The following is a 115,068-nucleotide window of genomic DNA, read 5'->3' as shown; positions in this document are numbered from 1 at the left end:
AGAGGGGTATCGCCAAGATAAGATTAGATAACTTCAAGTGGACTCGGAACCGTACCGTACTTGGCAACAACCTGCAGAGGCAGCATATTGTCTGGTGGCATGCTTTACAAAACAAACTCGTGGGAGCAGCCTGGTATTGACGAGCCCCGTGACTAACGATGATGTCCAAGGTGCTCCATATCTAGGTCAGAGGTATTGCATCACGGCTGACCACAGATGTTTGGACAAAATACTACAAATGAGCAAGGATGATAGGCATACTGTCGTTATTGCCGAACAGGGATGGCTTTGGCCAAAGGCACGAAGGATGGATTGATTGCTTCGAAAGCGAGGCGGTCCAGCATATTCATTCATGAATATACCCCCAAACTCTGTAGAATGTATGGATGGCTCACGGACATGCAGAGACCAACGGCGAGCAAGCCCATCTGCCTGCCAGCCTTACCTTACACGTGGATGTGGTTCTTTGCTGTCTGCATTGCCTCACTTCCGCGGGAGCCAGTTGGAGAGAGGGACGATTGGTGAGGGGTGGCGGCGGGGTGGAGGAAGAGCGTGGAGGGGCAGCAAGCACAAGAAATCCACGGTGGTAGCGGAGTGGCACGGTGACCCGAGCAGGGGGCCAAGTCAATGAGGAACGACAGAGAACGAAGGAGAATCTTCTTTCCCATTCGGCCTCCACTACTATTTCAGCGCCCTGACACCGTCAAAATTCCATTTGGGTCCACCCAGCTCAAGTCATTCCTGTCCCGCCGAGTACTTACCTGCCTTACCATTTGGTAGACATCGTCGCCTTTTCCAAGGTACCTTACCTTACTCAGAGCGCACTGTCACAGCATCACCGCCCCTTGCAAGCAAAGAAAACGTCCGCTAGAAGACGCTCCAGTTACAGAGCATCGCACGCTAAACGTCTCGTCGATGCCATAGGTACTGTAGGTACCCAACTTGACAGCACACACAATCCAAGCCCAAACCCAGTGTACGGTACCGTGCTAAAAAAGGTACCTGACCGCCCTCCTTGCCTCACCAATACCCCAAAGTAAATCCGGTGTGGCCACGTACCTTACCGCTACCTGGACCTCCCCGGTCTTCCTTGTCCCGCCCACCTCATCCACCTTTGTCGCCTGCCACTCACTACCTGACCTACCTCAGAGTACTTACTTGGTGTACAGCCCGGCCAGACTCTTCCTGGTGACGCTAGAGCGCACTGCAACTTTTTTTCCACACTCCCGCACATCCCACCTTCAGGTTCTCTTGCATATTGACAAACTCTTAAACCTTGCATTTGTCTGTACTCGACATTTTCCTCCCCCCAACCTTTTCGACGAGACGACCTTTCGACTCGACCGCTTGCAAATACCCTTCCCGCAAGTCGGAATAATCTACCATCACTCGACCAAGACTCGAACCCCCCAACAAACCTCTCTCCTCTTCTCAGAGCGTTGTTGTGAGCGCAACCCCGCTGCCATCAGAACGTCCGCCGGACAATCCTTGTTTACAATATCCTCACAGAAAGAACACTACCACCCAACATGAGTGTCGTCGGTATGCTTGCGCCTCTCTCTCGTTCTCTACCGCCTTGATATCTGTCGCCTCGATGAATGCTTGCTGACCTTTGTGTTCTTTTCTTAGGTGTTGATTTCGGAACCCTCAAGACGGTCATTGCCGTCGCCAGAAATCGCGGTGTCGATGTGGTGCGTACCCCGACCTCTGCCCCTCCCCCGCCAAAAAAACAAGCAGAGATTTTGCGACAGAACAACGACGACTAACAAATGAATCTAGATTTCCAATGAAGTCTCCAACCGCGCCACGCCGTACGTCCAAACCAATAGCTCCCAGTCGTTCGAAATGATGATAATGCAGTCAGACTAACTGTTATCCATAGGTCTGTCGTTGGATTTGGTCCCAAGTCGCGATACCTCGGCGAGAGCGCCAAGACGCAAGAAATCTCCAACCTCAAGAACACCGTCGGTTCCATCAAGCGTCTTGCCGGCCGCGCCGCCAGCGACCCCGATGCCCAGCTCGAGCAGCAGTACATTACCGCTCCCCTCGTCGATGTCAACGGCCAGGTCGGTGTCGAGGTCTCGTACCTTGGCAAGAAGGAGAAGTTCTCCAACACCCAGCTGATCTCCATGTACCTCAGCAAGATCAAGCAAACAACACAGGCTGAGCTGAAGCTTCCCGTTTCCGACTTGGTCATGAGCGTTCCCGCTTGGTTCACCGACATCCAGCGCCGCGCCATCATCGATGCTGCCGAGATCGCTGGCCTGAAGCTCCTCCGCCTCATGAACGACACTACTGCTGCCGCTCTCGGCTGGGGTATCACCAAGCTCGATCTCCCCGCCCCCGAGGAGCAGCCCCGCCGTGTTGCCTTCATCGACATCGGCCACAGCAACTACACCTGCTCCGTTGTTGAGTTCAAGAAGGGCGAGCTGGCCGTCAAGGGTACCGCCTTCGACCGCCACTTTGGTGGCCGTGACTTCGACAAGGCTCTCGTCGAGCACTTGGGCAAGGAGTTCAACGGAAAGTACAAGATTGACATCCACTCCAACGGCCGCGCCATGGCCCGCACCATTGCTGCCGCCGAGAAGTGCAAGAAGATCCTGTCTGCCAACCAGCAGGCCCCCGTCAACATCGAGTCCATCATGAACGATGTTGATGTTTCCGCCATGATCACACGCCAGGAGTTCGAGGCCCTCGTCGAGCCTCTGCTGCAGCGCGTCCACGTTCCCCTCGAGCAGGCTCTTGCCGAGGCCAAGTTGACCAAGGACGACATCGACGTCATTGAGGTTATTGGTGGTGGCAGCCGTGTTCCCGCCCTCAAGGAGCGCATCCAGGCTTTCTTCGGAAAGACCCTGTCTTTCACCCTGAACCAGGACGAGGCCGTTGCCCGTGGCGCTGCCTTCAGCTGCGCTATTCTGTCCCCCGTTTTCCGTGTCCGCGACTTCACTGTCCAGGACATCATGAGCTACCCCATCGAGTTCGCCTGGGAGAAGGCTCCCGATATTCCCGACGAGGACACCAGCCTGACTGTCTTCAACCGCGGCAACGTTCTGCCCTCTACCAAGATTCTTACCTTCTACCGCAAGCAGCCCTTTGATCTTGAGGCCCGCTACGCCAAGCCTCAAGATCTTCCCGGAAAGATCAACCCGTGGATTGGTCGCTTCTCTGTCAAGGGTGTTAAGGCCGACGGCAAGGACGACTTCATGATCTGCAAGCTGAAGGCTCGTGTGAACATCCACGGCGTTCTTAACGTTGAGAGCGGCTACTACGTCGAGGACCAGGAGGTCGAGGAGGAGGTTAAGGAGGATGAGAAGGACGGCGAGAAGAAGGACCCTGATGTGAGTGTTGCGGCGTCTCGTTACGAACCCTTTTCTTCTGCCGACGTGCTTGATAGCTTAGAGTCGCCGCTCAAACGCCGGCGCCAAGCTTTCGGCACGGAGTTGCGATCTGTTCCGCCCCCGTCTTACGCCTTTGTCGAGGATGAAGAGATCCCGAAGCTAACAATCTACTCACCTCAAAAGGCCATGGAGACTGACAACAAGGAGGATGCTCCCAAGAAGACCCGCAAGGTCAAGAAGCAAGTCCGCAAGGGCGACCTTCCCATCGTCAGCGGCACAGCCTCCCTGTCCGACTCAGCAAGAACCGCCCTTTTCGAGAAGGAGTCTGCCATGGTTATGGAGGACAAGCTTGTCGCCGATACCGAGGAGAAGAAGAACGAGCTCGAGACCTTCATCTACGACCTTCGCAACAAGCTCGACGACCAGTATGCCGACTTTGCCAGCGACGAGGAGAAGACCAAGATCAAGGAGAAGCTCGAGGCGAGCGAGGTAAGACATTTCTTAGAATGCATATGACTTGAAAGCAGCTGCTAACCTATATTTCAGGACTGGCTCTACGATGAGGGCGAGGACGCCACCAAGGCTGTCTACGTTGCCAAGATTGACGAGATCCGCGCCATGGCTGGACCTATCGTCCAGCGCCACTTCGAGAAGGTCGAGGAGGAGCGTCGCATCGTTCAGGAGAGAGTCGAGGCTGAGAAAGCCGCCAAGAAAGCCGAAGAGGAGGCTCGCAAAGCTGCCGAAGCTGAGAAGGCTCCTCCGGCGGCTAAGGATGAGGAGATGACCGACGCCGACGCAAAGGCTGACGCTGAGGCCGAGGGCACGAAATAGGATCCTGCGGGCCTGACCAACGTCTGAAACTTTGAAAAAAAAAGACAACAAAGAGCAAAAGCGAGAAGCAACGAAGATGATAGAATAGACCCTTAGTTATGGTTTCTTTCGGGTTGGCATAGGGTTATCAGGCTAGAGCAGCTTCGACGGTTATCATGGAATGAGAGAAATGACTTGAATTTGACAATGACCGAGGCCTCTTTTCCATACACAAGTCAAATAAAAGCTAGGTTCACTCAAGGTATTTATTTCCTGCAGTGTCTTCCTCAACAGCTGTGACTCGAATTTGTGCAAGTATGGCGATGTCCCCTCGTGATGTCCCCTCAAGAAGAGTATAGATTACAGCTTTCTGGCCGTCTCACCCGTCTTGAACCCATGCGCAATGCATCGTTCGGCCACCATGATACATGCACACATTCAACAGTTCAAGAGGCCAGAGGCTCGAGGCGTAGAAAAAAACAAGTCAGAAATTCTAGACGAATATCTTTTTTGAATTATTTGCCTACAGCTTGCGATCTTTTTTGGTTTGGAGAATGATCATGGAAACAAACATATGCTTTTGGAGGGGTGATAAACCACCTCGTAGACAAGAAATCCACATACATCACTTCTTTGGGAAAAAAAACCCTCATGTCCGTCCCTTCTTGCAGCCAGATGATCCACTTCCTATACCATTCAACCTTTTCATACTTCTTCACCTCCAGACTCCCTGTCTCTCCCTCTCTCTGTCTCTCTCGTCATGTATCTTAACAAGACAGAAGATACAGGTACATGGGAGTAGTAGATACTGCACAATCAGTGAATGTCGAAGAGGGGCTTGAGCTTGATGATGAGCTGCCACTCATCGTTGGAGACGTCCTTGCGGTAGAACTCCTTGAGGGTGTTGATGCTGGCGCGCGAGATGAGACTGTACAGCACGTCAGACTCCTCAAGGTGGCGACCGTACGTCGGCTGGTGGCCGCCCATTTCGATCTTGACGGCGACCGAGGGCTGTCCCTTTTTGCAGACGGGAATCTGCTTGTGGTCACGCTCGATAGATGTACTAAGAATATGTTAGCTTTCAAAATTGTTCTTGTCCTTTTCTTCGTCAGAGACGAGACCAATGGGATCATGGACTTACACTCTACCCAAGTTGACGATTTCCTTGACACCAGTGACGGCGTTGGTCTTGACAGCTGCAATGGGCGTGTTGATCTTCAGCTGACCGTCAACGACGTCAACACCGACGACGATGGGACCGGTCTTGTTGAAGACTGCAACCGTGTTGAGCACGCAGGGGAACACGGCCAACATCTTGGACTCTTCCTTCTTCTTCTCCAGGAGCTCCGCCATGTGCTTGGTGAAGGCATCGAACAAGTGGTAAATAATGTCTGCGGTAAAAATCTTGACGCCGACGTCGTCAGCGTACTGCTGCGCCTCCTTGTCGACCTTGACATCGAAGCAGAGCATGACGGCGTAGTCGGCCGCCTTCTCCAACATGATACCGGCTTGCATGACATCGCGCTTGTACACCGGGCCGATACCGACGTTGGCGACGGGAATCTTGCAGTCCTTGAGGAAATCAAGCAGGGCCTCGAGGGAACCGAGAGTGGACGCCTGGACACTGACACCACGACCGGTCTTCTCGACACGGCTGAAGAGAGTGGCCAGATCGGACTCGACCTCGTCGATGATGTCGTCCTCGTCGTCGTCGGGGCCGACGACCATCATGCGGGAACCGGCAATAGCACCCTCGAGACCAGGGGCACTGATCTTGACACCGAGGGCGGCCTTGACCTCCTTGTTGTGCACGTAGGCGGACTTGAGACGCAGCTCACGCATCGGTGCGGGCGTCAACAACGCACGAATGTTTGTGGTGATGGCACCTTCTACACCACACAACACTATCCTGTCACCCTCGCGCAGGATACCGTTAGACAGGACAACGTCGACAGTCATACCGAAACCTTCAATGGCCTTCACCTCGAGAACAGTAGCCTGAACCTCGGAAAGGTACATGAGGGCTCCGACCATGCGCTCTTGGGTGAGCTGAACAATGAGCTTCAGCATGTCGGGGATACCTTCTCCGGTGTGGGCGGAAGTCGGGATGAGCGAGACATTCCTGGCCATGGACTTGTTCTCGTAGAAGAGCTCCGCGTTGAAACCCTGCTCGGCGAAGGCGACCTTGGTCTGCTCCAGACGGTTCTTGAACTCGTTCTGGACACCCTTGGGCTGCAACGCCAGAGACTCCTGGAAGCCGTTGTTATCGACCTTCTTCCAGCCGTACAGACGATCAATCTTGTTCAGGGCAACGACGAAAGGAGTCTTCCTGTCGCGGAGCATCCTCATGGACTCCAGAGTCTGGGGCTCGAGACCGTGCATGATATCGACGACGAGAATGGCGATGTTGCAAAGAGACGAACCACGAGAGCGCAGGTTGGAGAAGGACTCGTGACCAGGGGTATCGATGACCAACAGACCGGGGACCTTGAAGTCGAAGGCGCCGTCAGGGTTGACGACGGCGGTCTTCGCCTTGATGGCATCGACGGGGAAGTAGGTGGCACCAATCTGTTGAGTGATACCACCGGCTTCGCCCTCCTGGACGTTGGTTTGCCGAATCTTGTCGAGAAGCTTCGTCTTTCCGGTATCGACGTGGCCCAGAATACAGCAAATGGGAGAACGGAGGTTGTCCTTGGATCTGGCAGCCAACGCGGCCTGGTGAGCCTTCTCACGGCGCTCCGCGGCCTCCTTCTTGCGTTGGAGTTCGGCTTGACGGGCCGCCGTCTCTTTCTCGTCCTCGGAGTCGGATTCAGATTCAGAGTCAGAGTCATCGTCCTCCTCGTCGTCCTCCTCGTCCTTCTTGTCGGCCTTGCCATTGGCGGCCTTCTTCTTCTCTGCCTCTTCGTCGCTGTCAGCATCCCAGCTGTCCTTGACGTCATCTTCGTCAGAGGCAGCAGCTGCTTCCCAGTCGTCCTCCAGATCGCTTTCTGCCGCCTTCTTCTTGGCAGCAGCGGCAGCCTCCGCGTCGGCCTTCTCTTTGGCGGCCTTTTCCTCGGCCTCCTTGATTAGTCGCTCAGCTTCCTTCTTGGCGCGCTCTGCAGCCTCGGCTAGGGCCTTCTCCTCGTCGACCTGTGAACCAGTAAGTTAGCGACAGCGACTTCTTGAAGTTCACACCGTGCTCGAAATTTACCTTTTCTTGCGCCTTGCTGCGGCCTCCCTTCTTCTTGTTGTCGTAAACGGCCTTCTTCTTCTCGCCCTCTTCGCCCGGGCCAACCTTGATGCCGGCAGCAAGCATCTGCTGGAGCTTCCGCTCGTTACGGGCCTTCTCCTCCTTCTGCGCCTTGGTCATGAACTTGCCCTCCTTCTTGAGCTGTTCAACCTTCTCCTTCTCCTTTTGCTTCTTGAGGGCCTTGGCCTCCTCTTTGCGCTTGTTCTCTTCCTCCGCGGCTCGCTCCTCCTCCTCGATTCTCTTCTTCTCCTGCTCGGCGAATTCAGCATCCTCCTGCTGTCTGCGGCGGAGCTCTTCTTGCTGCCTCTGGAGAGCGGCCAGGGCGGCGGGGATCTTCTTCTTCTTGCCACCCTTCTCTTCGGCCGGAGGGGGTGCGACGGCAGCAGCGGCGGGCGTGGGGGAGTCCTTCTTCTCGGGAGCTGCTGCCTTGGCGGGCTCTGCCTTGGTAGTAGCAGGCTTCTTCTTCGCGGCCTATGCATTTTGGGCGTGGTTAGATTGGTCGTATGGATAGAAAGAGCCATTGCGAACTCACGTTTTCCTTCTTGCGCTGCTTCTCTCTCTCCTTCTTCAGCTTCTCCTTCTCGGCCTTGGTGAGGACACGGCCGGAGTTCTCGTCATCGTCAGCTGGGGCAGCGGCCTGGGCCTGCTTTCCCTTGCCACCCTTGCCCTTCTTCTCCGGCAGGGCGAACTCGTCGTCCATGGTCGCCTCTTGAGGGGCCTTCTCGGCAAGACTGGGTGACGGGGCATCCTCCTGCTCGGGTTCGGCTACGGGCTCCTCGATGCCCTTCTTCTTTCTCTTCTCTCTGTTCTTGCGCAGAGTGGCCATGAGACCACTGACCTCCTCCTCCGGCTCACCCTCGGCCGGCTTTTCGGCATCAGCTGCGGGTGCGGCGGCGGCAGGAGCGATAGTCTCGCCGAGCTCATTCTCCCAGTCGTCGTTGGCGCGAGCCTTGTTGCCCTTCTTCTTGGGAGGCATCTTGACGGTATTCGACGTCGGTAGTCGTAAACAGGACTTGGGGAAGTGTCTCTACGTAAGGACCGTGTCCAGTTTGTAGAATTAAATCAGGAGAGACCCTAAATAGCTGCCGATTGTGGGCGATCCAGCCAGTGAATGACGGCTAGAGGGACAGACGGAAATTCCCAAGGATGGGGTGGGGTTTCGATGGTTGGTGGTGACACACGATAGAAAAGGGCTCTTTCAGCGATGCAAGAGATGAGGTGGCGAAACCGAGACCTGAATGCGATTCTGTCGGGGCCGACACGACATAATACGGACGATGCGATGCGTCTTGTCTGGGCTTCAACCGGGAGAAAGAGCGAAGGTCGTTGAGAGAAGTGGCCAAAATCTCGAGCGGGAAAACTGGAGGGCAATTCACTGCGGGGCAAAGTTCGGGCTTTGGGGCAACGTCTTGGTCGTACGGTGCACTAGGTTGGAAGTTTGGTGGTGGGCAAAGCCGCAAAAGCCATGAATGTCATTTGTACTAGGGAGGATGTGACGGTGGTCTTTGCAGCGCCTCAGATTGTGCAGGTGCGTTTCCAGTGCCCAAGGCACCTATTTCGTACTTGACTTAGCTCAACTGAGGTCAGGTTGCTGGACCTGCCTTCACCGGCTTAACCCGCGATCACTACACTATTTAATGACTGCTTTTTAGGCATAATATGACTAATCTCGAGCCTGCCTGGATAGTCTTTTCTGGTGTACATATGACTCTTTCGAACGTGAGCTCTACGGGATGCTACCGCTGACTGGACATAACATGGTGATATCTCGTCTTAACTCCAGGCCAAGTGAGGCCAACTCACATCGAAAGAAAATGTAGGGCATTCGATAATAATTTGGTCACTGTGCGAACAAAATTCATCAAGGTGTTGTCCACTCACATTACGACGTTGTGCATGCGCTAAACGCACCAAAGCTACCCATGTTAACCCCTCCTGCTCCACAATTATGTTTCTAAGTCAGGTCGTGGGAAAGAGTGGCATGAGTGGGTGACCACCCAGACGCTTCAACGTGTGTGAGAGCTTCACATATAATGGCTAGTCATTGATAGGATCCAGGCTATTGTAGATGAAGCTAAATCTTTATTCACCAGTCGTCCAGGAGAATTCCGTACAAGTTTTCGCTTTAATGTCACAGATGTAGAGTTATATCTCGGACTAAGGAGGTTTTGAAGTGGACTCGGGTTTCTTTCCTGGAGCCCAGGGTGGCTCTTCTACTAACTAGTCTAAGTACTGGCCACTCTTCTCATGGCTTTCTCCTGGATTGTACATTGAAAGCATCGCCTCTTTCGCAAAGAAGGACTCCGCCCATGGCCTTCCTCAGAGAACAGGCGCAAGGAAGTAATCCAAAATGTCGTAAGCGAGATCGAAATACCTCGTGAGGTGAGGGTCGTTGTCTTCTTGAAAAGATGCTGTCCACTTTCCATCATCCAAGCCGTCCAGATACTCTCGCAAAAGGTCATGGTTGCTGTCTCCCTCCATTATCTCCCGAAGGACCCGCTTGTCGATACACTGCTGGAGTAAATCTCCATTAATGTGCTTCATCGACTTTGGCGTGTCTTTCGCTTCCGCGTCGTATTCCTCGTTGTCCACGACAGACACTTCGTAGCTGTAGGGAAACAGCAGTGGACTTCTCAGCGCTAAGTTCTCAACAAGTCGCAGAAACCGCCATGCTTGAAGGTTGAGTAGGCTGAAGTGCATCAACGAGCCGTCGAGACAGATGCCCAACACCTCAGCACCGTCTACTGTGCTAGGTATACTACCGTACCGTGGCAGATGTTCTGTCGCCACCCATTCCGGCCGCACACGGCCTCGCTGAAGTTTCCTGATGCTGGCGGGCAGCGGTCCTTCCGCAACAAGTTCCAGCTCTCTCTTGGGCTGTTTCCAAGGAGTCCAGACTGCCGTGAAGCTCCGATCCATGCCCGTCAGCAGAGTCACTGGCCAACTCAGCTCTGGGTCTGCATCATCTCCGACATCGAAGAAGTGGTTCGACTTCCGCGTTACCTGATCCGCATGGACCTGGGTCATTTCGCCGTGTGTGTTCTCTGCCTTGTGATCGATTATCACCAAGGAGTCGCTTAGGGTGAGCGCCGAGATCTTGCCGTTCACCATCCGTAGTGAGATGGCGGGCGAGTTCAGCTCGTATGTCTTTTTGCGGACCAATCTCTTTTCAACGGAGTCCAGGACGTCCCAGTGAAGGACTTTTCCAGCACAGTAGATAATGCTGTCGTCATCCCCGACAATAGAATATATGGGCGCTTTTTCCTTTATCCTGTATTTGGTGGAGAACCGTATCCTCGTTCTCCTATTGCCTTCAGGGTCATGACTCTCTTCCTTCTTGGGAGACACAAGCAACAGACGTCCGCCTGCTGTCGTGACGATGAGGTAATGAAATGTCATGCCGTCTTTGACGAAAAGCCAGTCGTATACTACATGAATTTTGTCGTCTTGGTTTCCCAAGCCGCTGATGAATGTTGTTGCATTCCCATGTTTGTCTTGCGGAAGAGATAGGTCTTCTCCGGTCTCGGGATCCAAGAAAAGGACAGTCGGCTTCTTGCCAATCTGTACTGCAACAACTAAACACTGTAGAGTTTGAGAGTATAGCACCTTGGCAGGTGTGCCGGGCAGTGGCAGTGTCTTGGGAACCGGCCCAGCTTGCAAATACAGCTCTACAAATGACATGCGCTCTCCCGACAAAAGTACAAGTGGCGCGCGGTTGTTACCGCCCAAATCGGCGGGAATGCACGCCGCAGAGATGATAGGCGTCGATGGCGTCGCTGGGTGCTTCAGATCGGTTGCCCATACCCGATGCTTCGTGGCAAAATGACCTAGCCGTCTGGCCCCAAAGTCCCTCAGAAGCAGGAGATTGTCGTTGCAACAAACTAGTACCGAGCCAGGAAGCAATGGCGTTTCTAGAGGTACAACTTCGAGGGCGACTGTCCCCAGTCTCTCCATGAAAATCTGATGTTGAAAGGGATTCGCGGTAAATTGGACCGTGATGAGATGTCCGCTTCGGGTACCCACGACTACACTTGTTTGCTCCGCTGATTCCGCTACCGACACGATGGTGGTCACCAACTCGATTGTTGGGGCAATATCCATTGCGTCAATTCCTTCCGCATCATGGGCTGCTTGGTCTATAGCAGGTCGTTAGATCAACCGTTCCAAAGTTTTGCAGGATAGGACGTACCCGCGGTAAGCAGTATCAACTCTGGCCTTTCTGCTGTTACGTCTGTCGGGAAGATGGCCAAGTAGGGGCTGTTTTGTCGCCAAAGTCCAGCCAGTACGCATTCCCGTCCATCGAGAGAACAGAGAGCTAGACACGTAACTTCGCCGTCGACAGGGTAAGTCTGTGTAAGGGATATTTCGGTCCCTTCTGTGCGGAAAATGTGGATTCGGAAGCAAGATTCTTCAAAGGTTGAGACGCAGATGCAATTACCCCTGACGGCTGCATGCTCAGCTATCCTACCCACACCCTCAAAGTCACTTAATTCATATCTCGAACTATCAGAACGTTAGCAAAGTCTGAGTGGGACGTGGAGGTCGAATTTTGGGGCACAAACCTGTGATTCTGGTCGATGGCAATGATACGCTTCTCGGATACCTGAACGATGGTATTGTCTCGGCTTTGCTCCGCTGCCAGAGTACGAGACTCTGTGTCAAATTGGGTTGTCATTGGATCAGCCATCTCCGCGTTTGATAGATCAAATGATACTAGTAACACTTCGGAAGTCCCGGGGCTTGCCATCAGCATTTGATATGGCCAAGTCCCGTCTGCGGTTCTAAAAACCCATACTTTCCTCGTTGGCAGCGGCTCAAAATAAGAAATAATATTAGCGGGTAGTCCATAGCGAAGCTCTGTGATACTGCCTTGCGGTCCATTCCCAGAGGCGCAAAGAACTTTGTCTGGAGCAGTCAGATGGTCCAACGTTCTGTCTCGCCATGGTACTACAGGCTTCCCTTTTGGACCAGTCTCAGGATTCCACGACGTCAAAGCATCTGTAGTGACGAAATCAACCGAGCAGGACCAGTTTGGAATACTTCCAAGCTCGACGAGAGGCTCCCGAGGTTTGAGCTGGGCAAGTATCTTAGTAGCTGTCTGGTGAAACACACTGGCATCACAACTTACCTGAAAGACCATCCCAGGGCCAGAGTCACCGGCGACGATGGCGACGTCAGAGTAAGCGTCATACATTGTGGTGAAGGCGGTAGAAATATTGCAGTTGCAGCTGCCAACATTCATAGCAGCGCCCAGGATATCCGTCGTATTGAATTCAAAGAAGACAATCACACCATCTTCTCGAGCCAGGTAGATAAGATCCTTAGTGTCGTAGTAGCGCCGCCTCCGTACCGGTCTATCCCAAGCTGTCCAAAGGGGTACACTAGTACCGTGATGAAAAGGGCTCGCGGGGTGGGTGAAAGGATTGATTGTTTCAATGTTAGGGGGCCCTTGAAGAGGGTCCTTGCATATGCCAAGCGCGTGTTCGGAAACTGCGAAAAAGGAACTCCTCACTGTCAGAGGAATGATGAGAAGAGGGAGGCGATGTTCTGGTGCGATGCGATGACCACGCTTTTCTTCGGCCAGCACTTGACCAAGATCGTCTCCCCGCTCCCATTCGTAGATGACCATCTTCGACCTATCGGCCTTTGCGATGATGAGAAGGAGGATGACGTGGCTTTCGTCCTCGGGACGAGGATAAAGAAACTCCATCTTGAGAATGGTACCTTGGACTGCTCTTGGGTGGTGCGCCCTGATGGGTTTAATGGCCTTGTCAAGTATCAACTGATCGCCCATTGCCTCCATGGACTCTAGCTCGTAAACGACAAATTTGTTCTGGGCGTCCGCGACTGCAATATAGCGAGACCTGGGATCGACAGCTACGTGGAATCCCAAGTGGCCTAATCTCCTTGCTGGGTTGTGGAACGGCGATGCGACGAACTCCAGGGTGTCTCTCTCATCATCTCTTTTGATGAAGAGGAAGACAAAGGAACCTGATTCGAGGATGAGGAGCAATAAGTGCGGTGGGAACTGTCCATGAGAAGTACTGATGCCAGATCCAGAGCCAATGTCGGCCATGTGGGTGTCGTCATCTTCGTCTTCGCTTTTTATGTGGTCATGGCCAGGGTCGTCTGGGACAACGCGAAAGTGCTCGTACTTGTTTCCAATAACAAGCGCATTTCGAATACGACAGCCAAAGTCGTTCTTGCGCAGCACCTCCTGAAGCTGTCCATCCTTGCGCAACTCATTGATGCTCACGTAACGATCCTAATTTTGTAAGCTTCTTCACATACTCTGAAGATATTGTGCAAGGAAAAGGGCAGTGAGGTTCGAGGAATGGTATATCCAAGCCTCCAGATGAGCTTGATAAAGATATTGAGTTACTCACCCCAACGAAGGCAACATCGTTATGATGTGCAGACCTCAGGCGAGCAGGCAAGACCCATCGAGCAATGGGACTATCGATGACAGTTCTCGTCAAGATACCACAGCTTGGCGGAGCGGGGAGTGAAGGAGCGACAGCGGAGGTATTTGTGGTTGAGCCCCTCAGAACAGTTTGGAGGTCAATAGTCTCCGTCACCCAAGCACCGTTTCTAAAGACGTTTGTCTGGAAGGCCATTTCGACAGGTCTTGTTATGTCAACATGGTTGACAGTGGAGTGAAAATCTGTAGTAACGGGTTGAGTAGAGGCCGAGAGAGGTGAAATCGGAACAGAGGTATTTCGGATTTGCGGCGGGGGATATGGATACCAGATTGCCGGGTCGCGTGATTCGAAATGCCAAACCGATCAGACTGTAAGGTATGACGGTGCTGTGATTTTGTCTCCGATTTCAGGGCCACTGGAATGGCAAGCAGCGGCCGTACGACTCGAATGCGACTGGGCCGGGGCTATCTGCTGAGGAACAATCTGAGGTGAGGCAAGGAGACAGGTAGGCAACGGCGCCATGGAATGAATGGCTCCAGGTTGTGACGGTTGGGCGGAGCCAAGGTTGGTTTTAGAGTCAGTCGTACTGGGTGTAAGGCAAGAGGTACGGGCATGTTAGCTAGCTGGTGGGGCACCACGTTGCATGGAGTATTGGAGCACGAGCTTACCTGAGAGAAAGCACCACCTCACCACACCTCAGTGTCCCAAGTGAGGGCTTTCCAACCTACCTATGGGAGACAGTAGCATGCAGGTAGCCAATAGCTGCAAAACACCTTGCATGACCGTTTTTGTCAGTATCTACCTACCTAGACACCTACCTCAACTTACCTTACCTTACCTTGGGCAAGTAAGGTAAGATCAAGTATACGGTGCTCAAGCAAAGCAAGGCAGATAGGGACGGCACGTACAGTAAGCCCTGGTTGTGCAGTAAGGTAGGTATGTGATGTAGGGCGGCAGGCACATCGGATGTGCGTGGGCGCGAGCAAAACACCGTGGAACAGAAGTGGTTGGCTATCATACCACCAAACATCACACATACCAACTAAGGCATGAATGATCAAAGAAAAAAGACCTTATCCCAGCCTACCTTACCTTGGACAACGCTCTACTTTACAACCCCCGCCTAATTCGATCTCGGTAGCGTAAAACTAAGAATGCAAGTCTGAGGCACTCAGAACCCTAGCAACCCGAGTCATCTTATGCAATCATCGCTAATCAGAGTGTATCACAACCATATGAAGTCGGGACAAGTAGGGTATTTGCCGCTGCTCCTTGTGGCCCCAGAAGGCTTCGATGAGAACCTGATCGGTTGGCGTTGTGGCGCGCTGGACCCTGATTCATCTCAAGCCCTTCGCAGTACTTCAAGTGGGGTACCCTAGAACATCCCAAGAATGCAGCTTGTTGAATTCGCGGAAAATACCCTTCTCGGCCGAGGTACCTGGGCTGTGTCTTGGTTTGTGTCTCGACCACTGCGTGTGATTTGCATCTCAGCCGGGCTCTCTCTCCACTGTGACGGGACTTCGGTCAGTAGGGTAATGGAACGTCGGTGGTGAGCTGGCCCTGTAGACTGTTGCTGACTTGCTGAAGCATCGTGCATGCGCGACGGGGAGGTACCCATCGTGTTCCTTGCTGAGGCGGGCAGCCAAGCCATAGGCAGGCAGCCCTGGCTGAGCGGGGACTTGGTTCAGGTTGCCTCGAGAGCTCCGTTGTCTGTGAAAGACAGTTGAATGCCCTGGTTGAAATGCCTTGTTAGTAGTAGGTGAGATCATTGTGCGTGGGCAGTACTCCGTCGTGTACAGTTCATCGCGAATTAGGTAGGGACCGGGCAACACTGACGGCGGGGAAGCTGAAGAAAACGACTTCATCCGCCGTTGTCGTCCCATCTTGCAACCCTATGTCCAACATCCAATAGCAAGGTGACGTCGATCTGATACTAATCAATCAAAGGCAGGTAGGTAGTCTATGCCTCTTTCTACGCAGTACATGGTTACGCCAATGATGTACCCTACCCTACGTGCCTACAGTTGGAAGGGCACGTCCTGGCGCCATAAGAAGAAAGCTGGAATGAACCGCGGGCTCTTGCTGATTGGGTAAACGAATGGTCTTCCCTCAAGACCTTGCTGCCCTACCCAGCTGAAACCATTACTTGCCCTTGGGTAGGAAGACAATTGAATATCTTCTTTCCATTGGTGTGGGTGTAAGTCCCACATACGGATGGCTGCACCAACCACCAAGAACTTCCATACCCTACCTTACCACGACGTGAGCAGTTGCATCGCCGGATTGCTGCAAGATGCCTGGCCGGCCATTTCCGCTGCAGGTTCGGATGCCTCCACTGTCTCAGATGTCGTTTACCTCGGACACTGTTTGACATCTTCTCACCTAAATACGGCCATGCTGGAATACCCCTCTGCCTCCGTCTTTCTATGTGTCTGTACCATAACTCTTGTCGACCTGTCTAATCGTGCTTACTTAGACCTTTCGCTGAAAAGGAATTCGAGAAGTCTCTTTCTGCTAACAGTCTAATAGAGTCACCCTCACGAGTCCGATACCAAGTGAGAAATCAGTGCGCATCGGTTAATACACCTTCAAGGACCAGGGCTGGTGTGCGGGTCTGGAATACTCCAGAAAAGCAGGGGGCGCAGGACAGCCAGCCAGGGGTTATATTACCCTGGATGTTCCAAAGGTCGTGATTTCGAGATATTGACTTGAAAGAAACTTAGACATTGCCCGACCCGATCCAGGATCGGAGAAAGCCCGGCTTGTCAACCTTTACAGCTGCCGGCTCTGAGCACAGCTGTCTGACTCGAGGAATCCTTCACTCGAGAAGAATCATGTTCATGCATGACAAAAACCACAGTCTCTCCTTTGCGCCAATACTGTACCCAAGAGAGTCAACGGAGCGGCAGCTTCGGCCGCACCATAGCCGACGAGACGACTAAAAGATGCTACTCGCTTATGTCACTCAACAAAGAACCGCCCTTACGTACTCAATTTACTGAGACCACGATGCATATCTGGAGTCACTTGGGCTGTCTTGGCTAGAAACTGGATGATTTGAACTGCAGGGCCCAGAGCAAGGTCTCTGGTCCGGCGGTCGGCAGTGAACGCATCTTCAGAGACTACGATCGATCTAACAACCAATGTGCCAGCGCAATTAACCCCCAACAACCTAGCTAACATCTATTAAACTGAACTCCTCAAGTTGGGAAACCTGACTTTTCCATGTCATAGAACCCCCTTGGGACCTCCACATTTGACAGGATGTTGACGAGATTGTCTTACGGACCGTCTTAGGGTAGCGTAATGCCTAGGTTTGGTGAGTTGTTTAACCGCCATAGGTAGACCTACGTGGTACCTGACCCAAGGCCAGTCCAATGCAGCCGATGCCGGCCGTGAAGCACCTAAAGTAGGCACACGCATGAATAGGTGAATCGGTTTCTGAGCCGGGATTTACACAGGATCACACCGAAAATATGCCAGCCCGAAATTTCGCCTCGCTTTGACAATTGCCCAAAGCTAGACAGCGTGACAGCGTACCTTACTGTAATATCAGAGTAGTGTCACAAGGCGTTGAATGGCAGCTCAAGTCAGGTTCGCCATATCTGGCCCGTGCGTCCCGTCCCGGCGATCCAGGCCATGGGGGCCGGACGTCCCTGGTGAAGTTGCTCCAAACGTACGCTAAGCCTCGGCTTCAATGGTTCGAAACAGATCCATAGATCCGCTGTGGAGGAAACTCCGCTATAACCTGGCTTGTCACATTTGTGGCAGCTCTTGGACCTCCAGCTTCCCTGTTCTCACAACCAATCGTCTGTCTCTCGTTGGCAGATCGTGGACGCGTGTAATGCATCCCCATTCAACCTCAACTTCAAGTCGTTGAAGCAGTGTCCTAGAGCCAGTTCACCATTGCGGATTTCATGGGCTTCCTCATTCTTTGTCAAACCAGCGTCCGTAACGCTAGGCGATAGCGACGCGCATATATCTCCCCCGAGCTCGCAGCCACATAATGCGCACGCTCCCGTGACGAGCACAACCCCTCGACTCCAACAACGGCTCGTCACGCTACACCTCTCGCAAACACAGAGGAGTCATGGAAATAGACTCGATGGACGAAAAGAATGCGCTGAGAAGCTCTGACTCTGCGGCCCCCGTAGATCAGGAACAGCGCAAGACGACCGATATCCTCGAGGCGTGCAAATGGCGGAACATAGAAGCCCTCAAAGGCCTGGCTAGTACCAAAGGCGGGTTTCTTACCGACACTCTACGCCGGAAAGCCTGTCAGTAGTAAAGCGTGCCAACCACGGTGCCGTCGTCCTGCGACGCTCCGAGGCTAACGGAACATTGAGTGTAGGGCCTATACTCCTAGGCATTCCAGATAGCGAGGATTTCCAAGGTACAATCGCAGCTGGTATAGACGAGAAGGCCTCATGGAAAACCCTTCCAAGTCATAGGGACGAGGAACAAGTTGCGCTCGACGTCAACCGCGCCTTCATATACTACCCGAACCGTGAGACCACTCCGTTCTGCGGTGTCCCGACAGGGACTTGCGAACTCGCGACAAGCAAGCTGACAAACTCTACGTACAGACCAGAACGACACCGAACTCGAGAAGAACAAAAACGAGCTTTCCGATCTGATCGTCGAAGTCCTCCGTCGATACCCATACCTATGTTACTTTCAAGGCTACCATGACATCTGCCAAGTCTTCATGCTGGTCCTCGAACCACCATGGCGCGCCCGCCTTGTCTCGCGACTGTCGGTGCTCCGCATCCGAGACTTCATGCTCACCAGCCTCGAGCCAACCGTCGCGCAGCTCAGGCTGATCCCCGACATCCTCAACGCCGCCGATCCGAAGCTCAAGCGCCACCTCTCCGGCACGGAACCCTTCTACGCCCTGGCGGGGACCCTGACCATGTACGCGCACGATATCCAGGCCTACGGCGACATCGCCCGCCTCTTTGATACCCTCCTTACCCGCGAACCCGTCTTCAGCATCTACATGTACGTCCAGATCGTCCTGAACCGCCGCGAAGAGCTCTTCGACCAGGAGGAGGACGATCCGTCTATGCTCCACCTCATCCTCTCCAAGGTCCCGCAGAAGATGGACCTCGATGCGTTAATCACGAGCACGATTGCGCTTTACGAGCGATTCCCACCCGAGTCGCTACCGCAGTGGCGCAAGATATCCAAAGCCAGCTCCTTACGGACGGCGCGGTCCGTGGAGGAATGCTCAAAGCAGACCATGGACGAAGGACACGCATATTTCCAGAAACAGCTGGCGGAGCTCAAGGCCCTCGAGCGCCGGCAAAAGCTCATGAAGGTGATGTGGGCGTACAGAAAGGGGGCCGCTGCCGCCGGACTGGCCGTTGTCATCGGTCTAGTGGCCGTATACCTGGGCAGAAGAAACCCCAGTCCGATAGCTGCAATGGCAGCTCTGTACAATAAGTGGTCCAACGGAACGACCTGGACGCACAACTTTTAGTCAAGAGTGGATGACGACCTGAACAGCCCTCACAAGACTTGTGTCATCATGTACATTTAGATTCCCCCAGGTTAGAGTTAAAAAAAACAGGCTATCATACAAAGTGATATGCCACTGGCAGTCAAGCACCCCTTAATGTAGCGCCAATGCCAAAATAATCCAACAAACTGCTGTGTGCCTGGTACTGCGCTCTCTTCAAGCACCCTCTTGGAATGCCGCTTTGAGGCCCTCGAAATGCTCCTGCTGCTCCGTGCCCAATTTTCCGCCAACGTCGCTGATGATGGTTGAAATCAACGAGTAATTGTTATAAAGAAACCGTTCCCGCTTCCGCTTATCGCTGAAAGACTGACTGTACCGCGTCAAGAAAGCCTCTGCCTCTGACCGCAGACGACGCAAGCTGGTTACCACCGGCTCGTCGTCTCCTGCCTCTGTGCTCAGCGCCAGAACTCCCTGCAAGATCTGGCCGAACCTCTGGGTGACGAGATGCGGCGCGGCGGATAGCTTATTCTGATCCGCCGCCCTAGGTTTTGTGGGTAAAGTATTCATCAGTTGCCGCAATGATTCACAGTGGTGGTCCATTACGACTTGTAGTCTCGGCCATAGAAGCATTGTCGTCATGTTAATGTAGCCGTCCACAGCTGGCACCTTGCGCCGTTGCAGTTCAAAAGCAAGATGCTGGTTGATGCGGATGCTTAACAGCAACCCCAGGGCATCGTACGACTCAGCAGTGAGCGTCTTGGTGAGGGTTTTGCCTAACGCAAATGTTGATTCGAAGATGTAGTTGAACTGTCGTGACACCGCTTGCAGAGACAATGGGGGCGAGAAGAAGGCGGCCAAGAATGTGTACTCCGCAGTAGCGTTGTCTATGAGTGCCAGGTTGAAGTTCCTGAAAGGTACCTCTAGATAATGTGTTGTCTGGTCTTCCTCGGCCAGGTAAGAGGAGATCGCAGCAGCGTTACCCGATTTCAGGAGATCAATACGCCGTCCTAAGTTGAAGGCATCATGAGGCGGCCCAGCTGGCTTTGTGGAAGACAACACCGTGGCTCTTCGCGTGGGTTCGTCGTGTCCAAGGACGTCGTTCTTATCGAGAATGTGCAGCTTAAGCTTCTCCAATGCCCTTTGATATCGTCCAAATTGATTTGCGTAGTACCATCGCATGGTGTTCATGTAAGCCTGACTGATCTCTTCTGCGAGAGTAGCATGATGCTTGTGCAAGAAAGTGTATAAGTCTTTGAACTTCAAGAAGTTCTGCTGTTGGATTATTTGGGCGTTGATGTGAGGGGATCGTAAGGCCTTGATCTGGGCAACAATGAAGTCCCGTATCCGCTCGACGGCCTTCATTGTCAGTTTTTCCAGTAGAGGGCCAAGGTCTGCCCAAGCTTTGCTCTCTCCCTGGTTCGAAACCGACTTCTTGTATGCTGTAGCTCGTTTGTCCACTTCCGCCAACATCCTGACCCATGTCTCGTCAATTTGGCCCTCAGATATCTTGGACACCACATGGGGTGAGACGCTGAGCTCCTCGACAACTGGACCAAACGCCTTTTCAACTGCTTTTCGATTGTCTAGCCTCACGTTCATCGCCGCAGAACGTGATTGCAGGGTCTCGATATCTGCAGAGACGGCCGCGAGGTCATTACGGAAGCTGGTCAGGTTGGTCTCTACTGAGCCTAGAACCCCATCGCATGCTGCAATTGATCGATGCAGGTCCTCGAACTGGGCTTTACTCGCTTCGACTAAACTCAAAGATTAGCAATCTGCGGACAGTTGTGCCAGCCAATGAGGAGCTCATACACTCCTCTGCGGTTTGCCGCCGGTAGCTATCCGCATCGCTTCTATCGATATCGTCGGAGCTTGCGAGCTCTCGCAAGCTCAGACCTTCAAAACTGAAGTCTAGTTCGAGGTCATTTTCGCTTATTGTGATCGTTGTTGCCTCGGATGCGGGCGCTGTATCTAGGATCTGGCCCAAGATCTCAACCGAATCCGGTCCATCGTAGGTTGTCTGGGATTGTTTCAAGCCTGAGCCATTGACCCTCCGTGAAGCTAGGAAGGAGTTCGAGGAATCGTTGGAGACGAGCGAGAGTTGTGAGCCTCTTGGTGTAATGCCAGGTCGTTGAGAGGTCACATAGGGGCTACTGGAGGTTCGTCGCGGAAGAGGAGAGTATGGTCGACTGCCAGGCTGCGACGCTGAGGGAGACGAGTTCGACTGTGCTGCAAGCCGATCAAGCCACATGGTGGACTTGTGGTATGGATAAGCTAAGAAGCGATGTGGTCGACAGGACGGGGCACCATGTCATCGAGGGTTCGCAAATCGCACGGGTGGTGTTGTAGAATCGCGGGATCGGCGTCTGGCTTCTTTGAAAGATGTACACCTGTGACATTGGTTACCTACCTTACCCCCAGGAGGCAGTAGACAAGGCTGGACGGCCTTAGGAGAGCGACGTGTTGTCATTGGGTGAGCGATCAATGACAAGCACCAGCCACAAGATACGTACCCACGGGAGCTCCCTGTGGCGCGGCAGGGGTCGGGCCCTTTGTCTTCGAGGGGTCGAAGTCTGGAAAGTGCGGGGCAGAATTGGGAGTGAGGGCCGGCGGCAAACAACCTGGAAACGTGCGGGGCAGGACTTTGGGTGGGCGATTGAAGAGCAATTAACGGTCCATTGATGCGTCTGGTATGGATGGGAGAGAGGCTGCACACATGTCGTGCAGAATCCGCGCCATCTCCAAGGTAAAAGCAGCTCGGACTGCTGGGACTGTGTCGGAGGGAAGCTCCTGCATGTTACAATGTGAAGGTGTATCTTTGGACGCGAATGGGTGCGTATACCTCACGAAGCTCTCGTCTTAGATACAGGAAGTTGGCACAGAAGAACCTGCCACAATGTCTGGACAATGATATCCCTTGCCTAGTCGAGTAGGTATTCAGGCACGACAGCCTCCCTTTAGGATGTTCGAAAGTCCGTCGCATACCGTTCAAATCCCTTCCCGTAGTCCGGACCTTCTCTTGCCAAAGTGGAAGGCTAATATCGGAGGTCAACGAGGATGGCAGGTAAGGCAGAAAGAAGCAAGGGTTGCTGGCCCGCGAGGTTTTGGCATGGCGGCATTAGCGCCCAAAAAAGGTCGTTGCCACAGGGCCGGTGGACTGTGCCCATGTGCTTCATTGTCCTTCGGGTAACGCTGTGAAGGGGAAGTCATTTTGACCGATTGAGTCTTTGGGAGACGGGAGGGATCCTGGAAACCTTCAACCACCTTCGCCGACTACCTAAGGTAGACCTGGCGTGCCTGGATGGATCAGATAGGGGCATTCCACAGGCGGTCAGCGGCCTAATTTCGAGCAAGTGGCGTCCAGGTGATGCGGGTAAGGAGCTCCAGCTCCTACACGGTGTGGTGTCTTGGGCATAAGGTAGGAAGACCCAAAGGTCGATGGACGGGAGAACCTAGATGGGTACTTTGTTCACCGCAGAGTCATCTACCGGCGACAATGTCACTCGGGGAGGGGCCTCACAGGTTCAATCTGTGAAAAGAAAGGGAAGAAAGCCCACACTCCACCTTTTTTCACTGCGAAAGTGCTCCCTGCACCTGTCCCACACAACGCTTGGGAAGCCACGGACAGAGAATGAGAGGGGCGCGAATCTGGGCCTAGGAGTGAAAAAAACCAATAATAAAACCAGGAAAAAAATTATCTACTCCCGCCTCGCCTTCCTTTTTTCCCCTCCATTTCCCCCCTCTGCCCGCTCTCTTCCTTTCACAACTCTCCCCCCTCAAAAAATATCAGCCGTCTTTTGCTGGGTAATTCCGCCTGTCGACATCTTCCCTTCGATTTTTTAGACATCTTCCAGTCAATCCTTCAAAATGTCCAACGACGACGCCCAGGTGAGTCTTTTGCGACAGCTGTATTATGCCCCTCTGTGCCCTGTCTCTTTTGGTGGTGGTGGTTGTGGTGGTCGAATGCGATCGATGTCGGTTGCTTTGGCGAAAATCGACCACCCCGCATCCACATTGGCGAGAGAGCCCCGCGGATGCTTCAACGCACCACGGCTCTGCACAGAAACTCGGGCAACACACGACGCATACGAGCATCAAATACCACACCAATTTCGATTCCATCCTCCTGCCATCATCATGCCGAACGACGTCCATATTTTGAGTTGGCTCAACCGCTAACGCATCATCTCCGAACAGCATGAGATGACCTTCGAGTCCACCGACGCCGGTGCGTCTCTCACCTTCCCCATGCAGTGCTCTGCTCTGCGCAAGAACGGTCACGTCGTTATCAAGGGCCGCCCCTGCAAGATCGTCGACATGTCTACCTCCAAGACTGGCAAGCACGGTCACGCCAAGGTTCACTTGGTCGCCATCGACATCTTCACCGGCAAGAAGCTTGAGGATCTCTCTCCCTCCACCCACAACATGGACGTCCCCAACGTCTCCCGCAAGGAGTTCCAGCTCGTAAGTTGCCACAAGTCTCGTTACATTACCAATATGGGCCTTGTTTGCTAACATGACACCCTCCACAGATCGATATCTCCGACGATGGTTTCCTCTCCCTCATGAACGACGATGGTGACCTCAAGGACGATGTCCGTCTTCCCGACGGCGAGATTGGTGAGAAGATCAACAAGCTCTTCAAGATTGACGAGAAGGACACCAGTAAGACTTCCCACCCCTCACGACGACAAGCTTGTCGAGCAACACAAAAGAGGTCATCACTAACTGACAACTACAGACGTCGTCATTCTTACCGCCATGGGTGAGGAGGCCGCCGTTGAGGCCAAGGAGGCCCCCAAGCAGGGTTAAGCGCTGCAACTCTACCATATCATCAGACAATGACTTCCACAAGCGCTCAATTCAAGCGGCCTTGCTGGCAGATGTTGGCAGACTGGGGACATTTCTTGCGATATTTCTTGGCGCTTCGAAATTAACGGTTTCCCGTCAGTCGTTGCGTAGGCTATATCTGGACAGGACTTGATACTGGGTACGCGAACTTGACAACTGCAAGACATGTCGCACGACTTTTTTCCTTTGTTTTGTCTGTCCCACAGACTCTTAACGACGATCAGACTAGCAATGGGATAGGTGAAAAAAATGGGAGAGCCTCGCGGTGGTAGCAGATTTGTCCGATGGAAAAGCGGTACATATCTCCACCACGCGGTCTCTGTTTTTCGTTCAAACTCTACGTACAGATTTAGTGAAAACGCCAAATGTGTAATGCTCATGAAAGTGATTCGACTACAAGCTGCATGTTGTTGCTCCTACATTTATAAGTCTTACCTTGTTCATCTGTAAGAACTGTGAAGTTTTGATAGGCTCCTTTTCACGATGACGGCTTAGCTATCGTGGGCTGTCAGTATGAGTGAGGTAGACTCAGCTGGTCAAGCTATGTGACATATTACTTACCTAAAACTAAATGCTTGAAATCCCTAAATTCGATAGTCCCTTTTGAGCACTCTCAAGTCTTGGTCTGAAGATAATATAATTCGGGGACTGTTTTGTGACAAATTGCCTGCCAGGTTCCGCCTGCCTGGTAAAGGTGCGTCCCGAGAAACGGGCACCGCGCACTGTCAAAAACTTCACCAATCTGGTGACGATTTTGCCTAGATCAACTTTGCAACCAAGTACGGCCAACCTATCAGTCAGAGCACCATGGCCCCGGAGAGGGACCTTCATAGGTTTCCAAAAGGAGAACGATGTGAATTTTGCGGTTCCCGCAAATGGTATCTCGAAAATGGTTTGAGATTCTGCGCCAAGGAAGGCCACCAGCTTCAAGTTTGTCCAAGCCATGCTTTGCATCTCCTATGATGAGCCGCAGCTCACACTTTCAACCAGGGATATGTTGAATTTGACCTTGGCGATGAGGATTTCGGCCAGAAGGGTCGCGTGGCTCGGAAGGAGAAGCAGATCAAGGAGCGCATCAGACGAGTGCTCACCGGCCAGCAAGCACGAGATTTGTATCTTGAGTGCCTGCAGCTCATCCTCAGAGAGCAGGTAATATGGCTAGTCACCACAAAGGAACATAAGCCGGAACTAGAGACGACTGTCCGCGATCTTTGGGATCTTCGCATCTCCGGAGCTGCGACAGCTGTTCAGGATGACTCGGCCTCGGAGGGAGAGCCCTCGCTATTCAGCTCGCAACTCGACCTCGCCCAGGATGAGGAGCACCAGTCTCGGAACCGACGAGCACAAAGATGGACAGGAGAGAATGGGAGCGAGTGGCCGGCACCCCGAATGATTGACACACTAGGCCTTTGCTTCCTGGGGTGCATGTTGCTGAGAATACCCACGCGTATTGGTGATCTTTGCAAGTGGGCGAGAGGGGGGAGCATCCCGTACAAAGAAGCTGTTGGTACTACTTTCGGCCATACTCGAATCCTCCCTAACCAGTCACAGTATCGCCAGCTACCTCAGGAGATGCGTGATCGATTGCCAACTTGGTATACAATACCGCTGAAGTCGACAAACCTAGCTGCCTTCGAGAATGGAGAACTGCACGCTTCAGTCATGAATCTGGCTTTGTCGTATCATCTCAATTACGGCATGATCTTCCCACCGCTCAACGATGTCCTGATGACATTACAGTATGCACGCGAGCTGGGCCTGCCTAGTAGGTCCTCTGGCCATGACAAAAGATGGACTCGACTGACGACTCCCAGTTGAGACGGTGGCGATTGCGCGCCGCGTTCCGCCCATCGCCAACTTAACCTTCAGTTTTCCACTGGAGAAGACCCGAATCCGTCTCATAAATCAACCAGAAGTTCTCTTGGTCACCATCCTTGTCCTTGCTACGATGCACTGCTTTCCACTCGAGGACAACATGCCAGCTCCCCAGGACGAGAACAACTTCATCGTGCCTAAGCTTGACTGGAAAGAATGGAAGAGGATAATGACTCCAGCCTCGGCTCCAGATGAAGCTACATCTACCGTTGACTACACAGGCGTTACGGCGTCTCAGATCACATCAATGAGCCCGAAAGAGCTAGATGAGTACTTTACACACCTTTCACTGCTGACTGAAGCACACAGTAAGTCAAAGTACCCTTGGGTTTGCTGATCCGGTAATTGACAACGACTTAGCCGAAGAGAGCCTACTCGCGAGGTACTTTCCCGTCGACGAGCAAGCCCCCAAACATACAGAGTCCGAGACAACAGGGGATGAGATGGCTGGAAGGCTGCGCGCTGTCCAAACACAGGCTGCATCGTTTGTCGACTCAGATGCGCACGACAGACTTGAGGAGGAAAGTTTGCGAACCAGTCGATATCACTCATACAAATCTGAGGAAGACCTTCCTCCCATAGGCAGGGACTTCTTTCAGCTGGCGGCGCGGCTGGCAGGGCTGTCCGTTCCAATGTTGGTGCGAGCCGTCAATATGCTCGAGGGCCACATTGTGACCTGGCAAAAGGAGCAACGCAGGGCAGCCAGCGAAAGACGTGAACGATCGCGTTCTTTCGTTTCTATGGAGTCGGATACTGAGCAGCCGACATATACCGAATAATGCTCCGTTTTGAGGAAGGCCATTACGGGCTGTTATACGCCCTTCTCAAGAGACAGAAGTTGGTGGGCATGTAAGTGTTCTCAGCTCCTTAGGATGGGCACAAGTGCACAAGTTGGAATTATCAGCGTCGAGATACCCTTAAAGTAGAAAAGAGTGTTTGTCCAGAACGAAATGTAAAACCCGTATATTTCGTCCTTATTGTTCCCAGTGTCGAGCATCTTGTATGAGTCAGAGACCACTTCCAATCCATCGGCATATATGGACTTTTCCATGGCGAAGAACACAAGGATAGTAGAGTAACTAGAGGATGAGCCTGTTGAAGTATGTAGGTCACCGTAACTCAAGAGTGAGGTGGGTGACACCGGGCAGACCCGTAATTTCCACAGGGAGCCGTCCGCAGCCTGCTCACTTTCGCACATACCTGAACGCTCGGACCATGTCCGTACCCGCGTGCCCTAATTAGGGCTTGTCGGTCGCTCGCGCCGCAACCTCAACACTCATTCTCAAGCCCGCCCCACCAATTATTTGCCGCGATCACCAGAACTTTCTCGGTAACAACAGCCAGTTCACGAACGTCGGCAAGAGTAAGTGATGAGAGCCCCCTGCAAGGCGAGACGGCGTCATGCTGCGCGCCGCTGCTCTGATTGTTGATTTTTTTGCGATGCTAACGATATTTTGCGTGTAGTGCAGATGTGAGCCAACCCCGAACACCCCTCCCGCCCGATGCCGAGCGCAACAAAATCTCTTTCCATGCGACGACGAAGTCCGAAAACGCCGAATGTGCTGACGATGGTGGTTGCAGTTTCGTGAAGACCCTGACGGGTAAGACCATTACCCTTGAGGTCGAGTCCTCCGACACGATCGACAATGTCAAGTCCAAGATCCAGGACAAGGAGGGCATCCCCCCTGACCAGCAGCGCCTGATCTTCGCTGGCAAGCAGCTTGAGGATGGCCGCACCCTCTCCGACTACAACATCCAGAAGGTTAGTCTCATTGCGCGGGGCACTTGAAAAGAGGGGGATAAAAGCATCCGGGTCGCTGGGGATTATGAAGATATGATGGGTCAAAGAGACATGGAAACTGACACACCATACAGGAGTCCACCCTCCACTTGGTCCTCCGCCTCCGTGGTGGTATCATTGAGCCCTCCCTCAAGGCTCTTGCCTCCAAGTTCAACTGCGACAAGATGATCTGCCGCAAGTGCTACGTAAGTAGCCTCTACTCTCATCCCCCGCCAACCCAGGTCGGCCGCGCGACCTAAGCAAAACCTAACATGGAATCACGTAGGCTCGTCTTCCCCCCCGTGCGACCAACTGCCGTAAGCGCAAGTGCGGTCACACCAACCAGCTCCGCCCCAAGAAGAAGCTCAAATAGACGATTCATTACGGTTGCGGCGTCACGGGTTCTGGCATTCTGGAGAGGATGGCAGGGATACGAATTTTCCTGGGCTTTGTGGTAGCATTACTTTCCATCGGCAAGCAGTTCGTCGAATAAAAACTGAATTGGTCGCCCTCCTACCTCAAATGTCCAAAGGAAACACAACCCGGACTACCCCGTTTATGCCTTGTCGTACATCAACAAATGATGCTTGGAGGCTGAGAGAAAAATCGTTTGGCGAGAGAGCGCGCCTAGGCGTCCTGAGTGCAGCATGGAGATGCTAATGAGCATGAGAGACGTACTATGATGGATGCGGGATGGCGACTGACCTGCCTCACAATGCTCCATTGACTACAGTGGAAAATCAGCACAGTAGCGAAATACAGAGCCTCAGAACCATATCTCGTTTAATTTGGTGATGCACGTCATGCATGTGAACTTCGTGATTTTGATCTTATCAGATAGTGTCTAATGCTTCTATCGAAATTCTTCTGAGCACATGGAGTGAAATGGCGTGTGCTTGCATAAAACTGGGACGCGATTTATCCGCATTAGTGCAACGTTGGTATGGCTCTTACAGGGATGTGTCCCTTAGTGGAGACTTTTCTTCCCAGGGAGCTGCAGGGCCAAACTGCGTATGTGGGATTACGACACCTTGTCCAAAGCTCGAGGTGTTCCGTGTTCGTACGTACACACGTATCGACCGTCCCAACTTGTCCGACTTCACGATCTCCAACGACGACGACCCAGCAGCCCAGAGCTTCATTTCCACAACTCGACGAGGCATAAAGTAGTGTCGGAAACCAAGGTCGGATTCTTCTCAGCTTCAATAGCCAATCATGTCACGGTCCGGGTCCGGATACGACGCCGTCGTGGACGTCGACGACGAGGTGAGAGCTCCCTTCCTTACATCTTCCTCGCAAACGCCCCCAAGACTAAACGCACTTCCTTTCGCAGGGCGACCTCGGCCATACCGACCTCCAAGACGATCTCGAATTCCACAGCTCTAACTTCAATGACACGACGCCGGGTACTCGCAAGGCGCCTGCGTCAGGCCTCCCGCCGCCTGCGACAGCATCGTCCGGCTCCTCGAAGCGCTTCCTCTGGAGCATCAACTTTTACGCCCAGTACTTTGACGTCGACACCTCGGCCGTACTCTCTCGCTGCTGGGCTGCGCTGTACCCGCGCGCCAACTTCCTCGACGTTTTGGAGGGAAACCCTGACCTCTACGGCCCCTTCTGGATCGCCACGACCGTTGTCTTGATCCTTTTCCTCGGCGGCACCATCAGCCAGTACCTTGCGAGCACAGGGTCAGGCCCGTTCGCCTATGACTTCAAGCTCTTGAGTGGTGAGACTCCTTGACAATTAGCTTACAGTCCTCCATGATGATCACTGACATTACTCCTCACAGGTGCCGCCGGTCTGATCTACGGCTACACGCTCTTCGTCCCTGTCGCCCTCTACCTCGCCCTACGCTACTTCGGCTCCGAGTCCGCCAACCTCCTCGAGCAGTGGGCTCTCTACGGCTACGCCAACCTCATCTGGATCCCCGTCGCCCTCATCAGCTGGTCCCCCATCAACATCCTCAACTGGGTTTTCGTCGCCGTCGGCTGCGGCCTCTCCGTCGCCTTCCTCCTCCGCAATCTCTACCCCGTCCTCAGCGCCACCGACCACCAGACAAGCAAGATTCTGCTCGTCGTTGTCGTCGCCCTCCACCTCGGCCTCTCGCTGGCCATCAAGATCCTCTTCTTCGCCCACGGCAGTCCCGTCGCGAGCAAGGACCCCGCGGCGCCGCCCGCTACGCCCGCTAACCCCCCTGCCGAGGGAGCGCCTCCCACCTTTTGATTCACCCTTGGGGTTCTGCAAAGTCACCACTAGAAGAACCTTTCAGAGACTGTTATAGAAGAGCGTGCGAAAGGAGCTCGTCACTTGCATTTTGTCTACTTTTGGAACATGGGGGATGCTGTGTCATCCGCCGGAGTGTAGGGTTTCATGTACCATATCTGTACAACGAATATCATGATCAAAAGTCGTCGTCTATCTTACCATGTCGTGTGCCGTGTCGTATGACACACCTCTCAAGACTTGAATCATACACTCCAACCGCGTGATAGAAAACCTGATGCTCTTTCAATCCTGCCCAATCTGCTTTCCGCCCTTCTCAACCTCTCCCCCCTTCTTTGTCCAGTCCAACCAGCTCCCGGGGTACTCCCCGACCTTGGACCACCCAGCATCCCTCGCCAGCGTCGCCAGCGCCCGGCTTCGCACGCCGGCCTTGCAGTAGAACACCAGCTCCGTGTCCTTGCTCGGGCGCGGGTACCCGTAACGGTCCTCAAAGTCCTCGTCGGCGATGAGGAAGCTCTCGGGCGCCGTGGCGACGGGAATATTGAGCGCGGTGGGAATGCGGCCTGTTTCTACTAGTTCGTGTGGTTCGCGGGCATCTGTTGTAGAAAGGGTGGATTTAGTTAGCCGAAATGGAACGAACAATCCCATTAATGATCAGCCTGTGGCTATAAGGGAGCAAAACGTACCGACGATGACGACGTTGCCGGGATCCTTTGCCAGCTCCGCCATCTGCTCAAAGTCCCAGATCTTGCTCCCGTTCGCCGAGATCTGGTGGTAGTCGTCCTCCACCCTCTCCTTCTCCGAGGAGAAGAAGCGTGCCGTTGTCGCATGCGGGTTCGTCGTCACTGCTGCAGCAGCTCTCGAGCGCAGAGGAGTCGTAGTCTTCCCCGGAACGACGCGGGCGGGGAGATTCGACGTCGCCGCGGCGGCAAAGGACCGTCTCGTCGTGGCCGCCGCTGTCGGGGCGCGGGCGAGCTGGCTGCTTGCCCGGAGGGCGTTGGCGCATACGCTCCTTGTGGAAGCCATCTCTTTCTGTCTTTCTGTCTTTTTTTCTTTTTCGGAGGGGCCTATTGGGGAGGGAAGAAGTTGCCTGAAATGGAATAAATCTCGCGGTTGTCAAAGTGAATAGAGAGCGTCTCGGGGACGGGAGTAGCTAAGAAACTTGGGAGCTGGAAGCTTGGAGAGCTTTAAATTGATTGCGGGAAGTTCTAGCGGGTTTCCTTTCGGCCAAGGGACGGCGGGGCCCCGGGGACCTGGCGCCCGTGCAGCGTTGATGACAGTGCTGCCCGCTTTTTTCCTGCAGCTTTGGCCGGTCTCCACTGATGGCACTCGGGCGGGCTTCATCTCTGTTCGACGACTTGGCTTTCACCGGCTCCTTGTCCATTATATCTATTTCGCCGACCATCAGATACTATCCTCTCCGGGGCCCATTCACTAATATTGATCCAATAGGAAAAGATAAAATAGGTGTGATATTAACAATCGCTCGCGTACCGTCTTGGTTGACGTCTATTCGGCATTCATTTCTACGGTTGATGCTACGCGGTTTCCTCATCATCATCAACGTCCATGTTACTCAACGCACAAGGGGGCTCAAAGATATTTGAAGTTTCTTTTTTAGCCATTGGCTCTGAACTGAGTCTATCGTCACCCAGCATCATTCGGATCGGCCGTTTACCCAATATCCATCCTCGTCGAGGGATCATAGTCCCTGAACAACTCAAAGTCCGCGGCATCGCCCGCTCTTTTTAGGACTGTTCTCCTGAAAAAATTATGTACACATAAACGTCTATTACAAGTTTTAGTCTAGGGGTCTGGCGTTGACCAATCTCGACTCGAGTTTTACGAGCCTCCCGTTCCGAGAGTCGATTAAAGTGGTGTCTGACACTGACAGGGGCGCGCTAGCGGTGGTCTTGCAGCGTCAGCCGGGCCCAGCTCATTCATTGGGCGAAATCACTGCCAGCCCGTAGCCTAGGGAAAAGAGTTATAAGAGATCTATGCCGTGCGCTCGTTGAAGGTAAGAGGGCAGTCATCCTACGCCTGTTAGTTTCCTGTTTTTCACTCTTTTACGGGACGATTTCCAACATACCATGGGGAAGATGGTAGCGAACACCTTGATCTCCTCCGACTTGGGCGTGGGGTGGTGCACCCAGTCCAACATGACGGAGGCTTTTCCGATCATCAGGGCCAGGTTGAGCTGAGCATAGGTCTGGCCGATACAGTAGTGAGGACCGGTTCCGAAAACGAGGAAGTTCTTGGCGCCCTTCTCCTCCGCATCGCCGGTGTAGTAACGCTCGGGATCGAACTCGTCGGGGCGGTCGTACACCTCAGGATCACGGAGTGCAGGGTAAACGGTGGGAATGACCATGGCGCCTATTTCAAATCAGTACTCACTCAAACCACTGAAGGGCGATAACATGCTTACCCTTGGGAACAGTGTACTCGGGCGTGATGGGGAAGGGCTTCTTAACGACGTAGGGCACCATGAGGACGGGAGGGCGGTAGCGGAGCAACTCGCGGACAACAGCACGGGTGTAGGTCAAAGACTCGAGCTGGTCCATGTTCAACTCAGCATGGCGGTCGCCGTTGCGGACTTTGATGTTCTCTTCGCGGACACGATCGAGGATGTCGGGGCGCTGAGCCATGGTCTGGAAGAGCCAAGTGGCGGCACTGCTGGTGGCATCCTGGGAGGCGAAGAGGAAGGTGAAGACGGTCTGAGCAATCTCATAATCGGAGAACTCGCGAAGAAGAGGGTGGGGCTTCTCGAGACCCTCAGTCTTGCCAGCGGCCTCGGCCTCGCGCCACTTCTTGGACTCGAGGATGGACTTGACCCAGGCGTCCATGATGCAGGTCACCTCACCTCCGGCAGCCATGCGAACCTTGCTCTTGGCAGAGCACTTGGCGAACTCGCCGATAACCATGTCGGAGGCCTTCTTTCCGTACCAGGGCTTGGTGAAGGGCAGAATGAGGGGGAAGTTGACGAGCTCAAGAGCCTCGGTGATGAGGAAGTAGTCGGTCGAAATCTTGCGGACGGCCTCGTCGGAGATGTAGTAGCCGACGAAGGTGCGGCACGAAACAGCGGTCATGACATCCCGGAAAGCAGGCATGAAAGGACGGGCCTCGCCGCCGGCATCCTTGGTAATCTGGAGGAACTCCTGGAAGTACTGCTTGTACACTGCCTCCTGGCCGGGCAGGTAAGAGGCCAAAGCCTGGCGGGTGAAGAGGCCGTTGAGACCCTTGCGGAAGTCGACGTGCGGCTTGCCGTCAAGGAACACCCAGTTGGTGGGACCGAGGAGCTTGTGGGCGACATCAACAACACAAGGCTTGACATAGCCAGGAGAGTTGAAGACCTTACGGGCCATGTCGCGGGTCGAAGCAATGACGACGAACCTGCCACCGTCAGACCTCATCACACTTAGAAGTATGTGTGTATATGATAGACGACTTACTTGTGGAAGACAGAAACACAGCTGAGAGGGCCGCTGGCCCACTTAGCCTTGTACTCGGAGAACTTGGGGTTTACAGACTCCAAGAAGGGGCCGATGAAGGGCATCTTGAAGGTAGGGCCAGCAATGGAGCCCTTGGAAGTGATGTAGCTGACTATGGCTTGTCAGATTTTGTTCCATTTCCCAGGCCAGTCCTGGGCGCATCACTTACTCTGGTCATATGCGACAGCGAGGGCCAGTAGCGTGAAAAGGATCGTCACGATGCTGGCGTTGGCCACTTTCTCGATCACGTAGTCGACTTGAGGGGGAATGTTGACATTGCCGAGCTTGGCATTGGCCAACACCGAAGTGAAGGTCGTCGCGTTGGAATCCATCGTGGTCGGTTCGAATATCGAAATCGGGGTGCGTGTATTCGGAGGGGAGGCCGGCCGGGCTAAGGAGAAAAAAATATCAGGGCGCGAAAGGGTCGGTCGACAGCTCAGGCGCAACACGCTACAAACAAGTGAGTTTTGCGCTTGTTGAGGTCCTCGGAGAGAAAGGAGGCAGCAGTGAGAATGCCGCGCGAGGTAGGTGAGTTGAACAACACTCTCGGTGGAGGCTGATTAGGAGCACTGAGGGTGAGAAGTGGGAGGGAAAGACATGTTCAAAAGATTAAAGAAGGGAGTTCGATTACCATGGGCATGGACGGGGACGGGACGGGGGGCATGGTAAGAGGTGGATACCCGGACGAGGTTGTTCGTTGTGGTAGGCCAGGTGAAAGTGAACGAGGCAGGTCCCAGTCTCTGCAAGACGGGTCACTGGGATGTACCTGTACCTCCCCTACCTTCCCTGCCACCACACATAGGCGCGAACGGGGGTCCTAAGGTCTTTCTACCTTGAGAAACCCACCTCTGCGTTTGAATAGAGAGCGGCCACAGCAGTTTCCGCACGCCAATTGCGACCGGGGGCATAGAAGGCGATCAAAACACAATAGATTTGTGGGTTGTCTCCGTTAAGGCCGATGTGGGCTACTGAAATTCTGAATTTTCTTTCCAGGTTCTTGATCAATACCACCTCACTCTGCAGCCTGCTCAATAGGGAGGCCCTATGGACTTTTCGAAGCATACGCAAGGCCTCAATCGCCCAAGCACTCCCGTCTTCAGGGACCATCGCACGGCGAGGTGAGCCGGAAGTCTCTTCTTGCCTTACCAATGCGTCCGTCCCTGTGCGCCCTCTGCTCAAGTACCTGGTTCAGCTCATGCTCTCTGAACTCGAGTAGCGAAACTCACTTTACCCCAGAGAAGGTCATTGGGTTTTGATTTTAGTCAGATTTCGATGAGCAGTCTTTCCCATCCTTGCTACGATTTTCGATACAGCTCGCGGCGCAAAGTGAAAGGGAGGAGCGGGGCGGTTATCACAGTCTCAGTTCAATTCAGTATGAATACATGAGACTATCGCAAAGTGCTCGGATGGCCGGTAAGTGGAATGTCCGCCTGCCTATCGCCCAAGATCAAACGAAATGACAATTTGTTCCTTCTGGCTATGTCTTGCTTAATTAGCCGGGACAGAATCTGCTGCTTCGGCGCATAGATGATAGCGCAACCAGGAGGGCTAGTGTCAAAATTTGTTGGGTCCAACTCACCTGCTTTTAACCAAGCAACCAAAGGTAGTAAGGTACCTAATACCTAGTCGTTGCTTCGTTTCTTTAAGGGGGAAAGAGGGCCGCATTGCATGCATTGCCCATCCAGTGTCCACCGAGCAGCCAAGGGCAGCTCGCCTCCGAACATTCACACGCACACAATAGTCGGCCCAGCACCACATGTTGGCCTGTGGGCTGTAACGCGCCCCCTTTGTCTGCTCCGTATGGACATCTGGGCATTCGAATGACCTTTCTTCTGCCCTCATTGGTAGCCCATCGCTTGTCTCGGCCGCCGTCCATGGGGCGCGAATAGGCCGAATGGCGCAAGATCCGGACGTGGGGTTGGTTCATGACCCTGAATCTAGCACACCACTCAGCGATGCGAAATTGAAGCTGTCATGGGCTAATCTTTCTATTGCTCAGCACCTCTCATCCTATCCACGTATTCGTATCCATGCGACCGTCACATATCCTCGGACAAGACAAGGAGCCGCGGGTTGTTTGATGTTCTGGCGGTTCAGCTTTTCTCTTCCCTTCTTCTTCTTTCTTTATGGTCTGTTTTGTTTCGTTCCCTGGTGTTGAGCATTGGTATTTTGATTGATGTAGGTAAGGTATCCCAAACAGATACTCCGTACTCCGTACACTGAGCGCTATTCGGTCGAGTCGAGAAAGCCGTGTCCAATTAGCTCAAGTCCCATGGTCAACGCAACTGTCAATGTCACAATAAATCACCATGTGTTGCCTAACCCACCCGAGCAAACCAACGCCAGCAACGCAGCCAAACTGCATTGCGCCAAGCAAAGTACCAGCTACACGCGTCTACTTCTGCCCTCCACGGAATTGTGGCGTCTGTCGGTGACTTGACCACACTCAACTCAATATTGTGAAAAAGTACCTACAATTACACCAATGCACTCTCGGTGGACTGCCTTTCCGAACGGGGCCAGTGACGTTTCATAAAACATGCAGACGGGAATGCACAAATCGTCCAAAGAGGTAAATTTCTTCCACTCACCACCAACATGAACAGGCAGTTTCTCATTTCGGAGCATTGAGCAACGAGTTGTGCAAATGCGACCCTCCCCCGTGTGACAGCAGCGGGAGCTCATCGATTGGCCAATCCAACAGGAACGGCAGCTACCCCTGACCTGTGCGATCTGGGCGGCCCGGCCAATCAAACCGTCTGATCTCTTTTCGGCCTCCGTCTCTCAACCGTTAATCGCGTCACGTGATAACACGAATACGAGACTGCCCCTCCACACATCATTCATCATTTCCATCATTCCCGTTGATAAGAGCCAAATCCAAGCTCCGATTAAGACATGGCGGGGTAATGCCTGATGAGCCGTCGCAGCGCCCGGCCACCGCCTTTGCTGCGGCGTCTCAAGCGTCGCTCTAGCTTCTAGACCGTTTTGCAGAACGTCATGACGCCCTTCTTCTTTTTCTTTTCTTACCTCACCAGAAGTGAGGCGCTGATTAAGGTTTGTGGAGCGCCTGCCGTCTGACTGGTACAGACCACATTTCCGTCGGTACGGAACTCAACTTTCTCAGCTGTCTGGTCCATCTAGAATTATCATCGACGCTTGAATTTCCTACAGAGTTATTCCCTATGTGACTTTCGATCTACTCTGCTTGGTCCAAAAGTCATTCAACCTCTTCTTGTTAGTGTGGACACTTCTGTAGTGTAGTACTTCAGGCTTTGACACACCAAACACCGAATTCAGGGCTCTTACAACAGCGTGTTTGGATTTAGACCATTCCGAGATATAATAGGTTGCCGCCGATCGAACCCTGAGTCTCATGCTCGGTATTTTTGACTGAGTGAGAGAGCTCAAGTTTGACATATTTAAGCTCTACGCTGCTGCGAAACTCAGGATTCGGGTCATCTTGCAAGCCATAACATGTCCGTCACATGTATCCGACTGCATCTCACTTGGCAATCTTCTCATGGTAACTTGAATCATATCAGGACAGACTTCTTAGTCCATCGTCAAAAATATTTCTTCAAAGCGGGGTTCACAAGCGCGGGAAATACTCATAGCCCTTTGTTGAGACTGGCCGGAAAGGCATTCGCAGTCCGTCTATCGCGGACGGCCAACCTCAAGAGGTTTCAACCGGCCGTATTTGTCAAAAATGTTCAGGCGTATGCATAGTAAGGCATCGAAGCTAAAGACGAGTTCATAGCCCTGCAAGCTGGACGGAATAGCTGGCGACAGCTATGAGCAGAGCCTTACAATTTCGATGCGTTTTAGCATCAACAAACACCTTTCCCTGGCTTCAGACCCGGTGTAATTAGAGCGCAACTCCAGCTTGTCCGAGTGTCTTCGTGCCATGGTGGTTCTGCCTGCTGGATCGATGTTCAAGCGTCTCCCGTTTCAGAGCCTCTCGTGGTTAATCAATTACAATCGCAAGCGGGATGTCTGGGGTGAATGAATCTCCTCTCATCCCTTCAACATAAACTATCACCGAAGCCTCTTTGCGTCTTTCGCGTATGCTGATGATGAAGACACATAGCCTCACCTCGCAGGGGAGCGGAGCCTTACTAAGATACCTCATGTTATCTATCACGTTGATATGAGTTTTGCAACGCCTCGTGCTCCGAATCCTACTTCCATCGCCCACAAACAAGAAAAACTGTCGTGTCTGAGTCCCATGATACACGTGAAGTCTCATGTGGAGCGGCCAATGAAGCAAGATATTGCAAAGCCGGGAATAATGAAGTTATAACTGAAGAGGTTGAAGAGCTGATGAATAGATCGGGTGAGAAGCAGATGCAGTAGACTGAACTTCAAACTCTGGCAAACAAAGTTTAATTAGATGACCTGTTGACGTAGCCAAGTCAATCAAGTTCACCAACAAATTGCGCGTCGCATTGAATGTACAGACTACGCCGCACCTAACCAGCCACGCGGCCCCCATGGGAGTCAGGGATGCTGACGGTTTGACCGCAAGTACAACGAACAGAACAACGATATTGCGTAGTCACGTTACGGTATGGGTAGACGAAGCAACATCCCCCCATTATGATTAAGCTTGTTTTTAGCCGAATAACAAAGTTTCTTCGGCGCCCGGTGTCGAAAGTTTTCATCATCGCAAAGCCCGGGTCTTTGGACGATCAACGCCCGATTCACTAAGAACTGTCGTCTGATCTTTTCCCGCTGCGGTTATACAGCCGGATCGTCTCTTTCGATTGGGATCAGTGTGATGAGTGAACACTTCCAATGATAGGAGCCCGGAGCCCGGCAAGACTCTTAAAGCCATCAGCAAGCTTCTTCGAGACGCTTCGAGAAGAAGAGAGAAAATGAACAAGGTCTCGTTGTTGCCCATGGGCGATTCGGCACCGGCCCCGATCTGTCTGTGAAGCGAGCGTTCGTCACCCGGCCCCACCACGCCTGACGACACCACCTCGAGCAGCGAAAGAGGGAAGAAGAAGTCTAGAAACCGTTTGCTGAAATGCAAGGCGGGTGGGGTAGGTGACTCGGAGTGAGTCAGCTCGGATATGAGCGGGATGCAAGATTGCGACCCGTATACCAAGATCAAGGCCATGTAAGTGCGGCTACGTACGCAGGCCAGAGGAGGAAACTTTTGCAGTGAAGAAAATTTCGGCGCAAAGCATTGGGTGACTGAGTAGACACTTGGGGAATCTTTTCACCGCATTCTTGGCATGGTTTCAAACGAGGCCAAACATCGCGGGAGGGCTACGGTGCAGTAGGCACTTCCGAGTCCAAGTCGGCCGCATCTTACTCCGACTGACACTCCCACGACGCCGCACATGGCATTCGCGATGAACCAACCACAAGCTTTGGAAAAAAAAAAAAATACACACTTGACACTTGATACATTTTCGTTGCCGTAGATATGCAGCTGAAGCCTAAGAAATGTTACGCGAATCTAGGCAGAGTAGGCCTGGGTGCTCTGAGTTTGCTGGGGGGCTTGCTGCCGTTGATGGGGCTTCTCGTCAGGCAGACGTGTCTGTCAGCAAACTCGTACCGGAGGTAAGATAGTGTACTCGGAAATTCTACAAACGGACGTAAGCCATTTCTCCCATCAAACCCTATCTCTATGAAAGTACACATCATCCGGTGCATCTTCACACCGGGGCGCTTACCTTATCCCCGGCCCCATCCCCCTGTTGGCTCCCAAGACGATCACCTCCAAGGATCTAACCTACACTTCCGCCTTGTATGGCTTACATGGAGCATACGCACCCTTCGGTATCACAGAGTCCCAAGATTCGCATACGTGACTCTAATGAGGCTGGCAAGCTTGCATCGAGGCGCATGAGGCACAATAGGACGCATGGGCGTAATGACTCACACGGCTGTTTCTATCTTACCGAACAACGTCTATTCGTCCTATTCTAGCCGCCCCCCCCCCTGTTCGCAAGTGCCGCTCCGGATGTTCGTTCTGTTCGTAGTGTAGGCTTACCCGCTGCTCTGGGAACCGTTTACCTTACGGATACCGGCCGGCAGACTTGCGGGCGGCCACGCGTGACTCCCTTTCCTGCGGATTCCCCTTTGCTCCACACCTCCGAGCTGCAAAGGGTTTCCCATCTACGACCACGACCACGACTACCGATGACGCCGTATCGAGACGCGCAGCTGGGGGGCTATGGTACCTGGTTTCCAGCAAGATGCGTACCCACATCTCAAGTCCATAGTCCCAAAGTGTGTAAGTCATGGAAAGTACCGTACTCTCAGGTCTTGAATTTCAAAACTATGGGATCGACTTGGTATAAGTTAGAGACCTTTCCATGCTTCATCCTCAGGTTTGTCTTTCTGGATCATCCTCATCAACATCAAAGCAATTCAGAATCAATCAGACAATCGAACACTACTTCCCCCATCTTGATACCAAGATCACCTATTCTATTCCAAGGCTTTATCCGAACAAAACCACCCACCATTAAACCCTCCTCCGAACCATCACAAACCCAAACAATCAAAGCAGCCATGTCCGGAATGCACTCCACCTTCTCCAGCTCCATTACCGGCGACACCCGCCACAGCTACGCTCTCCTCTCCGCGATACAAGAGGGTTCAAAGGCCTCTTCTTCTTCTTCCGCCTCCTCCTCATCCCCCTATCAAAAGGAGGCAGACGCCGCCTCAATGTCAAGCTTCGGCAGCTCCATGTCCCTCCTCAAGAGCAAACTGAACAAGCACTCCGCCGGCTCGGCAAGATCATCATCATCATCATCATCATCATCTAAAAAGTCTTCATCCCTGATTGCCCGCCAACGGGCCGCCGAGGACGCGAATACGCAAATCATGTACTCGCAGGCTGCATACTGGCCCTCCTCTATCCGCACCGACTTGTAAAAGAGCCGTCTTGGCAAGAGCAGAACCATTGGATATACGGACTCATGAGAAAATACTAAAATGGAATGCGGCGGCGGGAGAAGGAAATGGTGCCGCCGCCATGCTTGTATGATGGGACTTACAGGAGTTTTGGGAGTTGGTTTCTTACATTTTAGACGGCCGCGCTGGAATAATCGCCATTCAGATGGGGTCTTTCTGGGTTAAAATATTTCTTACGTTCTTCGACGTCTACAACATGGCAAATGTCCGAAGCAACACGTATTATACCGGTTTATGCTTAGATTGATGGGAGCAAATATCCTCGGAAAGGATCAGAATCAAAGAGTTCCATAAATGTTACTCAGGATATCTTGTCTATCAGTAAGGTAGCCTTATATATTTTCAAATAGGATCAAAAGCTTTCATTGAGAATGTCCTCGTTCATCTTGACCATCGTAGGACTATACTCTGAGCTTTCCGGCTCGGCGCCAGCCGTAAGTAGAATATCGTCCACAATGCGCTTGCTGGCCTCGCGAGCTAGTAAATTTTGTCAGTAAACGGATCGATCACTGCAGAGCTTGTTCTTATTGAACAAAAGGCCACTCACCAGGGGTCTGAAGCAGTTTCGACGGCGGAAGCGCAAACTGGATGGTCTTGGGCGGGCTCATACCGCCATACAGCCCATGGTCCTCGTCACTATCGCTTTCCCAGTCGATCTCGTACCTTTGCTTATCAAACTTGGCACCGAGATCCGTAGTCGTATCGTCATCGTAGTTGCCTTTGGTAGCAAACACGTCCTTGGTCTTCCTCGCACCACCTGGTGTTTGCACGCTCACGCCCGGGGTTCGCGGTCCCGCAGATGCAGTCGCGGCAGCAAGACGCTGTCGGGCATTGCTCTTGATAGGAGACATGAAGGCCTCGCTACGTAGCTTTGGAACGGCCATGACCGGCGAGGACATGGGCGAGTCCTGCTGCCATGCAGGTACGTTTTCCTTCTCCTTGTTCTTGTCATCGCGCTTCAGCGGCGAGACGCGGTAAGTGGGACCCTTGTGCGGCGTAGCCTGGATGCGGAACGTCTTATCAAGCATGCGGTGCATGAGAGGGTCCTTGTGGCTCTGCTGCTGTTGCGGCGGCGCGAACGAGGAGCGTGGTGTCATGGACATGTCTGGAAGACGGGCCGTGTGCTGCGCAAAGAGGACAGTTGAGTCCTCCTCGAGCCCAAGATCCTCGTTCTCGTCGTCCTCCTCGTGCGGTGCAGGTGGCTCGCCTTTCAGCTCGCGCTTGAGTGTCTCGTAGGGGGATTCGAGGTTTGAGAACTGCGGCTTCATCGTCTTTGTTTTAGGTGGCCGGGGTGTGCTGCCAGTGAGGTCATTGTCATCGAGTACGGAATCGTCTGCACGGAAAGTAGAGTCGGCGGTCGAAACTATGGTCATGTCTTCGCCTTCGGTGCGTTGTTGTTGGGGTGTGCGGGTATAGTCGACGGATGTATCTTCTTGAACGGTCGACTCCTCTTCAGTTGCGCCGGTCTCATCATTGCCATTGTTGGCGTTCTCTTCGTAACCGGAGAGGGAAACGTTGGCCGAGGCCTCGAAGAATTGTTTCCAGAACTGCAGGTTCGCTGTGTATTAGCGATGCTGGAGTGCCAAAGTATGAGAATGTCACAGAAATAAGCGCAACACACCTTCGAAGCATCCCAAACGTTTCGCGAATGCTCGCCATATTGCTCTACAATGGGCAAGATATTCGTGGTTACGATACGGTGCGCCTTGCTAAAGTTGTGGTCGATTTCTTAGGGAACGGTTAGCCGATTTGAAATGGATAGGCCAAGTTCTCTTCGATGCGGTGTACTTACCCTGGAGAGTCAAGGTGATAGACTGCTCTAACTTCTCCAACTCTTCTGTGAGAGTGAGATTCCGTGCGGAGGGGCCGGGACGAGCCATGGTGCTAGCTTGTTCGGCGATTGTTGAGCTTGAGGGTCGCAATAAGAGAGCTCAGTTTGTTTTGTTCAAGTGCACGATTTCTCTCGTCCAAAGGAGGGAAGTAAATCAACAAACGCGGGCAGGTGGGATACGCGATGCGGGGCACTGCCAGGGGGTTCGGAGCCGGGGCATCACTTTGGCGGGGCAGGCTACCTTAGCCTCCTGTCCCGTCCATGTTCCGCTTCGGGGCCGCTTGTCATCCCAAGTCTTTGCTATCAGATCTCAATGCACCGGTTCCCTTACTTGGATCATTGTTACAGGGTGATATAATAGATACTGTAAGCGAAAATGATGGAACTCCAACATGGTGGCTAATTATTGATCTAACGCCTGGGGTATCTTATCTGTTCATCAATAATCCAACCGTTCCTCATCAAACGATCATGCCTTAGAGTAGTAGCCAGACATGTCTAGCTTCAGTACAAGCTGAGCTATGGGGTTTCCCTCTAGTGCGTCAACTCTTCCTGAGGACAGCTTCTCTCCAGCTGTATCCTTCGTTCCGTAATCTCCTTTTTCACTCAGGCCCTTGCAAACCGCCAAGAAAACCTCGACATTCCGCTTAAACATCTTGTATAGGCCCTTGGCGGTAGCGTCACCTTGACCACGAGATTTCCGCCCTTCGTTTTGGAGTCTCGAGTATTGGGCGAACTTCAACACGACCCGGAAAATATCGTCGAGAAGCTTGAGCACAGGCTGTTGCCGCTTGCGCAAGAGTAATGCAAGCATGATTCGATCAAGCACTTGAGAATGGTGTTCCCTCAGGCGATCAGGGCTAAGGACTGAGGTAGAGACTGTGCTCTGGTCTTCGGCCCTGAGATCTATCTCAATTTGGCTCAGTAGTTTCTCGAATGCCTGCCACGGCATTCCGATGCCAATATCGAAGATGTAGGAACTGAGGCTGGATACAAAGTGACGAGCTTCAAAGCAGAAGCGAATAGATACGTCATCGACATCTTGCCAGCCCGACTCCCTAGCCGTGACATCGCGGAAGATACGATTGACAGTATATTGCATCCGCAGCACCCGAAGTAGCAGTTTGAAAATTCGGTCATACTGCACTAGAATAACGGGGGCGATAATAGCCCCTAAAGCTGCAGGTGACTTATAGGATAGCCGGAGAAAGTCCAAGGCCTCTAGTCCCGTAGGATCCATGCATTTGTCGATCTCCTCATTTGAGAGACTCCGGACTCCGAAACTAAGATCCCCGGGGAGTTCGTTCTTTTCGCCATCTCGAGGTCTTGAATCTTCGTGCAGCGATCCCTCATAACTTTCCGTTAATACTCCCATCAGGGCCAAGCGTAGTTCAGAACTGGCGGGTGGCCAAGTGTCCCTACCGCTTAATCGTAATCCCATGACTCCGCCTTGGTGAGCAACACCAGACTGTCTCTCTGCCGTCTCGAGATCTGGGTCGAATAGGGCATGGGAGAGGCGGCTGCAGAAGAATCCGTTACCCAACAAGTGGAACTCTTTCTGAAGCTTCAGATGCTCGCGCAAGTTGTGGGATGTGAAGAGCAGTTTCAGACTTTCCCTGCCCACGACTCTAGATTGCGCAGATATGATGGACCCGAAGGAGAGGATCGGAAGCAGTGACCAATGCGGTGTAAAATCAGTGCCTGCACTGGCGATCTCGGTCGTAACATCAGACAAGCGATCCCTAATGATGATGCCTAGCAGGTCTTCGGACGTCGAGTCGGTAATCGGTTTGGCGAAGTCCTGAATAGATAAAACCAATTTGCTTTGTAGCTGGTTCTCGTCTAGACCAAACAGCTGCAATTGATAGGTCGCTGAGTTTCCAATCGGCCAAGCTGGTGCCGCTGTTTCGACTGATCCCTGCAGAGAAAAGTTCTTGATGGCTTCAAGAACCGCACTTTCATATGATCGGATCCTATCCTCCAACTGCACGACCGAGTCCCAATCAAAAAGCCACTCAACTGTCGGGGGTCGACTTGAAGAGATAGTGCTCTCTTGTGACAAAGGGTGTCCGGGATGATTTGACCTTATGAAACGAAGATTTCGTCCAACCTCGAATAGAGATTTGACAACATCTTCCGGCATAAAGCTAGGTATTCGCTCAGTATCAAGGCGGAAATCGACCTCGTCGACCTCGTCACCGAAATCGTCCATATAGGTTTCGGATTCCACCTTGATGAAGCCCTTTTGTCTTCCAACTTCGTGTTTGCTCAGAGGCACGCCAAGTTCACGCCGTGTGCCGATCCACTCTTCGACAAGCTCAATCCAGGGTTTTGATACTCGCCGGAGGACTTCTCGCATCATATCTCTGAGATGGGTCTCGGCGTACTCAGCAGATTGAGCCTGCTGGAATACAATGACGAAAACATCTTCATCTAGATGATCTCGTCGTATCTTTGACACCAAGGACTCAAACTGGCGCAAAGTAGTGTATATGTGCGCGACGAGCGATTGAACTTGGAGAATCGACCGTGGGTGTTGGTGATGCAAGGCGACACTGCTTTGGATAACCAACAGGGCCTTGTCCACAGCACTCGCCAAAGCAACGCGGCATGGAGTCGGGTTCTTCAAATACGTGCTGTCGACAAACTTGCGAAGTTGACGATATGTATTGCCACACTTAAGACACGAACGCTGAACTTCCTGGACAGCCTTACCCGAATATGCCGGTATCCTGATCTGGGGTAAGGCTGGCTTGAAGGCTTCATGCTCGTCTTGCCAGGAGAAGAACACTGAGTCTCTTCCCAGAGCCAAAGCTAGAAGCGCATTGCAATATGTCCCAGCTTCCACCACGGTGAAGTCAGCACTTCCAATACGTAGAGGATCCTCTTGAAGCCCAATCAAGGCATCAAATGCCCCAGGCCCAGCCTCAGTTATGAACAACGGCTTTTTCGAGGGTATGTCGGGAGATTGGAAGCCTTCCCAAGTCTTGTAGTCTGGTAGCTTCGCGGCGGGCTTGTCAAATTCCAACCAAAAGTCGGCCACTTCTGCCTCTTCCTCTGCTGTGGGCTCTTCAAACGTAAAATCGGGGATCTGGTCCGTGTTCGACTCCTCCTGCTGCGGTGCAGGGTCTATGGCAGGGAGTGTGAAGAGTTCGCTGGGCTGAGGATCGGGAGGACTGCATGAAGAAGGCAACTCTGGGGCTGAACATGAAGTAGGTCAGTATGACGACCAAGATCATCTTGGGTTCGAGAGGCTCTACCTGTCAGGTCGAGAGCAAAGAAGCCAGTGTCGGCCCTTGGCAATTGGTCATTTAGCAATTTGGACGGCTTCCGGAAGTCTGGAATCGCGAAGATGTTTGAAAGGTCATCTTCCTCGAACATGGTTGTGCCGACGGTGATATTGCGACGTGGAACATTGGCGTAGACGGATATGGGGCGCAAAGCCTGCAATCAGTGACATTGCATCTCTGAGGATTCAGGCTCGATATGACGTTTCTCCCAGGCACGTTTAGGGATAAAGCTAAATGAGCAGCTAGGGGCCCCGCGACGCGATCTGGCGCGTCACATTCAAGCACAACCTGCTGAGCACGACCCCTGCATGTCTCTGCCCGATTCCGATCATCCCCGCAGGTTTGGCTGCTGGCGGCTGAAGAGCCTAAGACTCAAAAGGTACCTACCCTGCGACGCGGGAAAGCAGGTGGAACCAATCGAGAGCTCTCAATGCCTCAACCAGCTAGAGCTCTCATCCTCAGAAGCTTCTTTTTTCAACATGTACCGAAGCATCTGAACGACAGCCTTACTTCCTCCATATCATCATCGAGCACCACATATACACGCGCCAGAATACAGGAAGAGGATTCTCTGTAAATCCACGCCGCTGGCCCTCGCTGCCATGCCTCCCAAAAAGAAGGTGCGCAGCAGTGTGTCTGCTGTCGCAACGCCAACGCCAGCTCGCGATGAAGATGCCATGGATGTCGATACACCTGCTGCAGATACTCCCGTGGCGAGCGCGCCTCCGATCAAGCCTTCTGCGGATGAGTGGCCAAACAATCTGTGGACCGACGACCAACTCTCATCTCTTTACAAAGGAGTTATCCGGTGGAAACCAGCGGGTCAGTTCATCGGTACTAGCAATCCCAATTGAATCTGACAGTCAAATTGTAGGCATGCACAAACACTTCAGGATGATTGCTATCAGCGAGCACTTGCGGAATCACGGAATTGACCCCGACTTTTACACCCACACACGTATCCCCCATATCTGGACGAAGCTACGCACCTTGTACGACCTTAAGACGATCGACCAGCGAGAAGACTTCTACGACGCCCAAGAAGATGACAACTATGACGACCGATTCAAGGAGTTCACTCTTCCATACGACGAGTTTGACGATATGATGATGGAGCGTCGCCTTGCCGATGCTAGTGAACCTCCAACCTCACCACCCGAATTCGAGCTTACACCACCACCGCCCTCTCCCGGCGGTAGCAACGCTGGCGGAAACACCAGGCGGCGAAAGCGCGCCTCCACAGTGACCAAGACTCGCGCCAGCACCGTCGAGGATACGGAAGATGCTGGCACAGACACTGCGTCGCCGCCTCCAAAATCGGCGCGGGTGGCCAGGAGTCAGAAGAGGGCTGCTGGCAAGGCTAAAGCCGAGAAAGCTGAGAAGGTCGAAGAGCCGGAAAAGCCAAAGAAGTCCGGGAAGCCGGCGAAGGCAGAGAAACCCAAGAAGGGCGGGAAAGCTGGCAAGGCTGAAAAGGCCGACTCGACGAACTCGGAAGATGACAACGATGATGACGAAAACTCGGGCGGGGATGAGGACGGGTCCGACTCGGACGAAGAAGAGCAAGATGATCGCAATGAGGCTGAAGACGGAGAAGATGGAGACGACGGCGACGAGGAAGAGGAAGGTGATGGGAGCAATTCTGGCGATGGTAGTGGCTCTGGTGATGCCGGTGACTCTGGCGGCTCTGGAGATTCCGATGATGGAGACGAGGAGGAAGAGGAGAGCGCCGAAGATAGCGGGACCCCAGTATCGCGTTCGACAAGAGGTGCTGCCCGAGGTCGTGGCAGAGGCAGAGGCCGAGGTAGAGGACGGGGTCGGGGACGTTAGCAACGAGGTCGGATGCATTAGCTAAAGTCGACTGTAGTCCCACCCGCCACAGCAAACAGGCTGGCGGCTGTCCATAAAGACAGACCTAGTGGGATAAAGATACCCGCCGCGATATGCGACTTCACGGATGCTTCACTGGGTACGAACCTTGTAATCAGACACGCCTCGTGTTATTGTCTCACTCACTAGCATAAGATAGCATGGGACGATGGTCTTGGAATAAGAAGAAGAACAAAAAGTAGATAAATCCAAATCCATGGGTATCAAGAACAGGAACCAAACTCAACGACCAAACCCGGGATCATGCTTTCTTGTCCTGAAACTGAGACGTGCCGAGCATTTCCCACTCGCTGTGATACGTCAACTTCTCCCTCCATCTCCGCCCGACATCGTACACATCTTCCACAGCCCTGGCTACTTGCTTAGTAGGCTCTGTGGTCTGCATCTTGACGAACGGCTCGGGGGGTTGTCGCTGCAGGAGCCGCCACATGTCCGACTCGTACTCGTGGCTCGCCTTTGCATCTTCGGCCTCTGCATACGCTTCCTGCGCCAGCTCGTTCCTGATCCTATTCTTCAAGGCTTCCCTCGTGCGATGTGTCTCGGGGAAGTCGTACGCGGAGTAGACGAGTACCTCGTTAGCCTCCTCGACGGCCTCGCGTTCTGCGTCGTCCATGATTGCAGGTGCCTCATCACTCGATTCTTCCAAGACGGAGTCCTCATCATCTGCCGAGTCCGACATTTCGTCTTTCTCGAATTTGATCTGGGGTGTTGGGAAGCTCTGGCTCGGATGCTCGGTATCCACTTCCCTGCGCAAGACGCTTTCCACGCGGTCATATGGCATTGGCTCCTCATCCTCGTCGTCCCTAACATCTTCGGCATCGTCATCGCAGATGTGAAGTCGTAACCTCCGTGCACATGTTGTCCAGAACTCGTTGCTGTTCTGCTTCATACCCAGCGATGCGACTGCCGCCTCAACGTCCTTGCGCCTGACCAGATTCCTCGTCGATGGTTCAACGTGCTTCCTGGCTCGGATCCGGGATTGCGCAATATAAAGTGTAGTGAGGACAATTTTCTTGGTGACAGAAACGAGAAGGGAGTGGAAATCCTGCAATGCCGTTGCTCTGATCGTTGGCGGTTCCTCGCTAACGTACTGCCAGTTATTCTCTGCATTGGATGCGTTCATGAAGATGCGCTCGGGAAGACGAAGGAAGCTCTTCACCCGAAGGACCTCGGTGAAAGACAGTCCGTGATCGCTCGCGAAGGTCGGGTCCTTGTCCAGTCCGTGGTCGCCTTCGATGCGTTTCGCGAGCTCCAGGTTGATGTTCCAGCACTCCCCCCACTTCTTCTGTTCGACGAGCTCCTCGTGTCGTTCTTGACGGAACGAAAGTGCGTCGGCTGCTTGGTCGAGCGCGTTGCAGCATAGCGGACTAATCTCGAGGGCTGCAGGGTAATCTGCTAGATGTATCGGCTTGTTGCCTCCGTCCTGCTCTTTGTCCCTTCCCTCAACAGCCTCTTGCAGGAGGAGGATATACTGGCGGACTTCGATCTCACTCTTGGTCTGGATCTTGGCCGAGATGCCCGGTAAGTCGTCCTTGCCGAGTCTCGAGAGAGCCTCGAAGAAGAGCTTCTTCTCGTACGAAGTCCAAGTTGTCAGGCCAATCTGCGAAGGGGGCAGATTATCGTCTCCTCCGAAAGCTGTGTGATGAACGACATCTTGGATATCCCCGTTCAAGAGATCCAAGTAGTTGTTGTTGAAGACGCCTTTGTGACGCTTAAGAACTGGTTCCGCGATCTCATCTTGCGCCCGTCGCTTTTGTTTTGAGAGGCCTTCGTCTGTGCCACTTTCATCGTCGCCAGATGATGCGACGGAATATGCAGAATGCTGTTCCTGATGTTCAAACTTTTGCCGTTTTGGCGGTGACTTATCAAGGTCCTCAAGGTCATGGTCTCCTGAGTCCTGGTTTTGCAAATAGTCGTGATCCGGCCCCATGCTCATTCTCGTCTGAAAATCTGAAGTCGACGATTCGGCCTAGGCGGTGTGTCGCGTACATGTTGTGATGAGAGCACCAGCATGTAAGGATTTTTGCCTCATAGAAGCCGAGTCCTGCGTTTTGGGTTCCAGGCTTGATGTGTGCTATCGGTGGCTGCCTCGAAGATACATGAGGTCTCTTAGTTGATATGAGATGAGCGATGCCTCAGTGTTGTAAGATGGAAGATTTCCCAGCATTGCGGACCATAGGTTCCTCCTTGTGTGACTCTAACAGGCGCGCACCTAAGATTGCTGTGTGAGTGTTGCCAGGAAACTTCGGGTACATCTAGGAAAGTACTATCTAGGGAGTGTGGGGATAATTTGTGGCAATCGATTGGAGCAATTGCGCGCCCCTTGCTCTCCTGCACATCCAGGTTTCCGCAACGGCGACAACCAACTACACTCATTACCTTACTTTAACGTCCTTTTTCATGTTTAACTTCTTCTAGAATGGAGGCCATCACATCATGATACCATTTGCCACACGGAAAATTTTGACGCCTTCCTTCAGCGTAAATGAATTGAGACTTCCCATTCTCATCAGAACCTCTGTTGAGAGACATGTTCCCTATGCTGGAGCACGATTCGCGAGCTCTCGGATACAGCTGAGAGACTATCAAGAAGAATGCATTCAATCCGTGCTGCAGTCCCTCAAAGATGGACACAAGAGATTAGGAATTTCGCTGGCTACTGGTAGTGGCAAAACGGTCAGTGCCTGAAATGACGTTTGATGATTACAGGCAACTAACAACTTCAGGTTATCTTCACCCAGCTAATTGAAAGAATCCAACCAAGGGAAACCATTGCCACGCAGACCCTCATTCTCGCTCACAGGAGGGAGCTTGTCGAGCAGGCGGCAAGGCACTGCACCAATGCATACCCCGACAGCACCGTGGAGATCGAGATGGGCTCCATGCATGCTTCTGGCGCCGCAGACATCACCATTGCCAGCCTACAGAGCCTTACGTCCGGGGACCGACTCAACAAGTTTGATCCGAAAAGATTCAAGCTCGTGCTCGTCGATGAGGCGCATCACATTGTAGCACCAGGTTACATGCGAGTACTGCGACACTTCGGACTCGACAGTAAAAAGATGGACTCGCCGTCTTTGGTGGGCGTTTCTGCCACTTTTTCTCGATTTGACGGCCTCAAGTTGGGCGCCGCGATTGACCAGATCGTCTATCATAAGGATTATGTAGATATGATTGGAGACAAGTGGCTCTCAGCTGTCATGTTCACCACCGTGGAATCGACAGCAGACTTATCTAGGGTCAAGAATGGTGCAAATGGCGATTTCCAGCAGGGAGAACTATCGAGGGCCGTCAATACGGACCAGATCAACGAAATCACCGTGAGGAGCTGGCTGGCCAAGGCATCCGATCGGAAATCGACTCTGGTCTTTTGCGTCGACCTTGCGCACGTCGCTGGCCTGACGCAAACATTCCGCAAACACGGCTACGACGCAAGGTTTGTGACAGGAGACACGCACAAAGTCGAGAGAGCCGAGATTCTCGAGGAGTTCCGAAATCGGAAGTTCCCCGTGCTTGTGAATTGCGGAGTCTTCACAGAAGGAACCGACATCCCAAACATCGACTGCATCATTCTTGCTCGTCCAACACGATCTCGTAACCTTCTGGTGCAGATGATCGGTAGAGGCATGAGGTTACATAAGGGGAAGTCCGACTGCCATGTTATCGACATGGTTTCCAGTCTCCAAACCGGCATCATCACTACACCAACGCTTTTTGGTCTGGATCCGAGCGAGCTGGTTAGCGAAGCGACTACGGCCGATATGGAGAAGATTAAGGACAGGAAAGAAGCAGAGAAGCTCCGTCAGGACCAAGCTTATTCTAATACTCCTGCGCTTCAATCAACTACGCCCACCAGATCGGTCACTTTCACTGACTACGACTCCGTATTTGATCTGATCGAGGACACATCTGGCGAGCAGCACATACGGGCCATAAGTCAGTACGCGTGGGTCCAAGTCGGCCAAGATAAGTACGTCCTCTGCGCGCCAAACGGATCCTACATTCGACTCTTCAAAGCCGGCGCCCAAACCAAGACCAGTGACGATGAAAGCAAGGAGCAGCTCCTGTGGCAAGCCGTCGAAATCCGCTCGCTGCCCCCAGGCGTCGCCAAATCCCCCTACTCCGCGCCTCGCGAGCTCCTCCAAGCAGCAACTTTTGCCGACGCGGTCCACGGTAGCGATAACTACGTCTCCAACTCGGAAACCTACCCTCACACATTCGTCCAGCGCTGGCAACGCTGGCGCAAGGGCCCGCCCACGCAGGGACAGCTCGACTTTCTCAACAAACTCCGGCTCAAGGAGGAGCCCCTGACGGCCGACGACGTAGACAAGGGCAAGGCGACTGACATGATTACCAAGATCAAGCACGGTGCCAAGGGCCGGTTCGCGAGCCTCAAGACGGAGAAGCGGCGCGTCCAGCGGTCTCACGATAAAAAAGCACAGTTGGAGGCGAGGACGCGGCAGGAAAAGGTCTCTGTTGGACCAGTTGCTTCTTGATTCGATGTTCTATGGTTGAGAGACTGGGGACTAGGCTTCTACATGGGTAATCTAGTTGTTGTGAGGTTCGAGGGGGCTGTCTCCTGCTAAGGGGATTGGGGCATGAATCTTATAAGATTACAGCTTTTGGAGGGTTATTGTCTGGACCTATGCCGGCGTGCATGTGGAAACCATAGAGCTTTGCAACAGAGAGATTGCAAGATAGGGAAAATTTGTACAACATTCTTGGGAATATACAATCTGGGGAGCATCTGCTGAGACTGACCGACTGTGATGCCCAAAATGTGTGAAGATACGTCCTAGATCGCCATTGCCAACAGCACTCTGCGTCAGAAAGGTACCATGGGAAGCAAGGGGGTTCGCCAAACCGTTGGCTGTGCATTTGGTCTCAACTTTAAACCGTGACAGCTGTTTCGTGCCAGTCGAACGCAACTCATCGATTCAAAGATCGCCTTTCGTGGTCCTCTATGTTGGAGTGATAACCTCACAGCTCCAACTGCCATCAACAATTACACATCACACAGAATAAGGAACAGTGGTTTGAATGACCATGGGTATCGTTGCATTTCAAGGTCAAACTAAAAAAAGGCCTGCAGGTATCCATACGGTTCCGTCGTCATCTCCCGCTTGCAGTTCAGTCAGCCGCTGAATCTTGCGCCATACTGGCCTGCCGCCATAACAATTTTCCCTTTCACCGCCTGGCGGACTTGCTGAGCCAACCCACACACTGAGAGTATAACGGCCTATTTCCATCTCTTCCCAATTGACACTCCTGGCTGGCCTCAGGACCTCGCGCGCCCTTACTTTTCAACTCCTTTGGCGGCAGGAGACAAAATCTTGTGCGGGGCTTGACCTATATTGAATAGATCTGTAGAGGATTGCGAGACCTGGCTGCTGAAATATCAATATCGAGTTATGGGCGAAACCATGTGACCCCTCGACCTCTCGCTTTTTCGATTCCCCTGTGACCGTGGTCGCCAGGAGCGCTGAATGCATAAACAAACAAAGCCAAACCGCAAACAAGGTATCTTTTCTTTTTTGTCCTCCGCCTTTTGACTTCGGGGGTATAAAGAGTGGACGTTAACACGTGCGATAGCGACTATCGAAACCCGCAAGACTAAGAAACTAAATCAAGTAAAACAAAGTACGATAAGAGCAACAGCAGCAAAGCAAGCAAAACAATAACTTCGGCCGACCGATGCATCGGAAGCAACGTTCCGGGGGTATTGTACGCCAGGGTATATCCAGCCGGGGTATTTTGCACGTAGTAGATTTTCTAAGACGGGAATCTAACGGAAAGGTCCGATGGGACCGGGGTATCCAGAATTCGTAGAATGAGACGTAGAAGGGCGCCCGCTGTCGCCGGACGCTCGAGTGCTGTGACGTGGCGTAACGTCACCAGGTTGGGGAATGGTCAGCTTGTCAGAACCATTCCCAATGGGGCGGTGGGCCCATGGGTTGTCGTCGTCTGGAAGATTAACGCCGCTATCGTTCCAGGGGTTTCTGTCCGCATTGAAGCTGCGGGTAGATTCGATCGAAATAAGAGAAGACTTGGACACATTGCTAGATCCCTTGAAAAAGTTGGCGTGGGTCGAGTGGGAGCTGTTCTTGCGGCGGTCCAAGAAGGACGAGATGGAGGTCATGCTGCCAGGCTTGCGAAGACGATCAAAGATCGTGCCCCGCTCGCGAGCAACCTCCCCCTCGAAGGCCGCCTTGGTTGGGGAATCGGCGGCGATGGTGGCCGGAGCATGTTGGAGAAGCTTCGAGTCAAAGTACTGAAGCGAGTCTTCGAATGAATCGGACTTGGGCCGGGGGATTGAACCCTTCAAAATGGTCACCTCAACGCCAGCAGTAGCAAATTGAGCAAGAAGGAAGTCGATGGCGTCACGCAGGCCGCCGGCATTGTTGCGAGTAAACGTCCAGCGCAAGGCGAGAGCCGGCAAGCCATCCTCAGAATCAGCATCCTGATGGACAGTGACCTCGACCTCGTACTGCGTCTTCAGTTTCGGAACAAGGTCGTGGGCGAAGCTGGGCGACTCAAGGAACTTGATGAACTCAGGGGTGCGGGTGAGAACCAACTCATGGTTGTCAGGAACCATGCCCTTGACAGAGTGTTAGTATGAGAGATCCAACTGCAAAGGTCTCAAGTGGGCGTACCAAAAATTCATCGACGCAATGAGGCACCTGCCACTGTGGGCCAGTCACAGTGACCTCATCGCTAGCCTGCTCAGTGCTAGGGAACACAATCTTGCAGTTGTATTTGCCCTCGAGCTCGTCAATCTCGCCGAGACGAGCCAAGAGCTGACGATGATACAGGCGGTCAACATTGACGATCTGCGAGGTATACTCGGAGTCCTAGAGGGAATCGATTAGCTTGGCGATTAGGCGTACTGATATGGTCAACTTACGGCTCTGTCGACCATTTCCAGAATCTCGTTCTTAACAGCATCGAGATTCTGGGCGTTCCTGGCTGGAGTGCGGCAAATAACGTTGTCGACCTTCACGTCGTCATCCTCACGGCCCATTCCTCCGCGGTCCATGGCGTTGGAGAACTTGACAAACACAGAGTGCTTCTTCATGATGCGCTGGATATGCTGTCCTCCAATGCCGATAATTCGCTTGTGGTACTGATCGGGAACGTGGAAGGAGATGGAAGCAGGCATCTCCTGTTCGACAAGCGTGAGCCCCTGCTTCATTGAGTCGTAGCTGGCAGCCATGACATCAATGTTGAAGTTATACTCGTTGAAGCCATCGAAAATAATCTGTACACTGCTCTGACCCATGATTTTATTAATCTTGCCATTTTTCTTGCCACTCACGAATTCCTTGTGCTCGTTGGCGAGTTCAATCTTGACGCGAATCTGGTACTGAGACTGGACAAGGAATTTGATCTCAGACATGACCATCAAGGCGGCCTTTACGGCATCATCAGAACCGGTGATTGAGAAGTTCATCTTGTCGAAGGATAAATCGGCATCCGAGTTGGCACAAACATCACCAAGCATAGTTCTGACGTCGGCGGGGTTCGGAAGCTGGCGGCTGTCGGGCTGTTGGATCCACCATGCTGCGCTGTAGAACTGTCCGGCCTGTAGAGTATCATTAGATTTGGGTGTTCGTCGTGTTCTCTTGCGTTACTTACCAAGGCCATGACCTCGCGGACGGTGCGCTCAACATGCAATCCTTCGCTTCCCTGGACGCGAACCATGTTGCGCTGGCTTGCCAGAGGAGGGAACAAGATGTAGGTGCCATTGGCTTCAAGGATCTTGCGAACTTTATCGAGACGGGTAAGCAAGACACTGTCAATTTTGGCCGGCGAAATGGTGACATCCTTCATGTACAAGCGGATGCGGGAAACGGTCTCGTGAAGCTTCTGCTTGGCAAGCTCAATGGCCTGAGGGCTCTCGCCCGTGATGAAGATGTCTGTAGGGTCACGGCGGCTTGCTCCAGGCGGGCAGTATCGGTACATCTGGGAGAAAGGAGGCGGGAAGTAGATGGCAGTGCCAGTCGACGACTCAATGAGCTTGATGTTCTTTCGGTGGCGGCCGCACACAAGCTGGTGAATCGACAGGTCAAGCTTGGTGGCATCGACAACTCGGCCGAGCTTCAATACGGTTAGCGAAGTGAGACAAAATTATGATGTTGATTGGCCAAGCTTACCAGAGTGTCAATTTGGATAAGCACACGGGCCTTTGCATGCTCGACGGAGAGAATATCACCGTAGATGGCTACTCGCCATCTTTGGTCTACACGCATCTCGGCATCACCCGTCATGCCATCAACCACGGGTGTCAATTTGGGTCCCAGCAAGAAAATGTCGACCCCGCAGTACTTGGAGATGTAATCCAAGGTGTCCGTCACTTGCTGCTTCAAGGCACCAGCGGTCAGGTCACAGACAAGGTGGCCCTCAACATCAACAGTCGTACAACGCTAGATTGACACGGGTTAATCAACGGCCCAACAAGCCCATCCGTATATGCAAAACCTACCAAGACAGTCTGGTTGTCGTTCAAAATCGTCTCCCTGCTCTTGTTGACCATTTCCGGAGTTCCCGACAGGCACACAGTAGTGACCTGCTGCCCCTTTGCATTCTTGGGGGTCGTTGAGATGACATGAGCCTCGATCTGGAAAGGGCCGTTGGTGATGTCCTTGCAGACCTTGCGCAGGTTGGCAAGATTCTGGGTGTGGACAGGCAGCTCGTGAACCTGGACGTCGTCGGCGACGTCCTCGGGGTGGGTCCAGCGCAAAACGGCATCGTCAGTAGCGTGAAGGATATCCTCAGTGTTGGGACCGGCGAGGTCGGAGGCGAATGGCACATTGAAGGAATAGTGAATGATCGGCGTCGGAGCATCGAGAGGCTGAGGCGAGCTTATTGAAGCAGCCTGTTGAGGAACTGTATCTCTTCTCGGGTTCATGGGGTTCATGGGCATGTTGGGACGACCCATTCCAAAGTTGGGGCTCATCCTCTCGGACCAGTGACGCATGTTTGCCAGTTTGTTCATATTGCGAGCTCGCAGAGACAGTCGTGGGGACAGGGAGGGGAGGAGGCCACAGAACCGGACCGCGAACGACAATTGAGGGTATCGAAACACACGAAGGGGGGCAGGGCAAAGGAGAAAAAAGGAAAAGGGGGGATGAAGAAAAAAAAAAGAAGAGGTGTCGCTTCTCGAAGCTCTCTCTCAGACTCGGTGAAGGGTCTGTAGAGAGAAGATTGCTGGAGAGAAGAAGATGTGTTGGATGGGTGTGTGAGAGTGGAAGAACTCAAGAGAAGAGGAGTCGAGAGATTCAGAATGCAGCGAAAGATGGTCATAGGTGCCCGTGGTGGTCAAGGCCGCACTGCAGCAGGCCCAGGCCAGACCAAGCAAGGCATGGCATGCCATGGCAAGGTGGTCCGGCCACTCCCAGTTCCCCGTCCCAGTCCCAGTCCCAGTCCTAGGTCAGGGCTCCACTTTGGCGGCCAACCAGCCAGTTCCTCGACTTTTAGTGGTGTGTGGCCCCTCTCACTAACAGGACACAAGGGCTCCTCCCTCCTCCAGTCCCAGATGTTCCCCGTCTCAATACGTAGGTACATGCAGAGGTACATCCGCGGCGGCGCTAATGTCGCGGTAACGCGAGGTATCTTCCCATACCCACCCTGTCTTTGGGCCCACGGACGCCGGACACTGAGGTGGTACACGCTGAACGGGGCCCCTGTTGAACTGAAAGTGTGCCAGTCTCGATTCCCTTCAGGCGAGGGGCCACTAAACTTTCCCCCAGCGAAACCACCAAACCATCCACACAGCCCACCAGCCAGGGCACATCACCTCACACATCGGTCACAAGATAGATTGAGCGCAGATCGGGTCCAGCAAGACCCTTAACTCAGTTCATCTCGGGCTTTTCGTGTCCTGTACCTACCTTACTGTACGGATCCATTACTCGGGGAGCTTGGCTGTAGAAGCTGCTCAGGTTCCGGATAGCAACACTGTCTATGGAGGGGCAATGGAAGAAGCACAAGGTTGCTACCACCACCAAAGAATGAGATACTTGAACTCACAAGTTGCCGTCAGCATGCCATTTGCTAGCCACGCATGGAGTGAGGAGTGTGATGTTTCTTCCTGCACTCAACGGCCCCCAGGTACTTATTACCTTAGTTATTCTCAACCAAGTCTTGGTAAGGTACCTCCGGCAGGTAGTAAAGTGACACCCTTGGAGGATGTACCCACACACGGCACACCCTTGCATTTGGGATTCGCTCACTCATAGCGGCCGCAGTCCATTGAGCTGTTGTCACGACGTGGTAAAGTGTGTGACAGGGCAGGGACTGTCAAGGTCGACGGGAGTGGGCCGATGCCGTCGGGGCCCGGCCAAACCGGCGGGATGTAGCTCTGAGCATTCTCTTCTGCGAAAAGGAACCTCCTGTCTGTTAGTGCTGCCCTGCCTCAGCTTCCTTGCACATCCTCCACTTCTCCTCATTCCACCTTCTTCCACCACCCAAGACTAAGAAATTCCGACAGAAATTCAAGACTGGCGTAGGCGTATTCTGCACCCAATCCAGGTTCAACATCACACCTCGCAACTTCATATTACCACAGAATATTACACTATACCAATACTTTCAAATTTAACAACTGCTCAGTGCCTTAACATCTCTACGAAAAACTGGAGTCTCCCATGTATCGAGCTTTGGGGAATTGGGAATGCCAAGGTGCGACCCGGCTCCTTACCTCCGTCCGCCATCCCCCGCTACTTTGCCTTAGCTCGCCAGGTATGTGCGTTGCCAGCGAAGCATCGGAGTCTTGAGTGGTTGATGATGGAAAGCGCGACATTGCAATATGAGAAGCACGTTCATCTTGCGGCAGCTAAAGCATTGAAGCTTCCCTACTCGGCTGGGTACTAAACTGTCGTCATGCATGTACGGTGTGCTTTACTCTCATACGCACCCGGTCTGCATGCCACGCGCTGAGTACCATTTCAGAGGCACATATCAGAGACATGCGTGCAGACCTTCTTAACACGAGCGAGAGGAAGCTTCCGACTAGGGGCTGCCGTCCCGTAACGCAACGCAAACGAGGGAACCCGAGCAAATTATCCTCTACAACCAGAGTAGAGCGACAACAACGCGTAAACAACCTTGAAGAGCGAGGATGCGGCTTACGACAGGTAGGTCATTCGGTTGCAGGTATCCAGGGCTCCGAGTCTGGTCCGCCGGTACGCGTACGAGCAATAAGGCTGTGTCCAACTACCTATGCCATCTCTTCAGGTCTGTGTACGGTAAGCCATGTCCGATGTCCGGTGATGTCTTCTGAATGTCTACCTGACCTTCAGGTGAGATCCCTAATTCCCAAACCCTGTCCAGGTACCTACCGGGCTTACTTTGCCCTGGACGCAAACAAGCTCACTTACCTTATATTTGGAGAGCGAGCAGTCAATATCGCAATCTCCCCATCCTCAAGCACAGCCTCAGGGGGACTCCCCAACTGACGTATTGCTCCTACCGCTCGGAGACAACAAGGGTCCCGAAGCCGCCACTGGCAGCCAGACATTTTTCATGGCAATGGCCGACTCACTGTGCAATAATCAAAAAGCGCAACGGATGAGCAGAAATGCTTGAGAAAAGGGAGCTTCATAAAGGCCTGGTATGTTGTTGCTTCGAGAGGAACGCCCAGGCCTTTGTCTGCGCTCCTTCCGCATCACCTTAGTAAGGGACTCGGGAAACGTGACCTGGACGGGCCCGCGGGTACTCGGAAGGCCGGCCGCTATAGATGTACTTTCAAGTACATGTCGCTGGATGATGAGCGGGAAAGCACTTTCGACTACACCAACCACTCCCGAACACCCAAGCCCTTAGTCCAGCTCCAGCACTGGCCACCACTCTCATGTAGGTACACCTACTAAGAAGCGGCGTGCGGCGTGCCTGCACAGGAATGGAACTTGTCAAGCGGCGAGCCCAGACCAACAGCGGGCTATCAGATGCTGCTCTACATACGAGAGCCTCCCAGCGAGACTTACTCTTCTTGTACTTCTCCTCGTCCGGAGAGATATGCAAATACCAACGAGGCAAGCAACATTGGACGGACAGGCGTCATTTTCAGCGCTTTTTGAGCCAGGCAAGTTTCTTGGCTCCTCACCTTGAGGTCAGAGGCCTGAGAATGGGATAACTTCCCTATCTGTACTTACTTGAGCTTCGTCAGAAGCTCGATCACAGACTAGGATTTTGTCTGGCTGATTAGGGTCTAGCAAACGCCCCACCTACTCACATTCACGTTCTCTCGAGTCTCCAATCTTCAGTCGCCAGCGCGTTGCACTGCCCACCGCCCACGGTCGATAAGACCCTCCCTCGTTTCGCTCAGGCGATCCTGAATTCCTAGTGCTGGGCACGCGACTGACAGCCAACATGGGTCGATCTCTGCTGCCTGTCCCATCATATACTGCGCGTCGTTGCGGGATGCATCATCGACCAACGCCTAGGTCTTTGTCAACTTCATGTCCACACATAGCTTGAAGCCAAGAACAGCACATGAGTACCGCAGACCGAATACTGCAAAACACAGCTTCCATTACCATCTGCGGGAGGCTACGACTCGAGTCACCACCAGGCCAGCACAAGTTGTTATGGACGTTGCTTGTTCTCATTGGCTTGTCATCGTCGTCATGATATCAGTGTGGTCAGCGTTTCTGCCGCATCCTAACCCAAAGGCAACCCTTGCGGAACCTAACGCAGTCTGGTGTGAGGCTGACAAAGATTCCTATTGTCCTCATTCTCCAACATCGAACACCAACTTATATGGCCCGGGAGCAATGCAGGTCTGTTGACCGGTGACGAGCAGACCCGGCTTCTCACTAGCCGGCAGTCGTGTTACCAGCGCTTAGTCGGGCGACTTCTGACCGCCGTTGAGCCACCCACGACGTTGACTTTTCCAGCATATTTCAACAATCTTCATCTTCGTGATAGTAGTCCGTACAAAATATAGGTTACTTCAGCACGCTCCCGACTCAAGTCCCGACGATTTTGGTATCGACTACTGCTTTTACTCAAGAATGCAACCCCCTTCCTTGCTGCATGTCCCATCTGGAAAGAGAAAATCGGCCGGGCGCAACAAAACGAACACCGCGACTTCCCAAACGGTCACTCCCCGACGTGTTGGAGCTTCAACTGAACTTTCGCATTTTGCCTTGAGGTTGGCCAACATCCCTGAACCCATGGACCAACGCCTTCCGCTTTGCGTCTCAAATACTAGGCGTGGCGTAAGGGAGCTCGAGCCTCGAGCGAAGGCTTCCCGAATCCCACCACGCCATTCATCCACGGACCACAGCCGTCGCCTGGCCAGTTACGGTCACGGAGAATTGGTCGTCTTCTGCTCCAATTCTTTGGCTCTTTGGTAGGGCTACATCGGCGCGCCGGCACTTCACAGTGCAGTCCTGGCCAGGGCACTAGTCATTGGCTTCACTTGTTGCCCTCTACCATCGCTGGGAGTGATTCTTTCACTACTACATACTACAGGACATTACGACCTCGAACGCCATGTACAGCGGCGTGGCTTGATGAGGGCAACTGACACATGTCAAGCAAACACCACCACGATGGGTTAGGGCTTCCCTCGTAGACCAGAGAAAACCTGGTCCTGTCTTAGACGCTTACCCTCGATGATGTTCCCGAGACAGGGAAGATGCCTTGAAGTGTATCGTCGCCTGGAAACAGGACCAGGCGCTGGCACGAGTGTGGTTGCTTGATCTGCATCCAGCGAAAGAAAGAAGGTGCCCGCGCTCTACCCACAGAGGGCCGACTGCAGATGTGCGTCCCCCCTGGCGAATAGACTCGCAGAAGACGGTTACTACGCCCGCTCGAATGTGCGTTGGTTCCTGGTGCCGCCCAACGTTAGCACTGGAAAAGCACCTGATCAGTTTTGATGAGAGGTCGGACTGGGCCCCTTTCAACGCCGATATGCAACGCGAACCCGGCCTTGACCAAACCACCAAACTAGCCGCCGTTCTCGCCGTCTAGCCTGGAGAAGGGGACATGTCGATCGATGATCCTGGAATGAACGTTTCAACCTCGAACTGTTCCTCCACACACCGGCACTCGGACCAAGAAAAATAAGTGCAACGACGAGCCATGCTGGTGTTCTCTGGGGGCGTCCTGGGAGCCAACCTGGCTGGCGAAATATGACTGACAAACCTTCTCTGGACGAGGCGCGCTGGTCTACGGTCACAAACGTTTTTCTTTGCACCTATCCATACGGAGCGAGCAGTACCCTGGTGCAAGGGCTACGACGCTGAACACGTTCGTGTGCCGGACCCGCCGGAAGACGCATGTTGGGCAATGGGCCGTGGTTTAGAGTGTGCATCGGTAGTGTTGACCCCTCCCATGGATGATGTTTCCCTTTCTTTCCCCTGCCACCTTCTGAAGCGTCCCTCGCCATCAGTTCATCAAAGCAGCTAATCAAACAAAACCGGCTTTTGCTGGGTCGTCTATCTATGTTTGACCAACAGCACTTTGCGAGAAAAGAGGAAGAGACGGACGGCAGAATTTTAGACTTTGTCAGATCCGCCCACTAGAAGATCTCTGACCAACCCAACTTTGGCACGAAAGGGAATATGCCTCAGTCTCGCATATAGCGGAATCCACTCTCCATGCTTCGGTTGACTTTTTTTTTTTCCATCTTTCGCAGTACGGATACAGTATTCCTTTTCTCCATGTACAATCATCACCAGTGTTGCTTCTGCGGATACAGATCTTCGTTGAGCCCCCCACCCCCACCCACATATAACACGAACTTGAAGCGCGGGAAACCCGACAGGTATTACTCTGAGCGAGGTTCGCAATGACTTCATAGAAACCCCGCTGGCCGTTGTTTCTTCTCCGTGGTGTTGCTATATCCCCTTAGGTAAAAAAGCAACTGGAGTCCTGCTTGACGGGTCCTAAGTCCGCTTCTTTATGTACCGAATCGTGCCTCTCCCTTCGAGCCTACCTAAAAGGATAGCCCTCATGGTGACCATCACTTTTTGTGTCCTGACTTGAGCGAACGGACGCAATAGTCCGGGTGCTGAGAGCGGAAACATAATCACAAAGGTCAAGCAAGAGCAAGGACGAGGTAAATTGGAAAACGGAAAGAAATCTACAGACGACGCTCCGAGAGCCCCAAAGTCCGTGCTCGTTTGTGCAAAGTCCATCCTTCTTCTACAGTACCTTTCCATTGTCTGGGGAAACTCAATCGTTGTGATGTCGTCCTTTCTTTCACCTTTCTCATGAGGCAAAGGATAAACTTCGTCACGATTTGGGTTTATTTGCCGAGACCTAGTCACTTATGCAACGCTGTCTCGTGTTTTCTAGATAGTTTCCTTCTTGGATCTCTACCTCGCTCATTCCCTCAAATGTCTCGTACGAACATTTTCATCTTGTTCCACACTGGGCAAATCACCGGAAGATGGAAGACATAGACTGAATGACTGCAATTGGATTTTGCTGATTATAAAACGTACACGCAGTGCTGCTGATTACCGCTAGTGACTAGGTATTCACCACCATTCCCCTCCATCCGGTTGTTCTTTGCCGAAACTCCGTCCCATCAATAAAGACTTTTTAATCCTTCCCCCCTAAGAAGAGTTCCGAAAGCTGTTTCCCAGCTTTCCCCGACGCCTCTAATCCGCCAATTCCGATACCGCATAATAAAGCTTGTCTCATATCGAGACCAAAAGCTCGACGTTCTTCATCGATAGACTGGGCGAGGAGCCTCGTCGGTGTAGTACACGGGCCGATCAATGTATGACACTTCCGGCTCGCCCCGTGCGGGGACCGGCTGTCCGTAGTAAGGCTGCTGCTCCACCGGCCTGGCACTATACTCCCGCCGCAGCACCTGAGGCTCGGCAGGCCGCACGCTGTAGGACCGAGGTCCAGGTTGAATCATCTCCCGACGGGGGTCGGGGTGCATGGGTGTCGAAGCGTAGTCCTGGATGGGAATCTGCTCCGGCCTCACACTTTGAACTCTTCCGTACTCTCGCGGAAGCTCATAGCGTACCGCCGTCTCCGCAGGGCGGGCTGTTGTCGCCCGCATCATATACTCTCTGGGAGCCTCCTCAATAATCCTCCGCTGTTCCATTTCACCTCTGGCAGGGATGAATTCTTGGCCCGGGGGTGCCATTGGCCTCGTAGAATACTCTCGCTGTCTGTAGATTCGTTGAGGGTCTGCAACGTACTCGGGTTGTGTGACGACTCTCCTCGGTGCTGCGTACACTGGCGAGGTCCGCTGGTAGAGGACGTCGTCGTCTCGAGGGGGTGGGCCTGGTCGCCTAGACTCTGCTCGAATGGGTGCTCTTTCGTAAATAACCTCGGGCTCGCCAGGTCGCAGTGGTGAGGGCGCAACAGACTGACGGACAACAGTCGATGGTTCGTAGTATCGACGGCCAGTAGCGGGGTCTACCACAACCCTACCGGACGGCGCTTTGGGTGGTCCCATTAGCGGGGATGCCCTCTCTCTCATGATGGGCGAGCGAGATCTTGCGCGATCTGTCATGGGACGAGTGCTCATGCGCGTCACTTCGTAACCATCACGATAGTATCGTGCAGGTTCCCTACCGTAGCGGTCGACACTAGCTGGAGATGTTGCGTACACCTCACTTGGCGCAGCATGAACAGCATAGACACCAGGCGACGGCACATGCCGCACATACTCGGCGCCGCTGATAACGCGGGGCTCCTCAATGTACTCTCTTCCATACCCATAGTCACCAATCGCCGCGGCTTGGCTCGCTGGCCGTGGACGATACTCTTGCGTATCGTACATGGGCGCAGCAACTTCCTCTCTGTATGATCGAGAAAATTGACGCTCAGGCTGGGTGTAACGAGGCTCCTCGTCACCCTGTCTTCTTTGGCGCTTCTGTGGCCGAATGAAAGACGGCGCATTCATCGGAGACGGCGATCGCGGTTCTGGCTTGATGTAAGGCTCGTCTGGCGCTTGCCTGGCTGCCCTCTTGCCGTTCTTCTTCTTCTTCCCCTTCCGCTTCTCCCCACTTCTACCCCCTTGCGGCGAGCTATCTGGACTGGAAATAATATTGGGCTCATTGCGTAGTGCTGCAACTTGAGCTGTGGTTCCTTGAGGGATGGTCAAGTCTTGAGCATCCGCTGCTTGACCTCTGGCCATTGCAAGAGGCGAGACATGGGAGGGCTGGGGCGCTAAGGGGGATATGTTGTGGGCGCGAACCTGTATCAAAGGCGAGGGTTGGCGAGCGAGCATAGACTCCCTAAGTTGCTGTTGACCTGCGGCAGGGACAGACCTATCAGCACTGTCGTCAAGGTCCATAACGCCTGACTCCTCAGAACGACTGGTGTTTCCGCTCCCACCTCCTGATGTAGACAACCCCGTATTATCACCCATATCCATTCTTTGCGTCGTTCCTACCGACGGGTATCGCGAAAATTCGGGTGCGGCATCGGGTCTGCTTGGAACTGGTCGCGACTGGGAGGGATTGGAGCTCAAGGCTTGGCCCTGTGGCTGATGAGTAGCAGAGGCATGGAGTCTTGAGGACTGCAGGCCAGCTTGGGTCTTCTGCTTTGCTTGTACTTGCGCCTGATCTTCGAATGGCTGGCCTGTGGTGGAAGCCTTCTGTGTTTGTGCCGTGACTTCGGCATCGTTACCGCCGCGTGAACTGCGGTGTGAGGAATCTGGCGAATTGACTTGGGAAGAATAGTAAGAGTTCTCATCAACGGAGTCACTTGCAGCTGAAATGTTAGCAGCAGCCAGTGTAGCATTGACAGACGAAGGAGCAGCAGCTTGGACCAGAGTCAGAGCCTTGGACAGGACGTCGGAGAGGTCAAAGTCGGCCAGAGGCTCCGACTGTGCCGAGGCCTTCATAGAAGCCCGACGTTGATCGACCTCGTCGCGAAGTGCCCGTTCAAGGCGTTGCCTCTGGAGCTGTATCTCGGCCTTGATGAGATCATCAGACTTTTGAAGAAAAATAGGATTGATCTCGGTTTTGCCAGAGCCAACGAACGGTCTTGCAGGCAGGTTCGCATTAGCAGGGGGCGGGTTTCCTAAACCAGGAAGAGAAGCTTGTGGCGTGTTGGTCGCGAACGACTGCAGATTCCCAGCTTGATAAATCTGCGCTGTGCTTCCATTCGTCTCTTTTGCTGGTGTAGAAGGGTTTGATGAAGATGCTATGGCAGGAGTCGATGTTTGGCTCGCCAACTGGGCTGGCACTTTGATCTTGGAATGCGAGCCAGCAAGAATGGCATCGCGAAACTGCACGATTCTCTCGTACTGTTGTATCTGGTGTAGCTCATCTCTTGAAAGACCCGAAAAAGTCCCATTTGCCAACGGCGGTAGTGATGCGAGCTGGCCTTGAGCCATGGCGAAATGCAATTTGCGCAAGGAAATCCTCCGCAGTCAAGCAAGAAAGCGCGAAAAGAAAGGAATTCAAGAAGACAAACAGAACTACCAATATCGTGAGAATCAGCACTGTTGACTATACCCGAAGCGTAGCAGACTAAAGCGCAGTAATTTCTGCAGTGTCGTAGAAGATGAAGAAAAGGCGTCGTGCCGCTGGTGGATGTTGAGAGGAAAAGGAACGGGTCGTGGGCCATCTGTAGTGGTTTCTTTCTGAACTTTTCCTACAAGGATAAATCCTTATAAGAATCTTGCGGATCAGTTGTGGGCCTGGATGGGTGATTCAGGCTTGGGTGGGTCATGCAGCTAAGCGAGTATGTCACCAGCTTCCCAGCCTCGGCGTATTTTGGTCATAGTCACCACTAATGTTTTCGCGCCAAGGTCCCCGACAGCCGGAAACAGCTCCCTGTACCTTAGCTTCCTGTAATTACCTCAACAGCGTAACGAGGTATATCGGCGTGAGTCAACACTACCTTACATACTGCTGCCAAAGTATCGCGAAAAGCCTCAAAAAGCCCCAAGCTGCATTTGTAAGCCAGAAACGGGGTATTCCAACTTTGAGTCCAAGGAAAAGAAACATAAGTGTCAAACTCCAGACCAACGTGGTTTCGCTTGCTTCATGCCGATCAGACTCCCACCAAACATACCTCGAAGCTTCTCTTCTTCAGCCCGACTTCGGTCCTTTCCTTCACCAAAGACCCGGCCTTACACAACAAGGCGCGGCATTGAGCATTGCAAGCCCCTTTTGGTTTCACCCTCCATTCTCAGACATACAATAGACGGCGCCTGCTATACGACATCAGCCATGAATGCCAGCAAACCCCACACAAATGGAGTGTCAACTTCAAAGCCTGTGCTGTTCTTGTAAGTTGAACCTCATCAATGCGGATGAACATTTTGACTAACAACCGCATAGTGACATTGATAACTGCCTCTACCCGAGGAGTGAGTTCTGGAAGACATTCGAGACGGCATCATCAAGACTGACTCTCACTAGGTTCAAAAGTCCAGGACCACATGGCACAGCTAATTGACGAGTACTTCGTAAAGCACCTTTCCCTCCAGTGGGACGATGCCGTGAAATTGCACAAGGAGTATTACACCAACTACGGCCTTGCGATTGAAGGCCTGGTTCGCCACCATGAGATCGACCCTCTAGAATACAACGCCCAGGTCGACGACGCCCTACCTCTTGAGGATATCCTCAGTCCGAACCCTGAGCTGCGCGAACTGCTCGAAGATGTCGATAAGAGCAAGTGTACCATGTGGCTCCTCACCAACGCCTACGTAAACCACGCTAAGCGCGTGACCAAGCTGCTAGGTATTGACGATCTCTTTGATGGCCTCACTTTCTGCGACTATGGACAGGCGCCGCTTGTCTGCAAGCCTGCCAAGGAGATGTACTTGAGGGCTATGCGTGAGGCGGGCGTCGAGAAGATGGAGGATTGCTACTTTGTTGGTATGTTATTATTCGTTCACTGACAAAGGATCCGGCGCTGAACATCTGCCATAGACGACTCTTACCTGAACTGCCAAAAGGCCCAGGGCTATGGGTGGAACGTAGCCCATCTCGTCGAGGAGGATCTCCCTGTGCCGAAGACGCCTGCATCTGCTCATCAGATCCGTCACCTCAGGGAGCTGCGAGACACCTTTCCTCAATTCTTCAAGTCCAAGAACGCTTAGACTATTATAACTTTGGACAATGATTGAACGACAGTGGACGGAAATGAATGGAAGGCGAAAGAGGATATAAGCCAGAGAGATAAAAGGCTCGGAAACACATTTTTTGTGTTGGATTGGGTATCGCTAATTCATAGATATCCTTAAACTTGAATACCCCCCGTTTGACCCATTTTCAACGCCCAAAACACCCCAAATGCAATGCTGTCCTGGTGATCGATGTGATGGTTCATGGCCGTCGAACACTTCTAATCACTTCATCAAGCTTCGCCAGAATCTGGTCCTTCTCTCGTATCGCATCCTGCCTCTGACTCTCTGCGACCTTGAGCTCATCTTCCAGCTCCTGAATATAGCGCTCCTGGTCGGCTTCGCTACTGTCCAAACCCGGCAGGCTGGAAATAAGGACCTCGATTTGTTGTTCCTTGATGATGAGGTCGCGCGACAGCTCAGCTAGGCCGTCCTTGAATTCGTCTGCGGGGAGAGGATCGACTGCGAGCGAGCTTGTTGAGCATTTGTCCTTCGTGCTGGGACCTATCATGATAGAATAACCTACCTTCTTTCTGTTCCGGATCCTGTTTGACCTCTCTAATTTTATCGTTGGGTCCGAGCAGCTCGAGATCGTGGCGCCGGTGGACGAAGTGGAAGCTTGCGACGAATTGCTGGGCAAGCTGTCGGCAGAAGTTAGTACTTGCCAGAGGAGCGGATGAGAGATGGGAAATAAAGATCAACATACCTGGTCCACAGCGTCTTGCAATTGAGTAAGTCTGTCGCCCATGGCACCGGTAACGCAGTAAGTTCGTGCGATGTGGTGGGTTGTAGTGCTGAAGTTAACAGTGACAAACAACCTTGGAGGTTGTGAATGCGACGCGGGAGGTTGTTCTGCGGGCCAGCTGCTAAGGTATGCACCTAGGCGTGAACGCACTGGCCAGCCCAGGGTCGCATGCTTGCTGCGGTACGTACCTTTTTCAACTGTTGCGAACCTCTTGATCTGAGTGTACTTAATTGAGAACAACAGGAAAGATTCCTTCAACACTCGCAATATGTGAACCTACCTACCAATTCCATGAAATCCTGACACTGGGTTCAAAAATTCCAAGAGCATGCAAGCTCTACTACGCTCATTACCTCGGCATTTGTCTCGCCATAATCGACTTGCTATCTCATCAATCCTGTCAGCTCCCCTATCGACATGTCCATCATTAAGAAAACGACAAGAGAAGGGTCTGGAGTTGCTATACCCTGACGCTCCATCAACAAACCATCATGATATGACATCCTTCCTTGCGTACGCAAACCGTACTGGACTCGATGTGGCATCAACAGTCTACGTCGGAACCCACTACGAGTACACAGTCTCCTCGGCACTCGCCCAATACGGCATCCACGCTATTCGTGTAGGCGGAGCATCCGACCAGGGCATCGACCTCCTCGGCACCTGGAGTCTTCCCTCCCGGGCCGAGAATCTGAAGGTCATCATCCAGTGTAAAGGAGGTGCCCAACGCGTCGGCCCTTCGATAGTTAGGGAATTGGAAGGTTCCTTCATCGGCGCCCCGGTGGGTTGGCGTGGCGAAGGAGTCATTGCCTTCCTGGTCAGCGAGAAGCCAGCAAGCAAGGGCGTGCGAGAGTCTCTGGGACGAAGCCGCTGGCCCATGGGCTTCATCTCGTGCTCCAAGGAGGGGTCAGTGCAGCAGATGCTCTGGAATCAACGGGCCGACGAGGAGGGTCTGCGAGGTATTGGGGTGACGATGCGCCATACCGAGAACGGAGAGGGCGAGTCGCAAATTGTCTTGACACACAACGGAAAGCGAATCCCCCAAGCTTCCAAAGCAAAAGTTTCCGAGGGTGACTGAAGTCTCGGTTCAACTATTGGGCATTCAACTTTAGACACTAAGCCAGCGAGATACACCGCGCAGGGGTGGGTAAATCCGCTGGAAGGCACTTGTCGGGAATCAACACGGACGCTAGAGTACCATACTTCTTCGTTTGAGACGAAGAGTCAAGTGGCCATGTACTGGGGCTCTCGCAATGTTGCATTGCGAACAAATACTTAGTTTCATCTTATATTGCACAGCAGAAAACGGCCTGGTACTGCACAATACCGTATATTCCGATATGCTGGGTCATCATCCCTGACTGAAACAGGATCACGACGCTGAGAGGCATTTGAGATATCTCTAGAAGCCGTGATGGAGGAAGCATTTGAATGCAGGGAGGCACAGTGGTGGTTGCCAGACAGCACATGGCCCTAGGGCTGTAATCAGTTCGCATATAGGAACTCTGCCTCTCTCTCTATCTAACTATGCTCATAGAATACCGAGGTGATCGAAGCTACCATAACATCATTCTCATTCCACATCACCCTCAGTCACCAAGGCTTAAGTCCTTGCCCGCCAGATCTCACTTGGCTTCTATCACCCCTTCTTCGACAACGAACCTAGCACCTTCATTCCCGCCACAAAAACTCACTATCGTCTTGTCGGCCCGAGACTCCAATTCCTCGAGTTGTATAACAGGTATTGATTGGCTGCTGTGTCGATTCTCGTTTCTCTCATTCGAGCTTTGTTCCTCCGATATGTTGTAAAATAGCAGAGGTAGGATTGACGACTTCCAGATGGGTTGCCTCCCACTGTCTCGGCAACTCTGAACATACGCGGCTACGAGCAGGGCTGATGTCAAGGCCAGAAGAGCTGCAGGGTAAAGTAGCCACCATCCCTCAAACCTTACACAGATCGAGGTTTGATTGCAGATTCCCTCCTTATAGCTGTTTGATGTATCCGTCTCCGAAAAAGTCAGTCCATTCTGACGCATTCGATTCGTAATGGCGATAGACATGTTGTCGTGAGCAGCCGCAAGGCTGTCAAATGTGGCCATCCCTCCGCTGTAGAGAGCGTCAAGCCACCAACCTGTTTCGCATTGTAGCTGACTGGAGTTTCCGATTCCATTGACGGCTTCAGGAGATGTTGGTCCATTCTCGGTGACGTCGTAGAGTTTGCAATGTCCTTTCAGTTTGTCCTCGAAGAATAATCTAATACCATGGAACTCGCGGTAGTCCATGGCTCTGACACACTGAGGCGGAGCCTCCTTTGTAACTCCATCTGAAGTCCACGAGGTCCAAGGTAGGCCATCTCGAGGGGCGTCTGTAATGTTGAACACGCCGTACGATTTGTCGTCAATAATGCAAGGCTGGATCACTGAAGCGTAACTAATGCCGCTCGACGTTTTAGACATTGGCTCCGTCGATATTAATTGCTCATTTAGGGTACCATTCGTGACATCTCCATTGTAATAACGGAGACAAGGATAGAGACTGCAGTTGGCAGCCACAATATCAAGGTCAGAGCTGAGTCTCGGCATATTCTTATAGTCATGCTCGCAGTATCGATCGGCCGGGGCATCTGGGTTACGCTGTGCAACACAACCTGCCACCGAGAGCGTCAGGAAGGACGTGACGATAGGATTTTCATGTGTGTAATCAATGACTGTTGTTGCATTGAACAATTCCGGCTCAACGCCAGTGTTGATGGAGAAATTCGAATCCTTGTGGAAGCGGTAATTGTTACGATATCGGCCGAACAATTTTGTCTTTGAGTCTTCAAACTCTAACAAGTCGGACTTCACGTCGGTACACTTGCTACAAACCCCTACGGACGAGTGCGTGACTCCAGAAACGTTTTGGAACACACAGTTACCCGACTCGCACTCGAATAGCTGAGAGCTGTCGGGAGGTATACCGAGTAAGCCGTTGATAATGGCGGTGCTCATCTTCGCGTTGGTATCTGCTCCACTGATCATAGAATCATGCCTCGCAACCCGCTCGGCTATTGATATACGAGCAGTGCACTCAGATGAGACCTCGCAGGAATATGTTTTGACAGCTTGCTGAGAGAGAGGGCCAGTGGCGTATGAGGCGATCACAACCAGAGCGCCAAGTAGCGTTGTGTTCCTGTTATAAGTGTTACTGGAAATCCCATCTACTTATGAATAAGATTATAGCATACGGCTTGGGGATGGTTACTAGGAACTTCAACGATCCCCAAGCACCTTTGCCAGCATTGTCAAAATGTTCGACATGCCGGAGGGGACGCGGCGCCGCCATCCATAACCACTTAGCTTGCCCAATGACTGAATTCATCAGTATATTTTTCTCTTAAGAATGAGGGAAATATTATCTACCTTGCGACAAAACGAACAGCATCGCGGCTCTCAGGAGCGTGGTCAATATGGCAACAAGTGTGTTAATACTAACACTGTATGCCCAAGCCGGCTGCGGTTTCCCATTGCTGAACACTAAGAGAATGACCATAACAACAAAGGCGAAAACAGAAGTCAAGAGTGCCGTGAACTCGAGGTTCCATTGCTTCAAGGTTGAAACTCTGCCGAGGGGCTGATGAAGTAGGCCGTTCTTCTCAGCTTGGTTGAAATTCCCCTCATCGATGCCCTTGGGACTAGCTGATGAAAGCCCGTTGATTTCATCTCGGGACTCCTCCTCGGAGGGAACAATAGTATAGTCACTTATCGAAGCATCGTTCTGGAAGTTGTCGGGCTGCTGGTTTGATATGTTTCTGCCGTGATGCACTTCGTCTGTGAACGATACAGACGAAGGTCTGGGAGACGACTCATCTCCAGCGGTATGGGGAGAGTCTTGGTAAGGTGCCATTGCGAGACGTCACAAATATTTTAAGACACTAGAGGTGACGACTGGACTTGATAGAGGGGACCGAGTCTTTATGTGCGGACGCATCAGAGATGCATATCGTGGATCAGGCTGAGCCCGTGGGGGCCTCAATGACATGCATAAGCTCATGGCTTTTTCGTCCCGTGGCTAGGAGGACTTGGCTGCATGTTGGATGTTTCTGACGATTGGTACGATAAAGCTGCACTGCCCATCTGCGGTACAACAACAGATCTAATTGTGGTTCTCATGTGGACGACGCAGGCTGGCAAGCTGAGCATGCAATGGCAGCCAGCCTTCTGCCCGAACGACGCCCTACTGCGTTCGTAACCGCTACAGCGGACCTAACAACCATCAGTGGTAAAGGAGGGACTGCGAAAATTCGGTACAAACCTGAGATATTTCCAGATAAACGGCCTAAATTGAGAGAGACAATCGTCAACTAGATCTTGCCTGAGGGAAATCTGAACCAAATTGCGAATTACCAATGGAAGTGAGTGATCCTCTACTCTTTTATTATAGGTAAGAAGAAGAAGAAGAAGAAGAAGAAGAAGAAATAGTTTGCTTTTGATTAGTTGCTTTCATAATCTGCCGAGTGAAAGGCCTTGTGTCGTCTTAGAAGAAAACCACCAATCAACCTAGAAGTCCCAACTTGCATACCCAGCATGGCAGGAACCAGCTACTTTCAGATAACCTGTCCTTATACATGTGTGTGGAATGCAAGATAACAGAGGCTATGTATCAACTCATACAACTGTCGGCATGGAAGCTGCTGGTTCTCGTGTCATGTCTAGACACCCACGGTGCCACCTCTCGTGAACCATTTAACCCCGAGGTTGAGTTCGGGCTCAAGTTCTCGGCATACCTCTTCTATACCTTGCGCAGTACCGAGAAGTTGTCCAATTTGCCATTCTTACCTCATTGACTGTACGGGTGATGGATTCTGGCTCTATCCAGTCTCAACCACATATTTATAACACTCAAGAAGACGGCCCCCCTTCGCCATTCGTCGACACTGGAATTCTCGAGTCCACCACTACGATAATGAGCAGGCTCGGAAAACCTCATGTGACCCTTGAGCTGGAATCTAAATGGACAAACCGGCAAATAGCATGCGCAGCGGGCGTCCTGGATACGGGCACTTGTGTCACACGGGATGTCTAGCCCTCGATACTGATAGAGGTAAGAGTGCCTAAGGGTGCCGAGTAGATACATATTAGACAACAGACCATGAGACATATACACATACGGAGCAAACATATCAACAGACCTACCACATGTTGAAGTCTTCAAGGAGATCCACATACAACGGATTTAAAGATTCAGTTAACGCTGCGCCGGATATGGACTCAAACGACACAACATCTAGTACACAGAACCATCTCAACAACACCGCTATCTATCCCATTTTCCCTTCATGTAGTTTAACACCAATCAGCATAATCAGTCGCACATTACGCCAACGCAAACGCAAAAGAAAGCCCCGCCGCGCCTGGCCTGATGCTCCCAATATCGCGATAGATCCACCCACAGCGGATCCCTCAACCCACCACGGCCCCATCATCACCAAGCAAAACTTCAAAAAACATACAACACTAGGTATTCGCTGGTCGTCACCGACCCAACTACTAATCCGGCCCTCACTGGCTTATCTATGGGAGAGCGGACGGGATCCCGAGTTTTCCAGTGGGTATGGTCGTATGTGGTAGAAAATAAAGGCAGAGTCGATCATATCGTGAGATCGCGCACAACACCGAGTAGCCGTTCTTCCCCACATCAACACACGACACCACACAAGAAATAGCAGCTGATAAGGATAATTCACGGAGAGAAAGCTGTTTTGCTTTATTTGTCTTGACTGGGATAGTTTCTTCCTAATACCGTGGCTGAGGGAAAGTCGCCAACCGCCACAACTCCTCATCTCGCGATGGAGGTTCCCCCCGCCCAGTCACACAGCAAAGACTAGAGGTTTAGGGATTGCTCCAACATAGAGAGAGCGTTACTTCGATTTTCAAATAAACCAGAGACAATATGGCTGTGTCAACAGGGCTCCTAGGATTTGCTTTTTGCAATCTAGCTTCGGCGCAGCTTCATCCGCACAGCGATAGGCACTCCGACTCATTTGGCCACGTGAACCCGCCTTTGCGTCACTCCCTACCTGTCCCACAACTGACAATATCCCTTCCCATCAGAGAAAAATCATGGCACAGCAACGCAGCAGTTCAAGTGATGGACACTTCAAGGTCCGCAGACTTCACTTCAACACGAGAATTTCCCTGTATCTACGCTGTTAATCTACGCCGTTGGCCCGTAGGGTGGCCAAATCACCTGGCTTCTCCTTGGCCATCACCAACATCACCGTGTAAACACTTTTTCAAACAGTCAAGGGAATCCGCATGCGACTATCTAAACCTCCCAACCTGCCTACTGCCTGAATCCCGAAGCAGAATAAATCCCATTCGTCAGTGTTCCTCCGTCCTATTGTCGAAGAACCTGCACACGCCTTATATGTGTTTGGGTAAGTCAAATCAATGCCTGGTAAGACTGGGTGTGGTGTTGTATGCAGTTTTGAGGTTGTTGTAATACATGAGCCATCGAGAGAGGCAAGGGGGTATTTCCTCCTCCCGAAAGTACGATCCACTTCCCATCACGCCAGGTACCCAAGCTCGTCGTCTTCGAGTCGCTCCAAGTACTCCTTGTCGAGCAGAATCTCTATGCACTTCTTGATGTCCGAAACCTTTGGCACGAAGCGCGACCGGATCTGGTTGATGGTCTCGCTGACGAGCTGAGTGTGCTTCATCTTCTTTCTGGCCTTCATGATACGAACGATGGCAGACTGTTACCTTGTTAGTACGTGAAAAATCAGTGTCATAGAAATGGATTGACATACCTGCAGCAGAAGCTTGCGGTCCTCCTCGATCGTCTTGTTCGTCTCCACCTCCTCCTGCTTAGTCTCCTTGGCACCACCGAGGTTCAAGTTAACTCTGATCTTCTTGCTCTTGAAGTCATAGTTGAGGCGGAAGCTCTTGCCGGCCTCCGGCTTGCCTTCGGGTGACATAATGAGGACCTTGGCCTTGAGAAGAATGGCCAAGGCCTGGTCAAGGACCTCAGAGCTCAATAGGGTAATACCCGAAATATCCTCGTAAGTGTACTTGTCCTTATCGTTGTAAAGGAGCAGGATGGCCATTTGGTAGGCAGACACCTGGAATGTGTAAGGCGTCTTGCTGTTCTTGCAGTAGCCGGCCTTCAGCTCGCCCTTGCAAAGCTGCCACAGCCACGTGAGCTTGCGACCCTCGTGCCGGTTCTTGTAGAACCGGGTAAACCGCTCGCAATCGTCATTGATCTCGTGTGGGGGAGTGAAGCTGGTGTTTGGTGCGGTCAGGGGCCAGAAACCAGTACCGAGGATGGAGTATTGGGAGTCGAGGGTAGTCTTGAGACCCTCAAGACCCGCGACATGCTCCTTGAAGCTGACATTAAGGTCCTTGGACGTCTGCATGTCCTGGAACATCCTCTGCAGCTTGTTGGTGTACTCGAAACCACACGCCTCCTTGAGTTTACTGATCATGCTCGTTTCCGCGTCGTCGGATGACGAGTTACTGTGCACCAGACGGCGGGCGAGCATGCGTGAGTAGAACTTCTGGAACACGTCCTTGTCCTCAATGTACTTGAAGACGGTCATAATCTGGGTGAGCGTGTTCTCCAACTCGCCCTCCTCGATGCCAGTGCTGCTCTTGCGCAACAACACATCTGTATACTTGGCCAAGAGCTCTGGCGACTTGTTGGAGCCAGACTTGCAGACTTCGTTTCTGTTGATGAACTCGCGGCAGGCATTGTCCAAGGACCGCGTGAACTCGGCTTCGCCATCAAACGCACGCGTCACCAGACCTGAGTACTGGGAGTGGATCTCCAACAGCGCATCGACATAGACCTTTGGCTCCAGCTTCTCGGCGTCAGATGCCACCTTCTCCACAGCACTCAGACCTGCCTTGCGGACATGTGTCTCGAACCTCTGCCTCAGAGGATCCAAGCCCTCCGGAATCCTAGACAGTAGCTTGTACATCCTCGCCATATCTTCTTCTCTGTCGTTATCCAGGAGGACCTGGAATTCGTCGCGAAGTAGCGTAGAGTGATCGGCAATGAGGGCTTGGTTGCACGTCTTGCGCAATGGTGTGATGATATCAGCGTGTAGAAACATGCGCACCCGCTCCTCCTCTTCCTCAAGTCTCGTCTCCGCCTTCTTCATGTATTCGACAACACTGTTCTCAGCGACGAATTGTTTCGACTCATTCTGGTAGTATTCTTTCGTCGCAGCCAAGAAGGGGCGCTCGAAGTGGAAGCGGTAGACGTCGAGAGTGGACTTGGTGGGGTCGGCATCGTCGAGACCGAGGGATACGAAAGAGTCGACAACTTGCTTTATCTGACCATACTCAATGGTCTCGCCGTTGCGCTGCTTCTCGACCAGCTTCAGAACCGCCTCCATAACCTTGGTCGATACCTGCTCGAAGAGAACCCTACGCCACTGGACCAGGTGCAACGTGTAAACGTCGTAGATGTTCTTCTTGCCCTCATCCATCTCGCGCTTGACCCAGTGTCGGTTCAGATACCGGAAAAGGTGATGGATGTACTTGGCCGCAATCGTGTATCGGTTCCATTCTTTGATATAGAATGTCAGCAAGGCTTCGTCGGTGTGCGTCTTGGACTGCTGAACGAGCCCTTCGAGATGTTGCTTGAGGTACTCGATGAGCTTGTTGTAGAGCTCCTCTCCGAGAAGGTGAGCTATCACGAGATGTCAGTATAGCTGCCCGACGCAGCAACGGAAGCGTGTTCCATGCTCACCTCCTCTGTGGTTGCCTGATCCGATGCTTCCCTGGGGAACGGATAATCCGACAGCCTTTTGGGATGTGCAGAAGTTGTGGACGGCACTAGAGATCAAGTTAGAAGATGAAGATAGTGACCGGTTAGCAAGGCGTACGTGTAGACTCCCATGTACTGTGGCGAGCGAGCAGTGGTTAGCACTCTTCCATCTGGCACGAGGAACGTGGAGCAGCTTTGGGCATTTCAACTCACGATCTGCATGTCGATACCACGCTCAAGATCCAGCATGATACGCTGGATGCCAGCCTCGAGGTACTTCCATCTGTACGCAGTCAGCGCGGGGTGTTCGACCAACGGCGACGGAGTCGCGAGGCTGCGGAGGTCCACTCACGTGGCTCCAATGTCCTCCCTGTTAGGAACTGGAGGCATCTGGACGGCAGGCGCCATCTTGGCTGTAGACATGATCCCAAGCTCTCAGATCGAGCGCGCTGTCTGTGGAAGAAATTGGTGAAGCCGTCGTGGCCGTCGTGGTGGGGGGAGGGGCGGATGCTGGTTCGGGGGTCGATTCGGCGTGGAAGGCGGGGGGAGGGACCTGCTGCAAGAGGCGAGAAGTTTAGAAAAACCGTCTAGGCAAGAGATGGAGAAAATGTATTTGGATCTCCAGTCCTGCCGTTGGTGGAGGGATAAAGGAGAATCAGTAGATGGTGGTGGAGGGTTGATGTCGTGGCGAGGAGTCGGACGCTTGTGGAAATCAAAGTCGAAGAATGGAGATGCAAAGGAAAGGCCGGTGGTCGCAAGGGTTGGAAGGAGGGAGAGGCTGCCTTACGTTACCAGGGTCTGGGGGAAAAGGGAAGGAACACGGCGGCCTTTGTCTGAGTCAGAGCGAAGGGAAGTGAGGCCGTACTTTGCTCAAATAACACCTTGAAGGGGAAAGCAAGAAAAATAAAGAAGAGAAGTTTGTAGCCTGGACCACAAGAGCTGTGAACGCGATCAGGCAGACACTGGTCGACTGGTGGGTAGAATGAAAGGCTGCTTTGCTTGCTGGGTGAGAGGCGCTGCAGATGGAGGCGGCGTCCGGTGGTGGAGGACCCAGGTCTGGAGGTGGTGGCCAGCTACGGATACGGTAGCGACACGACCACGCTCTGGGCTGCGACAAGACCAGGCCAGCCCTCGTCCACCTCTCCGTCACAGCGTGAGTGGTGGAGAGTGGGGACTCTGCCCTCTAAACCTGGGTGAGGCCTGGGTGCTTGGGACTGGTTGTCGCAGAGCGAAGTGGGTCCCCAGCCGGAAGGGTCTAGCGGACGGTTTCTGCCGAGCGTGACCGCCCTAGACCATGAGCTTGGGTAATCCGCGATAGGGAAGGCGTGCTTTATGGGCTTCTGCTTCAGGTACGCGACCAGGCAATTAAGACACAGCCTACTCCGTAAAGGTACCTCACTTCAGGGGTTGCTGGGGGCGGGAACGAGGGGACATTGGGACTTCTCAGCCTTACCTTTTTCTTTGATTGGCACGAATACCTTGTTCTCTTTCGATTTGCACCCACCCAGACCCTATCGATCCAAGGGTACTTTACAAGAGGATACATAAGGTAGTTGGGACACTTGACCACAGTTAACTTTATTCCTGTTTACACCTGAGATGCCTAGACTGACTAACTTTGTCATTCCCATTTGCTCAAGAACGTGTTTGCCCATCGCTTCTATGCTCCGTGGACAAAGATTGTTTAGGTCTTGACTCATGGCTCTGACTTGACCATGCTTCCCCCCCCCCCCCCCCCCCCCACACCCCCCCCCCCCCCCCCCCATTCACCCACTCTGCTTTTCCCCACACTTCTTTATCCCTGGAGAAAAATTTTTTTTTGCTTTGCGCTTTGCCTCTGACTTTCCCTCCTCCCCCCCCCCCCCCCCCCCAGCGATTACTCCAAAATGGCAAAACTCTTCCGTCGACATTCTGTCTGGTTTTCCCAAAATTCATGGATCTTGGATATGGCTACGTCAACTCGTATCAAATATAGACTACTTGTTGCTGACTGTTTTTCGCCATCTTACAAACTCCACCTAAAATTGAGTCGCATACTTTGCTACCTTTATAATGCCACCTTGTTATGGATGTTTGTCATTCACTTCTACAGAGCCAAGGAGGCGGGCACAACTTGTTGTGAATAGTATCCCCAGCCACAAAGCATTAGATCTGTCACCTCTCATCTGACATGCCAGACCCATCGCACTTTGACATACATCACACAAAAGGCCCAGTCACATATTACATTGCTGAGACTGTGCAAAGGTTGATATCAACATGACTAGACAGCCAGAAATATGTATAATGAACAAAGAGGAAGGACCGCAGCTACTGTTGCGCGCTGAAGTTATCGTGTAGGCTTTTACTAAACCGGGTATACCCAACAAGACCAAAGAAAACACCTCCCATGCCCCCAAAACTACATGCGGTCGTGAGAGCTTTCATCCTCGCCTCCTCCAAGTCGTTGAACCGTTCGGAAAATATTGACCATGAAGTTCAAGGTCCACGCCAGCAGACCCGCCAGCATAAACGACGCCAGGGCCTGACTCAGCTGCCTCACTTGCCCTGCTTCAACATTATGGAAGACGAGCGATTCAAATGCCAATGATGTGCTGGCCGATTTGAATATGATGAAGAAGAGGTCGAGCAGAATGAGGGCAATCTTCTGGACAGCTGGTCGGAGGCCCAATGGCTTGCCCGTGTACTCGTCCCAAAGCATGTACCCGATATAAGGTACAGCAACTGTATCGACGGCGATAGCGACAATACTTTGCGCGCGCTCCGGGCTGACATTGCTCTTGGCGTTCTCCTTTTCGTAGATCCGGGCTGCTATAGCCAACGCGATGATGGACGTGAACATGACTGTAAGTCGGAAAACCAGGGGCACTAAGTAGTGTCGTAGAATGAGGGACCACATTCTTTGCCTAAAGGTCTTCGTTCTCTTCTGCTTCATCGATCCCTTCTCCAAGTCTCTGTGGGCGTGCGAGTCGTATCGCTTGTTGAAGTCAGGCTGCAACTTATCCAGCACACTGACGTCCACAACCTCCGACTGCTCTCCTTCCATGTGCCCGTAGGCCGACGAGTGAAGAAAGTCCTTCCATGCTGCTGGTGGGCCCTGGGTTGCGGGCCTGTGTGCTGAGACGATGACGGGCTCTGCTGTTCGTAGGTGATCCCACTTTCGGCCGTGTTGCGCGCCCTTGCCGCGAAAGAAGTCCGTAAGCCGGACGTTTGTGTTTGGGCGAGCTTTCTCTAAGACGGGGTCGCCAGTGTAGTCGACCCAGCCGTCACGCGACACCCGACGATCAGGCTCCTTAGGCTGATGATTGTGGTGAGGTGGAACGGCTCGGGCCGGGGGTGATAGCAGTTGAAGCTGATCTTCGCTGGGTTTGCCATACCGCGTCTCGTAAGAGTCTATCCATGCTATTGCGACAAGGGAATTAGTCCGGTTCCTACTCAATCAAAGATCCGAACAAGCCGGAGATCATCCTTACGAGGGAGCGATTTCGGCTGTAAGCGCATGCGCGGGGCACCATTACTATCGATCGCTGTACTACTTGTGCCGACTGAAGCTCGAAAGTCGGCCGAGGCGGAACTGCCAGGTGGGTGACTGGATGTGCTCATCGCAGTCGCAGCCTTGGCTGAGGCTGGACGCTGAACTCGAGAGGAGGGGTGCTACGACGAGGCCGTCTGCAATTGTGAGCGTCGTGAGTGGAACGCTTCGTCAATGGCGTGTAAAGAGGCTCGCATATTAATATGCCCTCCGCCTTTCGGTCGAGGCCGTACGAAAGCGAGGTATCGATATTATTATCGCAGGTGATATCGTGCACTTTATCGTCGAGGTTTGTGTACACAAGTTGAGAAGGAAAGTCGTCAGGACGAAGGAGCGGGTGAGAGACGTAAGAAAATAAGATTATGATTTGAGAAAAGCAAGAAGGCGAAATAGTAACGAGACCGTGATCAAGTCCAAAGTCCAAAGTAAAGTAAAAAAAGGCAAAAGACACGGTAGAAAAGGTGCGCGTGATGGGAGACAGTTAGCAACCTAACGGTTGGGTGCGCCCTGTGTGTCTCTCTCTCAACGGCGGCGGAGGCGGCGGCTGTGTCCTCGTGGGGAGAGATGAGCTAGTGGTGCTGGCTGGCGTCGCTATTTCTTGGCTTCGTCGTCGTCCCCGTCCAGTCCCGTTCTTTGGTTCTGTCTGCAGGGTGAATCCCAAAGCTGACGGTGGCCAGCCTAAGTTTCTGGAGAGAAACACCAAAAGAAAAGCAGACCACACGACACTCGGATTGTGCCATGCAGGTCTATGACCGCAACTTTTGCCCGGGCGTTCCAGCAAACCGGGAAACTTTGCAGAAAGACTGCAGAGTCCAGACACCTCTTGCGGCGCCAAACAGACTGGACGACAAAATGGAGGGCTGGGGAGAAGGGAATCAGAAGGGAGAGAAAGGGAAAGAGGTGTGTCCAACAGCCCGATTGGAAGGCTGGTAGCACCGGTGCACTGGAGCAATCTAACAACTGGAGCAACCCGACGGGTGGGCCCCTCGATGCCGGCTGCCTGCGAAAATGCCAGGTACGTACTCCCCGAATGCGCGGGCAGTCACACTGTCACGACCTCGACATGGAGGAATTTAGCGGGTTTCGAAAGCCAATTTGCGCGAGCGCGATCTGGGATCAGAGGAAAATTCAGTCGTGATAGAGGGGCACACGTTGGCTTGGCAGTCGGTTTTGAGCTGAGTGGATAACAGACATGGTGTCAGGCCCATATGTTCCCCTATCGCGCAGCTGAGCAGGGGGCTACGATAGGCATTGATGCAAGCACTCTTAAGCTCCGGGGATACCCCTTCATGTATCGCCCTAACAGTGGTCCCTCGCACTCGGCGCACCACTCAAATCACAGGAACGGCCCATGACGCCAACCTGCGTCACTGCTCTGCGTCCGGGTTCAGTCCAGGAAGCTTGACCCAGAAGCTAAGATGGATGACAGGGGGCAGGGCTCTAGTTCTTCAAAGTCCAAGAGGCTGAGAGCTTCCAGACCTGGAACTCCACGACACACGTCAAAATTGCCTCCTTTCTTCGACAAGGGACAAGAGGCCGCCTGGGGTTTCCATCACTTGCGATTTTCTTTTCGCCCCTCGGCCAATTCAGTATTTCACTCGACATGCGGACTGGGAGAAGCTTTGTCTGCTAATCTCTGAGCCAAGAGCGTCCTCTGTTCCCTTCCCCCTCCATCCCATCGCAACTGCCGCGGGGCAGCGCGTCGCATATTCCTCGAGGGACCCGACGAAGACGAAGTTAATCGCAGCAGCCAACCTCCGGCACCCATAGCTCGGGCTGAGCCCTCGTCGTCCGATATGCGTCTCTATCTCCTCCCCATTACCACGAGTCGGACTCTTCTCTACTCACAACGACTGAACATTGCGACGACGAACCAACAAGGCTTGGCAGATAAGGTCAGCAAGAGGGCAGCCAAGTTGTGGGCTGGCTGGGAAGCAAAAGAGAGCGGATGGCAGAAGAAGGTCGTGAGCTATGGAAACTACGCCCTGCGTCGAATTCCGTACGAAGAATGGGGGTTGAAGTCGGTGCCACCCATTTCTGCGAGACGCAAGGACGAGGAGCTCAAGGGCAAGGAGAAGATTGAATTGGTCTTCCCGGATACCATCGTCCCAACAAAGCAGGCTGAGCAGGTCGTCAGGACACTGGCCACCGAACGAGATGCGCTGCACAAGAGGAAGCTCATATGGTGCTTGATTGGCATGCCCATCTCGGCGCCGTTCGCCCTGGTGCCCGTGTAAGTTGAAACTTCGATTCCGATTCTCTTGTGTGGAAGAAGTGCATTGCTGATATTATTATCCTCCTAGGATACCTAATCTGCCATTCTTCTATCTCGTCTACAGAGCTTGGTCGCATTGGCGCGCTCTCGAGGGAGGCAAGCACCTCCGATTCCTCGTTGACAATAAACTCCTAGCCTTGTCCCCGTCAAAGCTATTGAATGACATTTATACGCCTTTAATCCCAGAAAACACAACCGTAACACCGTCGAAACCAGCCCTTGGCAGCACGGAGCCTTTGAAAGGCAAGGGAGAAAACGCAAAGAACGAAACAATCCTACTCTCGCAGGCCAATGGCCAACGGATTGCCAAGACGCTTGATGTACCCGAGCTGGGCGTCGAAATTGAGCGGGCCATCTGGCAGGTGAACCATGCCAAGAAGGCCAAGGAGGAAGAGGCTTCTGTTGAAGCCGCGGACGATGCCGCAAAGGAAGCCGCAAAACAGGTCAACGCCGATCCCACGACGGATAAAGAAAAGCCTTCCGACCCGAGCAAGGAGAAGCAGTAGCCTCGGCAACGACTTGTAGGATGATGAACGTCTGTAATGTTTGTAATGTATGCTCTCTAGACGTGAGCTGGTTCGGCCTGATGTATGTATGACGATAAAGCCCCGCTCCGATAGACAGACTCTTCTCTTTTGCTTCTGGGTCGGGCTAGAATCATGAAGTTCCGTTCCGCCTGATGACGAGTTGGTGGACTTGTTCAATGTGGCCAGAAATGGGGTCCATGAGATTTTACGTAGCCTCGGTAGCCGAATACATGTGGAAGCCGTGGGCTCGAAGGGCCGGTAGACATCCACAGATACACATCAACCCGAATGCCAACGCAACCCGGCGAGCGGTATCTCTGGAAAAGGGACTTCGTAGCCTGGGCACGAGCGACCCCCACTGCCGTGCGCTCTCGTCCGCGTCGTCGTCAGCCTCGCAGAAGAAATCGTACTCCTCGCCCTCGTGCTCCTTCCAGTGCGCCGCCCGAATGTGGACCTTTGGCTGCTTCTTCTGCTGTTGCTGCTGCTTCTGGGACGACGGCGGCCACGGCGGCTGGTTCGAGGTAGCCATGACAATGAGCCCCCTCGCCGCGACCTCGTCTTGGCGATCGCACTCTGCGAGGATGTCGAGGATCTCGTCCCTCGTGTACATTGTGCTCTCCCGCGTCAGGGCTTCCGACTTCCAGGCCATGGCGGCCTTGTGGCGGAGGAGTCTCTGGGTCGGGCTCACGTCGCCGCGGCCCTGTTGGCGTCTCTTTTCGCGCAGTTTTTGGTGGCAGCGTTGCGGTGCGACGGCGTGGACGTCTGGGTTTAGGGGTGAGGGCACGAGAGGGCTGTAGCCTGCCCGGTTTGGTAGTTGTGACATTTGAAGCATTTTTCTGTGACTGTTGTGTTGGTGCTTCTTTTCTTCTTCGTCTTCTTCTTTTTAGGTGTGTTTGTCTAATCCGTGTAGTGGTATTTTGCTTGTCTGAAAGACGTGCAATTAGGCGTGTAATTAGGGCGACGATCGGTTGAGAAGGATGTGGGTTCTTTAGTTTCTGTGGGAGAAAGAAGACATGGGTCGCTTTCGAGAGGGTGATGGTGAATTGTTAACCAACTGTTATCGACATGGTGTTGCAAAGGAGGATTATGATTGCTCCGGGAAGGGAGAGGGGGGGGGGCTGGAGGAAGGTGGCCAATGTCAATAATGGAGGCGATTAAAGAAAAAGTGCGAATTGGTATGCTGGTGTGGTTGTGAAGAGATAGCCGCGAGATATGAGAGATATGGAGCTGGACGCCCGTCTGGAATGTCTCTGGAGGGAACTAGACACGAGAGGGATGGAGCCGACGTTCCTCCCTGGTGTCAGTTGCGAGATTTCCACCCTGCAACTGCAATGTTCCACACGATTTGGCGATTGGATGTGATAAGCCCAGGCATTCAGTCAAAAGGTAGAAAGAGAGACGAGCAGGCATAAACACGGACAACGAGAGGATGAATGTGAATGGAGATTTTGCGAGAAGAGCCACGGATTCAAGTGCGGGCATGTCGGGTGTGCCAATTGATATGGGAATTAAAAACCATGGCGGAATCGGCATGCAGGTAATTATCTCTCTCCATCCATCTCTTTCCCTACCTGCATACAGCACGCCACGCCTTTTCTCTCGCTCGCCGTCCGTTCCCCCGATTCCCTCCGTGAGCCGTGGGACCGTGTGGCCCGTAAGCGTGAAGCCCGAAGGTACCTCTCCAGAACCCATGGGGCGTGTGGCCCTGGGCTCGTCCCGTCCCCCCCCAGGTTGGGGTTGGAGTGGAGGACGGGGGAACTCCACTTGCCTAAAACGGCTGCTGGGGCACAGGAAAACGAATCCTCATCGGCCAATGATGAGAGGCCGCCGAGAGATGGACCCAAAGTAGACCAGAGGTTGCGGCAACGTAATACGGTAGAGGGACACGGAGAATGGTGCCTAGACCTAGGTAGGCCTTTGCTCTCTCTCTCTATTCTGCTTCTGGCTGGCCCGCTGTTGGAACGACTGCGTTGCGAAAAGCGTTGACTTGGCCTGGCTGCTTGCCTTGGTCGATCCATCGGTCGGCCGGTGGTGAGTGGGCGTGGGCTCCGGGCGTCCGAGCTTGTGAGATGTACATCCCACTGCCTTGGGAACTCGTTCGTCGTCTAAATGGTTTCTAGACCACGGGCCGTCGTCCGCGGAAGAGGGTCGGACGGGGGTCTTCCAACCACAAGCAGCACACACGCAGGGAGAATGTTGAGGGAACTAGTTTTCGAGCTTCCTACCTAGCATTGGTAGGAGAGAGAGAGCTGGGTGAGGGTGGTGTGCTTTTTGCCATCGGGGTTGCTGTCGACCACACATTACGTGCTGAGTACTCCCTCCAGGGGGCGTAGGACAGACATACTTGTGCCTCGCCCAATGTGAGGTACCTCACATGAAAACCTGAAGAAACGGGGGGTCAGCAAAACCTCGGTGCGAAGAATCAACTCTGGAATCCGTGGTAATCTTTTATCCCCGTCCTCCATAGCGACCAACGGCACGCACAACATTCCCCCGGAGTCCTGTTGCCCTTCCAGTGAATCCAGTCAAGCAAGCAAGCAAAAGCGCGCAAGCCACCGAGGCTTGCTGCTTTCCCATCCATATGTGTTCGGCTCTACCTTGGGTGTGTCATCCCGCCGGACACGCCACTGATGTTCGCCACAGTAGGTATGCAGAGAGCAAAAATTCCGTTTTCAACCGTTGTCAGATGTAAATTGTTCCAATTATTTTGTTTTCCTTGATTTTGTTGCTGCGCCTCGATCTTGTACCTATTTGCTAACACCAATCTGTTTCTTGTAAAAGTAAATAAAAAAAAAGTAAAAAATAAAAAGACGCGCATCAAGAGACAACAAGCCCGGTTCAGCTTTACCTTGTGGAATTCGGACTTGTTTTTCCAGGCAAATAAAGCGATAACTTGGCAGCTTTTTAGAAACCACGCGTTTCCAAGGTTCCTCATGTACTCGGGCAACATGGGACCGAGAAGGGCCTTTTATTTGGTTTAGTTCCCATTCCCCTTCCTTCTCGACGATAACCTTGATAATGATGTCTTATCTCCCTTCCCCAACCCCTCTATCGCAGGCGTGCACGTCCAAAGAGAAGCCCTTGCACCAAGGAAAAACAAAAATTATATGTTGCCATCATCCCTGCCTTCAGTCCGGGGCGAAGGATTTCCAGGGATCGCAATCACAAGTCTGTGTGTATCCGTAATTCAACCCTGAACTTGGTACCGGTATTCGTGCCCCGTACCGACAGAGTCCGAAAAAAAGCCAAGAGAGATCATCGTCGTTCGAATACGTCAATCTGCAAGCGCAGCATCATTGGGGACAGGAACGGCAAAACGTCGCTTTAGGTACCAATTCAACAGTCCACTTCTTGAGACTTTCCTCAACGATTACCTCAGTCAAGTCAACAGGGGCGTTATCGAAACCCCGCGAATGATAGGGAAAATATGGAGCCTGTCCGGGCGGGAGGGGAAGGGAATGGATGCGCCCGTCGCTTTTCTTTCTCTAGGAGCATCCATCCCAAGCAGACATCCTTGTCTCATCTGCTCTCCCGGCTTCTATCCGCGCATGTCTCTCTACATAAGATGCCAAGGTGTAGGTAGTTATCTAATCGCACTTCAGGTCTAGGCTGTCTCTCTCCCTCGGCTCCCTGTGAGGGAAGAAGGGTTGTGAACATGCCATTCACAGCCACGATTGCTTTTTGGACCCGTGCTAGCTTTCTATAACACTGCATGGCAACCATGCGAAAGAGTTTGAGGGGAAATTTGCATGTTTGTGATAAATGTTCCATCTTCTAGTTCACCCCAGGACCCTAGCTAGACGCTATCATGACTAGACAATTCAGTAGCTTTGGATGGGGCATAGGTAGTTTGAGGGTTCCAAGAGATATATCTGCGATTGATATTACTCTTCTGTGGCTTTACTGAAGGTTCTCAATGCTCTTACGTCCTACGACCAACTCGTCATCTGTGATATCTCAGTTATACTACATGGATTTTTTAAAGATGATAAGAACTGCCAAGACTATAAACGACTTTAGTTTCAACGCATCTTGCATTCACCACAAATGGGGTTCTTCCTTTACCCAGCCCATAATCTTCCCTATGAGCATATTGATTTCCCCCTCGATTGTGTGTACATATCTCTACCCAAACGGTACGAGGCTAAAGTGAGAAGAATTGGGGTTAGAAGGCCAAATCCACCTAGGGTTCATATCTGTCGTCGTCTATTCTTTCCCACCACCTCTGTGTTGTCCCTCTCTTCACTTTGACAACATATCACCTCTCCAACTATCGCTTCTAACCAGCATTCGTTTGCATCGATAGCCTGACACTTGACGCGCGTACACTCTGCCCACTTATTAAGCGGCTCTTCGGATACCAAGGGTCGAGTTTCTCTAGAACGATGCTTACACGGGAACGACGGACATCGGCTTACAAGAGGAGTCATGGCGTCGGGAGGCTAAGCCCTTTCCTCCCTCCTTAAGACTCATCAATGGCACTGACAATAGCCATGCTACTAATACGCATTCGTGGTTCACAATACTGTCCTCGTCCTCCACTCCCCTTCTCCACCCAAACCATCCAGATCACGTAGCTTGGAGACAAGCGTCACATCAGCAGAATAGGAAACAACTCCAAAGGATAAGAGTATGGTTTGTGTGGTCATCAATCCCGTAAAGCCTCTATTTTTTGTCACAATAAAAACTTTTGACTACCTTGACCCGCAGGGCCGCAACGCCTGTCCCTCTAGCAGCAAGCAGCCCGAGCCATCGTACCCGGATCCCGTAGGATATCCGGGGGTAAACCAAGAAAAGAAACACGGAAAAACACACGCGGCATTATAGGTATAAGCGTGGAGAATTTTGCAAAGCGTCGTCCTGAGATGTTGGGATTTGGTGGTGGTGGTGGTGATGTACCTGGAAATCGCGCAGGTAACGGTGATTTGGGCCCCGGATGGTGCCATCTCAGTTCGCGGCGGCGGATTGAGGAGTCGAGACTTCGGATTCTCCACCACCACCACCGTCACCGCCTCCTCCGCTCGTGGCCGCAGCAACGGCTGGATTGGCAACTACTTCGGCAATCCTAGGCTTTTTTGCTGCGCGGCCAGAGTCAGAAAGGTCCAGGGCATCTCTGGCCTCCTTCAGCTCCAGCTCCATCTCGTCGAGACGTCGCTTGAGGTTGTTTTCTCTGCGATGGCTCTCGTCCAATTGCTTCTTGCTGCTCTCAAGCTGAGCCCGCAGCTGAGCTTCTGCTTTGCCGCTGATTTCCTGCCCTCTTCTTGCGCTCGCTTCGTCTTGCTCCATTTGGCTGAGTCGACCACGGAAAAGTTCGTTGATCAGCTCTAGTTCGCTAACCCGGGTTTTGAGGGCAGAATTGGCGGCAATGAGCTGCTCATGTGTTTGCGGGACATCGAGGTGTCGGTCGCCATTCAGGGGGGAGCCCGAGCGGTTATCCGAGCCAGAGACGTTGAAGCCCTGCAGTCCAGCCTGAAGTTGCGCATCGTCCATGCCCTGGAAGACCGGGAGGCTAGGGTTGTATAGAGAAGGGGTTGCGGTACGAGAAACGGGAGAGTCAGAGCCGTCCGGATTGCCGTTTGACTTTTGCGACTGTCTGCGCTGGTTCTGCCCATGGATGTCGAGGCCGTTCGGATCGTTTGCGCCAAACTGGTGGGCTTGTTGTTGCTGCTGCTGTTGCTAGTCGCATTATTAGCCACAGTTGGGAAATGTCAACGGATCGTGTACCTTTTTCTTAGATGCAAGATCAGGGCGCATCGTCTTCACGCGGTTTCGGCTCTTGATCACGTCGGTCTTGAGCGAGATCGGACGCGGACGACCCTAATACCGTATTAGCTCGTCTTTCTATGAAAAGGATGCGATACACTCACATGCAACTTGAGGAACAGTCCGCATGCATTGCAGAGGACTGATCCATACTCATCGCGCCGCCACAAGGGCGTGGTTGAGGTCTGGCAGTTTTGGCATGTTGGCTGCGTAGATTCGTTAGCTTGGGTGGCCATCATGATGCGCAACGCCAGCGAAATGGTCGCAAAAGATTCCGTCAAGGAGTTCCAAGTGTGTGCTCCAAAAGAAATGCGAAAAAATATGACCGTTTGCTTGTTCGTGGTGCTTGACGGGGTGAAGCGCGCGATGAGAGTTGGGACTCTGGTCTTGGTGTTGACGACTATCGCTGCATGGGAACAAGAAAACTTATCTGTGGAGCAAAGATAAGACAGGGAAGGAACGACCGCGCCCAGTTGCAGCCCCACACCTGCCTTGCAGGGTACATTGGTTCTTAGATAACAGCAATACCTGAACGGTAATTGCGATAACACTAACGCAGGAGATGGGGGAGTTTTTTTGGGGGTTCGGGATTGGACTCGATGATAAGATACCCGCGATGGTCTCCGTACAAGGTGGGATAGGGTAAGGTAAATACAGACATACCGTGGTGGATCCTCCGCCAGAAGCGTAAGTCGGCGTCGGCACGGGAGCTGGCGCGGGCGCGGGCGCCTGAGTCGGTGTGGAGGCGGCAACGGGAGCGGGCGCGGGAATCGCTTCTCTGTGGATCAAAGTCAGCACATGAAGCTCTCGTCACTTTTGTGTTCACATCTTCTTCCATCCCATCTCGACTGTTTCTTCCACCACTGAAACCAGACTGTGGACTAGCCAATGATATAGCAGCAGAGGGAGATTTGTCGATGGAGCGCAATGGCTGCATCGCCTTCTTTGTCGCCGAAATGGCTTCAAGGTTATACGGCGAGCGCGGGAGTAGCGCAAGTGAATCGTGGCCATCAAGCTGATCGTCCGTCATGTCCCTCTGCGCATTCTTCGTCTCTTCTCCTGACACCAAGCATACTCACGTACCGCATCTGAGGCGAGCTCGTCGCAGAGTTGTTGGCCTGGGCAAGCGCTGAAATGCCTGGCAACTGAGGAACCGTGGAGGCCGCGGCTACAACTGCGGCTGCGGAAGCGGATTCCGAAGTCGACGTGGAACTGGGCCGCGAGATTGTCTCGAGGTTCGTTTGCGGCAACGCAAGGGTAGCCAGAGCCGTGGCTTCCTCCATGACGTCTCGAAAGGAGGGAAGATCGTGATCGTGCTCGTGCTCTGTAATGTTGTCCAATGCCGGAGCAGGCGCAGAAGGCTCTCGAACGGCAGCCAGGATGGCGGTTGCAGCGAAATCGTCGCGGACGGGAGGACTATGTCGAAGGAGGGAGGCTATCGAATGCCGCTTCGCGATCGCAAGGCGCGCGTGTGGTGCAGTCGCAAGTTTTTCGCAAGAGAGACCCACGTACAGAGCTCAAAAAAGTGGCTTGCGAGGAGGATTCAGGTCGAGGCGCGAAGTCGAGGTTGCGAAACGTGTATGTTTGTGTGTAGTCAGGCCTTGGGTGGTAGATGGCAGGTGCAAATACGCAGGAGTGCGAAAAAAAAATTGTTCAGCGGGAAGACGCGCTGGAGGCGACTCAGAAAGGAGCAAATGGTTGAGTTGGAGGGGGGAGACAGGTACGTTCCCTAGGACAGAATTGCGGGGAGGAAACTAAGGTTACAAGGTAAAGCTACAGCCAGGTCTCAGACATTACGAAGGCACGTTGGACACAAAAGCTGGTTGACTTTTGGAATAGGGGAGAATAGATGGAATGGCGAACGGATTGATTTCATCCCGCATCCCCTTAATCGATCAGGATGGAGGGCCAATTTACTGGGGATGGACGGGACGCGATAACTGTCAACTGAGCCTATCGGCGATACTGATTACCCAACTGGTCGTCCCACCGGACCGTATTACGGAAGCCACGATTTGATTGGATCGGCTACCCCATTCAGCCTTACAGCACGCGCTGTGCTGGTGTGTCAGGATCTTGAAGTTTTCTCTCACTGATCATCAGAAAGAGGAGGTAATACTTGGTGTGGTCGCAACGGCCCCAGTACCCGCACGCATAAGCGCTGAAAGAAGGTTCGCTGTTATCTGATATGAAGATCTCACGGCGACGCCGACTCGTAAGGTACCTTAGGGTGGTACGGATACGCTTTGCAGATTCCCGATTCGGAGCGCCGGTGAGAAAACCTCGAAAACTTGGACACATACGTGCAATCGATCACTCTGCTCGGACAAATCTGTCATTCAGAGTGACATGCCAAAACAGTCCTCACCTGAATCCTAACGCTATCCAGTTGTGGCTCTCACGCAGATCTAAGGGTTCGCAATTAAACAGCAACTTTGAAAGCAGTAACCCTTGACTGATTAGAAACGGCGTTCCAATGCGCATTCCCGGAATACACCAAACTCGCAATTGCATTCAAATCGCATAAGTTGTCAAGGTTAAAACCACTAGATTGATACCGTTACTGGTCTCCCACAATGTGAACTGGGCCGACTTCACCTTGAAGATGCCGGATGGGTCCATAAAAACCGGTGTACCCCACGTGCCGTCTCCAGCGTTATCGATAAGAAAAAGTTCGCCGCAGCCACCAGTAAGTAACTACGAAACTTTTCTCGTATACAATTCGGCATCAATTTCATTGTCTTGCAAACACGCGACAACCGATAAGATGCCCTCCACATACAAGAAGGACAAGCCGTGGGACACGGACGACATTGACAAATGGAAAATCGACGCCTTCACACCCGCCGACAACGCCGGCGGCACATTTGCTGAGGAATCCTCCTTCCAGATCGTTTTCCCCAAGTACCGCGAAGTGTACCTCAAGGAGGCATGGCCTCTCGTTACAAAGGCTCTCGAGAAGACGGGCATCGCTTGCTCGCTCGACTTGATTGAGGGTTCAATGACCGTCAAGACGACAAGGTCCGTATTCCAGTCTGCAATAATCTTCTTCAATGCTCGGCCCACTCCACCACAGTAACTAACATGCTGTTCTCTGCCTCCAGAAAAACATTTGACCCCGCCGCCATTCTGAACGCCCGCGACCTCATCAAGCTCCTGGCCCGAAGCGTCCCCGCGCCGCAGGCCCTCAAGATCCTCGACGACGGCGTCGCATGCGACATCATCAAGATCCGCAACCTGGTCCGCAACAAGGAGCGTTACGTCAAGCGCCGCCAGCGCATCCTCGGCCCCAACGGCTCGACCCTCAAGGCCCTCGAGCTGCTCACCCAGACCTACATCCTCGTACAGGGCAGCACCGTCTCCGTCATGGGCCCTTACAAGGGCCTCAAGGAGGTGCGCCGCGTCGTCCAGGACTGCATGGAGAACATCCACCCCATCTACCACGTCAAGGAGCTCATGATCAAGCGCGAGCTCGCAAAGGACCCGGAGCTCGCCGAGGAGAGCTGGGACCGCTTCCTGCCTAATTTCAAAAAGAAGTCGCTCAGCCGCCGCCGCGTGCCGCACAACGTCACGGACAAGACCAAAAAGGTCTACACGCCCTTCCCGCCCGCGCCCGAGAAGAGCAAGGTCGACAAGCAGATCGAGACGGGCGAGTACTTCTTGGGCAAGGAGGCCAAGAACAAGGCCGCGCAGGCCGAGCGCTTGGAGCAGCAGAAGCAGAAGAAGGAGGAGAAGTTGCGCGAGAGGGAAAAGGACTTTATACCCCCCGAAGAGCTCGGCCACAAGAGGAAGAAGAGAAAGAAGAGCGAGGACGACGAGTGAGGGGCAAAGAGGATCTGAGATGTGGAGGAAGCGGAAGAAATTGTGTAGTCTGGGGCAGGTGTCTGTTGTATCTTTGCAGAAAAGGGGTCGCCACGTACGTAGGTGAGGTGTTAGCTCACTCAAGATACCCTTCCATTCAAGAGTTCAAGAGTCTTCTGACATGTCGGCGATCTCCTCAAACTTCACCGCCTGAAGGGTTGTAAATCAAAAGCGAAATGTCAATATAGGGAAAAGTTCACGATGTGTAATGCAATTAACTTGAGAAACCAAGGCGGTGTTCACTACCTAAGCGAGGTGGCCTAAAATTTTCTTAATCTTCAACCTTTGTGTGTCTCCAGGCAAGTTCTGTTTCTTTAGGGCCAATCTTTGCTCATTCCTCCCATTGCTGAGGGCGTGTGATCGAGGTATCGGTCGTGCAGAGGAACAAACTCCAGCATTCGACTGCCCCTTCAGACATCTGTACCGATCTAGCCTCACTTTTTCGGCTTCATCGAGCAATCAAAGGTACGATGATAGTAGTAGCTAGCCGGGAAAGGGCCACCCTCCGGCGATTCGGGATAGTAAATTTCCCATCCTGGGGCGTAGCTGTTGTAGTATTTGCCACCGTACCTAGAGTAGACTGTATTAGTCCTCATTCAACAAGAAGCGATATAAAGTTTTGAGAGGATGATACTTACGCCATGTGAGGCCAGCGGTCCTTGTGGGCAAAGAAGAGAGTGACGTAGGGAAGGGGACTGCAAATTGGCTGCCAGTCGCCCCATTGGAAAGGCACGTTCTCTCCGAAAAGCTGGCAGGCGTTGTTGAAGACCCAGCCGCGGCTAGGCCACTGCCTCCAGCCCGGCCAGTCGGCCTGGCACCAGATACCGAGCTTGCAGTCGCCGACAATCGGGCTTGGAGTACACCAGTTTTGCGGGTCAGGGGGTTCCTTCTCGAGGTCGTAGTTTTCGCCGCATCTCGGGACTCGCTTGCCGATGCTAGAGAGAGATTCGTCGTGCTGCTCAGGGTTGTACTCGATGGTCTCGCGCTTGCGGTCGAGGCCGGCGGTCTTGACGAGGTGGGCCCAGATCTCTTTGTTGACGGGGATGACCTTGTGGCCGTGCTTGAGGGCCTCCTCTTCGGTGATATTGAGGGGATTGTCGTGGGGGAAGTCTCTGGGAGCAAGGTGAGAGCCAATGGAGAAGTTACGCTTGGAAAGACCGTTGCTGAAGGTGGCTTCAGTGGGAGTCTCAACGGTGTTGAGGTCTGCAATTCCACCTGTAGCGGCCACGACAATGATGCCCGAAAAGAACATCAAGGCCAGCGCCGTGACAACGAACATAGCTTTATGCCACAACATGATAGGGTTGCGTAAGCTATATCAGTAGTTTGCGAGCGAGAAGCTTAGTGTGTTGCTGTGGTTGAGATGGGTGAGGGAGAGACAGGATCTTTTCTTCTTTATTGTAGGTGAAAGAAGAAGGAGCTGGGCGAACGGAGAGAAGTGCCTCCCAAGAGGGGTCCTTTACCCAGTGTGAGGCAAGAGGGTGGACTGGAAGAAACCAGTAGCCAGATTTGGGGGTGAATTTTCATTATGTCTAGCGGCACCTATCACGTGTGTATATTCACTGACTTACACTTGGTTTGATCAAGAAGCCTACGCAAAGAGTGAGGTGGCAGAACAGACTGGAGAAACGGTATAGGGATGGCACAACCCAAGCATGTACCGAAAGTCCTATGAAAGAGCCCATGGCAAAAATTGTGTTTGTGTGACCTCTCTTGGAAGGCAATCAGAAGGCGCAAACACATCTCTAGGCAAATCCTCTGCGCAGGTAGCAACTATGCCTCTCGAGAACGTAGGCCCTGCTGAATACAGCAAAGTACTCAAGGCTACACGTTTGATTGACACGTTGGAGGACATAACAGGCTTGCTCAATCAACTTCACCCATAAGGAATGGACGTACGAGTTGGCTGAGAAGTCTCTTAGATAGCGGTCAACCGAATGGAACCATTTACTATGGAGAACAATGGATTCCTTGAGTAAGAGAACTTTCAATTCTCGTAAAGTGTTATTAAATTCAGAAAAATCCTCGATGCCATCATGGATACTCTATTTGTACCATGTCGTACAGAACACAAAGTTCTCCCTTACAGCTTAGGCGACGCAGAGGGCTCCTCAAACTCAACCACAAGTTTGCCAAACTGCTTGCCCGCTTCCATATCCTTGAACAGCCCGTCAATGCCCTCGAGGTTCGTCAGTCCCTTGACCGTTCGGCTGACAACAGGCTTAATCTTCTTCTCCCTCACAAAGGCAACCATGTCTCTAAACTCCTCTCGGGAACCCATAGTCGTGCCCTTGAGCTCCACATTCTTGAGCACAGCCTGCATCAGCCAGTCCATCTGCGGCGACACCGTCATGCCGTACTGACTAATGACACCGCCGGGCTTGAGCACCTTAACCGCCTTTCCCACAATCTCTCCGCCGGCACCGTCGACCACTGCATCGAGGTACGGCCGCGACTTGGGCAGCTGGGCCTGCAGCTCCTTCTCCCACCCCTTCTTCTTGTAATTCACGCCCCCGGCGGCGCCCATACTCTTGGCCTTTTCAATCTTGGCCTCGTCGCCAGAGGTGACGTAGACGTTGCAGCCAAACGCGACGGCAAACTGGAGGACCTGGAGCGCCACGCCGCCCCCAATGCCCGTGACGAGAATGTTCCTGCCCTTCTCCGCGTTTCCGCTCTTCGTCACGAGCGCACGCCAGCCCGTGAGCCCGACGAGGGGTAGGGCGGCGCCTTCGGCGGGTGTGAGGTGCTCTGGGGCCAGCTCGACCTCGTCCTGGGGGAGGGCGAGGTAATCTTGCGCAGTGCCGTCCGGGTACGTCTGGGTGGCGCCAATGACGCTGAATTTGCGAATGTCTTCCGGCCCGTCCGGGCTTGAAGCCCAGCCGCGGCTGGGTGTGATGAGAACTGGCTTATTGATAAGGCTTCTGTCTGCGTCTTTCCCAACCTCGACTACGATGCCGTATCCGTCTGCCATAAGGGGGTGATCAAATGAGATGCCTGGATACAGGTGGCGCCGGATGAAGAGGTCACGGTGGTTGAGAGCAGCAGCCGTCAACCGCACCAAGACATCTTTGGGCCCTGGAGTCGGCTTTGGGACTTCATTGAGTTGGAGGCTGGGATTCGAATTAATTTCGGTAATATGATTAACACTGGAAATATATTTCTTACGGATAATACACCTTTCCGGGCTTTCCCTCGATCTTTTTGACGGTAATAGAGTGAGGCATGGTCAATATGCAATGTGCTGCGTCGGCACTGATACTGTAGATATCCAATTCAGTGTCGCAAGATAGACGAAACGGGGGCCACGCCAGCTCTTATGTGAACAGAAAAGATTGAACCGAGCGAGATTAATAATATGATATACCGGGTCGCTGCCGACGTTGACGTTGTGATTTGGTGGGGGAGTAGACGTCCCCCGGCCTCCTGTCCCTCCACTCAGCCGGGGCCGAACTCCCCGCATTCAGTGACGAGACCTCGGCACTTTCCCCACGCGGCGGTGGCGCGGGGGGTGCAACGCATGGGCCAACCGACGTAATGTACCTTGTCAGGGACACCACCACTTACATGCTCTCTACCGCTTTCGATCTTCGTGACAACTTCATGTACAGTACACATGCGAAATAGGAAGACTGGCTGTCGAAGACGACTTGCCTAAGTAACTAAGTATACAATGAACGCTTCCACATCCCTCATCTCATATGCACGGGAGTCGAAACAAGCTCCTTTCCACGCTCTCACTACCTACACGACATGAAAACCCCTTTCACCAAGTCACGCCCTGCATCTTGACAGGCACATGCAACAACCGATCTCCAGCCTTGGTGGGACTCGGCATATTCCCAGCCCTCACGTTGACCTGCAGCGCCCAGTGCATGAGCCTAGGCTCCCCGAGCCCTGAGTCCCTCTCCTCGCGCCACTTGACAAAGTCCTCCTCCGTCACGTTCTGCGCGAGGTGCTTGTTCTCGGTCTTTTGCTTCGCCACTTCCGTCGCCGCCAGGGGTCCGCGGTGGGCCGGCGGGTAATCGTGCCCTGTCCAGATCTTGGTGGTCTCTGGCAGATCGAGCAGCCGGCGGACCGACGCGAAGAGGTCGCGGGCATTACCACCGGGGAAGTCGCACCGCGCGGACCCGACATCGTGATTGAAGAGGGAGTCACCCGCAAAGACGTTTGCTATTGAAAGTGATGGTCAGTATGGGGCTGAGAGTTCTTCGTGACTGTCTGTGGGGAAGTGCTCACCTCCGATCATGTAGCCCATGTGGTCGGGGGTGTGGCCCGGCAGGTGGATGGCCTTGGCCTTGAGGTCTCCAATCTCGAAGACCTCATCGTCGTCGAGCAGTCGGTCAAAGGCATTGGCGTACTCGTCTTTGGAAATGCCATACTTCTCAGCGAACCTCTCTTGCACGACCCCGATCCGTCTACCGATACAGATCTTGGGGGCGGCGCCGTCCTGTGCCTCCCGCAGCCGAGACTGTAAATATTTGGATGCCGTCAAGTGGTCGGCGTGGACATGTGTCTCTAGGATATTGACAACATTGTATCCATTCTTTTTTACCACGTCGAGAAGGCCGTCGGCTGTTTGTGTAGAGATGGCGTTCTTTGCTGGATCAAAATCCAAGACGGAGTCTATGATCACTGCGGCTTTGGTTGAAGGGTCGGCTACGATGTACTGCCATGTGCCTGTGACCGGCTCAAAGATCTCGTGGATTGTGGGTTCTTGGGCCATGTTTGACTGTGTAAGTGAGGCGTTGTGTATATGTTCTCGCAACTGGTTGACCCGGTTCATCGGCTAGTTTTGGTGGTTTTGCTAATAATGTAGTTACAAGATGGAGATTTACAATATGGTCATTTGCTCAATTCTTATATCCAAACTCTCGAAACATCTCACTTAATCCTCGCCGTCCATGAATCCATAATCTAGAGAGCATGAAGTCCCTCGGTCACAGTAGTAGTCACCGAAAGAAGCCCAAGCTTACGGAAGCCCCCGAGAGATGTAATCCATCCCGGTGAAGAAGGGGTATCCACTCTCGGTGATGCCCGTGCGTTCCGGCAGTTCCCCGACGTCGGCGACCGTTTCTTCAAAGTGGTCGCCGTCCTCTTCCAGGCCCTTTGGCTGAGAGAGACAACAACCCTTGCGGGTTCGGGTTCGGGATCCAGGACCATCCTGGGACGGGATTCAACTGATTTCCTGCAACCTTATTGATCCCCCCTTATTCGGACACCTTGCTCTGCCCAATCAATCCTTTGCTGACGGACTTCATGGTCCCTGAACTGCCGACCTTCCACAATGGCGCACGCACCACCTGCAACACCTGTTCTTGAAGATGCATCTTTATCTCATCGGGGATCTGAAATGCGTGCAAATCGAACCGCTATACTCTTTCAGAGAAAGTAGCTTCTCTCACACCACGAAGAAAATCTCGGATACGCATTCCCAAAGGACTAGAAATAAGCTAGCGCCATGTCGTGAGTTAGCTCCCAAAAGGCGTCATTGCTATCCGAAAAGGGAACAAGGTCTAAGAATCAACGCCACTAGCCATCCGTCACTTGCACTCTAAACCGCCTTTGACAAAAGTCAACCCAGACGCTCGGCTCGGCCTCAGCAACAGAATACAGAATGGGGCCTTACCACTACCACTTACCTGACCAAGGCGGGTAGAAGCTCTACAGGGGTTGGCCCTCTTCACTCTTCGGCCTTTGACTATGGGGGGAGGATTATTAACCAAGGGCCCCGCTACCGGTCCATTTTTCCGTCTCTCTTCAAGTCCCCGAACGTATCTGGGCTTTCGGGCTTGATTCACTAAGCAGACTCGAAAACTTGGCACATTCGATAATCTTCCCAGACATTTGAACTCCTCTGTGGCAGTTTTGGCTTTAGACTGTATAAGTTCGTCCCGAGACGGCTCGGAGAGTTTGAAGATTTTGAACTTCCACCACGCATCACCACCTCATCCTCGCTTGACCAGTCATAGAAGAGAAAACCTCTCATATATACAACACACACCCGCCAAACTCCCAGCTTGCAGCAGTTCGTCCCAGAACGCCCCCGCGGCACAAACACATATACACACATTCACACTCCCACATCCACAGCCGACCAAGCCATGGCAACAACGGCTCTCTCTGGCGCCGCTTTCGGCGCCGCCCTGGTAGCGGCGGGCGTCTACCAGCCCTCAGTCATCATCGCCCAGCTCAAGTTCGAGAACTGGCATATGATCCAGGCCTTCCTCGCAGCCGCAGCAAGCAGCACGTACGTCTAACCATCTCAGCACCTGCTATCCTCTGATCCTCTCACACAACTGACATGATATACAGCGTCTTCGTCCTCGTACTAGACCAGGCGGGCTACGTCCGCCCCAAGCCCCGCAGCCCCTCGCGTCTAGGTCTCTTCTCCCAGTACGACGGCAATATCCTCGGCGGCTCCATCCTCGGCGCCGGCATGGCCATCTCCGGCTCCTGCCCCGGCACCGTCCTCGCCCAGATCGCCGTCGGCACCAAATCCGGCGTCTATGTCCTCGGTGGCGCCGTCCTCGCCGGCATCATGTGGACCGGCTTCCTTCAGAAACTCCTTACGAGCAACGCCAGCTCGGCACCGCCCGAGAACCCCAAGCTCACCGTCCACGAGCGCGTCGGTCTCAGCAGAGCCGTCGCCTTCGTTGGCGTGGAAGCCCTTTTCGCGGGCATCATCTACGCCAGCATGAAGTATACTCCCGCTAGTCCCTACGCCGTCGTCGCTCCCACCATCGGCGGACTCCTGATCGGTCTGGCACAGCTTTTTTCACTGCTCTCCCGCAAGTCCATGCTCGGTGTGTCGACTTCCTACGACGAGATTGGACGGTACTTCTGGTGGGCGGTCCAGGGTGGCGGCGAAAAGGGGAAGCCATCGTATAGCAACATTCTCTTCTCTGCGAGCTTGGCTGCCGGCGCGTGGGCTGTCGCGACGACATACCCCGAGTTTGCCCTGGGTGCTGCTGATACGGCTGTCTCGCCACAGCTGGCGGTAGTAGGAGGTTTCCTTATTGGCCTGGGATCAAGAATCGGTGGAGGTTGTACTTCCGGACACGGACTCAGCGGCATTTCTCTGTTCTCCACTGCCAGCTTCATCACAGTTGCCTCTATGTTCGGCGCTGGCGCCCTTGTCGCATCTTACCTCTGATGTAAGCTGTATCTGGATAAGTTACATCGCAATGGCGCCTAAGGGTGCCAATCTAGTTACCAAGCCCCGAAGTGGCTTTACGAAATTTCATGCACCTTGCCGTGCAGTTGCACGGCAAGAAGGTGGAGATAATACTACCACCACATTCTAGTAGCCGGGCACGTATAGGACCGTACCCGTACAAACACCAACCATTCAGAGATGCCTCATGTATAATATGTGTTGGTGCTAAGCGAAGCGGTCTGTTGGCATGGGCCTACTGCATATGCATATTGCCTATGGGTGGATACAGTAGGCAGTTACAAATGGGAGACATTTCCGCATCTACGTACAGCCTGTTCTCCTTAGCTGAAAACAAGGGCACTCCCACGGATATTTTGTTCGACCATTTTCGTTGAAGCCACCGAGTCAGCACACTTACGTTCTTGACACTTCGGTTTTCTGGCAAATACGAGAAGGCGTACTTTCGATCACGTTGATTAACCTGCACCATCAACCCAACAGTTTTTTGCACACGTATCTGCAATGATCGCAGCAAAAATGCTTAGGGTCTTTCTTTTCTCCATGATGTTCGCTGCGAGCGTCGCGGAAGATGAAGGAGATGACTTCGTCAACAATCTGTTCTCGGACCTAGCACCGTCAGTCCCGCACTCTCAGATCCTTTTCACTTGCTTGAAAACATGTATAATAACCATCTTTATGCGAAAAGATTGCTCGCATTATTTGGAGAGAGGGTCACCATGCAATTCATGAGTCAATCACTCGGCTGGGCTGATAATATTACCTTAGCTATGGTGCCTCTCGGAATTATCACTATCATAATCAGCGCTATCAGAGTCGGAGGACCCGGTTTCCTCAAGGCCCTTATTGGCAGAGCTAGAGAGAATCTTGCTGTGGCTGAGCAAGAGCTAATGTCATCTACGTCGACAGAGGTCTGTGAGCTCTGGAATGGTCATGAGGTAGTGAGATGTATGGGCTCGGCTCCAATTGCAGAGTTCATTTGCTTGCTGCCGGAGTCTGGGGTCAATAAAGAGACAAAGGTGACGGCGATGCCATTCGAGGAGGTCAAGAATAACTACTTTCGAAGTGAGTACTTCTGTTCACGTAAACGAATACGATCTGATCCCGAAATGTAGAAAGCAAGCCTCGAGCAATGTTTTTTCGCAATCTAGTGTCGTTGAACTACTCATCTCAAACGCAACAAGACCATGTGGAATCACCAAACCCAGTAAATCCATCGACGACGGGCATGATTATCACACGAAACCCACGGAAGAGCTCGCCGAATATTACCCTCAATTCTCACAATATCACAAGCAGAGCTGAACTACGCACGGCAGCAATATGGGGGATTCTGCTCCAGCTGGGACTCGTCGCTTACGCCGGATGTTCTGTGTACCACCCAGCATTGGGTTTTCTAAAGGACGGAAACCCAGTCGCCCGGTATGCATTTCCGTGCCATTGGGTAGGAACACTTCTACTGGTTGTCGGCCTCCTTCTTTGCGCCCACGTTGTGGAGAGTAGCACTGTCGAAGAGAGTTTTCGACCCTCGAAAGATTTGATGGCGCAAATGGTCTGGCTACAACAAACCAAAACAGTCAGTGACCAGGTTTTCGACTCGTTCGCAGTCTATTCAAAATCCAAACGGCCTTTCATAACAACGTCGGAACGCGAGCGTGAAGTAAGAAATCCCTCAGGACCTTCATTGAAGCAGGAAGAAGTGCCAGGGTCTGCTCTCATGAATGAATCGCCCGAAGTATCCTTAGAGCTAAAAACGACAATTGGAATGGCCATCAGTCTATGTGGATATATTGTGCAGTTCTTCGGCCTGCGTGGGTTACACTGGTCAGTATCGATTGCACAACTCGGCGCCATCCTCCTGATGACCGGAGTAAGATCCTGGGTTCGGCGGAGTCTTGCAAATCCTCCAACATCTTTTCGGACTCGATCAGGTTTCGAACTTGATTGGTTTGCAACGACATTCGCAGATATTCCGAACAGCCCGTGGATACCTGAAGCTAAGTGCAAGGCCAAACCATGGAAGATTGGGTGTTTGAAAGCACACGTTGAACAATTTGAGGAAGGTAATCAAAAGAGAGATTCGAATTCGTCAATTGCGCATCGTGTTGTCATGATCAGGAAAGATATAGCGCAGTTGGCCAACTGGCAGGGGCCGGCGTCCATGGAAGCTGTTTCTCTTGCACGATCCATTGAGGCTACGATGGATCTTCTGTTCCGCGACTCAGAGCAGGTTGACTACACCTGGTCACTCGCGAGCCAGAGAGGAGAACCCGGAGAAAATCTCGAAGAACAGCTCATCTATTTTCGTTTGAACCGATTAGAAGGGAAGTGGAATGCTCATGCAGATGAGCTTGAAGCAGCCTTGTCGATGTGGCTTTACTCCATTGATGACATTGAGAAGAACGAAGAGACAAACCACCAGGACACAGTGGGAGACAACAAAGACGACAAGTGGCTGCGCGTCAAAGGATCGCCTTCGAGACCTGGTTTGCGCCTTCTAGGCTCATATACGGAGAGTTTGCATCGAGATCTCTCGTGGTGGATGCCCAGCGAGACAACCAGAATTATAAGGTTGTCCAGGTTGACAAATCTCCCAGAAGATGGTGTTACAAATGATGAATTGTGCAAGGAAAACCACAGAGTCGTTGGATCTGGTGGGTCTGAGATAGGCCGTTGGCGATATGGAACAGCAGAACTGTCCGAGTTCACGATCGAAATAAAGCACCCTGAAGAATATGAGCGTAAAAGCTACAAAAGCGGAAGCGGAAGCAAAAGCGAGGAGGGAGTACCGGAGACTCCCCCAACGACAGAGGGTGATGGCTCCAACCATGACTTCTTGGCCGCTGAGTTCCTCGGTCCCTTGAAGTTACTGTATGCACAGGACATGTTCTCGAGCTTTTTCAGGACTGCAGCAATGTCACTTAAAGAGCCGCTTGAAGGTTCTGTGGATACACGAAAAAAACATGAAGCGACGGCCCATACAAGCTGGAAGTCTTTCGTCCTCCACAATAGCCAGCTCTCGCAGCTGGCCAGAGATATTGAAAGCACCGGACTCGGTAGCCTCAGTGACGCTCACCTTAGCATGATACCCGCGCTTAGCTTTGAAAAAAAGCTTCCCGGGGCTTCTATCATCATCGACTTAGCAAGAGAGAAGGCTAGAATTCACGAGAGGCTGCAGGACTGGCAGCAGGCAGGAGAGATATACTTGTGGCTGTTCCGTGTCGCCAGGACATTCCCGCTCGAGAACGAATTATCCACTCTAGCAACAGTCATAGTTGTGGATTTCTTGAGGCAAGTCAGTTTGGCCCTGGATTTGGCCCTACAACAAATACAGACATACGACGCTGAGCCACTTCACGAGCTCTGGGAGGTCAATGATTTGAGGCGAAAACTTCAGCATGAGCTTCTCTCCAACTTCGATATGGGAGTCGAGCCGACTGTGTCCGCCCTTGTCCGAATGTATGAGAATCAGAGGCGCCCGTGGGGGCTGAACCTCCTGAAGGACCCTGTATCTTGCAGTGAAAGCGAGAGCGGTTGCAACGAAACTAGTAATAGCGGGAGTGAGGACGGTTCCAGCAAAACCAGCAATAGCTGTCAGGAAAAGTTGAATTACACAGACTTGCACGAAGCAGCCCGGATCCATAGCCAAAGACGCGTTGAAAAATTAATGCGTCTTGCGAAAGATATCAATGCAAAAGATGTTCTCGGTTGGACCCCTCTGCATTACGGGGTACGTCGACACGATATCGTTACGACCTTGATGAGATCGCCTCGGATAGATATCAACGCCCGAGACTTGGTTGAATGGACACCATTGCACTATGCCTGCAAAACTCAAGAAAAGCCCGACGACGAGATTGATTATGAGGCTGCAAGACTTCACGGCACTGTCGGGAGCATGCCCTACAACACTATATTGAGGCTATCAGGAGGAGGAGCAGACATCAACGCGCAAGGCAGAGATGGAGTCGCACCGATACACTGTGCTGCAATCACAGGTTTTGTGGAAGGAGTCAAGTTGTTGACAGAGGCGGGCGCAGAAATCAACGTCCTTGACGGCTCAGGGAAAACAGCCCTTCACTGGGCCGTATTCTATGGGAGACAAGCCACGGTTGAATATCTGTGGAAAATTGCGAACAGAACATTGCGAGATAGAAAAGGGAGAACGGCTTTGCACCTAGCCGTGATTTCGGGAAACTGGGAGATAGCAACATGGCTTGCTGATAATGATGCTGAAATCGTGGCCGGGGACCGGAACAGGAGTATACCTTTGCATCAAGCTGCTTGGGATGGGAAACTCGATCTCATACAATTGATGTACAAGAAGAGTCCCGCTGCTGTTAACACGCCAGACGGATACGGTTGTACACCACTGCGTTGCGCGGTCAACAATGGGCAAGAAGTAGTCGTTCGATGGCTCCTCGAACAGACTGAGGCCGGAATAAACCCCACGTCAGGAGGATACTTGCTCCTATATTCGGCTATTAGATAGGATCGCGCGGATATTGCTGAACTACTGATCAAGCACGGCGCCAGCTTGAAGATCTGGGATAGGAAAGGGAGAAGCTTACTACATGAGGCTATTCTTCACGGGAATGAAGAAATTACAGAGATGCTTTTGAAAGCAGGAGCAAGGAACAGTGTTGATGATGATGGGAATTCAGTCATCAAAATGACGAAGGGGGGCAAGAAAGAACGGGTGTTCAGGAGTCTACTGGAGAAGTACGATGTAAATGTGGATGAAGAGTATTGGTAGGCGAATCACCGTTCAGTGCGCAGGGGCTGATTAAGGAGAGGGCGATCAACTCAGGTGCAAGTTGTCGCAACATGGTTGATCTGTAAAGTTGGGATGTCATTGGATGCGTAGCAGGACAGCTTCAATCAGGCCTTCGGGCAATCGCCGCCTCCCCAAAAGCAAAAAGTACTAATAACGTACATAAAAGATTTGACAGCCTAGAAACTATGTGGTGAAGGTGAGGTAACAAGACAAATGCAAACGTTCTTGAAGCTTGACAAAGCTCGGGGGAAACAGTTTACATCCGAAAGAAGAGGCAATTAACAGTGTCGATAAATTGCATTTGCCATTCATGCGCTTGAAACTCGATAGCGATTACAAGTTACACCGGAGATGCGTCTTCATTCATTGTTCAAGCCCGTGAAGTCCTTCCACAATAACCCGCAGTAGATAGCTCCGCCCAAAAGCAAATACTCGTCGAGCTAGCTGCCAGACGTTCTTTCGAACCCATTCACACGCCTTCAATAGTCATGTCTAATAGTATCATCAACCTTCCAAACCTCGTGTTGAAGTACTGCCATCTTGCTCTCAGACAACCGAGTTCGACCAGCCAGCCTGACAGACAGCACACGTGAGGGCCCATCCGGTCTGCTGATGCGTATACACGTCGAAGCAAGATGAGTGTGTGTGGTTGCCGCACTTAATGCAGCACACCGTTCCTGCCTCGCCAATGTCTTTGAAGCAGACAGGGCATGACTTGCCGTCCTTGGACTTCGCAATACCGTCCGACATGGAGGGGTCTTGGCTGGCCTCCGCTGCTGTGAAGCGGACTTTAGGGGCACGCTCAATGAGCCTCTCGATCTCTTCGGAAAAGAGCGTTCTCTGTGGGAGTAGCTCTGCTGGTGCCCGGAAAACATGCGTCAGGACGTCTGCGATTTCGTCAGTAATCGGATGCAGGAGAGAAAGGTAGCATTTCCGCTGACAGATTATATGTTTGCAATTGCTGCGAGGTCTGAACATCTAGTTGAGGTTAGCAATTGTTTGACGATGCTTCGGCGTTACCCACTATGCTCGAGCAGGTGCATGAGGTCTTTGTTCCGATAATGACCTCGTATGTATCGGGTCCAGTCCCACGGATGCCGATGCTGACTCCACCATCGAAATCGTTGGACTGCTTGATCACAAACATGTCTTCCTTCATCGCCTTCTTGACAGAACCAACGTGGCTCTTGTCAGCTGTGTCAACAAAGAAGCGCTTCTCGCCGTTGCTGCTAGTGTTCTTGGAGATAGGGCCGAATGGCTTGTCGTCAGGAGCGTCTCTGATGGCAACGACCTCAGGCTTGTACGTGCTCAAGTTCTCGAGCCTCTCGACGAGAATACTCTTCTTCCCATCGTCCGGCATCTCACGCATGGCGAGCTGCTCCTTAAGCATAGGAACAGTAAGCCTGGCCCAGTCCGTGTCATCTGGCACTGGGCCCGTGTTGATGCCATAGGTGCAAAGCCCGCGGCGTGTAAGACGCTGGATGTCGGCCGGGTACTTGAGAAATGATGACTTTGTGGATGCAGATCTTGTCTTGGGCTCGGCCTGAGCTCGATTCTGTGTCTGTGGCTCCCCGTCTGGACTGTATTCCGAATAGAGGGTAGATTCTTGTGTCAAGGAGGGCGGAGACGACAACTCCCAAGACAGCGAGACGGACATGATGGTAGTTGAACTGCGAAGACTCTTCTACCTTCCACTGTTTGGTGAATCAGATTCTCCCCGATGTATAGCTCGCAAATCGATTGCTTTGTATTTGATTGACAAGGGGATTATAGAAAGAATTAGAACGAAGATGCTGAGGAGGGCAGTTGGGTCTGACGTTACGGAAGAGAATGACATCAGGGACAGTTGTAGAAACCGAAGTGATGGTACACGAGGCCACCGTTCGACGTACCTGCCTCCCAGCTCTCTTCTAGAAGGAACCATATAGATGAGATGGGTTCCAGTAAAGGAAGGCAGTCACGAACATGCGCGATGACCAATTTGAGGAAAAGGAGGCAGGCCATGGCTTACTCGTACCTTCCAAGACGATCGGTAAAAAGGTACCTTCCTTCATACCGTCCCAGAGCACGATCGGACGTCAAGATTTTAGCCAAGGTCATCATTGCTTGAATACTCCAAGGCAGAACCGAAGATTGTGATGTTAATAAAGCGACCTGGATCGTGTTCTTCGGAATCTAGTCTATCTTGAACAGTGCGGCGAACTGCAGCTCGTCTAATCTTCAGTCGAAATCGTCTTTCCCCGCTCGTCCTAACATCATTTGATTTTTAGACTTTTTCTCACACACGCTCACTACAACACGCCAAACTTCCATGAATATTGAAGAGGAATTTAGCAAGGCCGCTCTCACCATGTTTTATTTTTTTTCCCATACTCAGGTTGGTCCGGTGGGTGTACCTTATCTCTGAAAGACCCGCGCGTTGACCTATCCGTACCTAAAGAGATAACCGCAAAATGGCTGCTTGACTCATCGCGCGTGTGACCAACACCGGCATCGTACTCGAGTTATCTTTCGCGCACTTCAAACGCCTCAAAGACCGTGTATGCCGAGCCTCGAAACCTGTTGCGTCTCATACAGTCTTGATTGCGTTCGCGTCGCTTTAAAGCTGGGTGTTTTTTATTTGGATAACATGTTCAAAGGTCATTTCCATCCCCAGCCCATGTCCTAATACGGCCATTACGGGCTTGTGGACAAGATTCTGATTGGCTTAGTTCATCTTTTCCCGTAGAAATCGCGAGATTGACATGTGGGAATACCTGGGATGTTGCGAGTGACTCAACCTCTTATATCATATCCACCACGTCCTTTTCGCTTTCCTTCCACAACTACAACTGACGAACACAACATCTCGCATCAATTCGCATCAAGCCTTCTTCGGCCCTTCTTTCAGCCCATCATGTCCCGAAGAAACATCAGCTCAGGTTCTGCCTTTGAGGCACAAATCGGCTACTCCCGCGCGGTGGTCTCGGGCGATCTCATCTTTGTGTCTGGAACCACGGGGTCCGTGTCTCCCTCCAACCTCAACCCCAGCCCACCCATTCATATCATGGTTTAAGAACGCCCATGTACAGTTGGGGCATATATGCTAATTAGTCCAACGGCACAGTTACAACTACGCAACAGGCGTCATATCTCCCAACATTGTCGAGCAGACGGAGCAGACGATGGAGAACATCGCCGCCGCCCTCGCCGAGGCCGGCGCCGAGATCAAGGACGTCGTGCGCGTCCGCTACATCCTCCCCGACCGCAACGACTTTCAAAAGACATGGCCGGTGCTTCAAAAGTACTTTGGCGACGTCCGCCCCGCGGCGACCATGATCCAGGCGGCGTTGATGGAGGACGTGATGATGATTGAGATTGAGGTCACGGCCAAGAAGGAGGCTGCCAGTTTGTAGTTGAAGCACTGCACTGTAGGACAACGGCTCTATAGTTCGTGTGAGAAGGTGAGACCTTTTGGTGGCTTTCGGTCCTGCAGAGAGACTCGATACCAGAACGCCTTGCGCAGGATAACTTGGTTGTGAAGAAAACAGCCTGGTAGTGAGATATCTTGATGAGTGAGATGTGACAGCAAATCGAAATTACCGAACTCTTGATCCGTAGATATTTCCCAATCAAAGAAGTAGTGAACCCCATTTCCAAGAGCTTATGGCCACTTCCACAAATGACAAAACGAGCTTGCCGTGACTTGCCATCGTGCAGCAAGCATAATAACATCAAGGTATGTACTCGTCACGACTAGAAAGCTGGAACACAGTCACAAAACGACACCAGCCTAGTTATGAGCATGGCTTGAGGGGGGCTTTGCTCCGTACTTGAACGTATTTCCAAGCTGGTGCCTTGGCCAAACCTCTTCACTTTCTCCGTCTCTCTCACCCTTGAACGACGTGTTACTATCAAGTTGAATCACAACTGTGATGAGACAAGTAGTCACTGAACCAAAAGACGATTGTTCGTCGCTCAAATATTCAGCCACAGACTCGTGACATAAAAAATCACCCCAGGATGCCGGACTACCAATGAGTTTATAAGTACAGCTCAATCATATCTGTAAGCGGCTCTTCAACATCCAAAGCCACAAAGCTGCTGCAAAGAATCAGTTCTCACTTCATGCAAGAATTGTCACCATCCCGAGAAACAAGGCCCAGAAGGTACACGGCGGGATAAGTATGCAGCCAATACCGGGTCGTTTCAACTCTATCAAGATAGAATACTGTTAGAGCAAACCCCAACATCACAGAGCGCATCATACCATGACATTCCCATCAAATTGAGGTCGTGAAAGCCTCAACCCGAGGAGGCTATGACACTCGCAAACATATCAGCTCCCAGTCCAAACAGTCTTCAACGGCAACAGACGGCTAATCTCAGCCTTCAAGTCAGCCTCCAAAAGCCAAAAGGGGGCGCATTAGAAAAAATACCCGAACATGGCTATTGCGGCGGCGTAGTGTAATAGCAATGAGTTGGCATATAACACAAACCTAGCATCATATAACACGCAGCCCCTGCAACTGCAACCACTTTAACCAGCCTAGCCAACCCCCTCCGAGATGAGGACTTCATACCCACGCAACTGCCGAGCTCATGGACTCGGGAAAGGAGCTATTCACTGCTGATAGCCATGCTAAGGCTGGAATAAGACCGCCAGAGGGCAACACATGCCCCCCGATATTTTGGGATACCATACAGTGGCAAAGGCCATGAATCCTCAAATCTCATGCACAATGAGATCGATACCCAACATCGCCATGCCCAGGGTTCAGTCCAGCTCCGGGGAAGCAGACCAACCACCCCTCCCGTCCCCTCCATCCTAGCCGCTCATTGTCCCGAGCTGAGCCAACTCGTACGACGACGACCCCCAGCACTGAAGTCATAATGGCGGGAAATATCCCCGCCGCACGACCTCGGAGCCGAAAAGAGCTCTCTGCTTTACCTACCAAGGATACACAGAATGAGGTTGCGGGGGAAGTTGTGGTCTCGGCCCCCGTTGGGAATACAGTCGACCACCGACCAGTAACGACCCCTGTTTTCAGCCTGCCCGGCGGGCTACCTGCATGAGAATAGAACGATGAAGGGGGAAAAAGGCCGTACCAAGGCCAACAATCAAGTCTCCATCATTCAGTCCTCCATTACCAAGTCCACCGAGAGAATCAAAAGAATGATGTCTTTTTCTCTTTCTGCTGTAACTCGCCGCCCTCTGACGCAAGTTTGCGACCCAGAGACCCTGATCTTCCCGGCTGCGCGTTCTGGCCCCTCCTTCCATGCGGCGTAGCCAACCCCACGCAAGGCAGGCCGGCATGAAAATGGGGACGGGGAGACGTCATTGCCGATCCCTCTTCGCGCCCGCTCACATTCAATACCACGCGCGCAAGATAGAGACAGAGAGGCACAGAAAGTAGGCGTTGCACACACGCAAACCTGCATGTGAGAGGAAAGCTATGCATCAGATCAAGTTTTTTGGACTGAGATATGCTTGAAAATTGAAGATATAAATGAGCAGTAATGGACAGTGAAATTGGAAATGCCATGATATCTCTACACTTGTAAATCATTCAACAAACGGCTCTGCGCAACATCGTCTTCCCACCCCCCCCCCCTTGATACTCATACCACACATACACGGTCCTACGGTACATATCACCAAAAAAACGAAAACTTAACTCACAATGGAGACCTCAACCACCAACTCCCTCATCATCTCCCTCGCCATCATCCTCGCCGTCTTCCTCGGGGGCACCTTCGCCTACCAGCAAGGCATGCTTGACCCCCTCATCGAGCAAGTCGGGTGAGTTTTAACCTTCTTCTTCACAAATAAGGTCCCCAAAAATTTCCAGCCTCAAGCTGACCACTCGTTTGCGCAAAACAGCATCATGATGTTCAAGGCCAAGGCGGAAGCCGAAAAGAAGAAGATGCAGGCACAGGGCATGAAGGCCGGACAAGACTTTGTCGATGGTGAGTCGAGAACACCCCCAAGAACTGTTTGATAAGTCTCCGCGACCCACTAACGATTACTGCACCATAGACCAACTCAAGGGAAACAAGCAGGCAGCCGACGTCGCAGACGGCATTGGCTCCATCGGCGGGCTGAAGAAGCAGTTGTAAACAAAAACTTCAGCCTCATAAAAAAATGAGATTAGACTGAAGCTTAAAATCCTAGTCGGGGTACGATCTCATCTGTGCCTCGACCATGAGGACCACGAGGACCACGAGCTTTTTTCAACGGGGAGCGAATGATGGGCGTTTCATTGGGCCGTCACTTGGCGTGTACGATATCTGCAGTGCAGCAAACTTTACGACTGGCGGGCGTCTTAGTCTGGTTTTCTGGGGTTCAATTACCTTTATTCTGGAACAATTTTCGGCGCTAGAAGAGAGGGCCAAAAAGAAAACATTTCGTAACGTTCAACAGTTTGTCAACGAATACTTTTTGTTGTCGAAGTCTCTCTGCGCGCTCACTGGAAAGTCTGTCCGAACTATCGTCCAGTGATGACTACTGGAAAGCTAGGCATTTGCTGCCAGCTGCAATGAAAGGGGTGAACAAGGACTGCGAAAAGAGTTTCTACCCGCTTGGTAACCAGGAAGAACCTGTTGCGGAGAGATTAAGGAGAGCAGGGGTTTTGATGACCTCATGGCATCTGGCACTGCCCGGCGCAGGCAGGGACCCTGGACCTTGGACAGGACAAGCTGAAAACCAGCTCAACCCTCTCTCAGTCTCTCCCTGCAGTTTTTCTCCTCGCAAACTTCATTGGGCTAAACGGGGACAGGGCAGGTAGGGCCTAGTGGACGGGTGAGAAAAAGTGCAGGGCTCGCGGTGGCCCCGGTTCCCGTACAACCGTGAATCTGAACCTGTGACGATCGCCGGCAAAGCTTGGGCGCCGCTGCCGCCCCCTGGCCGTTTTGCTCCACTCGGAGTTCTCTGAAGGTTGAATTTGGTGCAATATCTTCTCTTTCTCAGCTTTTCCCACCAAATGATCGACCACCGCTCATTGGATTCACTGGAGTCTGGAGTCTTCAACTCTACAACTCTCGGAGAATCCCAAGACAAGGCTGCAGCAACGGTCCAGAATCCACATGGCCCATGCCAAATGCCTCCGACTTGATGGAAAATCCATTCGGTTCCCTTTTCTGCTCGTCAGTTGCCCCCCACAACGCACGAGGCGAGGTCGACATTTGTGGGACATCCCCAACCCCTCCTAGGCTCATCATCCCAGATTATTCATTGAATGTACGTTTGGTAACCGTCCTTGGCACCCGGTGAATCCGACTTGAACCTCAACCAGGCAGAATGAATGGCCGCGCCAGTTGCACAGACACTTTCCCCCGGCTGCGGCCGTCCGGGCTCGCCTTGCCCTGCAAGGACGACGCAGAAGAAGAGACGTACGGAGCACAGCGTACCATTTCGAATCGGAGCCCCGACAACTTGTTAATCTAGCACACGGCTCATCTGCGCTCGAAACTCATATGGGGCACGGCGCTCGCCCTGCGTCTTGGCCCACGAATCCAATTGTCGCCCCTGAATAAAAAGTCGGAGTTGGCCACAAGTCTGGTGAGTAGCCGACGCGGCGAGTCCAGACCAGAAAGAAGACCCAGCCTGTCTGTACTGTCTCCATCGTCGTGCGGTTTCCCGCATCTCCCCTGACGGCGAACATTCTTCAGTGAGTCAACTAGTGGAGGAGTGAAAGAAAACAAACCGAAACCCCTGGACAGTGCCACAGTGCTCACCGAGCTTGAGCGGGTCGTCTGAAGATTGATGGGGCTTGGTTCTCCAAGTGGCACCTTGTTCTTGAAGTTGCTCTCTCCGCTCCATCCATCTCCGGCTTCGTCTGGACAAGCGGGGATTTTCATTTCCCATCTGGAGCAACGTCCAAGGTCAATCCTGCTATTTTAAGCCTCCAAGAGGCTGGCGGTCAAGCCAAAACGGTAACCACGGCCAAGGCTTCCCACATTTGGCAGAGACAACACGCGAGATGAGTCTCGAACATCGAATTTTTGTTGACAGTCGGGAATTCTCCTTCTCTGGAACTTTTTCTAGAATAGGAAACAGCGCGGAGCCACCAATTTGACCGCACTGGTTACCAGAGATGACTGCAAACCCAGTGGATTGACCTGACACATCGTTTTGTTGACGAGATGTTAGTTGTAGCCGCTCTTCGGGCACAAGCACACGCGTCAACTATGCAGTCGTGGTCGAGGTTTGGCCTCCCAGAAACACTTCTGATGTTGGTAATCAGTGAACAAGCTGCGGTGGGTCGAGAGACGACATAGCGGTTCTGAACATGCATCTGATTGGTATGCTGCGAGTGGGACTGTGCTTCCGGGTGGGATTTCCCTGCTTGCATTCTGGGGTATGTGCGAAGTTTCCAGGTGGTTGGGACGAATTGATCGTCCGTATCCGCGTTCGCTACCTTGTATCCACGGCCTCGTTGATACACAATTTGGCTTCTTTGACGGAGAACACGAATATTGCCACGGCCAGCGACAAGCAATCCAAGGAACTCGCTAATTTAGAACAAAGGAACACGAAGGCCAACGGAATTTTGGCGTAATCGGAGACAACGTGGTGTGCTGATTAACGCATCAATCACCCGTTGGCATTTCATCGGCGTTGGCCACGCGCGTGCCCGTATAAACGGACTCAACCTTGGAACGCCTTGCCGTAGAAGAATCCGGAAACGTACGGGGGTTGTCGCCGGTGCTGCTGAGGCCGATCTCCCCGGAAGACAGCCCAGCAAGGCCGCCAGGTTTTGACTGCTAGTCGAACATATTCAGACCGACCAGCTAGTGCCCTCATTTCTGCCTTTTCATTCTTGCATGCCTTACGAAGTACTTCCGAACGTCTGCTCCACCCGCATGTCACACGCGTGTGAGGAGAGTGGAAGAGTTTGAACGGCTGATCGCATCGAAACCGCGAGTAACCCCGCCTGCTGCTGAATCGGCATCTTTCAATATCAATGCTGGATGATTGGCTCTTGCGTTTCGTGGAACAAACATGCGACACATAACGGCATATGAGGTGGGCAGCCGACGACGAAGGAGGCCATGCGAAGCAAATGTAGTCGATTCGTTATATCGCTGAGTAAGGAATCAATGGCCGGGTGAATGCAGACCAGAGGCGAGGTAAGAGGCCAGCTCCGAACTGCAGCAAAAGCGTCTCGTAGACGCTTGGATGCTTGCGGTGCCCGCTTCGATAAGAATGCAGAGCTGCAGTGCAATCTGCTGCACTCTTCGGGTCCAAGGGAGGGTTGAGACATTGGTGTGATAGCGTCAGATGCCAATGCTACTTCACTGCAGCGTCAGCTAGCCGGGCGCTCGGTTTGTCGAAGAGCAACCAGTCTCTTGTGGACCTGTAGTCCATATTCGATGGAGTGGTGGGCTTCCAGGTGCCTAGGGAGATTGCTGGCCTCGATTCACGCGGGAAAGTCGGAGGCAGTAGTGGTGACCACGCTCGGGTGGAATGAAACAGTTCCCGGTTTGGTTGAAATGGTTCATTGTCGCAGTGTTTGCTTTTCTCGTTCCCCTGTGGTGGCTTGAGCCTTGAACCCGATCTGGTTTGGAGGGTTCCTCGGCTCGTGGCCGGTCAGCACGGCTGTCGTGCTCTTGACTTTCACGAGCTAGCGCAGAGGCGATCGATGCCGCGGAGGGTGATGAGCAACGTCGATATAGCCATGCTTCCCCGCCCGCTACACGAGGGTGATGGCAGGGTTGAGTGCGAGAGCGACCCAAAAGAGAGCCAATTGATCATATGCAGCCGAGAAGGGACTGGTGACAGACCAACATCTGACTGAAGCAGGCTCTGGTTTACACATACGAGGAAATGGATTGTTCGGTTGCGTCGATATTGATTTGATAGCGACGGCCATGCGTTAGCCAGGAACGCCGGATAGAATACCACACCCTTTGGTCTTTGGCGAAAGGCCGTCTGTATGCTTCTGTCAGGTTCGGCAACGTTGAGCTGAGGTGGGCTTGGTGGGACGAAGAGACATCTTGAGGCGGGCCAGAGCTAGGGCCTCCACTCTCTTCTAGAGGTTGCCTGTGGCATGTACGCATACGGATAGTGTGGGTGGTGTGTGATATCAATACTCTGGATGACGGCGGCGATAGCGACGGAGCAAGAAGTACTCGATACATAGTACCCAGCTGACGTTGGCTGGCAGCACGAATCGACCAAAGTGTACGACGAGTGGTGGG

At 52.7% G+C, this 115,068-nt stretch overlaps 35 protein-coding genes across 35 annotated transcripts; 16 read left to right on the top strand and 19 right to left on the bottom strand.

Annotated features, from left to right (window-relative positions):
* Window positions 1-1,529: 1,529 nt before the first annotated feature.
* CPAR01_16456 (hsp70-like protein) lies at window positions 1,530-4,169 on the top strand (the record flags this gene model as incomplete). The annotated part of the gene is made up of 5 exons (XM_060500701.1): window positions 1,530-1,542; window positions 1,630-1,691; window positions 1,780-1,811; window positions 1,883-3,827; window positions 3,885-4,169. The coding sequence occupies 5 exons, from the start codon at window positions 1,530-1,532 to the stop codon at window positions 4,167-4,169; spliced, it is 2,337 nt and encodes a 778-aa protein (XP_060340614.1).
* Window positions 4,170-4,964: 795 nt separating this feature from the next.
* CPAR01_16455 (uncharacterized protein) lies at window positions 4,965-8,353 on the bottom strand (the record flags this gene model as incomplete). The annotated part of the gene is made up of 4 exons (XM_060500700.1): window positions 4,965-5,211; window positions 5,290-7,277; window positions 7,339-7,848; window positions 7,910-8,353. The coding sequence occupies 4 exons, from the start codon at window positions 8,351-8,353 to the stop codon at window positions 4,965-4,967; spliced, it is 3,189 nt and encodes a 1,062-aa protein (XP_060340613.1).
* A 1,343-nt stretch (window positions 8,354-9,696) lies between these two features.
* Window positions 9,697-13,994, bottom strand: CPAR01_16454 (thermotolerance protein; the record flags this gene model as incomplete). Its single annotated transcript, XM_060500699.1, has 5 exons — window positions 9,697-11,513; window positions 11,567-11,880; window positions 11,940-12,451; window positions 12,506-13,642; window positions 13,764-13,994. The coding sequence occupies 5 exons, from the start codon at window positions 13,992-13,994 to the stop codon at window positions 9,697-9,699; spliced, it is 4,011 nt and encodes a 1,336-aa protein (XP_060340612.1).
* A 3,895-nt stretch (window positions 13,995-17,889) lies between these two features.
* On the top strand, window positions 17,890-19,281 carry CPAR01_16453 (GTPase-activating protein gyp10; the record flags this gene model as incomplete). Its single annotated transcript, XM_060500698.1, has 3 exons — window positions 17,890-18,076; window positions 18,151-18,306; window positions 18,386-19,281. The coding sequence occupies 3 exons, from the start codon at window positions 17,890-17,892 to the stop codon at window positions 19,279-19,281; spliced, it is 1,239 nt and encodes a 412-aa protein (XP_060340611.1).
* Window positions 19,282-19,476: 195 nt separating this feature from the next.
* CPAR01_16452 (Vps52/Sac2 family protein) lies at window positions 19,477-21,511 on the bottom strand (the record flags this gene model as incomplete). The annotated part of the gene is made up of 2 exons (XM_060500697.1): window positions 19,477-21,014; window positions 21,073-21,511. The coding sequence occupies 2 exons, from the start codon at window positions 21,509-21,511 to the stop codon at window positions 19,477-19,479; spliced, it is 1,977 nt and encodes a 658-aa protein (XP_060340610.1).
* A 1,616-nt stretch (window positions 21,512-23,127) lies between these two features.
* Window positions 23,128-24,072, top strand: CPAR01_16451 (eukaryotic translation initiation factor 5A; the record flags this gene model as incomplete). The annotated part of the gene is made up of 4 exons (XM_060500696.1): window positions 23,128-23,148; window positions 23,458-23,724; window positions 23,793-23,925; window positions 24,002-24,072. The coding sequence occupies 4 exons, from the start codon at window positions 23,128-23,130 to the stop codon at window positions 24,070-24,072; spliced, it is 492 nt and encodes a 163-aa protein (XP_060340609.1).
* An 846-nt stretch (window positions 24,073-24,918) lies between these two features.
* On the top strand, window positions 24,919-26,765 carry CPAR01_16450 (uncharacterized protein; the record flags this gene model as incomplete). The annotated part of the gene is made up of 4 exons (XM_060500695.1): window positions 24,919-25,041; window positions 25,102-25,876; window positions 25,926-26,294; window positions 26,347-26,765. The coding sequence occupies 4 exons, from the start codon at window positions 24,919-24,921 to the stop codon at window positions 26,763-26,765; spliced, it is 1,686 nt and encodes a 561-aa protein (XP_060340608.1).
* Window positions 26,766-28,981: 2,216 nt separating this feature from the next.
* Window positions 28,982-29,987, top strand: CPAR01_16449 (Yip1 domain-containing protein; the record flags this gene model as incomplete). The annotated part of the gene is made up of 3 exons (XM_060500694.1): window positions 28,982-29,032; window positions 29,100-29,490; window positions 29,554-29,987. The coding sequence occupies 3 exons, from the start codon at window positions 28,982-28,984 to the stop codon at window positions 29,985-29,987; spliced, it is 876 nt and encodes a 291-aa protein (XP_060340607.1).
* Window positions 29,988-30,272: 285 nt separating this feature from the next.
* Window positions 30,273-31,013, bottom strand: CPAR01_16448 (rhodanese-like domain-containing protein; the record flags this gene model as incomplete). Its single annotated transcript, XM_060500693.1, has 2 exons — window positions 30,273-30,583; window positions 30,674-31,013. The coding sequence occupies 2 exons, from the start codon at window positions 31,011-31,013 to the stop codon at window positions 30,273-30,275; spliced, it is 651 nt and encodes a 216-aa protein (XP_060340606.1).
* A 969-nt stretch (window positions 31,014-31,982) lies between these two features.
* CPAR01_16447 (cytochrome P450) lies at window positions 31,983-33,807 on the bottom strand (the record flags this gene model as incomplete). The annotated part of the gene is made up of 5 exons (XM_060500692.1): window positions 31,983-32,021; window positions 32,077-32,360; window positions 32,413-33,377; window positions 33,437-33,587; window positions 33,645-33,807. The coding sequence occupies 5 exons, from the start codon at window positions 33,805-33,807 to the stop codon at window positions 31,983-31,985; spliced, it is 1,602 nt and encodes a 533-aa protein (XP_060340605.1).
* Window positions 33,808-40,003: 6,196 nt separating this feature from the next.
* Window positions 40,004-40,369, top strand: CPAR01_16446 (uncharacterized protein; the record flags this gene model as incomplete). Its single annotated transcript, XM_060500691.1, has 1 exon — window positions 40,004-40,369. The coding sequence occupies one exon, from the start codon at window positions 40,004-40,006 to the stop codon at window positions 40,367-40,369; it is 366 nt and encodes a 121-aa protein (XP_060340604.1).
* Window positions 40,370-40,760: 391 nt separating this feature from the next.
* CPAR01_16445 (Spc97/Spc98 family protein) lies at window positions 40,761-45,620 on the bottom strand (the record flags this gene model as incomplete). The annotated part of the gene is made up of 6 exons (XM_060500690.1): window positions 40,761-40,885; window positions 40,956-41,955; window positions 42,030-42,136; window positions 42,201-42,316; window positions 42,734-45,440; window positions 45,500-45,620. 6 exons carry the CDS (start codon window positions 45,618-45,620, stop codon window positions 40,761-40,763), a joined length of 4,176 nt encoding a protein of 1,391 aa, XP_060340603.1.
* A 511-nt stretch (window positions 45,621-46,131) lies between these two features.
* On the top strand, window positions 46,132-47,356 carry CPAR01_16444 (CT20 family protein; the record flags this gene model as incomplete). Its single annotated transcript, XM_060500689.1, has 2 exons — window positions 46,132-46,351; window positions 46,404-47,356. 2 exons carry the CDS (start codon window positions 46,132-46,134, stop codon window positions 47,354-47,356), a joined length of 1,173 nt encoding a protein of 390 aa, XP_060340602.1.
* A 301-nt stretch (window positions 47,357-47,657) lies between these two features.
* CPAR01_16443 (uncharacterized protein) lies at window positions 47,658-49,352 on the bottom strand (the record flags this gene model as incomplete). The annotated part of the gene is made up of 1 exon (XM_060500688.1): window positions 47,658-49,352. One exon carries the CDS (start codon window positions 49,350-49,352, stop codon window positions 47,658-47,660), a length of 1,695 nt encoding a protein of 564 aa, XP_060340601.1.
* A 500-nt stretch (window positions 49,353-49,852) lies between these two features.
* CPAR01_16442 (uncharacterized protein) lies at window positions 49,853-51,912 on the top strand (the record flags this gene model as incomplete). The annotated part of the gene is made up of 2 exons (XM_060500687.1): window positions 49,853-50,092; window positions 50,143-51,912. The coding sequence occupies 2 exons, from the start codon at window positions 49,853-49,855 to the stop codon at window positions 51,910-51,912; spliced, it is 2,010 nt and encodes a 669-aa protein (XP_060340600.1).
* Window positions 51,913-53,201: 1,289 nt separating this feature from the next.
* CPAR01_16441 (KH domain-containing protein) lies at window positions 53,202-56,393 on the bottom strand (the record flags this gene model as incomplete). Its single annotated transcript, XM_060500686.1, has 6 exons — window positions 53,202-54,014; window positions 54,070-54,267; window positions 54,321-54,998; window positions 55,052-55,513; window positions 55,570-55,839; window positions 55,899-56,393. 6 exons carry the CDS (start codon window positions 56,391-56,393, stop codon window positions 53,202-53,204), a joined length of 2,916 nt encoding a protein of 971 aa, XP_060340599.1.
* A 6,705-nt stretch (window positions 56,394-63,098) lies between these two features.
* CPAR01_16440 (uncharacterized protein) lies at window positions 63,099-65,735 on the bottom strand (the record flags this gene model as incomplete). The annotated part of the gene is made up of 1 exon (XM_060500685.1): window positions 63,099-65,735. The coding sequence occupies one exon, from the start codon at window positions 65,733-65,735 to the stop codon at window positions 63,099-63,101; it is 2,637 nt and encodes an 878-aa protein (XP_060340598.1).
* A 655-nt stretch (window positions 65,736-66,390) lies between these two features.
* Window positions 66,391-67,454, top strand: CPAR01_16439 (pyrimidine 5'-nucleotidase; the record flags this gene model as incomplete). Its single annotated transcript, XM_060500684.1, has 4 exons — window positions 66,391-66,635; window positions 66,688-66,716; window positions 66,769-67,230; window positions 67,285-67,454. 4 exons carry the CDS (start codon window positions 66,391-66,393, stop codon window positions 67,452-67,454), a joined length of 906 nt encoding a protein of 301 aa, XP_060340597.1.
* Window positions 67,455-67,680: 226 nt separating this feature from the next.
* Window positions 67,681-68,226, bottom strand: CPAR01_16438 (RNA polymerase II transcription mediator; the record flags this gene model as incomplete). Its single annotated transcript, XM_060500683.1, has 3 exons — window positions 67,681-67,940; window positions 68,005-68,119; window positions 68,185-68,226. The coding sequence occupies 3 exons, from the start codon at window positions 68,224-68,226 to the stop codon at window positions 67,681-67,683; spliced, it is 417 nt and encodes a 138-aa protein (XP_060340596.1).
* Window positions 68,227-68,719: 493 nt separating this feature from the next.
* Window positions 68,720-69,301, top strand: CPAR01_16437 (uncharacterized protein; the record flags this gene model as incomplete). Its single annotated transcript, XM_060500682.1, has 1 exon — window positions 68,720-69,301. The coding sequence occupies one exon, from the start codon at window positions 68,720-68,722 to the stop codon at window positions 69,299-69,301; it is 582 nt and encodes a 193-aa protein (XP_060340595.1).
* Window positions 69,302-69,754: 453 nt separating this feature from the next.
* On the bottom strand, window positions 69,755-72,108 carry CPAR01_16436 (uncharacterized protein; the record flags this gene model as incomplete). The annotated part of the gene is made up of 4 exons (XM_060500681.1): window positions 69,755-69,779; window positions 70,102-71,394; window positions 71,450-71,573; window positions 71,625-72,108. 4 exons carry the CDS (start codon window positions 72,106-72,108, stop codon window positions 69,755-69,757), a joined length of 1,926 nt encoding a protein of 641 aa, XP_060340594.1.
* Window positions 72,109-74,770: 2,662 nt separating this feature from the next.
* On the bottom strand, window positions 74,771-77,385 carry CPAR01_16435 (Cullin family protein; the record flags this gene model as incomplete). Its single annotated transcript, XM_060500680.1, has 6 exons — window positions 74,771-74,959; window positions 75,014-76,899; window positions 76,960-77,045; window positions 77,096-77,112; window positions 77,191-77,260; window positions 77,330-77,385. The coding sequence occupies 6 exons, from the start codon at window positions 77,383-77,385 to the stop codon at window positions 74,771-74,773; spliced, it is 2,304 nt and encodes a 767-aa protein (XP_060340593.1).
* A 1,993-nt stretch (window positions 77,386-79,378) lies between these two features.
* Window positions 79,379-80,580, bottom strand: CPAR01_16434 (uncharacterized protein; the record flags this gene model as incomplete). Its single annotated transcript, XM_060500679.1, has 2 exons — window positions 79,379-80,379; window positions 80,451-80,580. The coding sequence occupies 2 exons, from the start codon at window positions 80,578-80,580 to the stop codon at window positions 79,379-79,381; spliced, it is 1,131 nt and encodes a 376-aa protein (XP_060340592.1).
* Window positions 80,581-82,305: 1,725 nt separating this feature from the next.
* On the top strand, window positions 82,306-83,290 carry CPAR01_16433 (uncharacterized protein; the record flags this gene model as incomplete). The annotated part of the gene is made up of 2 exons (XM_060500678.1): window positions 82,306-82,742; window positions 82,813-83,290. The coding sequence occupies 2 exons, from the start codon at window positions 82,306-82,308 to the stop codon at window positions 83,288-83,290; spliced, it is 915 nt and encodes a 304-aa protein (XP_060340591.1).
* A 226-nt stretch (window positions 83,291-83,516) lies between these two features.
* Window positions 83,517-84,143, bottom strand: CPAR01_16432 (uncharacterized protein; the record flags this gene model as incomplete). The annotated part of the gene is made up of 1 exon (XM_060500677.1): window positions 83,517-84,143. One exon carries the CDS (start codon window positions 84,141-84,143, stop codon window positions 83,517-83,519), a length of 627 nt encoding a protein of 208 aa, XP_060340590.1.
* A 4,115-nt stretch (window positions 84,144-88,258) lies between these two features.
* On the bottom strand, window positions 88,259-90,507 carry CPAR01_16431 (GATA zinc finger; the record flags this gene model as incomplete). The annotated part of the gene is made up of 5 exons (XM_060500676.1): window positions 88,259-88,987; window positions 89,036-89,128; window positions 89,179-89,480; window positions 89,738-90,110; window positions 90,154-90,507. Coding segments are annotated over 5 exons (1,851 nt in total), but the record flags the coding sequence as incomplete, so codon positions are not given.
* Window positions 90,508-91,841: 1,334 nt separating this feature from the next.
* Window positions 91,842-92,896, top strand: CPAR01_16430 (ribosomal RNA assembly protein KRR1; the record flags this gene model as incomplete). The annotated part of the gene is made up of 2 exons (XM_060500675.1): window positions 91,842-92,095; window positions 92,179-92,896. The coding sequence occupies 2 exons, from the start codon at window positions 91,842-91,844 to the stop codon at window positions 92,894-92,896; spliced, it is 972 nt and encodes a 323-aa protein (XP_060340588.1).
* Window positions 92,897-93,369: 473 nt separating this feature from the next.
* Window positions 93,370-94,232, bottom strand: CPAR01_16429 (uncharacterized protein; the record flags this gene model as incomplete). The annotated part of the gene is made up of 2 exons (XM_060500674.1): window positions 93,370-93,505; window positions 93,574-94,232. 2 exons carry the CDS (start codon window positions 94,230-94,232, stop codon window positions 93,370-93,372), a joined length of 795 nt encoding a protein of 264 aa, XP_060340587.1.
* Window positions 94,233-95,018: 786 nt separating this feature from the next.
* On the bottom strand, window positions 95,019-96,159 carry CPAR01_16428 (zinc-binding dehydrogenase; the record flags this gene model as incomplete). The annotated part of the gene is made up of 2 exons (XM_060500673.1): window positions 95,019-96,045; window positions 96,101-96,159. The coding sequence occupies 2 exons, from the start codon at window positions 96,157-96,159 to the stop codon at window positions 95,019-95,021; spliced, it is 1,086 nt and encodes a 361-aa protein (XP_060340586.1).
* Window positions 96,160-96,698: 539 nt separating this feature from the next.
* On the bottom strand, window positions 96,699-97,658 carry CPAR01_16427 (metallo-beta-lactamase superfamily protein; the record flags this gene model as incomplete). Its single annotated transcript, XM_060500672.1, has 2 exons — window positions 96,699-97,105; window positions 97,172-97,658. 2 exons carry the CDS (start codon window positions 97,656-97,658, stop codon window positions 96,699-96,701), a joined length of 894 nt encoding a protein of 297 aa, XP_060340585.1.
* A 1,378-nt stretch (window positions 97,659-99,036) lies between these two features.
* Window positions 99,037-100,088, top strand: CPAR01_16426 (YeeE/YedE family protein; the record flags this gene model as incomplete). Its single annotated transcript, XM_060500671.1, has 2 exons — window positions 99,037-99,182; window positions 99,248-100,088. 2 exons carry the CDS (start codon window positions 99,037-99,039, stop codon window positions 100,086-100,088), a joined length of 987 nt encoding a protein of 328 aa, XP_060340584.1.
* A 740-nt stretch (window positions 100,089-100,828) lies between these two features.
* On the top strand, window positions 100,829-104,601 carry CPAR01_16425 (uncharacterized protein; the record flags this gene model as incomplete). The annotated part of the gene is made up of 2 exons (XM_060500670.1): window positions 100,829-101,174; window positions 101,225-104,601. 2 exons carry the CDS (start codon window positions 100,829-100,831, stop codon window positions 104,599-104,601), a joined length of 3,723 nt encoding a protein of 1,240 aa, XP_060340583.1.
* Window positions 104,602-105,432: 831 nt separating this feature from the next.
* CPAR01_16424 (SAP domain-containing protein) lies at window positions 105,433-106,543 on the bottom strand (the record flags this gene model as incomplete). Its single annotated transcript, XM_060500669.1, has 3 exons — window positions 105,433-105,773; window positions 105,828-105,864; window positions 105,911-106,543. 3 exons carry the CDS (start codon window positions 106,541-106,543, stop codon window positions 105,433-105,435), a joined length of 1,011 nt encoding a protein of 336 aa, XP_060340582.1.
* Window positions 106,544-107,782: 1,239 nt separating this feature from the next.
* CPAR01_16423 (endoribonuclease L-PSP) lies at window positions 107,783-108,281 on the top strand (the record flags this gene model as incomplete). The annotated part of the gene is made up of 2 exons (XM_060500668.1): window positions 107,783-107,886; window positions 107,993-108,281. 2 exons carry the CDS (start codon window positions 107,783-107,785, stop codon window positions 108,279-108,281), a joined length of 393 nt encoding a protein of 130 aa, XP_060340581.1.
* A 2,268-nt stretch (window positions 108,282-110,549) lies between these two features.
* On the top strand, window positions 110,550-110,985 carry CPAR01_16422 (uncharacterized protein; the record flags this gene model as incomplete). Its single annotated transcript, XM_060500667.1, has 3 exons — window positions 110,550-110,668; window positions 110,750-110,835; window positions 110,906-110,985. The coding sequence occupies 3 exons, from the start codon at window positions 110,550-110,552 to the stop codon at window positions 110,983-110,985; spliced, it is 285 nt and encodes a 94-aa protein (XP_060340580.1).
* Window positions 110,986-115,068: the final 4,083 nt, after the last annotated feature.

The sequence above is a fragment of the Colletotrichum paranaense genome (genome assembly GCF_030867605.1).
Source record: "Colletotrichum paranaense strain IMI 384185 chromosome Unknown Scaffold_25.1, whole genome shotgun sequence".
Classification (NCBI taxonomy): Eukaryota; Fungi; Ascomycota; class Sordariomycetes; order Glomerellales; family Glomerellaceae; genus Colletotrichum; species Colletotrichum paranaense.
Note: the sequence above shows the minus strand (reverse complement) of the source record. Positions and strands in the feature narration are given on the sequence as shown.